Genomic DNA, 144,179 nt, shown 5'->3' with positions numbered 1-144,179 from the left:
TAGCACTGATAAGAGCTTTGAAATGAACTTCTAGAATTTTGCATCCCCACTCTGCAATGGATGCAGGAAAGTTAGTAGAGAAGAATGTAAACAACTGAAACTGACAATTAAATGTCAATAAAAAGTTAAAACTGAACTTCCTCCCCCTCTAGATCCAAGTCAAAGTTGAAACGTATGGAAGAATGTAACCTTTTATTAAAAACAATCTGTCTTTGATTTTAATAACAAAGATTGTACTCAGACTCAACCTTTGTCCCAGAAATGATTTTGCCTTTCTCAATCACTTCCTGGTAAAGCTGTTTAAGATAAGCCTACTTTTTCAAATTGGTAATTTCTTTTTAATATTCTAAATATTTTTTTTCTAAATTTAGTTCACTTCAAATGCTATAAATTGTTTTCCTTGGGCATCTGACATTTAATACCAAAGAATAATAAATAACACAAAATTGAGTGTCAAGAGAAGAGCATTTTTCTATATATTTTTCATGTATTTAACTTTCTGATCCTAATTACAATTTTAAGAGATACATGCTTTTACTATTTTCATTTTAAAGATTTGGAAATTGAGGAAATAAATAGTATTCATTGCTTGAGATACACACACACACACACACACACGCACATATATATGAAACAAATTTTCCTAAAGGGACAAGATATATTTGATGGCAGAAAACTTTCTATTTTACTTTTCTGTATAACAACATGGTGGAAATTCAGAATATATACTTGTTAACCAGTGGACAATATACCGTATACATTTAGTTCTTAAAATACTGTGTATAGTTTGTATATTATGAACTTAGATGTTGCTTTAATATTTACAGCAACTGAAGTAGTAATTTCTAGTAAAAGACCACAAAAGAATTAAGGGATGTTGGAAAGAAGAAGGACTTGAACTCCCTTTCTCCAACATCTTTTGCTGTGTATTCAATCTGAAAAACTCAAAATCTATATATTTTATGTGCTATTCTGCATTTTTATTGACAAGGAATTGACATATAACATTGTATAAGTTTGAAATGTGCAATGTGTTGATTTGATACACTTATTTATTAATAATGCAATAGAATACTACCATAACATTAGCTAACATTTTTATCACATCATATAATTATTTTTTGATGGTAAGAACTTTTAAGATCTAGTCTTTTATAAACTTTTATGTGTATAAGATAGTTTTGTTAACTATAATAAAAATGCTATACATTAGATTCCCAGAATATATTTGTCTTGTAACTGTAAGTTTATACACTTAGATCAGCATCTCCCCATTCCCTTACTCCATAGCCTCTGTTAACCACCATTCTACTTTCTGTTTCTGTAAACTCAGCACTTTTAGATTCCACATGTAAATGATATCAGATACTTACTTTGTCATTCTTTGTCTGGCATCTCACTTACCATAATTCTCTCAGAGTCCTCCATCCGTGTTGTTTCAAAAGGCAGGATTTCCTTCTTTCTCATATCTGATTATTGTTTCATTGTTTGTATATACCACATTTTCTTTATCATTCACCACTTTGACAGACACCTAGATTGCTACCATACCTTGGCTATTGTGAATAATGCTATAATAAACAAGCAAGTGCAGGTATCTTTCTGATATCCTGCTTTCATTTTCTTTGGATGTATACCCAGGAGTGGGCTTTGTAGATCATATGGTAGTTTTATTTTTAATTTTTTGAGAGATTTTCATACTATTTTCCTGGTTGCTGAAGCAATTTATATTTCCACTGACAGTGCACAGGCCTTTCTTTTTCTCCAAATCCTTACCAACACTTGCTTGCTCTTGTCTTTCTGATAACAGCCATTCTGACTAATGTGAAGTGCTCTCTGATCATGGTTTTGATTTGCATTTCCTTGAAAATTAACAGTGTTGAGCATCTTTTCATGTACTTGTTGGTCAGTTGTATATCATCTTTGGACAATGTTCAATTCCTCTGCCCATTTTTTAATTGGACTGTTTACTTTTTGTTATTGAGTTGTATGATTTCTTTATATATTTTGGATATTAACCACTTTTCTGGTACATTGTTGTATATATATCATACATAGGTTGTATTGTATTCTGTTGTTCCTTTTGCTGTGCAGAAGCCTTTTAGTTTGATGTAGTCCCACTTGTTCATTTTTGCTTTTATTCTTTGTGCTCTTGGTGTCATATGCAAACCTGATTGCCAGAACCAATGTCAAGAAAATTTTTCCTTATGTTTTCTTCTAGGATTTCATAATTTCAGGTATTATATTTAAGTCTTTAATTTATTTTGAGTTAATTTTGTGTGGTGTTGGATAAGGTTACAATTTCCTTTTATTGCATATAGCTTTCCAGTTTCCCGACAGAGTTTATTGAAGAGACTATACTTTCCTAATGGAGTATTTTTGGCTCCCTTGTCAAATATGTTTTGACTGTATACGTGGGGGTCATTTCTGGGCTCTTTCTTTTGTTCCATTGGTCTGTGTGTCTATTTTTGTACCAGTACCATGCTCTTGATTACTAGAGTTTTGTAATATAGTTTGCCCCCAGGAATGCCTTCAGTTTTGTTCTTTTGTGTCAGGATTCCTGTATTTGGGATTTTTTATGACCCCATACAAATTTCAAGATTTTTTCTAATTCTGTGAAAAATGTCATTAGAATTTTGATAGACATTGCATCGAATGTATAGCTGACTTGGGTAGTATGGATATTTTAACAATATTAATTCTTGTCATATAAAAATTGAACTATTTTTGGATTTGTGTCTTCTTCAGATCTTTGATTTCCTCAAAGTCTTATAGTTTCACTTTCATGGCTAAATTAATTCCTAAGTATTTTATTATCTTTGATGACATTGTAAATGGGATTGTTTCATTTATGCTTTTTCAGATATTTTATTGTTAGTGTATAGAAATGCACTGAATTGTGTTTTTTCAAAAAGCTTATGTTGAAAGTTTAGCCCCCATTTCCCTCCTCCCCCCAGTGCCTAGTACTTTAGAATGTGTCTGCATTTAGAGAAATGGCCTTTAAAAAGGTGGTTAAATTAAAATGAGGCCATTAGTGTAGGTCCTTATACAATCTGAGTTGTGTCATTATAAGAAAAGAACATTTGGATGCACACAGATACACCAGTGATGCTCACCCACAGAGGAAAAGACATAATGAGAAGGTGAATATCTGTAAGTTAAGGAAAGGCATTAGGAGAAATCAAACTCACCAACATTTTAGACTTCAAACTTCCAGAACTGTGAGCAAATAAATTTGTTTTTTTTTAAGACATCCAATCTGTAATGTTTTGTTATGGCAGCCTTATAAAACTAGTTTAACCTCTTTTTCAGCATTGTTAATAGAGGAAAATGATAGAATGAGAAAGACTAGAGGTCTTTTCAAAAAAATTGAAGATACCAAGGGAACATTTCATGGAAAGATGGGCACAATAAAGGACAGAAATGGCCATGACCTAACAGAAGCAGAAGAGATTAAGGAGATGTGGCAAGAATACACAGAATTGTACAAAAAAATCTTAATGACCTGGATAACCACAATGGTGTGGTCATTCACTTGGAGCCAGACATCCTGGAGTGTGAAGTCAAGTGGGCCTTAGGAAGCATTATGATGACCATAGCTAGTGGAAGTGATGGAATTACCACTGAGCTATTTCAAATCCTAAAAGATAATGCTGTTAAAGGGCTGCACTTATTATGCCAACAAATTTGGAAAACTCAGCAATGGCCACAGGATCGGAAAAGGTCAATTTTCATTCCAATCCCAAAGGGCAATGCCAAAGAATGTTCAAACTACTGTACAATTGCACTCATTTCACATGCTATCAAGGCTGAAAATTATTCAAGTTAGGTTTCAGGAGTACATTAAATGATAACTTCCAGATGTACAAGTTGACTTTAGAAAAGGCAGAGGAACAAGAGATCAAATTGCCAACATCCTTTGGATCACAAAGAAAGCAAGAGAGTTTCAGAAAATTTCTATTTCTGCTTCACTGACAATGATAAAGCCTTTGACTATGTGGATCACAATAACCTGTGGAAAATTCTTTAAGAGATGGGAATACCAAACCACCTTACCTGCCTCCCAAGAAACCTGTGTGCAGGTCAAGAAGCAACAGTTAGAATGGGACATGGAATAATAGACTGGCTCAAAATTGGGAAAGGAATATGTCAGGGCTGTATATTTTTATTCTGCTTATTTAACTTACATGCAGAATACATTGTGACAAATGCAGAGCTGGATGAATCACAAGCTGGAGTTAAGATTATTGGGATAAATGTCAACAACCTCAAATATGTAGAAGATGCCACTCTAATGGCAGAAAGTGAAAAGAAACTAAAGGGCCTCTTGATGAAGGTGAAGGAGGAGAGTGAAAAAGCTGGCTTAAAACTCAATATTCAAATAGCCAAGATCATGGCAACTGATCCTATCACTTCATGGCAAATAGATGGGAAAAAAGTGGAAACAATGATAGATTTTATTTTCTTGGGCTCTAAAATCACTGCAGACAGTGACTGTAGCCACAAAATTAAAAGATGGTTTCTCCTCAGAAGAAAAATTATGACAAACCTAGACAGCATATTAAAAAGCAGAGACATCACTTTGCTGACAAAGGTCTGTATAGTCAAAACTATGTTTTTTTCCATTTGCTATGTGTGAATATAAGAGCTGGAACATAAAGAAAGCTGAGTGTCACAGAATTGATGCTTTCATAATGTGGTGCTGGAAAAGACTCTTGAGAGTCCCTTGGCCTACAAAGAGATCTAACTAGTCAATCCTGAAAGATATCAACCTTGTGTTCACTGGAAGGACTGATGCTGAAGCTGAAGCAAAGAGCCATCTTATGTGAAGAAGTGATTTATTGGAAAAGACCCTGATGCTAGATTAAGGGTAAAGGGAGAAGGGAGTGACAGGAAGAGATGATTGGATGGCATCACTGACTCAATGGGCATAAGTTTGAGTAAACTCCAGGAGATAGTGAAGGATAGGGAAACCTGGAACACCACAGTCCATGGCATCTGGTCCCATTACTTCATAACAAATAGATGGGGGAAGAATGGAAGCAGTGGCAAACTTGGTTTTCTTGGGCTCCAAAATCACTGCAGATGGTGATTGCAGCCATGAAATTAAAAGGTGCTTACTCCTTGGAAGAAAAGCTATGACAAACTTAGCATATTAAGAAGCAGAGACATTACTTTACCAACAAAGTCCATGTAGTCAAAGCTATTGTTTTTCCAGTAGTCATGTATGGATGTGAGAGTTGGACCATAAAGAAGGCTGAGTGCCAAAGAATTAATGCTTTTGAATTATGATGTTGAAGAAGACTCTGAGAGTCCCTTGGACTGCAAGGAGATCAAACCAGTCAATCCTAAAGGAAATCAGTCCTGAATATTCATTGGAAGGACTGATGCTGAGCCTGAAACTCCAATACTTTGGCCACCTGATGTGAAGATCTGACTGATTTGAGAAGACCCTGATACTGGGAAAAATTAAAGGCAACAAGATAGGTTGGATGGCATCATTGACTCAAAGGACATGAGTTTGAGCAAGCTCTAGGAGATGGTGGAGGACAGGGAAGCCTGGTGTGCTGCAGTCCACAGTTTCGCAAAGAGTCAGACATGACTGAGTGACTGAACAACAAATAATCATAAGTATACATAAGTAATAGCTACCACAGTGATGAAATTAGGGCAGTTATTAATTCCAACTAGTCATATTCATTCATCTGCCTTCATTCAAAGATTAGGCTTTTACTGTCTTTGTAAGACCAGGGTATATGTGATCTGTGGATGAGGAGATAAAAATTATCCAATTTTCAAAAGCCCTATTTCTATATGGACTCTTCCTAATCAAAGTTTGTATAGCTTTTAAAGTTTTCAGTTATCTGTCCTTGGGTCTATTATCTCCAAGTGGGTACATTTATGCAACTGAATTCACCAAGATCTGTAAGCATATGATTATGCTTTACAAGCTGTGGGTTTGATCCCTGGGTATGGGAAGATCCTCTGGAGAAGAAAATGGCAACCCGTTTCAGTTTCTTGCCTGGAGAATCCCATGGACAAAGGAGCCTGGTGGGCTACAGTTCAGGAGGCTGCAAAGAGTCGGACATGACTTAAGCGACTAACACTTTCATTTTTTTTTCTTTAGTTCGTGAAGATGTCTTAAGGCTTCTGAAAATATTATCAGTATTAATAGCATGGTTTGGTCTGCCCGATTTGAATAAAATTTAGTAGTACACATTGTAGATAATCATTGCTTTCTCATTCTTTTATGAGAAAAAAATAATAAATGATTATTGATTATTTGGTTATTTTAATACATTTAACATTAAGATGGGATAGCTTTACTTTTTCTTTTTAAATACAATGGAATGGAGGGATTGGAAATCAATGTTAATGGTTTATCCTGTATAAGAAATAATCAATTCCTTTTAAAGTCAACACATACAATGCCTCTGTATTAAACAGATATTGGAACAGATTACAATAAATAAAAATATTTGTGAACAAAGTGAGAAGCAGTGTTTAGACATATTAGTAAAGAAGAAGACAGATTAGTAAAATCCAGGAGAGAAATCAGGACTAAAGCTATATATCTAAAAGTTCTTTGCACAGAGATGGAAATTGAGTCCTAAGTGTAGATGATATAAGTTTTAGGACAAATATGTATAAGATGATTGGTTGTGTTTTTCTATAATTGATCAGAGTTGTGGTGTAGGGAAAGAACAGTATACTTGGGATCTGGAGAAGAATTCAAATTTGGTTTTCATATAAATGCTGAGTGGTATTGCTGCTGCTGCTGCTGCTGCTAAGTCGCTTCAGTCGTGTCTGACTTTGTGCGACCCCATAGACGGCAGCCCACTAGGCTCCTCTGTCCCTGGGATTCTCCAGGCAAGAACACTGGAGTGGGTTGCCATTTCCTTTTCCAATGCATGAAAGTGAAAAGTGAAAGTGAAATCGCTCAGTTGTGCCCGACTCTCAGTGACCCCATGGACTGCAGCCTACCAGGCTCCTCCGTCCATGGGATTTTCCAGGCAAGAGTACTGGAGTGGGGTGCCGTTGCCTTCTCCGTGAGTGGTATTAGGTTATGTTTAAACATTAGAATCTAATTTTCTCTTCTATGAAATAGACATAGTTTATTTAATATACTTATAATAATGATTATTTTAAAGTTCTTTTTTGCACATCCAAAAGACCACCTGTCTGTCATCTAATATGTGAGATTTATTACTTTGATACAATCAGGGATTATTTGATACAGTAAGTTTCTGATCTTTATTCTGGCTAGATTCTAACTCAGTCAGTCTAAATCTACTCGTGATTTCAACTGTATTGGGCAACGCCTATTACTGTATTGTAAGGCTAGACCTATTTACTCTGGCTACTTAGGGACATAAACATAAAATACCCCAAGATCTCTCTTCCTCTCTTTTGCTGTCTGTCTTTTCTTTTTGTCTCACATTATCTACCTCTCTTTCTCAGCTTTACGCCATTGCCACCCACACTGGAATATACAAAAAATATTTCTTTTGCAGGGAACAGATAGGTGGGGAGGAGTTACATTTCTGTTTCTAACCAAGAAGGAGTAAGGGGACCATATTTGCCCTTACTAAAGCACTAAAGCACTAAAAATACCACCCCCCCCCGCCCCCGCTAAAACATGAAATACCATTTTTTCGGATGTTTGAACATCAAGCAAGTGATCTCTGGGAGATGAGAAATTAATGAAGTGAGCCCTATAATTTCCCCAGCTTACTTCCTTGAGTGAGTTTCCAGGTAATAAAATAAGGAGAGGGAACCCATCTGAAAAGGGTTTAGGGGTTGGAGTTGAGAGGCCAGGGAAAACAAGGCAGCTGGTTTTCAAGTCAAAATCCAGAGAAGAGGAAGCAGCAGAAGAAAGGAACTCTGGAGATCTAAAGCGACAGCCCTGCACTTTCAAATGAGTACTTATCACTGCAGGTATATTAAGAAACTACCTGGGTCCTGGGAAAGGATCATCCAAGAAGATTGGAGGGAATGATTTTAAGAGGTCACATAAGGTTGAAAATAAAACCAACACATTATACACCTAAAAAAAGCCACTTTGTACAACCTAAATAGTTGTACTTTTTAGTTGTTCAGTCGTGTCTGACTCTTTGCGACCCCATGGACTGTAGCATGCCAGGCCTCCCTGTCCATCACCACCTCCCAGAGTTTACCTAAATACTTAATAAAGCTGAAAAAAGAAAGTAGATGTTTAATAAAAACACAAACATAGCACTGATATAATTACTGGATACAACATTTAAAAGTTATTCTGACTATATCTCATAAGTTAAAAAGGTAGAGAAAAACTCGAGCATGTCATTTGAGATACAAAAGATGATATTTAAAGATATAGCACATGTCTTAAAAAGATAATTAATTATATCTAGGAATGAAGGCTATATCTAATACAAATATATCTACCATACTTTGGGCGGGATCAAAATAATTGGACACTGCTGAAGGAAAGAGAACTTGAAATCAGGGCAATAGTAACTCTTTATTTTTTAAAGTTCATTTATTTATTTTTAATTAATTTATTTATTTTAATTGGGAGCTAATTACTTTACAGTATTGTAGTGGTTTTTGCCATACACTGACATGAATCAGCCATGGGTGTACATGTGTTCCCCATCCTGAAACCCCCTCCCACCTCCCTCCCTGTCCTATCCCTCAGGGTCATCCCAGTGCATCAGCCCTGAGCACCGTCTTGTGCATCGAACCTGGACTGGCGATCTGTTTCATATATGGTAATATACATGTTTCAATGCCATTCTCTCAAATCATCCCACCCTCGCCTTCTCCCACAGAGTCCAAAAGTCTGTTCTCTACATCTGTGTCTCTTTTCCTGTCTCGCATATAGGGTTATCGTTACCAGCTTTCTAAATTCCATATATATGCATTAATATACTGTATTGGTGTTTTTCTTTCTGACTTACTTCACTCTGTATGCTGCTGCTGCTAAGTCACTTCAGTCATGTCCGACTCTGTGCGACCCCATAGACCGCAGCCCACCAGGCTTCCCCATCCCTGGGATTCTCCAGGCAAGGACACTGAAGTGGGTTGCCATTGCTTTCTCCAATGCATGAAAATGAAAAGTGAAAGTGAAGTCGCACACTCGTGTCCGACTCTCAGCGACCCCATAGACTGCAGCCTACCAGGCTCCTCCGTCCATGGTATTTTCCAGGCAAGAGTACTGGAGTGGGGTGCCATTGCCTTCTCCTCACTCTGTATAATAGGCTCCAATTTCATCCACCTCATTCAAATGCATCCACTGATTCAAATGCATTCTTTTTAATAGCTGAGTAATATTCCTTTGTGTATATGTACCACAGCTTTCTTATCTATTCATCTGCTGATGGACATTTAGGTTGCTTCCATGTCCTGGCTATTGTAAACAGTGCTGCGATGAACACTGGGGTACATGTGTCTTTTTCAATTCTGGTTTCCTCGGTGTGTATACCCAGCAGTGGGATTGTTGGGTCATATGGCAGTTCTATTTCCAGTTTTTTAAGGAATCTCCACACTATTCTCCATGGAGGCTGTACTAGTTTGCATTCCCACCAACAGTGTAAGAGGGTTCCCTTTTTGCCACATCCTCTCCAGCATTTACTGTTTGTAGACTTTTTGATAGCAGCCATTCTGACTGGCGTGAAATGGTACCTCACTGTGGTTTTAATTTGCATTTCTCTGATAATGAGTGATGTTGAGCATATTTTCATAAATGCAGGATAATTATTTTACAATATTGTGATGGTTTTTGCCGTACATCAACATGAATTGGCCACAGGTATACAATAGTAACTCTTTAAAATAAAGTGAATGAAACAAAGAGAAAATAAGACTGAAAAAGTGAACAGATTGGGTGAGAAGGCTTGAAGTAGTCTGATATACATGTAATTGGAGTACAAAAAAGAAAATGCATTGACAAAAATGTATTTAAAGAAATAGTGGATGGTAATTTTCTAAATTTGATGAAAAAATAAATACACAGTCACAAGAATATCAATAATCAGAAGAATGAGAAACAGGAAGAAAACCACACCAAGGTTAAGATTTTTGCCAGCACCATTCTTGACATTAGCCTTGGTTCCTCTTTAGTGGAAAAGTATTACACTTAGAAATCAAAATCTGGCAATAGATGTACCATTACTATTAACGTATCACTGATCCCAAGCCCTCTCAGTGGGCATATTTGGGGAATAAATGTGCTTTTTTAATGTACATGTGTACATGTAAATATGTGCACATTTGCAAACATTTACATCCATTGTTGATTTCTAAATATATACCTATATCAATCTATCTCTCTCTTTCTATATATATTTTACCCTCTATATGTATATATTGAAGGCAGTGAGCTCACATTGTCTCTAAATCTAATCCAATACCATAGAGCTTATTCTACTTTTTCCTCTTTTTGTATGTTTTATGCCTCCACTAGTAGAAACCTGGCTCTTGCTATACCTTATATGTTTACTTGTTATTTCATCCCCTGTATGTAATTTTGCTCCCATTTCTTTTGATTCACATTACCTTCTGTCACTTCACTGTCCCTATGCTAGTATCTTTCCATTTCTTCTTACAAAGTGGTAGTACTTTATTTGATCACAAGTAGAATTTTAATTTCAATATGTCCTTATAGTCGATAAATTTTAATATATGAAACTATAAAAAGCAAAATGTATATGGTGATATTTCTAAAAATGCATTTTGGAAAGAAGTTATAGCTCACAAGAAATTAATTGTGGAACCACATTTGTTAATTACTCCCACCTCTCAGAATAATAATGTACATGCAAATCTTCTAATATATGAAACTGTAAGTCACTCAGTCATGTCCCATTCTGTATGCCCATGGACTGTGGCCCACCAGGCTCCTCTGTCTGGAATTTTTCAGGCCAGAATACTGAAGTAGGTAGCCATTCCATTCTCTAGGGAATCTTCCCAACCCAGGGATCAAACCTAGGCCTCTTGCATTGCAGGCAGATTCTTTACCATCTGAGTCACCAGGGAAGCCCCAAATGTGTGTATGTGTGTGTGTGTGTGTGTACCACATCTTTATCCCTTCATCTGCTGGTGGACACAAAAGTTGCCTTCATATCTTGGCTATTGTAAATAGTGTTTTACTTTAGGTAAATTTTGGAAGGATTTTCAGAAGATATAACAAAGTGTCTTTAATTAGGTGACTACAATGTCACCTTAGGAGAGCTATCATAATGGGGGTAAAGTGGCATACAATGTTGTCCTTAGGGATGAAAGAACATGATATATTTGGTTAACTATACAGTGAATGCAGCATAGTGCATGCAGAGCAGATGGGAGAAAAACAGTGAGGGAAAGAAAAAGGAAAATATGTACCAGAAGAGCTTTGTTGGGACCAGATAAAGTCTCTGGGTAAAACAGAAACCAAAAATAAACAAAAAAAACCATGAAATCAAATAGTTTTCTCAAAAAGGGGAGTGAAAAATATACGTTTTATGTGTTAAGTAAACATGTGCTCTGGATTTTTTTTTTGAGAAGCTTTATTTCAATTTTGTTTCTAAAAGTTTACTCCCACTTCTAACACTAGTTGTCCCTACATTTTTATGTTATTTTCATAAATGATAAAGTTAGATTATTACTGTAAAATTTCTTTTTGACACTTAAATTCTGTAATTTTACATATGTCCTTTATTTCCATTCTTACATTTATATTGAAAAACTTATCTCCACTATATGAGCTTATTTGGTGAAAAAGCTCAAAGATATAATTTCCTCATTCTTTCTTCCAGAACTGTTTAGCTGTCAGTTTTTTCATAGCATCATGCACCTCTGTATTTCTCAGGCTATAGATGATAGGATTGAGCATCGGTGTGACTACTCCATAGCACAGAGCAATCAGTTTGTCAGAAGCAGTATCTTTGGATTTTGGCTTTATATACATAAAGAGGATTGACCCATAAAACATAGTCACCACTGTAATGTGGGCTGAGCAGGTGGAAAAAGCCTTTTTTCTTCCTCCAGCTGAATTGATTCTTAGTACAGTAGAAAGAATGAAAATGTAGGAGATAGAAATCAACAGTAATGGAACAAACAAAAATATTACATTGCCTAACATTAGAGTAATCTCATTCAAGGAAATATCTGTGCAAGCTAGCTTGAGAAAGGCCAATATTTCACAAACAAAATGATTGATGACATTTTTCCCACAGAAGGGCAACCGTACTGCAAGAAGTGTTTGTGTCAATGAGTTGAGAAAGCCCAATCCCCATGAGAGAACTGCCATCTGAATACAAAGTGCCTTGCTCATGATGATAGGGTATCTCAAAGGGATGCAGATGGCTACATAGCGGTCATATGCCATCACTGCTAAAAGTACACACTCTGTGGATGCCATGGTGAAGGAGACAGACATCTGAACAACACATCTAGTGAAGGAGATGTTTTTTTTCTCTGATAGAAAGTGTATCATTGTTGAGGGGATAAAGGAGGATGTGTACAAAATGTCAAGAAAGGAAAGGTTACTGAGAAAGAAGTACATAGGGGTGTGAAGGCGGGAATCCAGGAGAGTGAGGATGATCAAAGTGCTGTTCCCCAGGAGGATCACCATGTACATCACCAAGAACATCATGAATAGGAGTTTTTCGGCTCTTGGATGCTCAGAAAGTCCCTGTAAAGTGAACTCAATGTCTGTCCAATTGGTTCTTTCTATTTTATTTTGTGCCTGGAGTAATTCAGAAGAGACGTGGGTTTAAGGAGTCTATACAGTATTATCATGTGAAGTAAGAGATCATTGCAGGAAGGCCAATAAGCGTGTCAGTACTAGTTGCAGTGTGTTTATAGTTGTGAGTTTAGCTTTTAAAATTCCTCTTCAAAAGCTCATAAGTCGGGGGATAAAAGAGACACAATAATTACATTGGTAATTTATTAAAAATACAAACTCCTGAATCCTATTTCCTGAGATTATGATATACAAGTTCTGAGTCAGGGAAGAACTATTTGCATCTTAATAAACATTTGTTATTTCAAACTCAGTTGACTCACATATATACTCTGAATATTGTTATTTTGGAGATAGCATGTTTAATCTCTTAAAAATGCTGATTTATTTGATTTTATACCTGTCAGTCATTAAGAGTAACTTAGTCTAGTATTTTACAGTTTATTAATATGCTCACACATATTACTTATTTTATCATCACTGTAATTCCCTGAGGGAAATAAAGTTCATAGAGTATCTATGTTTTAAAAGTATTTTGAAACACAGTAAGTGAACAAACTACTATTCAAATCTTCACTTTTGACTTTACATTCCCCTTTTTTTAACTGCATGTTTGTTGCCCTCCCTAAATTATGCAAGTTGACTAAGAAGTGAGAATAAGGTATCTTTTGAAATAGAGCTCTCCAGATGATTCTATTGTGAAACTGAGGAAGACAATCAGCCATCTAGTGGAATGTAAAACCAACCATCTAGTGGAATATTTACAGATTTAATATATGGATAAGTCACATGGGAAATCTTTGTAAAAAATTCTCCATCAGTGGATCTGAAGTGAGATCTATGATCTGAATTTATTAACATGTTTCCAGGTGATGTAAATGCTGGTTGTATAGAAGCACATGAATAGCAAGGCCTTTTAGACCACCTCTCTCTGATATCATTGGAATATGCCACTGGTGTTTCAATTCTATGTAGGATTGTAATTGAATAGCAGACAATGCAAAACTAAACATTTTGGTGGGACTTTGAGGTGAGACTTCTGTGTAAATATATTGCAATTAGTTTTGGGTTCTTTAGATTTTAAAGAGATACAAACAACAAAATTATACTCAGGGGAGTTTGCCTTTTATTTCTGTCCATGTGAAAGTTATTCCTCTTATATTTGTTGAATTTTCAGTTAGGCTCAATATTTTCCAAAACAAGAATTAGAGATTGGCTCAAGATCTGAGTTGTGTACCATAGGGTATGGATATAATAACTTTAATTTGAAAAAATTTAACTAGTAGATATTGGTAGATGACCTTTTCTTTAAAATAAAGAAGTGAAAGACTATTATTTTCAAAACACCTCTCCAACCTCAAGACAATCTACCTAGCTTAAAAAATATCACTAGAGGAAAAAAATGATCAAATACAGAGGATGAGATTGTTAGATAGCATCATCAACTCAATGGATATGAACTTGAGCACACTCCAGGATATCTGTAAAGAGCAATATTGCATAGGAACCTGGAATATTAGGTCCCTGAATCAAGGCAAATTGGAAGTGGTCAAACAGGAGATGACAAGTGAATATCGACATTCTAGGAATCAGTGAACTAAGATGGACTGGAATGGGTGAATTTAACTCAGATGACCATTATATCTACTACTGTGGGTCAGAATCCCTTAGAAGAAATGGAGTAGCCAGCATAGTCAACAAAAGAGTCCAAAATGCAGTATTTGGATGCAATCTCAAAAACGACAGAATGATCTCTGTTCATTTCCAAGGCAAACCATTCAATATCACAGAAATCCAAGTCTATGCCCTGACAGGTAATGCTGAAGAAGCTGAAGTTGAACAGTTCTTTGAAGACCTACAAGACCTTCTAGAACTAACACCCAAAAAAGATGTCCTTTTCACTATAGGGGACTGGAATGGAAAAGTAGGAAGTCAAGAAACACCTGGAATAACAGGCAAATTTGGCCTTGGAATACAGAATGAAGCAGGGCAAAAGCTAATAGAGTTCTGCCAAGAGAACGCACTGGTCATAGCAAACACCCTCTTCCAACAACACAAGAGAAGAGTCTACACATGGACATCACTAGATGGTTGATACTGAAATTAGATTGATTATATTCTTTGCAGCCAAAGATGGAGAAGCTCTATACAGTCAGCAAAAACAAGACTGGGAGCTGACTGTGGCTCATCATGAACTCCTTATTGCCAAGTTCAGACTGAAATTGAAGAAAGTGGGGAAAATCACTAGACCATTCAGGTATGACCTAAATCAAATCCCTTATGATTATACAGTGGAAGTGAGAAATAGATTTAAGGGACTAGATCTGATAGACAGAGTTCCTGATGAACTATGGATGGAGGTTTGTGACACTGTAGAAGAGACAGGGATCAAGACCATCCTCAAGAAAAAGAAATGCAAAAAGGCAAAATGGTTGTTGAGGAGGCCATACAAATAGCTGTGAAAAGAAGAGAAGTGAAAAGTAAAGAAGAAAAGGAAAGACATAAGCATCTGAATGCAGAGTTCCAAAGAATAGCAGGGAGAGATAAGAAAGCCTTCCTCAGTGATTAATGCAAAGAAATAGAAGAAAACAATAGAATGGGAAAGACTAGAGATCTCTTCAAGAAAATCAGAGATAACAAGGGAACATTTCATGCAAAGATGGGCTCAATAAAGGACAGAAATGCTATGGACCTAACAGAAGCAGAAGACATTAAGAAGAAGTGGCAAGAATCCACAGAAGAACTGTACAAAAAAGATCATCACAACTCAGACAATCATGATGGTGTGGTCACTCACCTAGAGCCAGACATCCTGGAATGTGAAGTCAAGTGGGCCTTAGGAAGTATTACTATGAACAAAGCTAGTGGAGGTGACGGAATCCCAGTTGAGCTATTTCAAATTCTAAAGGATGATGCTGTGAAAGTGATGCAATCAATATTTCAGCAAATTTGGAAAACTCAGCAGTGGCCACAGGACTGGAAAAGGTCCATTTTCATTCCAATCCCAAAAAAAGGCAATGGCAAAGAAAGCTCAAACTACCACACAATTGCAGTCATCTCACACGCTAGTAAAGTAATGCTCAAAATTCTCCAAGCCAGGCTGCAGCAATACGTGAACTGTGAACTTCCAGATGTTCAAGCTGGTTTTAGAAAAGGCAGAGGAACCACAGATCAAATTGCCAACATCTGCTGGATCATCGAAAAAGCAAGAGAGTTCCAGAAAAATATCTATTTCTGCTTTATTGACTATGCCAAAGCCTTTGACTCATGGATCACACTAAACTGGAAATTCTGAAAAAGATGGGAATACCAGACCACCTGACCTGCCTCTTGAGAGACCTGTATGCAGGTCAGGAAGCAACAGTTAGAACTGGACATGGAACAATAGACTGGTTCCAAATAGGAAAAGGAGTATGTCAAGGCTATATATTGTCACCCTGCTTATTCAACTTATATGCAGAGTACATGAGAAACGCTGGGTTGGAGGAAGCACAAACTGGAGTCAAGATTGCTGGGAGAAATAATAACCTCAGATATGCAGATGATACCACCCTTATGGCAGAAAGTGAAGAAGAACTAAAGAGCCTCTTGATGAAAGTGAAAGAAGAGAGTGAAAAAGTTGGCTTAAAGCTCAACATTCAGAAAACGAAGATCATGGCATCCGGTCCCATCACTTCATGGCACATAGATGGAGAAACAGTGGCTGGATTTATTTTGGGCACTCCAAAATCACTGCAGATGGTGATTGCAGCCAAGAAATTAAAAGATGCTTACTCCTTGGAAGAAAGGTTATGACCAACCTAGACAGCGTATAAAAAACAGAGACATTATTTTGTCAACAAAGGTCCGTCTAGTTAAGGCTATGGGTTTTCCAGTGGTCATGTATGGATGTGAGAGTTGATCCATAAAGAAGGCTGAGTGCCAAAGAATTGATACTTTTGAATTGTGAAGTTGAAGAAGACTCTGAGAGTCCCTTGGACTGCAAGGAGATCCAACTAGTCCATCCTAAAGCAGATCAGTACTGGGTGTTCATTGGAGGGACTGATGTTGAAGCTGAAACTCCAATACTTTGGCCACCTGATGCAGAGAGCTGACTCATTTGAAAAGACCCTGATGCTGGGAAAGATTGAGGGCAGGAGGAGAAGGGGACTACAGAGGATGAGATGGTTGGATGGCATCACCGACACAATGGACATGGGTTTGGGTGGACTCTGGGAATTGGTGATGGCCAAGGAAGCCTGGTGTGCTGTGGTTCATGGGGTCTTAATGAGTCAGACACGACTGAGCGACTGAACTGAACTGATGATGGAAAGTAGAAGTGTGAACGTATTGAAGTTGCAGGTATACATTTGTAGGTATACATTTCAAAGAGGATAGGCAGTGTTGGGTATGGCAGGATATACTTTTACTTGGTACTAAGACTGGAGTTTGATTTGCTCTATGCACATGTATCAACTTACTCTTTCTCTGGGAATAAATATATGATATAGGCCTTGAAGGAACTCAGTTGTCTGGGGTCTGAATGTACTGCAGTTTCAGAAGGGAGATGTGAATCAAGTTAAATGCCCTCTATTCTTTTCTATGGAACATCTTCTAAATGGTGATTCCTATTTGAAAATTACTTATAGAAAATAAATGTGGTGTGCATTTGGTATCCTAACAACTCTTAGATAACTGCTGCAAAATATTTTAGTTGCATACTTTTTAAAGAGATGACACTGATCTGTTTTAAGGCTTTCACATGGAGTGGGGGAGGAGGGAAGGTTAAAAAATGGTACAGAGGAAATAATTTTCATTACTATTGCAACGCTAGAATACCTTTTCAGAAGCAGTCAACAAAAATACTCTGTCAAATTTCATTGTGCCTTAAATGTTTTCCCCATTTAACTTTACATCCCTAAAATGGAATCCCAGAATCTGGGAATAAGGGAATGAAGTTTTTTTTTTTTTTTTTAAGATTTTTGGTAGTTTCTAATAAAATTGGTTTACTTTGTGTGTGTATATTGGCTAATTCCACTTTTACTAGGTCTTTGGCATTATTGAAAATTATCTTTTAAAAGTTTTTCATTCTTGTCTAATTCTAGGAGAATTGTTATATAACTATATTATAGTCATTCCCTGGGCCACTATGTACCTGTTAATATAATATTTGTGAGAAATTTATACTAATACAAAATGGTATTTCAATTATTTAAAAATGATTAGGTAAAAACAGAAACAGAACAGTTAAAAACATTGTTTGTAAAACTTAAATCACCCAGACAGAATACAAAGAAAGACTGGAAAGAAATATCTGAAATATTCATTGTTGTCTTAAGAGACATTTTTCTACTTTTATGAATTATCCAAACTTTTAAAGTAAATGTGCATAAATGAAAAATATAATAAAAAAGAGAGAAACACTTAAGCAGGTGTCCAAATATGTTAGGAAGAATAAATCAGAGCAAAAAATGTTAAAACAGTATAATCAGTACAGTAATTGCTTTAGGTGTCTAGAGACTACATGTTAAGGCTGAGTTGTACACTGTGCCTTGACCAGTTATCCACGGGAAACCCTATTTCTGGTAGACCTAAAGCATTTATTATCCCTACTCTTCAATCTTCCAGGTTAATAGTGTCTATTGTCTTCAGGAAGTAAACCAAGATAAACAACTTGAGTTCTTGACTTAGTTGTATATTCTCAGAAGAAATTACAGATCATTGGGGCCTAGAACAGAACTGTCACTAGAAGATGAAACCCTTATTTGTTAACGTCCTGATGTGGCCTGGATCCTAGCTGTCCTCCAATCCCTTTCACCCAATTCTTTTTGAAGAAACCACTCTGTGGCCCAGTGCTATGGGACTTCATCCAGGCACCATTTTAGTGTTGTAACAGATCTATGGCTTTTCTATCCAAGGTGTAACTCAAGCTCTCTAATTTTCTTTAAAGACCTCTAACATTCTAGATTTCCCCCCCTCTCCGTTCTATGGAATTTAAACATCTAACATGTAAAGTGATAAGATTTCAGTGAAAACCAGATACCATCTATAATCTAAATTTTCACTAGAGTAAACAATTCTGTTATCCTCTCCAGTTTCTAGAAAAAGATCAGGTAAGACATTGATATTTTGCAAAGATAAATGGATTTCCCAACTCTCAATTTATAGTTTTTATGAACTCTAATCAATTAATATACAAGGAAAATAGTATTATTATAGAGATGAGTAATTGAAATGTAAAATGCTAGCTTCTTAGGCACTTCATATAATTTTTATCATTTACCTTTCAGAATAGTCCCCATATTGTTATGAATTTTTTAACAATTAAGAAATTATTTTGAGATTTCAAAAGTCAAGTACAATTTTCAGTATCTTATAGTTGGTACATACCAGAACTGATTTAAACCTTTATATTTATTATTCCAAGCTCCCCTTTTTTACCACTGTGTAACAGTGTTTACATATTTATTAATTATTATATAAAATCACTATTTAATATGATGCAATTAACTATCATAAGGACCCATATAGTAAACATATACATTAAATATATATTTGCTTCTTTTAAAAACATTGAAGACATTCATTGTCTTCCACTTATGATGACATTATCACAATAATGAATTCAAATAAAAAACATGCCCCAAACTTTTTTTTCCTGGTTTAGTATAGAGAATTAAACTCTAGGTAGTGGAATTGATTAATTATATTAATGAGAACTCAAAAAATTTTAGTATTTTCATTTGCTTTGGCCTTCCTGACTTACACTAACCCTCATATTTACTTCTGAATTCTAGTGCATATTTTTTGTTTCTAGTCCTATTTTTATCATAAGCATCTTTAATTAATGTATCCTCAAACTCTTATTGAGCATAGTTTATGTATGAATAATGTATAAATGACCAAGGGGTCTTTCTCTAGATACTTATTTCTTTAAGATTTTAGTGAACTCCATACTTGTCAGTACTCAAAGTATTCATTAACCTATTATTTGCAAAGGTCTTTTGCATTGCAGGCAACTTTCTTTTCCTCACTTTTCCTTGGAATATTTTGGGATTTAAATGAAAATTAAGTGGTATCCTGGTCTTGGAGATGGTGCCTATTTAAAAAAATTTTTTTTTTACTTTACACATGTATAAACATATATACATATTTTCAAATTCCAGGTGCAATGGTCCCTCACTCAAAAGTTTTTATATTTATTGATATTCTGTTTTTCTTTTGAAATAATTTAAATAAGAACGTCTCAATTTCTCTTACCTTGTGGCTGAGTTTTAAAGTCATTCACACCACTCTATTAAGTAATAGAAAACATTCTCAAGAATTTGAATTTTTTGTGCATAACTAAAATAAGGCCAGAAGATTCTAAATTTGAAAGACAATTTATTTCTTCTCAAAAAGAAACATGAGAAAGAACAGCCACAATCAGTCTGTATATGAATATTCTTAAGAGGCATGAGGGAAATAAAACATATAAAAAAGATCAGTGATGCAACTCTAGTTTCCTATGATTTGCCTTAAAGTTGACACTTACTCAAGAGACTCAGACTTTTTTGGAAGATAATTTAGCACTTATTTTTACAAACTTCGTTAGTCCCTAAGGTTGTGAGTCAGAAACTTAGGATTCTCTAGAGATAAAGTTCCCCACTTCTGCTCCATCTGAAACTCCAATTATCCTGACTTAACAAAAATCTTTCCCAGCCATACATTTCTTGGAATATTCCATGAATACATCTATTTAATGGCCTCAGCATATATTGGGACTTAAGTCAGAATATGTCCAAAAGTTCTCAGAAATGTTAAATTTTCACCTAAGAATTTATCTTTATATTCCACAAATAATCCTAGGTCAATGTCGATAAAATCCTAAATAAGTCTCATTCTACCTTTTTAAATGATTTTTATCATCCATATTTTCATTAATTCTCAACCACATAGAAATAATTTTTCTTTATACCAGTATGAATAAATTTTAATTAGCATTTTCCATTTTAAGTCAATAATTTTCTATGAATTTTCAGTCTTATAACTTTCCTTTTTAATATTTGAAGAATAATCTAGCCTTTACTTCTAATATAGTTGGATATTCTAATTTGTTTTTAATATTTTGAGATTTTGATATAATGACCATTGATATCTATATATCAGGGCAGTCTAACCTGCTTTTCCTGGTACTGGGAGTAACTTAAGGTTCAGCTCTGAATATGAGATTATAGAATGGAGACAGATGAATATAGAGAATCCTTAGTGCATATGCAAAATTATTTTTCCAAAACTTAACTGTTTATTACCCTGCTACAGCTATATTTGCAGAAACCATTTGTATATATTTTCCAGAACCAGAGAATGTATTTATTTTTTCTATTTGTATAAAATATTATTTTTTCTTTTTATTCTTATGATTGCTAGTTATATTTACCATTTCCCCTATATTTATTACTTATATTTACTCTTTTATTATGTATCAATACTCTTTGCTTAGCTATCTCTTAGTATTTTGATAGTTTTCCTCTTAATTTGCATGAACACTTAATAAATTACCACTTTTCTCTTAAAATTTCTACAAATACTTTTCCAGTTTGTGTTTTCCCTTCTTATTTTTGACATGGTATTTCATTTTTCCTTGAGATTTTCATATTATCCCTGAAAAATATAAGTGAAATTTTCTTCTATGATTTTATTTGGTTTTGTTTAATCCATATGATAATTATGTTTTATGACTAATGCATGGAATAGACTGATATTTTAAAAATATTAACTATTTTTCCAAAATACTTTATTAAAACATATCATGCTCTTTTCCTATTATTCATTTACCAAATATTTTTTGAGCACTTGTTATGGGTCAGGCAGTAGGGTCAACGTTGGGCTGGAATGGGACATAATTAATAGAAAAAGATAGTTCCAAAATTCTAAAGATAAATATGGGAAGCATTGGAAAAGACCCTGATACTGGAAAAGATTGAGAGCAGGAGGATAAGGGGATAACAGAGACTGAGATGGTTAGATGGCATCACCTACTCAATGAACATGAGTTTGACAAACTCTGGGGGTTAGTGAAAGACAAGGAAGCCTGTCATGTTGCAGTCCATGGGGTTGCAAAGAGTTGGACATAACTTAGCGACTGAACCACAAAAATGGGAAGCATTATATTGTAGATGAAATTTCTATGTTTATCTGTAATTTATATCTTGTGATGCTTAATAGTAAATCATAAGTATTTTCACATATTATCAGATACTCAAGAAATAATTAATAATGCCTATATATTACTCTATTATATACATGCTTCAAGATTTATTTAGTCTATTTTCAAATAATGGACATATACCATGCGTTGACAATTTTTTAAAAATTAGGATTGTGAGGTTTTTAGGATTGTGGGAGTATTTTAGGATTGTGAGGTTCTCTCTGAGAAAGAAAGACCTTTCAGTACACTAGAAAGAATCAATAGCAGAAGAACTAGGGAAGAAGAATGTATAAGTGAATTTACTGCTGCAAAACAGATTATAGAAAAAAGAACGAAGAAAATGAAGACAGTCTAAGATACCTCTGGAACAATATTAAACACCTGAACATTCACATTGTACTGGTCTCAGGAGGAGAAGAGAGAGAGAAAGGACCTGAGAAAATGATTGAAGAGATAGTAGCTGAAAACTTCCTTAACATGGGAGAGGAAATAACCAGGTCCAGGAAGTGTAGAATCTGGGCAGAATAAACCCAAGGAGGAACAAACCATGACACATAGTAATCAAACTAACAATAATTAAAGATGAAGATAAAATATTAAAAGTAACAAGAGAACAATGACAAATAACACACAAAGGAACTCCCATAAGGTTATCAACTGATTTCTCAAGAGAAACTCTGCAAACCAAAAGGGAATGGAAAGACCTATTTAAAGTGATGAAAGGGAAGAATCTACAGCCAAGAATACACTTGCTGAGAATACCCAGCAAGACTGTCATTCAGACTTGACAGAGGAAACAAAAGTTTCACAGACAAGCGAAAATTAAGAGAATTCAGCACCACCAAACGAACTTTACAACAAATGTTAAAAGAACTTCTCTAAGCAGGAAACACAAGAAAAGGAAAAGACCTACAAGAAATAAAACCAAAACAATTAGGAAAGTGGTAAAAGGATCATATATGTCAATAATTACCCCAAAGGTAAATGGATTAAGTGCACCAACCAAAAGACATAGACTGGCTAGGCAGTGAAAACATGTGCGTGTATGCACTTTCACTTACCACATCACTCTACTTAACACCCAAATTCTATGTAATTATTTTGTATTGTTAAGTTAATCATGTTTCCATTATGGGTTGCAGTTTTAGTTATCTTTTATTTTTTGCCTGGCTATTGATTATGGAAACTTATAAACATCTTTTACTATTGTGATTATGTAACTATTCCACTTGCTGGTGCTGTCTGAGGGTGACTGAGAGTTTTATTTTCTAAGAGGATATACAACTTGGAGAGTAATAAGGTCTCATAGCCACCAGAAACTACATCTGAACATGTCCATTTGTTTGCATACAGGGCAAGCCTGGCTCGCCTAGCACAGGAGGGGTCTCTTGACCTCCTCTCAGTTCCCGGGCTCCACACAGGGGTCAGGCTTTGCACCTGGAGGCATGAGGCACAAAAAGGTGGACATTGTGGGGCCGGGAACATTAGCAAGAGCTTCAGCTCCAGCTGCCTGGAACTCTAGCCTCAGTTTTTCCACAGTCCCATGGAGACATGGTCGAGAACCTACCTTGGTTTGTTCTGGTTCCCTGATAGCTCACTTGGTAAAGAATCCACCTGCAATGCAGGAGACCCTGGTTTGATTCCTGGGTTGGGAAGATCCCCTGGAGAAGGGATAGGCTACCCACACCACTATTCGTGGGCTTCCCTTGTGGCTCAGCTGGTAAAAAATCTGCCTGCAATGTGGAAGACCTGGGTCCAATCCCTGGGTTGGAAAGACCCCCTGGAGAAGGGAAAGGTAATCCACTCCAGTTCTGACCTGGAGAATTCCATGGACTGTATAGCCCACGGGGTCACAAATAGTCAGACACAACTGAGCAACTTTCACTATGTAACTATTGTTTGTTTTAATACCAGTGTATCATGATTGAATAACAGAAAATAATATTTCTTTATCACTACAACTACCATTTAATAGAAAATCCTGTAATCACTTTTTAAAATCCAACTGCACTTTAGAAATTTTTTGGAATTTGTTTAAAAATACAAATGCGCTGGTATTGGTTTTGTTCTCCAGAACTCCAGATGTGATTCTAACAAGCAGCTCTGTTTTATTTTTTTTATTTTTTTAAATTTTATTTTATTTTTAAACTTTACATAATTGTATTAGTTTTGCCAAATATCAAAATGAATCCACCACAGGCATACATATGTTCCCCATCCTGAACCCTCCTCCCTCCTCCCTCCCCACACCATCCCTCTGGGTCGTCCCAGTGCACCAGCCCCAAGCATCCAGTATCGGGCATCGAACCTGGACTGGCAACTCGTTTCTTACATGATATTCTACATGTTTCAATGTCACTCTCTGAACTATATGATGATCTTTAACTTCTATCTAGTTTCACTTTTCTATTTCATATTCAGTGCTCCTATTTCATTAAGTTTATGTTTTCCAGTTTCTCCATCTCTTTGTTGTTCTTTCTCAAGTGTTTATCAAATGTAGTAGAAAAGATTTTATATACATATATATATATAAATAGTATGTATAATATATACATATATATAAGAAAACTTATGAATTTTTGCTTAGCCAAAAAATTCATGCCAGTTTGGTCCCACTTGTTTGGCTAAGTATAAATAGAATGCTAGATTCCTAATTTATATTCACTCAAAAACTTTGATATATTTCCATTTATTCTTGCATCTGGTTTTACTGATGAACATCTAGAAAACTTATTATTTTGGTGATTTTTTTAAAAAAAATGAATGAGGCTTGAAACTTCCAATCTAATTCTGAGAATAAAAAGAAATACTATGTTGTAAAAAATAATACCAGGAAATTAACATGTGATAAAGTATCACGAACAAAGCTAGTGGAGGTGATGGAATCCCAGTTGAGCTATTTCAAATCCTGAAAGATGATGCTGTGAAAGTTCTGCACTCAATATGCCAGCAATTTGGAAAACTAAGCAGTGGCCACAGGACTGGAAAAGGTCAGTTTTCATTCCAATCCCAAAGAAAGGCAATGGCAAAGAAAGCTCAAACTACCGCACAATTGCACTCATCTCACACGCTAGTAAAGCAATGTTCAAAATTCTCCAAGCCAGGCTTCAGCAGTACGTGAACTGTCAACTTCCAGATGTTCAAGCTGGTTTTAGAAAAGGCAGAGGAACCACAGATCAAATTGCCAACATCTGCTGAATCATCAAAAAAGCAAGAGAGTTCCAGAAAAACATCTATTTCTGCTTTATTGACTGTGCCAAAGCCTTTGACTGTGTGGATCACAATAAACTGTGGAAAATTCTGAAAGAGATGGGAATACCAGACCACCTGACCTGCCTCTTGAGAAACCTATATGCAGGTCAGGAAGTAACAGTTAGAACTGGACATGGAACAACAGACTGGTTCCAAATAGCAAAAGGAGTACATCAAAGCTGTATATTGTCATCCTGCTTATTTAACGTATATGCAGAATACATCATGAGAAACGCTAGGCTGGAAGAAGCACAAGTTGGAGTCAAGATTGCCAGGAGAAATATCAGTAACCTCAGATATGCAGATGACACCACCTTTATAGGCAGAAAGTGAAGAGGAACTAAAAAGCCTGTTGATGAAAGTGAAAGAGGAGAGTGAAAAAGTTGGCTTAAAGCTCAACATTCAGAAAACTAACATCATGGCATCTGATCCCATCATTTCATGGGAAATAGATGGGGAAACAGTGGAAATAGTGGCAAACTTTATTTTTCTGGGCTCCAAAATCACTGCAGATGGTGACTGTAGCCATGAAATTAAAAGTCGCTTACTCCTTGGAAGGAAAGTTATGACCAGCCTAGATAGCATATTCAAAAGCAGAGACATTACTTTGCCAACAAAGGTCCGTCTAGTCAAGGCTATGGTTTTTCCAGTAGTCATGTATGGATGTGAGAGTTGGACTGTGAAGAAAGCTGAGCGCCGAAGAATTGATGCTTTTGAACTGTGGTGTTGGAGAAGACTCGTGAGAGTCCCTTGGACTGCAAGCAGATCCAACCAGTCCATCCTAAAGAAGATCAGTCCTGGGTGTTCATTGGAAGGACTGATGCTAAAGCTGAAACTCCAGTACTTTCGCCACCTCATGCAAAGAGTTGACTCATTGGAAAAGACCCTGATGCTGGGAGGGATTGGGGGCAGGAGGAGAAGGGGACGACAGAGGATGAGATGGCTGGATGGTATCACTGACTCGATGGACATGAGTTTGAGTGAACTCCAGGAGCTGGTGATGGACAGGGAGGCCTGGCGTGCTGTGATTCATGGGGTCGCAATGAGTCGGACATGACTGAGTGACTGAACTGAACTGAAAGTATTATTAACTAAAGATTTTGTTCAAATTTCACAAAATTTTGTGCAAGTATCCATTGTTTTCTTACCTTATTCTTACCTTATTCTGCATTGTACTTATTTACACTGAGCAGCTTCCAACAAAATATGATAAATTCTCTTTTCATTTTTTCTGTTACAAATATTTACTGATTTTCCTTGTTATGGCTTCTTAGATTTACCCATCATTTAAAAGTGGACAATTTAGTCTCCAAATATGGAGTTTTAAAAATATATTTGATATTAATTTCTCATTTAAATCCTTCATTATCTGCAATTACCTTTGTTTTCTTTGCATCTTTTAACTTTATTGACGCTTTCAATAGCCAAGTCAAAGATCTCTCTTGGTAAATGTCACATTGCACTCAAAAATATGTGGGTTATTTTCAAATACCTTTTGATATGGATTTCTAAAATTAATTCCATAGTGATAAGAGAACAGACTTCGTATGATTTCAATACCTTTAGACCATGACATTGTTGCATCTTGTTTTATGTCCCTGATAAGTTCCAGTGTCTCCTGGTTTATAGTCTATGGGAATCTGAATAGAATTTGTATCCTGCTTTTGTGGGAAAATTGTATCAATCTTAATTATGTTGAATTGGTTCATAGTGCTTTTCAGAGCACTATCCTACTTTTATGTCTATTCATTTTACTAATTTTTGAGAGTTTGTTACTAAAACTCCAATTAACATTCTTTTTTTTTCCAATTAACATTCTTAATTTATCTACTTAAAAAATAATTGTAATAAGTGGTGGAACTATATGTAACTATGTTTTGTATGTTCCAGTAAGTCAGTCAGTTCAGTCACTTAGTTGGGTCTGATTCTTTGCTACCCCATGGACTGCAGCACACAAGGCTTCCCTGTCCATCACCAACTCTTGGAACTTCCTTAAACTCATGCCCATGGAATTGATGATGCCATCCAACCATCTCATCCTCTGTTGTCCCCTTCTCCTCCCACCTTCAATCTTTCCCAGCATCAGGGTCTTTTCCAATGAATCAGTTCTTTGCATCAGTTGCCCAAATTATTGGAGTTTCAGCTTTATCATCAGTCCTTCAAATGAATATTCAGGACTGATTTCCTTTAGGATGGACTGGTTTGATCTCCTTGCTGTCCAAGGGACTCTCAAGTCTTCTCCAACCTCTGAGGTATCTGTATCTGAGGTTACTGATAATTCTCAAACAGCACAGTTCAAAAGCATCAATTCTTCAGCACTTAGCTTTCTTTATAGTCCAAATATCACATACATACATGACTCCTGGAAAAACCATAGCTTTGACTAGACAGACCTTTGTTGGCAAAGTAATGTCTCTGCTTTTTAATATGCTGTCTACGTTGGCCATAACTTTTCTTCCAAGGAGCAAGTGTCTTACTGTCATGACTGCAGTCACCATCTGCAGTGATATTGGGGCCCCAAAAGGTTTAAGTCTCTCACTGTTTCCATTGTTTCCCCATCTATTTGCCATGAAGTGATGGGATCAGATGCTATGATTGTAGTTTTCTGAATGATGAGTTTTAAGCCAACTTTTTCACTTTCCTCTTTTACTTTCATCAAGAGGCTCTTTAGTTCTTCTTTGCTTTCTGCCATAAGGGTGGTGTCATCTGCATAACTGAAGTTATTGTTATTTCTCTCAGCATTCTTGATTCCAACTTGTGATTCATCCAGCCCAGCATTTCTCATGATGTACTCTGCATATAAGTTAAATAAGCAGTGTGACAATATACAGCCTTGATGTACTCCTTTCCTGATTTGGAACCAGTGTTATTCCATGTCCAGTTCTAACTGTTGCTTCTTGACCTGCATACAGATTTCTCAGGAGGCAGGTCAGGTGGCCTGGTATTCCCATCTCTTTCAGAATTTTCCACAGTTTATTGTGATCCACACAGTCAAAGCTTTGGCATAGTCAATAAAGCAGAAGTAGATGTTTTTCTAGAACTCTCTCACTTTTTCGATGATCATAATTATTAGTTGTAATTAAAAGAATATTAGATCATAAATTACATTCTTAGGATACCAAATTCCAAATTCTAAATCTTCCACATGCTGTGAAGGAGAGGGCTGCACTACTTTTCAGAATCTAGGTTTACTCATCTGTTATCAGTAGCTTCTTCATAGATTCCATGAGTGAATCAAGAGATATGATATGATGAAAGCAATTTGCAAGCTAAATGTGATATCCAAATGTTTGTTCATTGATTTTCAACATATATATATATAACAGTGGCTTAGTTGTATGCCACACAATATAATTAGGGATGGTGGGAAAAAAATAAATCTTTTTTTTGTTGTTCAGTTACTAAGTCATATTGGACTGTCTGTGACATCATGGAAAATAGCACCCTATGTTTCTGTGCCCTCCAGTATCTCCTGGGGTTGCTCCAATTCATGTCTATTGAGTTGGTAATGCTATCTAACCATTTGATGCACTGTTGCCCCTTCTCCTTTTGCCTTCAGTCTTTCCCAGCATAGGGACTTTTCCAATGAGTTGACTCTTCAAATCAGGTGGGCAAAGTATTGGAGATTCAGTTTCAACATCAATCCTTCAAATGAACATTCAGGGTTGATTTCCTTTAGGATTGACTAATTTGATCTCTTTGCAGTCCAAGGGACTCTCAAGAGTCTTCCCCAGAACCACAGTTCAAAATTATTGGTTCTTTGATCAATCTTATTTATGATCCAACTCTCTCATCTGTACATGACTACTGGAAAAACCATAGCTGACCATATGGACTTTTGTTGCCAAAGTGATATCGCTGCATTTTAATATGCTATCCAGGTTTGTCATTCCCAAGGAGCAAGTTTCTTTTAATTTCATGGCTGCAGTCATTTTCTGGACTGATTTAGGAGCCCAGAAAAATAAAATCTGTCACTGTTTCCACTTTTCTCCCTTCTATTTGCTATGAACTGATGGGACCAGATGCCACAATCTTAGCTTTTTGAATGTTGAGTTTTAAGCCAGTTTTTTCCACTCTCCTCCTTCACCTTAATCAAGAGGCTCTTTAGTTCCTCTTCACTTTCTTCCATTAGGGTATTATCTTCTGCATATCTGAGATTATTGATATTGCTCACAGCAATCTTGATTCCAACTTGTGATTCATCCAACATGGCATTTCACACGATGTACCCTGCATATAAGTTAAATAAGCAGGGTGACAATATACAGTCTTGTTGTACTCCTTTCCCAATTTCGAACCATTCAGTTGTTCCATGTCTAGTTCTAACTGTTGCCATTTGATCTGCATACAGCTAAGGTGGTCTGGAATTCCCATTTCTTTAAGAATTTTCCACAGTTTGTTGTAACCCACACAGTCAAAGGCTTCACCATAGTCAGTGAAGCATAAGTAGATGTTTTTCTGGAACTCCTTTCCTTTCTCCGTAATGCAAAACAAACAAACAAACAAACAAAAAAAACAACAACAACAACAAAACTTGGCAATATGATTTCTGGTTCTGCTGCCTCTTTGAAATCCAGCTTGTATATCTGCAAGTTCTCTGTTCACACACTGCTGAAGCCTAGCATGAACAATTTTGAGCATAAACTTGCTAGCTTGTGAAATGAGCACAATTGTACTACAGTTTGAACATTGTTTGGTTTGAACATTGTTTGCCCTTCTTTGGTATTGGAATGAAAACTGACGTTTTCCAGTCCTGTGGCTACTGCTGAGTTTTCCAAATTTGCTGACACATTGAGTGTAGCACTTTAACAGCATCATCTTTTAGGATTTTAAATAACTCAGCTGGAATTCCATCACCTCCACTTGCTTTGTTCATCATAATGCTTCCTAAGGCCCAGTTGACTTTATACTCCATGATGTTCAGCTCTAGGTGAGTGACCACAGAATCATGGTTATCTGAGTCATTAAGAACTTTTTGTGTTATTCTTCTGTGTATTCCTGCCACATCTTTATAATTTCTTCTGCTTCTGTCAGGTCCTTAATATTTCTGTCCTTTATCATGCCTGTCCTTGCATGAAATATTCCTTTGCCATCTCCGATTCTTTTGAAGAGGTCTCTTTTCTTACCCATTCTATTGTTTTCTCTATTTCTTTGCATTGATCATTTAAGATGGCCTTCTTATCTTTCCTTGTTCTTCTCTGGAACTTTGCATCAGCTGGGTACATCTTTCCCTTCCTCCCTGGCCTTTTACTTCTCTTTTGTCTGCTATTTGTAAAGCCTCCTAGACAACTACTTTGCCTTCTTGCATTTGTTTGTGTTTTTCCCTTTGTAATGGTTTTGGTTACTGTCCCCTTTACAATGTTATGAACTTCTGTCCATAGTTCTTCAGTCACTTTGTCTACCAGATCTAATCCCTTAAATCTATTTATCACCTCCACTGTATAACTATAATGGATTTGATATAGATCATACCTGAATGGCCTAGTGGTTTTCTCTACTTTCTTTAATTTAAATTTGAATTTGCAATAAGGAGCTCATGATCTGAGCCACAGTCAGCCCCAGGTCTTGTTTTTGCTGACTTTACAGAACTTCTGCAGAACTTCTCTTTGATTGCAAAGATTATAATCAGTCTGTTTTTGATACTGACCACCTGGTGATGTCCGTGTGTAGAGTGGTCTTTTGTGTTGTTGGAAAAGGGTGTTTGCTATGACTAGCTTATTTTCTTGACAAAACTTGTTAGCCTTTGCTTTGCTTAATTTTGTACTCCAAGGCCAAACTTGCCTTTTATTCCTGGTATCTCTTGACTTCCTACTTTTGCATTCCAATCCTCCATGATGAAAAGGACATCTTTTTTTGGTGTTAGTTCTAGAAGGTCTTATAGGTCTTCATGCTGCTGCGGCTACTGCTAAGTCACTTCAGTTGTGTCCGACTCTGTGCGACCCCATAGACGGCAGCCCACCAGGCTCCCCCATCCCTGGGATTCTCCAGGCAAGAACACTGGAGTGGGTTGCCATTTCCTTTTCCAATGCATGAAAGTGAAAAGTGAAAGTGAAGTTGCTCAGTCGTGTCCGACTCTTAGCGACCTCATGGACTGCAGCCTACCAGGCTCCTCCGTCCATGGGATTTTCCAGGCAAGAATACTGGAGTGAGGTGCCATTGCCTTCTCCAATAGGTCTTCATAGAACCAGTCAACTTCAGCTTCATTGGCATCAGTAATTGGGGCATAGACTTCAATTACTGTGATGTTGAATGGTTTGCCTTGGAAATGAACTGAGGTCATTCTGTCGTTTTTGAGATTGTTCCCACGTACTACATTTCAGACTCTTGTTGACTATGAGGGCTACTCCATTTCTTCTAAGGGATTCTTGCCCACAGTAGTAGATACAATGGTCATCTGAATTAAATTTGCTCGTTCTCATCCATTTTAGTCATTGATTCCTAAGATGTTGATGTTTACTCTTGCCATCGGCTACTTGACTGCATCCAATTTGCCTTGATTCATGGACCTAACATTCCAGTTTCCTGTGTAATATTTTTCTTTACAACATTTGACTTTACTTTCACCACCAGACACATCCACAACTGAGGATTGTTTCTGCTTTGACCCAACCACTTCATTCTTTCCATAGTTATTAGTAATTGCACTCCAGTCTTCCCCAGTAGCCTATCTGACACCTTCCAACTTGGAGGGCTAATCTTCTGATGTCATATCTTTTTGCCTTTTCTTGTTTATGGAGTTCTCCCAACAAAACTACTAGAGTGCTTTGCCATCTCCTCTTCCAGTAGACCACGTTTTGTCAGAATTCTTCATTATGAGCCATCTGTCTTGGGTGGCCTTGCATGGCATGGCTCATAGCTTCATTGAGTTACACAAGCCCCCGTGCCACAACAAGGCTGTAATCCATGAAGGGGGAGTACCATTGACTTATTTCTGTTTCTTGATGAGAAACTTTCCACATTTAACTGTGAAATATAATGTCAGCTTTGATTCTGTTATATATAGCCTTTATTAAGTTGAGATGCATTCCTTATGTACCCAACTTACTGATTTTTTTAATCATGAAAAAATATTGTAATTTTATCAAATTCTCTTTTCTGCCTATATTGGAGATTATCATGTAATTTTAATCTTTTATTCTATTATTGTGATGTATTGCATATATTGACTTGTGTATGTTGAACCATCTTTGCATTCCAGTAATAAATCTCACTTGATCATCGTGTATGATTCTTGTAATGTGCTTTTAAATTCAGTTTGCCAATATTTAGCTGAGAATTTTTGCATCTATATTCTTTGCATCTATATTCTTCAGGGATATTGGTCTATAGTTGTTTTTTTTTTCCTTGTAGTGTTCTTATCTGACTTTGGTGTGAGGGTAATGTTGACCTTTGAAAATAAGTTTGGGAGTTCTCCTTCTCCTTTCTTTATTATTATTATTCTTTTTTGATGAATTTGAGAAGGATTGATATTAATTCTTTAAATGTTTGGTGAAATTTACCAGTAAAGCATCTGGTCCTGAGTCTGTTTTTATTGCTATGCTATGCTATGCTATGCTATGCTAAGTCACTTCAGTTGTGTCTGACTCTGTGCGACCCCATAGACGGCAGCCCACCAGGCTCCCCTGTCCCTGGGATTCTCCAGGCAAGAACATTGGAGTGGGCTGCCATTTCCTTCTCCAATGCATGAAAGTGAAAAGTGAAAGTGAAGTCTCTCAGTTGTGTCTGACTCTTAGCGACCCCATGGATTGCAGCCTAACAGGCTCCTCCGTCCATGGGATTTTCCAAGCAAGAGTACTGGAGTGGGGTGTCATTGCCTTCTCCGTGTTTTTATTGGGGGGTTTATAATTATTAGTCTCATCAGATTGTCTGTACCTTCGTGATTCATTCTGGGTAAATTGCTTCTTTCCAGGAATTTATAAATTTCTTTCAGGTTATCTAATTTATTGGCATATAATTGTTCATAGCAGTCTCTTATGGTCCTATGTATTTCCTTACTATCATTTATAACGTGTTATTTTTTATTTCTGATTTTATGTATTTAAGTCTTCTCTCTCTTTTTTTTAGCCTAGCTGAAGGCTTTATCAATTTTATCTTTTTTAAAAAGCTACCTCTTATGTTTATCAATCTTTCATCTTGTTTTTCTGGTCTAACTTCATTTATTTACACTCTGAGCTACGTATTTCCTCCTTATTACTAACTTTGGGCTTGATTTTTCTTCTATTTCTAGTTCCTTGAAGTTAAAGTTAGGTTATTTGAAATCTTTCTTTTCCTTTTATACATGTATTTATCATTATAAACTTCTCTTTCTGAATTGCTTTTGCAGTACTTTATCTGTTTTAGTGTGTATTTCCATTTTCATTTATTTCAACATATTTTTTAACTTCCCTTTGGATTTTTTTTTTTTCTTTTACACTTTGGTTACTCATAGGTGTGTTGTTTTGTTTTCACATATTTGTAAATTATCCAGCTTTCCTTTGGTTGGTTTCTAATTTCATACCATTGGGTATGAAAAAAAAGATACTTGATATGACTTCAGTCCTCTTACATATGCCAAGGCTTGTTTTGTAGCCTATGATAGACATTTTTGTGATCTATCCTGGAGAATGTTCCATGTGCACTTGAGAGGAATGGATATTTTGCTGCTCTTGGATAGACTGTTCTGTATATGTCTTTAGGTCCATTTAGCTGAAAGTATGACCTAAATCCAATATTTTCATGTTAATTTTATGCCTGTATGATCTATCCCTTGCTGAAAGTGGGGTATTGAATCCCCCTACTATTTTTGTGTTACTATTTCTACCTTCATATCAGTTAGTGTTTACTCAATATATTTAGGTGCTTTTTTTGTAGGGTGCTTATATAATTGCTATGTTTCCTTGATGAATCCACTCCTTTATCATTATATAATGAACTTCTTTGTCTCCCATTAAAATTTCTGTGTTAAAGTCTATTTTATCTGATCTAAGTATAGATACCCCCATTGTCTTTTGCACTGTATTTGCATGGAATATATTTTGCCACCCATCCCCTCACTTTCAGTTCATGTGTGTCCTTAAAACTGAAGTTTTAATGCAAAATATTGTTGGGTATTATATTTTTGTTTGTTTTTATTTTTAATTGGAGGATAATTGCTTTACACTGTTGTACTGATTTCTGCTATACAACGTGAATCAGCTCTAAGTATGCATATATCCACTTCCTCTTGAGCTGAAATGAAGTGGATGACCCTAGATCCTGTTATACGTAGTGAAATTAGCCAAAAAGAGAAAAAAAATTATATATTAATGTATATATGGAATATAGAAAAATGTTACTAATGAACCTATTTGCAAGGCAGAAATAGAGTTGTAGATGTAGATAATGGACTTGTGTACATAGTGGAGGAAGGAGAATGTGGGAAGAATTGAGAGAGCAGCATTGATATGTACACTACCATGTTTAAAATAGATAGCTAACAGGAAGAAGCTATATAGAATAAGGTACTCTGCTCAGTGCTCTGTGATGACCTAGAGGGGTGGGATGAAGGCAGAGACTCGAGGGTCTTTTTTTCCCCTAAATTCATCCAGCCACTTGGATCTTTTGATTGGAGATTTCAATCCATTTACATTTAGAATAATTTTTGATATGTAGTGACTTACTAATACCATCTTATTAATTACATTATGACTTTTACATATTTCCATTTTTCCTTTTTTACTCTTGCTGCCTACTTTTATGGATGTTGATTTTCCCTGTGATATGCTGATTCTCTTCTCTTTATCCTTTGTGAATTTATCATGGTTTAAATTTATAGTTACCATATAGCTTACATAAAACATATAATAGTCTATTTTATGCTGATAGAAACTTAACTTCAGTTGCATACAAAAACTCTGCCCTTTAAGTCCTCATTTTAATGTTTTTAGCAGGACATTTTGCCTATTTTTATAGTCTATATTTATCAGAGTAATTTTTAATGCCCTTTTCCTTTAGTCTTTATACTATATTTATTTATTTTAATTTATTTATTTTAATTTTATTTTATTTTTAAACTTTACAATATTGTATTGGTTTTGCCAAATATCGAAATGAATCTGCCACAGGTATACATGTGTTCCCCATCCTGAACCCTCCTCCCTCCTCCCTCCCCATACCATCCCTCTGGGTCGTCCCATTGCACCAGCCCCAAGCATCCAGTATCGTGCATCGAACCTGGACTGGCGACTCATTTCCTACATGATATTATACATGTTTCGATGCCATTCTCCCAAATCTTCCCACCCTCTCCCTCTCCCACAGAGTCCATAAGACTGTTCTATACATCAGTGTCTCTTTTGCTGTCTCGTATACTATATTTAAATGGCTGATATAACATCCTATTATAGAATTAGAATTGTATCAAACTGTTTCAAAGTGCTGAATATTTTTACATGTTTTCATGTTATTAATTCAGTTCAGTTCAGTTGAGTTGCTCAGTTATGTCTGATTCTGCAACCCCACGGACTGAAGCACACCATGCTTCCCTGTCCATCACCAACTCTGGGAGCTTGCTCAAACTCATGTCCATCAGGTTGGTGATGCCATCCAACCATCTCCTCCTCTGTCATCCCTCTCCTCCTGCCTTCAGTCTTTCTCAGCATTGGGGTCTTTTCCAATAAGTTGGTTCTTTGCATAAATTGGCCAAAGTATTGGAGCTTCAGCTTCAGCATCAGTCATTCCAATGAATATTCAGGACTGATTTTCTTTAGGATGGACTGGTTGGATCTCCTTGCTGTCCAAGGGATTCTTAAGAGTCCTCCAACACCACAGTTCAAAAGCATCAATTCTTTGGCACTCAGCTTTCTTGATGGTACACCTCTCATATCCATACATGATTACTGGAAATACCATAGCTTAGATTATATGGACCTTTGTCAGCAAAGTAATGTCTCTGCTTTTTAATATGCTGTCTAGGTTTGTCATAGCTTTACTTCCAAGGAGCAAGTGTCTTTTAATTTCATGGATTCAGTCACCATCTGCAGTGATTTTGGAGTTCAAGAAAATAAAGTCTCTCGCTATTTCCATTGTTTACCCATCTGATTGCCTGAAATGATAGGACCAGATGCCATGATCTGGATGGCATTCTTGGATGTTGAGTTTTAAGCTAACTTTTTCACTCTCCTCTTTCACTTTCATCAAGAGGCTTTTGAGTTCCTCTTCACTTTCTGACATAAGGGTGGTATCATCTGCATATCTGAGCTTATTGATATTTTTCCTGGCAATCTTGAAACCAACTTGTGATTCATCCAGTCCAGCATTTCTCATGATGTACTCTGCATATAAGTTAAATAATCAGGGTGACAATATACAATCTTGACATACTCCTTTCCCAATTTGGAAGAAGTCTGTTGTTCCGTGTCTGGTTCTAACTGTTGCTTCTTGACCTGCATTCAGTAACTCAGGAGGCAGGTCAGGTGGTCTGGTATTCCCATCTCTTTCAGAATTTTCCATTTTGTTGTGATCCACATAGTCAAAGACTTTATGCGTAGTCAGTGAAGTAGAAATATATGATTTTTCTGGAATTCTCTTGCTTCTTCTATGATCCAATGGGTGTTGGCAATTTGATCTCTGGTTCCCCTGTCTTTTCTATATCCAATTTGAACATCTGGAAGTTCTCGGTTCACATACTGTTGAAGCCTCGCTTGGAGAATTTTGAGCATTACTTTCCTAGTGTGTGAGATGCGTGCAATTGTGTGGTAGTTTGAATGTTCTTTGGCGTTTCTTTGGGCTTGGAATGAATACTGACCTTTTCCAGTCCTGTGGCCAGTGCTGAGTTTTCCAAATTTTCTAGCATATTGAGTGCAACACTTTCACAGCATCATCTTTAAGGATTTTAAATACCTTAGCTGAAAATCCATCACATCCACTAGTATTGTTCATAGTGCTGCTTCCTAATTAGCGTTCTGTCATGTCATCTTGAAGAACTCCTTTTAGCATTTCTGGTAAAGTGAGCCATGGTGCTAAATTCCTTCAGCTTTGTTTTTGTGTGAAAGTCATTATTTCTTCTTTATTTCTGAAGAGTAACTTTGCCAAAGGTTGGTATTATCTACAGTATAACTCAATAAAATTTCCTAATATATTTAATTCAGTAATGAATTATTTATCTACCTGAATTCATACCTTAAACTGCCCATTCTGTACTTCTTGCCCTCTTACTCCTCTCTCTCCTGCTTACCCTCTTCCTCCTACTCTTTTTCTTCTTTACTTTGTGTCCTTAAACATATGGATTCCCTTTTGCGCTGTGAGTTTATTTTATTGCTTTTCAGTCTTTTTCCATTACAAAAATGGTGATGCCATCCTGCACAAAATCGACCTATCTAAAATAATGAATATAAAAAAGCAAAAACATTAAATTTGTCATTGAACTCACAATGAATTGAATTGATTACTTTTCAATTCAAGCATTTCATTTTGATAATTTTCATTTGAATTAATAAATTCTTACTTTGAATTAACATTATTTTGGTAATAAAAATTTGAACTAAAAAGCTCTCACATTTCATGAAATTACTTTGGTGAACATTTGCTCCTGTTTTCAAATGTTACATGGGTAGAAGAATGTCATTTCAATTTGGAGTTTTAGTTCAGCCACAGTTTGTTCCCAAAACCACTCTTAATTGTGTCTGTGGGACAATGTCCCTAATGCACCAGAAGGTTCCCATTCCATTGATCTCTCATTCCAACTTTAAATTGCTTTGGGAACAGGGGAACAATTACAACTGTTGCATAACAAATATTTATTCTTCCATGTCTGAGGAATCAAGCATTGTTTGTTGATCCTGATCTTAATTCAGAATGCTGACAGTAAGTACTGACAAGAAACATAGCAAGTTCTTTTAGGAGGTAGAAATAATTTATCAATAATAATAGTAAATCTTGATTTTCATGACATTGTATCTTTTCAGTCTGTAGTTAAAGCTATCATTTAGTAGTAATTTGTAATGTGAATAGCCTGATGAAATACAGGTATAAGTTTATCACTAAAATACAGCTGTGAATCATTATGACTATTACTATTTCATTATTATTTGTACACTCTGTTAATCCTTAATTTCCATATGCTATCTCATTATTTCCTAAAAATATTCCTCTAAGGAAAGTAAGGCAAATATTTTTATCATTTTACAAATGAGAAGACAGCTATAAATTAGAGGCAGAGAACCTCAAACCAAAGACTTTGGTTCTAATCTGAGATGCTTTTCCACTATACAAAACCCATGTCACATATATTTTTAATAAATATTAAATTATCCTCTATACTTACAATGCATAAATGGTAATAATTTATATAAGATGGCTGTTTGTTAGTATTGACTGAAAGATAGTTTAAAAAGCTAAAACTTGATGTTGATGAACAAATGTGATATGTTAAAGTTTTCCTGATCATTAATTCACAAATACTGCATGGGAAAATTGCTTGAGTTTAGAAAATAAGCCTTCACCAAGTCAGTCAGAACCCATCTATTATGTGCTGACACTGTATTAGATTTAGGTGTAGAAGGATGAACAAGACAAATAAGCTCCTTCCCTCATGTCTCTCATTACCTCACAATATAACAACATAAACAGTTTAAAGTGCTGGGAGCAGAAGTAAACCAAATGTAGCAAAACAAGCCTAGTTCAAGGTGTGTTTGACTTAGTGAGAGATTTCTGCCTAGGATGGAAAGGCTTGGAACAGATGACTGAAAGAAGCAGTTTAGATAACCTCAGATGCATTGTCATTGCAATTGTCTGGAAGAGGAAGACAACAGTCACTGCAGTCCTGGATTCAAAGAGCCTGGTTAAAACATCTTCTTGTATCCTGGTAAATCTTGCTATATTCTTCCATTTCCGTTAGTGATTGATCTGATCAGGGTGCTCATGTTCCTTATCCAGTGCATCCTCTCACCAATTTCTGAGCCTCATTGGGGAGAATTTTGACTTGTCATGTGAAGTAGTATAGGATAAGTGTAGGATTTTTGCCTCCTTGTTCCTGGCACTGTTGAATGAAGGTCAATTTGACTTTGTGACCCTGACTATTCTAAGGTTCTCACTAACAATAGCCTGCTGTTGATACATGATTTTTATACAAATTTTAATGCTACCAGTTAGGCAAAGTTGTAATATAAAGATAATGGACTATGAATATTGCTTGTTCCTGATTTTAGTCATGTGACATCAGCCTAGTGAACTAATTTCAAGCCTAAAATATGACACACAAGATCCTGAAGTAAGAAATTGTTGCATAAATGAAATGAAGGTTTTTCTTCTCTTTCTCTTCGTTAAGGAAAATTCTTTCCTTAAGCTGAACAAATAAAAATTTACAATATCATTTGGGCTAAAGTTTTCATCTCCAAAATTGAGGTTTTATATTCCCTTGTTGTCTTTCTCTTCAAAGTTGTGGTATTTCTGTGGTATATTCTAAATTGTTCCTTAGTATGAATCCCTCTGTTGAATTGGATTTCTGATTCTAAGTAATATCTGCTATATAGTGATTTCCTCAACTACTATCACATGGCAAACTAAGTGACAGAGTGGGTGAAAAATGGCTATGCTGAAATCCTCAAATTATTAGCCATGTGAGGACTAAGCTTGTGATTTTGACCAATGTCAAATATGGTGGTGATTACTAAAAGATCAGTTTTTACATCCAGTCAGTAATGTGACAACCACATTAATCTAAATATCTTAATTCCTTTTATTATGTTTCTGCTAAAAGTCTTATAAAATCCTACTGTGTGATGACTCATGTGTATACTAAAAATAGTGGTGCTGTGAACTACACTTGATCTGAGCTTTGAGCCCCACTTTATTATTTACCATGTGGTTAACCTTGGAAAAATTCCATTTTTTAATATTTGAAAAATGGGGATAGTACAAACAATGATTATATTCTGTTAAACATAAAATAGTACATATATCCATGTATACCTATTTATAAAAAAATATTTAAACACTTTTGCTGTTCTCTTAGGTTGACTTAAGTGGATAAATTATGAAGATACACTCTGAAGCCACAGAGTAAAAATAAGCGAAGAGACTATGTAATGTTCTCCAAAGGTTGTCTGTAACATTCGTGTGGAGCTGGTCTATGCAGTGGTCTTGTCATAGGTACAGTCACACAAGAAACTAAGAGGAGCTGGAATATGAAATCAACAGATATCTGTGTTAAACAGATGTTAAATTTCAGTTTGTGCTATTCAATTTATTATTACTAAGTGTCTATAAAACAATTAAGGTGACTAATATATACTATGCAGTGTCAGGCATAGAAAGATGTATGCCCCCCGAAAATCAGAGTTTCCATGAATTTTGATCATCGTGAATTGCAATTTAAAATTTCCAGTCCTATTGAGTGGTATTTTGCCATCTCAACTCTTTACTTTCTAGGGCAGATAAAGTCAGGCTTATAATTACTAATTAGTCAGGAGTTTTAGAAACATCAACCCAGGAACATGTCCTCAACAGCAGGAAAAGTTACTTCTATATGTTTCTTTAATCATAGGTAGATCTTCACATAGTGGCAATGGAATAGATACTTTAATCATTACCAATTTTATTGTATTTTGTTGATACACATTGTTGAAGATAACTGGACTTTAGGGCTTCAAGCAAATACTCCTTATAATACATTCTTTAAAAACCAATTGTTCAGGTAATGTGTAACATGGAACACTTGTTTCCTGACAGTGAATATATCTTACAGAAGATCTTCCTTTGACATCCTGAAAGCAGAGGACATGGATAAAATTAACCAGACATTTTTGCTAGAATTTCTTCTTCTGGGTCTTTCTGAATACCCAAAGATTGAGATTGTTTACTTTGTTGTAATTCTAAGTATGTATCTAGTTGTTCTAATTGGCAATGGTGTTCTGATCACAGCAAGCATCTTTGATTCCCATCTTCACTCCCCCATGTACTTCTTCCTGGGAAACCTCTCTTTTCTGGATATCTGCTATACATCTTCCTCTGTTCCTTCAACTTTGGTGAGCTTAATCTCAAAGAAAAGGAACATTTCCTTCTCTGGATGTGCAGTGCAGATGTTTTTTGGATTTGCGATGGGTTCAACAGAGTGTTTGCTCCTTGGCATGATGGCTTTTGACCGCTATGTGGCCATCTGTAACCCTCTGAGATACCCTGTCATCATGAGCAAGGTGGTGTATATCCTGATGGCTTCTGTTTCATGGCTCTTTGGCGGAATCAACTCAATTGTACAAACATCTCTTGCCATGCAATTGCCTTTCTGTGAGAATAATGTAATCAATCATTTCACATGTGAAATATTAGCTGTTCTCAAGCTGGCTTGTACTGATATATCTCTCAATATTATCACCATGATTGTATCAAATATGGCATTTCTAGTTCTTCCACTGCTGGTCATATTTTTCTCCTACATGTTCATCCTTTATACCATCTTGAGAATGAACTCAGCTACAGGGAGACATAAGGCCTTTTCTACCTGCTCAGCACATCTGACTGTGGTAATTATATTTTATGGTACCATCTTATTTATGTATGCCAAACCTAAGTCTCAAGAACTGCATGGAGAAAACAAGTTGCAAGCTTCTGACAAGCTCATTTCCCTGTTTTATGGTGTAGTGACTCCCATGCTAAATCCTATAATCTACAGCTTGAGGAATAAGGATGTAAAAGCTGCTGTAAAATATTTGCTAAACCAAAAACCTATCCAATAAGTGAGAAGGTAATAGGCAGGAAGGCCAGGGGTCTCCAAATGGAGGAAATAGCCTGCAACTGTCAGACATTTTTCTCTCTCTTAAGCGGCAGGAGGAAACAAACTAGGGATATTTTTTTCCTTCTCTATACAAATTTAACAGGAGGTTTCTCTTAAAATGGACTTCCCTGGTGGCTCAGATGGTTAAACGTCTGTGTACAATGTGGGAGACCTGGGTTCCATCCCTGGGTCGGGAAGATCCTCTGGAGAAGGAAATGGCAATCCACTCCAGTACTATTGCCTGGAAAATCCCATGGACAGAGAAACCTGTTAGGCTACAGTCCATGGGGTCGCAAAGAGTTGGACATGACTGAGTGACTTCACTTTCACTTTCTCTTAAAATACTGTGTTGCCGTAATGACACCTGGTTTCACCTGAAGTTAACTATTCTCAAACCTTGAGATAACCAATGCATTTTTCTTATGGAAATGTTTGTCTTAAGCTATGCTAATGTACTATTCATTTATCCCAAACTCTGTCTTCAAGTCGGTTTGCCTCATGGCTTAGAACCTACTTGACAAACCAGTATGTAATACTCAGATATTGTTCCCCTAATCTATGTAAATGAAACTATTTGTATGGTAATCTGTCCTTCTACAAGATTCAAGTTAATCATTTTATGGCCCAGGATGAACCATTTGGTGCCAAGATTATCCCAAAATACATCTTATGGGTGAGGGGCCTGGTGCCATTCTGAGTTTTAAGACATTCCTTTCTTTCATTAACAGACTGCTAGTGACTATATAACATCCAGCTGAAGACTAGCAAGGGGGTACTCTTTTTGACCCCTTCTGATGCCTACGTCAGAAGCTTTCTCTATCTCCTTTATACTTTAATAAAACATTATTACACAAAACTCTGAGCGATCAAGCCTCGTCTCTGGTCCGGGATTGAATTCTTTTCCTCTGGAGGCCAAGAATCCCGGCTGTCTTTTCATTCAGCAACAACCTTTCATAAATATTTCAAGAAATGTAGATCTTTGTGCAATAGACACAAAGATGGACTTCTAGGTAAATAAGTATGACCTTTTGGGGGGAAATCATGGTTTAGGAGAGATTTTTTTCTTCCCTTCACTGACTTACTCTGCTAGAATTACTCAGAACTATAGACTGCAACCACCCTGGCTTCCAGTGTTATCAGGTTTCACAAGTACCATCAGTTCAGTTCAGTCCCCACAAGTACCATCAGTTCAGGACAGTCCCTCATGTCCGACTCTTTGCGACCACATGAACCCAGCATGCCAGGCCTCCCTGCCCATCACCAACTCCCAGAGATCACTCAAAACCATGTCCATTGAGTCGGTGATGCCATCCAACCATCTCATCCTCTGTTGTCCCCTTCTCCCCCTGCCCTCAATCTTTCCCAGCATCAGGGTCTTATCAAATGAAACAGCTCTTTGCATCAGGTGGCCAAAGTATTGGAGTTTCAGCTTCAACATCAGTCCTTCCAATGAACACCCAGGACTGATCTCCTTTAGGATGGACTGGTTGGATCTCCTTGTAGTTCAAGGGACTCTCAAGAGTCTTCTCCAAAACCACAGTTCTGAAGCATCAGTTCTTCAGGACTCAGCTTTCTTTATGGATCAAGTCTCACACTTATACATGACCACTGGAAAAACCATAGCCTTGACTAGACAGACCTTTGTTGACAAAATAATGTCTCTGTTTTTAATATGCTATCTAGGTTGGTCATAACTTTCCTTCCAAGGAGTAAGCGTATTTTAATTTCCTGGCTGCAGTCACCATCTGCAGTGATTCTGGAGTGCCCCAAAATAAATCCAGCCACCATTTCACCATCTATTTGCCATGAAGTGATGGGACAAGATGCCATAATCTTCGTTTTCTGAATGTTGAGCTTTAAGCCAACTTTTTCACTCTCCTCTTTCACTTTCATCAAGAGACTCTTTAGTTCTTCTTCACTTTCTGCCATAAGGGTGGTGTCATCTGCATATCTGAGGTCATTATTTCTCCCAGCAATCTTGACTCCAGCTTGTATTTCCTCCAACCCAGCATTTCTCATGATGTATTCTACATATAAGTTGAATAAGCAGGGTGACAATACACAGCCTTGACGTACTCCTTTTCCTATTTGGAACCAGTCTGTTGTTCCATGTCCAGTCCTAATGGTTGCTTCCTGACCTGCATACAGGTCTCTCAAGAGGCAGGTCAGGTGGTCTGGTATTCCCGTCTCTTTCAGAATTTCCAATTTATTGTGATCCATGCAGTCAAAGGATTTGACATAGTCAATAAAGCAGAAATAGATGTTTTTCTGGAACTCTCTTGCTTTTTCGATAATCCAGCAGATGTTGGCAATTTGATCTCTGGTTCCTCTGCCTTTTCTAAAACCAGCTTGAACATCTGGAAGTTCACGGTTCATGTATTGCTGCAGCCTGGCTTGGAGAATTTTGAGCATTACTTTCCTAGCGTGTGAGATGAGTGCAATTGTGCGATAGTTTGAGCATTCTTTGTCATTGCCTTTCTTTGGGATTGGAATGATGGACCTTTTCCATCCTGTGGCCACTGCTGAATTTTCCAAATTTGCTGATTTATGGAGTGCATCACTTTCACAGCATCATCCTTTAGAATTTGAAATAGCTCAACTGGGATTCTGTCACCTCCACTAGCTTTGTTCATAGTGATGCTCCCTAAGACCCGCTTGACTTCACATTCCAGGATGTCTGGCTCTAGGTGAGTGATCACACCATCATGATTATCTGGGTTGTGATGATCTTTTTTGTACAGTTCTTCTGTGGATTCTTGCCACCTCTTAATGTCTTCTGCTTCTGTTAGGTCCATCACATTTCTGTCCTTTATTGAGCCAATCTTTGCATGAAATGTTCCCTTGGTATCTCTACTTTTCTTGAAGAGATCTCTAGTCTTTCCCATTCTATTGTTTTCTTCTATTTCTTTGCATTGATCACTGAGGAAGGCTTTCTTATTTCTCCTTGCTATTCTTTGGAACTCTGCATTCAGATGCTTATATCTTTCCTTTTCTCCTTTGCTTTTCACTTCTCTTCTTTTCACAGCTATTTGTAAGTCCTCCTCAGACAACCATTTTGCCTTTTTGCATTTCTTTTTTTTGGGGATGGTCTTGATCCCTGTCTCCTGGACAATCATGAACCTCTGTCCATAGTTCATCAGGTGCTCTATCAGATCTAGTTCCTTAAGTTTATTTCTCACTTCCACTGTATAATCATAAGGGATTTGATTTAGGTCATACCTGAATGGTCTAGTGATTTTCCCCACTTTCTTCAATTTCAGTCTGAACTTGGCAATAAGGAGTTCATGATCTGAGCCACAGTCAGCTCCTGGTCTTGTTTTTGCTGACTGTATAGAGCTTCTCCATCTTTGGTTGCAAAGAATATAATCAATCTGATTTCAGTGTTGGCCATCTGGTGATGTCCATGTGTAGAGTCTTCTCTTGTGTTGTTGGAAGAGGGTGTTTGCTATGACCAGTGCATTCTCTTTGCAAAACTCTATTAGCCTTTGCCCTGATTCATTCTGTACTCCGTGGCCAAATTTGCCTGTTATTCCAGGTGTTTCTTGACTTCCTACTTTTGCATTCCAGTACCCTGTAATGAAAAAGACATCTTTTTTTTGGGTTTTAGTTTAGAAGGTCTTGTAGGTCTTCATAGAACTGTTCAACTTCAGCTTCTTCAGTGTTATTTGTTGGGGCATAGACTTGGATTACTGTGATATTGAATGGTTTGCCTTGGAAACGAACAGAGATCCTCCTGTCATTTCTGAGATTGCATCCAAACACTGCATTTCAGACTCTTTTGTTGACTATGATGGCTACTCCATTTCTTCTAAGGGATTCCTGCCCACAGTAGTAGACAATGGTCATCTGAGTTAAAATTACCCATTCTAGCCCATTATAGTTTGTTGATTCCTAGAATGTCGATGTTAACTCTTGCCATCTCCTGTTTGACCACTTCCAATTTGCCTTGATTTATGGACCTAACATTCCAGGTTCCTATGCAATATTGCTCTATACAACATCGGACCTTGTGTCTATCACCAGTCACATCCACAACTGGGTGTTGGTTTTACTTTGGCTCCATGCCTTCATTCTTTCTGGAGTTATTTCTGCACTGATCTCCAGTAGCTTATTGGGCACCTACCCACCTCGGGAGTTTACCTTTCAGTGTCCTATCTTTTTACCTTTTCATACTGTTCATGGGGTTCTCAAGGCAAGACTACTGAAGTGGTTTGCCATTCCCTTCTCCAGTGGCCCACATTCTGTCAGACCTCTCCACCATGATCCATCTGTCTTGGGTGGCCCCACACAGCATGGCTTAGTTTCACTGAGTTGTACAAGGCTGTGGTCCATGTGATCAGACTGGCTAGTTGTCTGTGATTGTGGTTTCAGTGTGTCTACCCTCTGATGCCCTCTCTTAGCACCTACAGTCTTACTTGGGTTTCTCTTACCTTGGACATGGGGTATCTCCTCTGGGCTACTGCTCTTGACCTTGGACAGGGGTAGCTCCTGGGCCGCACAGCCACCCCTCCTACAAGATCCAAGTACCATGGATGTCAAAATCTCATCCCTGGTAAAATCCAAAGTGAGTGTTTCTGGTGTTCTACTTTTATCATTTGGAAGAGTTTAAGATGAGTTGATATTCATTCTTCTCTAAATATTTAGTAGAATTCACCCATCAAGATATCTGGTCTTGGACTTTCCTTTTGGGGACTTTCTCCTGATTGCTTCTTTCCATCTCTTTTTTGTTATTTGTTTATTTAGGTTTTATACTTCTTATTGATTCAGTCTTGGTAAGATATATGTTTCTAGGGTTTTCACTTTTTTCCAAAGCCGCCAGATTGTTGGCATATAATTGTTCATAACAATTACAGTCTGTAGTATCAATTGTAAAGTCTTCTCTTTCATTTCTGAATTTATTTGAATCTTCTTTTTCTCTTAATCCAGCTAAAGGTTTTCAATTTTGTTTATCTTTTCAGAAAAATGGCTTTTATTTTCATCAATTTAAAAAATTATTTTTCTGTTCTCTGATTCATTTCTGCTCTATCTTTGTTATTTTCTTCCTTCTGCTAAGTTGTGTTTGGCTTGTTCTTTTTCTGGTTCCTTGTGGTGTAAATTTAGGTTGTTTATTTGGGAAGTTTTTATTTTTCAATATGGTGTTGATCACTATAAACTTCCCTTTTAATATTACTTTAATGCATCCCATATTTTTCGTATTGTGTTTTTGTCTTGATATCTTCTTTTATTAATAATTTTCTTTTTTTTTCTTGAGAAAATAGTTGTTTAAGAATGCATTGTTTCTATATGTTTGTGAGCTTTCCATTTTCTTTCTATTATTTAGTTCTACTTTCAGTCCACTGTGATGAGGAAAGGATACTTAAAATGATTTTAGTCACCTTTTTAGTCACCTTAAGTTTGTTAAGACTTGTTTTCTGACCTGTACTGGAGGATGTTCCATACGGATTTGATAAGAATGAATAGTCTGTTGAGTGGAATGTTCTATACATGTCTGTTAGGTTCATTTGGTGATAGTGATTTTAAGCCTGCTACTTCCTTTTTGATTTTCTAGATAACTATTCATTTAGAGAGTGGGGTATGGAAGTTTCCTACTATTATTGTATTGCTATCAATTTCTTCCATTAGATCTGTCACCATTTGCTTTGTATACTTAGGTACTTTGACATTGCTGCTGCTGCTGCTGCTGCTGCTAAGTCGCTTCAGTCGTGTCCAACTCTATTGGGTATATATATAATTGCTATATTTTCCTGACAAATTGACACTTTTATCATTATACAATGACTTTCTTTGTCTCTTATGATAATTTTTGACTTGAAGTGTATTTTTCTAATATAAATATAGCTACCTCTCTCTTTGGTTATCATTTGCTTGGAATGCCTTTCCTCACCCCTTCACTTTCAGCCTTTGTGTGTCCTTAAATCTAAAGTAAATCTCTTGTAGGTGACATATACTTGAGTCTTATTTTTTTAATTCATTCAGCTACTCTTTTTTGATTATGAAGTTTAGTCCATTTACATTCAAAGTAATTATTGATAGCATGGTAAGGAGTTACCCTTGTCATTTAAAAAAATACTTTCTGTCTGTTTTGTAGCTCTCTTATTTATGTCTTGTCTTTCTTTGTGGTTTTATGAAATTTTTACAGTTGTATTCTTTGATTGTTTTCTGGTCTCTTTTGTGTACCTACTATATGTTTTATCTTTACCATAGGATTTGTATCAACATTTAAAAATTATAGCAGTCCCTTTTAAGTTCATAACTTAAGACAATTGTGTGCAGAAATTTTACATGTTACTTCCCTTTTATATAATTGATGTCAGATTTTACTTATTTTTGTATTGTGTTTTTATTTAAAAATATCAGTGGTTACAGTTATTCTGCTACTTTTGTCTTTTAATGTATATGCTAGTATTAAAAGTGACTTACATGCCACAATTACAGTATATAATAATCTATGATATATATACTGTATATATGATAAATATACTGCATATATTTATTCTTAGCAGTAAGATTCTGGTAACCATTCTTCTTGAATGGTTTTTCTTTCTGTACTGAATTTCTCACTTTGTTCATGTGTCATTTTCCTGCTTTCACTTGTTTGTCTGCAGCTCATTGAGCTCTTTTAAGATATTTTTTTGGAATTCTTTGTCAAATAGTTTTTTGTTTCTCTGTGTTTTTTTTTTTTTTTTAGGGTTGGTTTCTGAAGCTTTTTTGCTTTCCTTGGATGTATCATTTTTGCCTGATTCTTCCTTATTCTTATAGACTTGCATTTGTTTTTGTGCATTTGAAGGAGCATGTCCCCTCTTCCAGTCTTTACAGATGATTTTGGCAGGTATTGACCCTCTCCTGTTGGATTCTTAGACAACCAGTACTACCTCCAGGATTGCAGTCAAGTGAGCCTGGAGCTGGGTCACAGGGCTGCATCTCTGTCTGTAGTAGGGTCTATGGTTGATATCAGGTCTGATACCCTTGTTAATAGGGATATCAGTGGGCATAGTTCATCCTGGATAGATGTTACTGTTTCCAAGACCATGATAAAGTTGAGCTGGTGCTTGATCATGGGACTGCTTCAAAGTTTTCAGTCAGGACTATGGCTTGGGAACCTATTACTGGGGTTAGTTTAAGTGTGGCTACCGCTAAATCCATTTAAGGTCAGAGCTGGTGAGAAAACCAAGGATAAGCAGGACTACAGCCAGGTCTGCAGGAGGATAGGGCAGCGTTTGTGTCTGCAGTTAGGTCCACAGTTGGTGGGCCTGCTACTGAGGTGTTGGCCTGCTTTCTCAAACTTCGTTCCTCAGTCTGTCTCCACTGGTGTGTAGTACCCTTACAAATTAGATCCTGCAGCTCCCACAAAGGTCCTTTTATCTATAGATGATTGTCAAATCTGTAATTCTCCTGCAGAACTAGGGCTGGGGGCTTCTTATTATGCCATCTTACTGGCATAATGTCATGCTCTCATTTTAAGAATTTTGGAAATTATTTTAGTATCTAGGAAAAACTCTTGAAGAGGGAACATGGAAAAACAGGAAGAAGACAATATGATATAAATTAACATGATGAGTAAAAGACATGTGTTTTACTTATTCTATTTCAATAAGATACTGCTGTAAAACACATGGAAGAGAAATCTGGGATGTGACTATAGATTTGGATTCATCAGTTATGGGTGATTCATTGAAACAATGAGAATGGATAAATTTGCCGTATGAGATAATACTACAATCAGGTGGTGACCATTTTGTGGAGGGATATTCATGTCAGGTCAATATGTTTTCATTTTAGGTGGAAGACCAAAGTAATTTTTGAATTGTTGTTCAGTCGTTCAACTGTGTCTAACTCTTTTTGACCCCATGGACTGCAGCATGCCGGCCTTTCCTGTCCTTCACCATCTCCCAGAGTTTGTTCAAACTCATGTCCACTGAGTCAGTGATGGCATCCAACCATCTCATCATATTACCCGCTTCTCCTCCAGCCTTCAACCTTTTCCAGCATCAGGTTCTTTCCCAATCATTTGGCTCTTTACACAAGGTGGCCAAAGCATTGGAGCTTTAGCATCAGTCCTTCCAATGAATATTCAAGACTGATTTACTTTAGGATTGACTGGTTTCATCTCCTTGCAGTACAAAGGACTCTCAAGTGTCTTCTCCAACACTACAGTTCAAAAACATCAATTATTCGGGCCTCAACTTTCTTTCTTCCAACTCTCAAATCCGTACATGACTACTGGAAAACTATAGCTTTGACTATATGGACCTTTGTCAGCAAAGTGATGTCTCTGCTTTTTAATATGCTGTGTAGGTTTGTCACAGCTTTTCTTCCAAGGAGCAAGAGTCTTTTAATTTCATGGCTGCAGTCACCATCTGCAGTGATTTTGGAGCATCCCCCCGCCCCAACCAAAAATAAATAAATAAATAAAGTATTTCACCGTTTCCATATTTTCCCCATCTATTTGCTATGAAGCAGTGGGACTGGATGCCATAATCTTCATTTTTGGAATGTTGAGTTTTAAGCCAGCTTTTCTACTCCTCTTTCACCTTCATCAAGAGGCTCTTTAGAACCTTTTTATTTTCTGCCATTAGAGTGGTATCTTCTGCATATCTCAGTTTATTGATATTTCTCCCAGCCTGGCATTTCACATGATTTACTCTGCGTGTAAGTTAAATAAGCAGGGTGACAATATACAGTCTTGTTGTACTTCTTTCCCAGTTTTGAACCAGTCAGTTGTTTCATGTCTAAATTCTAACTGTTGCTTCTTGACCCACATACAGGTTTCTCAGGAGACAGGTAAGGTGGTCTTTTACTCCCATATCTTTAAGAATTTTCCATAGTTTGGTGTGAACTATGCAGTCAAAGGCTTCAGCATAGTCAATGAAGTGGAGGTAGATGTTTTTCTGGAACTCCCTTTCTTAGTCTATGATGCAAAAAAAATGTTGGCAATTTGATCTCTGGTTCCTCTGCTTTTTCTCAATTCAGCTTGTACATCTAGAAGTTCTCAGGCCATGTCCTGCTATGAAGCCTAGCTTGAAGGATTTTGAGCATTACCTTGTTAGCCTGTGAAATGAGGGTGAATGTGAGGCATTTTGAACATTCTTTGGCATTGCCCTTATTTGGGATTGGAATGAAAACTAACCTTTTCCTGTCTTGTGACCACTGGTGAGTTTTCCAAATTTGCTGGCATATTTGAAGACCCATTAATTAGAAAGTAGATACACTGTATAGAATTAGGAAATATGCAGAGACTGTGTAACCACTTAGAATGTTATTGTACCAGCCAAGCTAAAAGGTTGTAAGAGCTAAGATCATGACAGTAGCAGAAAACAAATGATATTATATGGCCTTTAGGATAAAACAGATCTGTGTTCAAACCCCATCTCAGACACTAACATCCATGATTACCATTATTTGGAAGAGCACAGGCACTCATATATCTGTTGAAATAACTGAACTATTTCTATAAATTCTAAGAACTAATAACCTACTCTAAAATATAAACTCCAATTCTAATTCTAGTCCTAAAAATAAACTCAAGTTACACTGTCCCAAAGAATACAATAAGAATGAAAAGTAGAAAATACAGAAGAACGTATTTTGGCTTCATATAAAAAAGTGTTTCTAACAGCTAACAACTAGATTCCCTGAGGAGCTGATGAGCTCCCCATAACTAGAGGTGTGTAAGAAAGGATGGATAAAAGCCCATTATGTATCTCTTAGAGGATATTCAAGCATAAAGTGTAGAGATAGGTGCTTTTAATTCTGTGAGATCTAATTGTTGCACTGACTGCCTTTAAACATTATTTGGTAGGTTAAAAACACCTTTCCTTTGAGGAAGATAGGATAAGTTGCATGTGATATTGGTAACCAGGAACTACATGTGAAAGGATACAAATAATTTGAGTCAAGGTCTTTTGGTGATAATGGGAATATGACATGATTTGGTTGACAATATGTCTTAGAGGTTTGCCTGAAGAGAATTTTTACCTTGAAATTCTTCATTTCTTTGGATAGGTGAAGATGATGTAGATATATTTTTATTATTTCATGCTTGTTATTCTTGAAGTTAATCATGTATGTGTGTGATAAGGTTCTGCTCTCCAGTATTTCTAAATCTCTGGTGTGATACTGAGGTCTCATAATATTGAAAAATTGCCTGAATTTCTTTTCTGTAGTGATAAGAGTAGAAACTGCCATCTATTTTGAGGCTCATTCTTTCTTTGGGGAAGGACCACAATAAGAAGTGGATCTTATTGTGCTGAATGAAGCACAAGCTGAAATCAAGATTTCCAGGAGAAATATCAATAACCTCAGATACACAGATGATACCACCCTTATGGCAGAAAGTGAAGAGAAACTAAAGAGCCTCTTGATCAAAGTGAAAGAAGAGAGTGAAGAATCTGGCTTAAAACTCAGCGTTCAAAAAATGAAGGTCATGGCATCCGGTCCCATCACTTCATGGCAAATAGATGGGGAAACAATGGAAACAGCGTCAGGCTTTATTTTGGGGGGCTCCAAAAAAACTGTAGGTGGTGACATGAAATTAAAAGATGCTTGCTCCTTGGAAGAAAACCTAGACAGCATAAACGACCTAGATAGCATACTAAAAAGCAGAGACATTACTTTGCTGACAGAGGTCCGTCTAGTCAAAGCTATGGTTTTTCCAGTAGCCATGTATAGATGTGAGAGTTAGATTATAAAGAAAACTGAGTGCCTCAGAATTGATGCTTTTGAACTGTGGTGTTGGAGAAGACTCTTTGAGTCCCTTGAAGTGCAAGGAGATGAAACTAGTCAATCCTAAAGGAAATCAGTCCTGAATATTCATTGAAAGAATGATGCTGAAGCGGAAACTCCAATACTTTGGCCACCTGATGGGAAGAACTGACTCATTGGAAAAGACCCTGATGCTGAGAAAGATTGAAAGCAGGAGGAGAAGGGGATGACAGAGGATGAGACAGTTCGATGGCATCACCGACTTGATGGACATGAGTTTGAGCAAGCTCTGTAGTTGGTGATGGACTGGGAAGCCTGGTGTGCTGCAGTGCATGGGACTGCAAAGAGTTGGACACGACTGAGCAACTGAATTAAACTGAACAATAAGAAGTGCTTTTAGTCATATACCCCAATTTTTTTGAGTTAAGCCTAGTTCTTGTAGAAAAAGGAAGTGAATAGACCTCAGAATAAGGAATTAAAGAGAAAAACGTTTAAAGATTCCACTGTGAGGAAGAATGGCTAGTAGCATGCCTGTTACTTCCACTATAAGCACTTTTGCCATAGATATCTTTGCAGCAAGAATTTCTACCCAAATATATTTTGCTGCCTAATTAATTGGCCATAAGGCAGTGTTACTATGAAAGACAAAGCGACTTGTTCACATTTTTTTATCTGAAAGTTTGATTTCAATTTGTTGAAATGCATTAACATTTCTTCTAGTTAGCAATATTATTGAGGGCTTTATTTAGCTGGCAAATGATGATAATTTGCTTTTGCTTCAAGAATTGGTTTCTTAGTTTGAAAAATGTTACACTAGGTAGAAAGAGGCTGATGGTCTCAATGGCACAGGTTTGAACCGATATTTCCTATAGAACTTTGGAACATCTGTCAACAGCTGTGAAAATGTTAAGAAAAAAAAAAAAAAAACCAGCAGTCTAGAGGTTTTCACAAAACAATACAAAGTACAGTTACAAATATGCATACTAGTATTTGGAAACTGATACCTCCATCAATGAAGTAAAAAAAATGGGGAAAAAGAAAAAATGCAATGTTGAACAAGGAAATATATCAAGCAAAAAAGTGTATAAAATACTATGAATGAATGAATGATTCAGAAGACAAATGTTCAGGTACAAGTCACAAAGTAAAATATTTTATTTCCATAGTATCACCATGACTATGCACACATTTTAAATGCATTAAAATATTTTGTATTTTGCAATCAGTCAGTTCAGTCGCTCAGTCGTGTCCGACTCTTTGCGATCCCATGAATCACAGAACCCCAGGCCTCCCTGTCCATCACCAACTCCCGGAGTTCACCCAGACTCACGTCCATCAAGTCAGTGATGCCATCCAGCCATCTCATCCTCTGTCGTCCCCTTCTCCTCCTGCCCCCAATCCCTCCCAGCATCAAGGTCTTTTCCAATAAAATCCTTTAAATTTTGTCATTCATCTTTGTGTGGTATGTTTATGTACTTTTTGATGTTCCTTTTTTTTGTTGTTGTTGTTATTTTACCTTTTATGGCAAAATTGCCTTATGGCCAATTGGCTATGCAGCAAAAATGTCTATGACAAAGACGGTTATAACAAAAGTATCTAGAACCATCTAGAAGATATGAGAAGCAGCGATATTCTATATTAAATTCTTTTTTAAAAAACCTGCATCACTTAAATTTGTTCTCATGTTCAGTTGTTTATTAAACATGACAACTTCTTGAACATGTTTGTGTTTTTTTCACTCTTTGGGGGGCAAAATGGACTGTGAACAGCTTAAATACAATGGAGAAATAGTTATAAGATTATAATAGAAAATTTTAGAGAAGTACAATAGAGCATTCCGGGGAAAAATAATCAAGAAGTAGCAAAATGTGTGCATTTATGCAATATAAAGATTATATTATTGAAATTCGGTAACTAAAAAAAGAGGTGACTCCTGAATGCTAGAGAAATTGGGACTCCCAGTTCAGTTCAGTTCAGTTGCTCAGTCGTGTCCAGCTCTTTGCGACCCCATGAATCGCAGCATGCCAGGCCTCCCTGTCCATCACCATCTCCCGGACTTCACTCAAACTCACGTCCACTGAATCGGTGATGTCATCCAGCCATCTCATCCTCTGTTGTCCCCTTCTCCTCCTGCCCCCAATCCCTCCAAGCATCAGAGTCTTTTCCAATGAGTCAACTCTTCGCATGAGTTGGCCAAAGTACTGGAGTTTCAGCTTTAGCATCATTCCTTCCAAAGAACACCCAGGACTGATCTCCTTTAGAATGGACTGGTTGGATCTCCTTGCAGTCCAAGGGACTCGCAAGAGTCTTCTCCAACACCACAGTTCAAAAGCATTAATTCTTTGGTGCTCAGCTTTCTTCACAGTCCAACTCTCACACCCATAAATGACCACTGGAAAAACCATAGCCTTGACTAGATGGACCTTTGTTGGGAAAGTAATGTCTCTGCTTTTCAATATGCTATCTAGGTTGGTCATAACTTTCCTTCCAAGGAGCAAACGTCTTTGAATTTCATGGCTGCAGTCACCATCTGCAGTGATTTTGGAGTCCCCCAAAATAAAGTCTGACACTGTTTCCACTGTTTCCCCATCTATTTCCCATGAAGTGATGGGACCAGATGCCATGATCTTTGTTTTCTGAATGTTAAGTTTTAAGCCAACTTTTTCACTCTCCTCTTTCACTTTCATCAAGAGGCTTTCTAGTTCCTCTTCATTTTCTGCCATAAGGGTGGTGTCATCTGCATATCTGAGGTTATTGATATTTCTCCCGGCAATCTTTATTCCAGCTTGTGCTTCTTCCAGTCCAGCATTTCTTGTGATGTACTCTGCATATAAGTTAAATAAGCAGGATGACAATATACAGCTTTGACGTACTCCTTTTCCTATTTGGAACCAGTCTGTGGTTCCATGTCCAGTTCTAACTGTTGCTTCCTGACCTGCAATAGGTTTCTCAAGAGGCAGGTCAGGTGGTCTGGTATTCCCATCTCTTTCAGAATCTTCCACAGTTTATTGTGATCCACACAGTCAAAGGCTTTGGCATAGTCAATAAAGCAGAAATAGATGTTTTTCTGGAACTCTCTTGCTTTTTTCATGATCCAGTGGATGTTGGCAATTTGATCTCTGGTTCCTCTGCCTTTTCTAAAACCAGCTTGAACATCTGGAAGTTCATGGTTCATGTATTGCTGAAGCCTGGCTTGGAGAATTTTGAGCATTACTTTCCTAGCGTGTGAGATGAGTGCAATTGTGCGATAGTTTGAGCATTCTTTGGCATTGCCTTTCTTTGGGATTGGAATGAAAACTGACCTTTTCCAGTCCTGTGGCCACTGCTGAGTTCCAGTGATTCCTAAAAATGAAAAATTTCTTTGGGAAAGAAAGGATGAAAGTGCAAGACTGAGAAAGAGACTGAAACAGAGAATAAAAAGTAACAGGAGGTGGGAGGAGCACATGTAGATCATATTAGAAAAAAATTAAGGAAAATTAGAGCTGGGACTAGTGAGGGAGAAAGAGTGGATGAGGTAAGGTAAAATAATGTATTAATCAGAATACACGTGGTTTTAAGCAATTAAAAAATCTATTCAAACTATTTATTAAAGGAAGTATATTAATTCAAGCAACGAGTAGTCTACTGAGTAGTCTGTACTTTTTAGACCCAACTTTCCAGGAGTTAATGATGCCATCAAGCATAGTCTATTTCCTTCCCTCAGCTTACTTTCCTCTTGGGTGATTTGATTATTAGTCTGACTCTTACATACTGACAAAGACGCAAATGAGAAAATCCAGGGTTACCTTAGAAAACGAGTGACTCTTTTATGATACTCAGACAACATTCCAGCAATGAAGACTGATTAACATGGCTTAGGTCACATGCTACCCTGAATAAATCACTGTGGCTAGGGAGGATGTTCATTTTTCATTGATCCAAACTGTGTTTCATGATTATCATTCAATCCAGATAGTGTGGTCTGGACTACCCAGCAAAATATGCATTGAGATTGGGAGGCAGTTGATTCTTTAACATGAAAAGAGGCATTCTTTGACAAGATGAGGGGATGCTGGATAGACAAAAAGAGCAAATACTTCAAGGAGACTAAGAAAGATGATGAAAAAGAGAAGAAAGAGAAGGGTATGAAAAGGAAGAAGAAATTGGGAAGAACACAGAGAGAGAGTGTTACAGAGAGTGAAAAATAGAGTGAGATACACAGAGAGACAGGTTCCCCAGGTGTCAAAGTGGTAAAGAATCCAGCTGCCAATACAGGAGGCACAAGAGATGTGGGTTTGATCTCTGAGCCGGGAAGATCCCCTGAAGTAGGAAATGGCAACCCAATCCAGTATTCTTGCCTGGAAAATTCCATTGGCAGTGGAACCTGGTGGGTTACAGTTCATAGAGTTGGACACAACTGAGTCCCTCCCCCAACACACACACACAAAGGGAGAGAGAGACAAACAGAGAGAATGCTATTCATCATTCTTTTATGGCCTGTGTGCAACCAAGAGCTATTGATGCCTATAACTAGAAAGACTGTTGAAAAGATATTATATGGAAAGGTTTACAAGGATATATCAGTCAGTTCAGTTGCTCAGTTGTGTCCAGCTCTTTGTGACCCCATGGAATGCAGCACGCCAGACTTCCCTGTCCATCACCAACTCCCAGAATTTGGTCAAACTTATGTCCATCAATTCGGTGATGCCATCCAACCATCTCATTCTCTGTCATCCCCTTCTCTTCCTGCCTTCAATCTTTCCCAGCATCAGGGTATTTTCCAAGGAGTCAGTTCTTCCCATCAGGTGGCCAAAGTATTGGAGCTTCACCTTCAGCATCAGTCCTTCCAATGAACATTCAGGACTGATTTCCTTTAGGAACGACTGGTTTGAACTCCTTGCAATCCAGGGGACTCTCAAGATTCTTCTCCAACACCACAGTTCAAAAGCATCAATTCTTCAGCACTCAGCTTTCTTTATGGATCAACTCTCACATCCATACATGACTACTGGAAAAACCATAGCTTTGACTAGATGGACCTTTGTTGGCAAAGTAATGTCTCTACATTTTAATATGCTGTCTAGGTTGGTCATAGCTTTTCTTCCAAGGAACAAGCATCTTTTAATTTCATGGATTCAGTCACCATCTGCAGTGATTTTGGAGCCCAAGAAAATAAAATCTCTCACTGTTTCCATTGTTACCCCCATCTATTTGCCATGAAGTGATGGGATTGGATGCCTGAAATGCAGTAGTTGGGTGCAGTATCAAAAATGACAGAATGATTTCTGTTCATTTCTAAGGTAAACCATTCAGTATCACGGTAATCCAAGTCTATGCCCCAACCAGTAATACCAAAGAAGCTGGAGTTGAATGGGCCTCTGAAGACAAGGATGTATACTGTTATGAAAATGAGAACTCTACATTAAAGAGCACATTAAGAGTGCTCTTATTTTACTAAGTTCTGCAGGTTCATCTCGGAATACCAAAGTATATCTTTTCCCCAAAGAATTCTTAAGCTCTTTCATATTTTCCATGAGTACAAGTGTCTACTCAAAATTTTATGCACAGCTTCTTTCACATCCTTATTTCTCAGGATGTGGATGATGGGGTTCAACATTGGGGTTACTGCTCCGTAAGACAGCCTAATGATCTCATCAGATGTCTTTGTGTCCTTTGACTTGGGTTTCATGTACATAAAGAGAGCTGAACAATAGAATAAAATGACTACAATCAGGTGGGCTGAACAGGTAGAAAAGCCCTTTTATCTCCCTTCTGCAGATTTAATTATCAGGATGGAAGAGAGGATGAAAACATAGGAGATAAAAATTAACACCTGGAACAAGATGGCAGAGGAATAGGTGGACATGGAATACATCTCTCTCCACGGATACATCAGGAATACACCTTTAGACACAGAAGTGAATGCAGAACACCAGCTAAGATTGGACAGGAGTACCTGACCAGTAGAAAATAATATATAGGCCCACACAAGATTCAATAGGATGAAGGAACTAGGGGTAAAAATGGGAATGTTAGTAGGACTTGACCTGCCTTCAGTGGATGGGGAAACTGAAGCAGGGTCCGATCCCCACACAGGGGCAATTGTCTGAGTCAGAGGAGAAACATTTAAGGATAAGAGAGAAACAGCTGATCTGTGGCAGCCTAAATGGAATGAAAATCAGACAGTCCTTGCTGCAGCCATACATACCCTGGATGGTGCAGTGGCTGGGAGCTGGAGTCTAGAGATTGTGGAGCAATCCCAGGGTGAGGGCTGCTGTTGACTAGAGAGAGACAGATAGAGGGGATGTGAGGGAGAAGATTGTGGTGGGGAATACCTGTGGAGGAAAGCCAGGCAGCCATGGAAACAAGGCGATTATGCTAAGTCGTGAGTGGGGGTGGAGCCATCACCATAGCCTCTCTCTCCTGACACACCAGCATTGGAGCTAAAAAATAGAGAGGCTGGCCCATAAAATAGAGAGGCTGCGCTGAACTACTGAGTAGGACCCCATCCAGGGTGCTATTTTAAGTGACTGATGCATTGATCTACAGAGAAGGACCCCAGGCAGGGGGTCCCTCTATGTGCCTGACACTTCAAGCAACAAAGGACCCCAGGCAAGGAAGTCCTCTAAGTGCTTGAACAGGTGGAGCTACAAAGAAAGACTGGCCAAAGAGGCCTTCTGATCACCAGCTACAGGAGGCTTGAAAAAAGACCCTGATACAATCTCAAAAACGACAGAAGGATCTCTGATTATTTCCAAGGAAAACCATTCAATATCACAGTAATCCAAGTCTATGCCCCGACCAGTAATGCTAAAGAAACCGAAGTTGAACCATTCTAAAAAGACCTACAAGACATTCTCGAACTAACACCCCAAAAGATGTGCTTTTCATTATAGGGAACTGGAATGCAAAAGTACGAAGTCAAGAAATACCTGGAGTAACAGGCAAATTTGGCCTTGGAGTACAGAATGAAGCAGGGCAAAGGCTAATAGAGTTTTACCAAGAGAATGCAGTAGTCATAGCAAACACCCTCTTCCAACAACACAAGAGAAGACTCTACACATGGACATCACCAGATGGTCAATACCAAAATCAGATTGATTATATTCTTTACAGCAAAGATGGAGAAGCTCTATACAGTCAGCAAAAACAAGACCAGGAGCTGACTGTGGCTGAGATCATGAACTCCTTATTGCCAAATTCAGACTGAAGTTGAAGAAAGTAGGGAAAACCACTAGACCATTCAGGTATGACCTAAATCAAATCCCTTATGTTTAGACAGTAGAAGTGAGAAATAGATTCGGGGAATTAGATCTGATAGAATGCTTGAAAAACTGTGGATGGAGGTTCCTGATATTATACAGGAGGCAGGGATCAAGAGCATCACCAAGAAAAAGAAATGCAAAAAGGCAAAGTGGTTGACTGAAGAGGCCTTACAAATAGCTGTAAAAGAAGAGAAGCAAAAAGCAAAGGAGAAAAGGAAAGAAATACCCATTTGAATGCAGAGTTCCAAAGAATAGCAAGGAGAGATAAGAAAGCCTTCCTCAGTGATCAGTGCAAAGAAATATAGGAAAAAAATAGAATGGGAAAGACTAGAGATCTCTTCAAGAAAAGTAGAGATACCAAGGGAACATTTTACGCAAAGGTGGGCTCAATAAAGGACAGAAATGTTGTGGACCTAACAGAAGCAGAAGATATTAAGAAGAGGTGGCAAGAATACACAGAAGAACTATACAAAAAAGATCATCACAACCCAGATAAACCCGATGGTGTGATCACTCACCTAGAGCCAGACATCCAGGAATGTGATGTCAAGTGGGCCTAAGGAAGCATCACTACGAACAAAGCTTTTGGAAGTGATGGAACCTAGTTGAGCTATTTCAAATGCTAAAAGATGATGCTGTGAAAGTGCTGCACTCAATATGCCAGCAAATTTGGAAAACTCAGCAGTGGCCACAGGACTGGAAAAGGTCAGTTTCCAATGCTCAAACTACCGCTCAACTGCACTCACCTCAGGCGCTAGCAAAGTAATGCTCAAAGTTCTCCAAGCCAGCCTTCAAGAGTATGTGAACCGTGAATTTCCAGATGTTCAAGCTGGTTTTAGAAAAGGCAGAGGAACCAGAGATCAAATTGCCAACATCCGCAGGATCATGGAAAAAGCAAGAGAGTTCCAGAAAAACATCTATTTCTGCTTTATTGACTATGCCAAAGCCTTTGGCTGTGTGGGTCACAACAAACTATGGAAAATTCTGAAAGAAATGGGAATACCAGACCACCTCACCTGCCTCTTGAGAAACCTGTATTCAGGTCAGGAATAAACAGTCAGAACTGGATATGGAAAAACAGACTGGTTCCAAATAGGGAAAGGAGTACGTCAAGGCTATATATTGTCACGCTTCTTATTTAACTTATACGCAGAATCAGATCAGATCAGATCAGTCGCTCAGTCGTGTCAGACTCTTTGCGACCCCATGAATCGCAGCACGCCGGGCCTCCCTGTCCATCACCAACTCCCGGAGTTCACTCAGACTCACGTCCATCGAGTCAATGATGCCATCCAGCCATCTCATCCTCTGTCGTCCCCTTCTCCTCCTGCCCCCAATCCCTCCCAGCATCAGAGTCTTTTCCAATGAGTCAACTCTTCACATGAGGTGGCCAAAGTACTGGAGTTTCAGCTTCAGCATCATTCCCTCCAAAGAAATCCCAGGGCTGATCTCCTTCAGAATGGACTTGTTGGATCTCCTTGCAGTCCAAGGGACTCTCAAGAGTCTTCTCCAACACCACAGTTCAAAAGCATCAATTCTTCAGCGTTCAGCCTTCTTCACAGTCCAACTCTCACATCCACACATGACCACAGGAAAAACCATAGCCTTGACTAGACGAACCTTTGTTGGCAAAGTAATGTCTCTGCTTTTGAATATGCTATCTAGGTTGGTCATAACCTTCCTTCCAAGGAGTAAGCGTCTTTTAATTTCATGGCTGCAGTCACCGTCTGTAGTGATTTTGGAGCCCAGAAAATCTATTTCCCATGACGTGGTGGGACCGGATGTGATGATCTTCATTTTCTGAATGTTGAGCTTTAAGCCAACTTTTTCACTCTCCACTTTCACTTTCATCAAGAGGCTTTAGCGTTCCTCTTCACTTTCTGCCATAAGGGTGGTGTCATCTGCATATCTGAGGTTATTGATATTTCTCCTGGCAATCTTGATTCCAGCTTGTGTTTCTTCCAGTCCAGCGTTTCTCATGATGTACTTTGCCTATAAGTTAAATAAACAGGGTGACAATATACAGCCTTGACGAACTCCCTTTCCTATTTGGAACTAGTCTGTTGTTCCATGTCCAGTTCTAACTGTTGCTTCCTGACCTGCATACAAATTTCTCAAGAGGCAGATCAGGTGGTCTGGTATTCCCATCTCTTTCAGAATTTTCCACATCATGAGAAATGCTGGGCTGGAGGAAGCACAAGGTGGAATCAAGATTGCCAGGAGAAATATCAGTAACCTCAGATATGCAGATGACACCATTCTTATGGAAGAAAGTGAAGAAGAACTAAAGAGCTTCTTGAATAAAGTGAAAGAGGACAGTGAAAAAGTTGGCTTAAAACTCAACATTCAGAAAACTAAGATAATCACATCCAGTCCCATCACTTCATGGCAAATAGATGGGGAAACATTGGAAACAGTGACAGACTTTACCCTTTAGGGCCCCAAAATCACTGCAGATGATGGTTGCAGCCATGAAATTAAAAGACACTTGCCCCTTGGAAGAAAAGTTATGGCCAACCTTGACAGCATATTCAAAAGCAGAGACATTACTTTGCCAACAAAGGTCCGTCTAGTCAAGGCTATGGTTTCTCCAGTAGTCATATATGGATGTGAGATTTGGACTATAAAGAAAGCTGAGTGCCGAAGAGTTGATGCTTTTGAACATTGTTGTTGAAGAAGACTCTTTATAGTCCTTTGGACCACAAGGAGATCCAATCAGTCCATCCTAAAGGAAATCAGTCCTGAATACTCATTGGAAGGACTGATGCTGAAGCATAAACTCTAATGCTTTGGCCACATGATGGGAAGAACCAACTCATTTGAAAAGACCCTTTTTGGGGGCCGGCGTGAGGACCACCACCCGTGGCAAAGGTCATGAGGAAGGAGGCTTGACATACGCAAAGGCAGGATTGAGCCTCAGGAGTCCCCCTGGAAATTCTCGAGCATCTACCCCCAAAACCAGAGCCTGCCTACTGTACTACTTTGTGCTCTCACCTACACCTCTGACTTTATGGGGGGCTGTCCCCCACCACCTCTTTCATAGAAGGAGTTAACTTAGAGCTCCAGTTAATAATAATTCCTGGGCCTGACAGGAGTGTTCCAAACTTACAAACTCCTCTGAAGGTTCTCTAGCCTGCCTGACAGGCTTGTCTGGCCACAAGCCTCCCAACCGTGAGAGGCACGAGATGCTTTAAACCTTCTAAAAACAGGTTCTTTAGAGAAGTTAGAAAACTATTAGCATAAGTATAGTGGGCTGATTAGAAATTGTGTTCGTGAAGGGTTTTTCATTTGTTGAGCCAATGTTTACTGCTAAGTCTCCACATCCCCTGCCCTTACACACATTAATGAATACATAGAAGAAATAAGTATTAACCTTTGATATAAATCACGTTAGACCTTAGGCTAAGCAAATTCTTTCCTTAATTAAAACCCACTACACCCTCACCCTATAGAAATGTAACCTTATCTGGTACCTTCGGAAGGTGGCGTCTGTTTCAAAAATAATCACCCCTGGAGAAATAAGTGTTCTGGTTGACTAACCACTGTCACAAGGAGAGGGTCATAAATTGTCAGCAGGCCCCTCTGGCCAGAAGATGATGTAACACCCCTAAGACCTCTGTATACATTTGTATGAAGCACCTGACTTAATAAAAGTCAGGACTGCTGACCCTGCGTGACTTTTGTATAACATCTCAGTGTATAAAAACAGACCCTGGAAAAATAAAAAATGGGATCAGTTCCTCGAAAGACTGGTCTCCCCATGTCGCTCTCTCTCTCAAACTCTGGCTGAGTTTCCATCTGAAGAGCGGAGCCAGCCAAGCTTACTAATTATGCCTGGCCTTCTAAGATCCAACCGGGAAGGCCTCTGTGTCTCCTCTCCTTCGGGAGAATGGAAGGACGCCTGCGGCTTACGTAAGTGGTGCAAGCTTCTTGTCTTGAAGTTTTATTGGTTTCCCATGTAAACCAAGCTACTCAGCCTCTTTTTTCCACTGAATTTTCCTGCTGAGCTATCCTCATTCTATTACTCTTTATATCTCTAATTAATATCTAATTAAAGCCAGTGTATTTGCCGAAGCTGTCTCTCCTTCTAATTTCCCTGGATCCACCAAGGCTGGACCCTGGCAGACCCTGATTCTGGGAAAGATTGAAGGTGGCAGGAGAAGGGGAAGAGAGAGGATGAGATGGTTGGATGGCATCATCAACTCTATGGATATGAGTTTGAGCAAGCTCCAAAGTTGGTGATGGACTAGGAAGCCTGGCATGCTGCAGTCCAAAGGGTCGTAAAGAGTTGGACATGACTGTGTGACTGAATTGAACTGAACCAAGTGCCATAACTCCTGTGGCAGTGGCAGTCTGTCTCCCTGCCCACTTAGCACTGCCAGGGCCCCTGCAAGACAAGCAGTTGTGCTACCTTCACATTCAACTCTCACTGGAGCAGAGCTGCCACAGGCAAAAAAGTCTTGCTTCTGTGTGCATAGGGTTGCTTCCTTAGTGTCCGACTCACTGTGACTCTGTGGATGGTGGCCTGCCAGGCCTCTCTGCAGGGAAGAGAGTTCTCCAGGCAAGAATACTGAAGCGTATTGGCCAATACTGGTTGCCATACCCTTCTAGGGTGCTATATTTCCTGCTGCCCTAGCTGCCAACTCCCCTGAGTACCTGGTGCTTCCAGAACCCCTGCGACTCAAGCAGCTGCACCACCTCCACACCTGGCCTCACATGGGCAAACCCAAGTCCTCTAGCACAGCCTCAGGAGCAAACCCCAGTGAACAACCCATATCCAGAGGTGGAAATAAAATCACAATTTAAACCCAGGGGCAGTGTGACTAAGGAAGAAGACCCAAAACCCTCCTACCAGCTGTACAGCTACAGATCAAATCTATATGATCAACTAGGCATACTCTGTGTCTATGGAACATATAAAAGGTCATTGAAAGCTCTCACAAAAGAAAACACACTAGTTCTGATAGCTGTGGACCTTGGAGGCAAGAACATAGAGGAGTAGGAACAGATTAGCATCTGAGCTGCCCTCACAGCAGGTCCAGAGATCAGCACAGTGTTGGAGGGCATCCTTTCTTCACATCCTAGGGAAGTGAAGTGGACTGTGACTTCCAGAGAGGGAAAGGGCTCTGACAACAGTGACTCAAGAAAAACATTTTTTATTCTTATGTTTTGACTTGTTCTGTAGATTCTATGGATTTTTTTTTCCCCCTTTTTCTTCCTTTTCCCCCCTCTGTTGTAATTGTTGATTTTTTTTGGCACTATGAAATATAACTAAGCTTTTGAGCTTTTTTTTTCTTCTCTTTTTTCTCTCAGTCATATTTTCTATTGTTATTATAAACCTCTGCCTCTATACTGGGCTTTTGCGATTCTGAGGAGGTTTTTTTTTTCCCTCTCTCACTTTTTTTAATTTTAATTTTTTAAATCTATTATTATTTTTTACATTTATTCCTTTGTTTGCTTTTCCTATTGTTCTTTTTCCCTTGAAGTTAATCTTTAATGTATATAAATCTTTATTTACTTCTATTTAACTTTGGATATCTATTCTTACTTTCTTTTTTTTTTTTTCCTCTTTAGTCTCAACATATTTGTTAGTTTTATTTTCATTGCTTTATTCCCCACTGGGCACCTTGCTTTGGTTTTGTTTTCCAGCTTGTGCTTTAGTTAGTTCTGTTCTGGTAGACATAATCTTTGGTTCCCTTTGTTCACCAGGTCAATCTATTGTACTTTATTTTTGTTGGACTGTTTTTATTTTGCTTATGGGTGTATATGTACATGTATATGAATGAGAAATAAAAAGATTTACAGACAGACAAAAGCTGAGAGAATTCAGCACCACCAAACCAGCTCTTCACAAATGCTAAAGGATCTTCTCTAGACAGGAAACACAGAAAAGGTTTATAAACTCAAACCCAAAACAACAAAGTAAATGGTAACAGGAGATACTTATCAATAATTACCTTAAATGCAAATAGGTTGAATGCCTAAACCAAAAGATAAAGACTGGCTGAATGGATACAAACACAAGACCCCTATACATGCTGTTTAAAAGAGACCCATCTCAAACCAAGGGCCACATACAGACTGAAAGTGAAGGGCTGGAAAAAGATATTTCATGCAAATGGAGACAAAAAGAAAGCAGGAGTAGCAATACGTATATCAGATAAAATAGACTTTGCAATAAAGGCCTTGAAAAGAGACAAAGAAGGACACTACATAATGATCAAAGGATCAATCCAAGAAGATGTAACAATTATAAATATATATGCACCCAACATAGGAGCACTGCAATATGGAAGGCAAATACTAACAAGTATGAAAGCGGAAATTAACAGTAACACAATAATAGTGGGAGACTTTAGTACACCACTTACCCCTATGGATTGATCAACCAAACAGAAAAGTACCAAGGAAACACAAACTTTAAATGATACAATGGACCAGTTGTCGGGAGCCACGTTAGGCATTGCTGACAAAATGGAGGCACGATCCCCAACCCCCTCTCCTCATTCTGCAGGCACGGATCCCGGGATGAAGGATTTAAGCCTTGTAATTCTGACTTGTCTTTTCCTCTCCTTGGCTGAGTTGACTGAAAAGGAATATTAAGGTGCTTATTGTTCTTGAGAGGAGCATGAGAAGGCACAAAGCCTTCTGCAGCATTGCTCAGAAAATAATTCATAAAGTTAATCATTGACATTTGTTCAAGGACTTTTACAAAAGAGTGTTCCAGGATTAGCACATAGGCTGTAGCTTGAGGCCATGGGAGGGATTGATATCTGAAGCCTATTTGTGAGGAGAATGTTTATGGCAAAGAAGTTTACTGAATTTAGGGCTTAGAAATAATTAAAATAGTTAGAAGTTAAAGATTTAAGGAATGTTGTAAAGTTAGCATATTTTACTATCGCTTCTAGAAGTTAGGAATTTTTTAGAGACACTATAGCTAGAAGCCTTTTTAAGAGATAGTGAGCTCAGGATGTTAGGGGCAAACAGGACTTAGGAAGATAAGTAGTAAACTGAGGAATGTAGCATGAGTTACAATGTAATCACAAGTTAACTTAGATTACACATTAGACACATTAGAGGAGGTAGATAATAGATGATAAGGCTGGGCCGGAGAGAATCCCTGAAGCAGGAACTCTGAAGAGCAACTATGATTTATGGAGATAATAAATCTGGGAAAGCGGGAATTGAAAATGTCAAACCTCTGGCCTAATGTTTTTGTAAAAGTATAAAAGAGAATCTTAAACTTGGAATAAATAGGCAGTCCATAGAAAACTGAGAGGCTGTCTCATTTCTCTCGCCGACACCGTCCATCTCTTCAGGTTGAATCCCTGGTTGCTGGAGTTGGACTCCGGCAACCAGTTAGACCTAGTTGATATCTATAGGACATTTCATCCCAAAACAATGAATTTTACCTTTTAGTGCACATAGAACATTCTCCATATAGATCACATCCTGGGCCATATATCTAGTCTTGGTAAATCCAAAAAAATTGAAATCATTTCAAGCATCGTTTCTGATCACAATGAGGTAAGATTAGATGTCAACTACAGGGGAAAAGAATCTATTAAAAATGCAAACATATGGAGGCTAAACAACATGCTTCTGAATAATCAACAAATCATGGAAGGAATCAAAAAGGAAATCAAAATATGTATAGATACAAATGAAAAGGAAAACACGACAATGCAAAACCTATGGGATTCAGGAAAAGCAGTGCTAAGGGGAAGGTTCATAGAAATACAAGCTTACCTAAGAAATTAGAGAAAAATCAAATAAATAACCTAACCAGACACCTAGGCAACCAGAAAAAAAGAAGAAATGAAGAACCTCAGGATTAGTAGAAGGAAAGAAATCACAAAAATTCGGGCAGAAGTAAATGAGAACAAAACAAAGGAGACTATAGCAAAAATCAACAAAACTAAAAGCTGGTTCTTTGAGAAGATAAATAAAATAGATAAGCCATTAGCCAGATTCATCAAGAAAAAAGACAGAAGAATCAAATAAAAAATTAGAAATTAAAATGGAGAGATCACAACAGATAACACAAAAATACATAGAATCATGAGACTACTAACAGCAATTATATGACAACGAAATGGACAACTTAGAAGAAATGGACGAATTCTTAGAAAAGTATAACCTTCTAAAACTGAGCCAGAAAGAAATAGAAAATCTTAACAGACCCATCACAAGCATGGAAATCAAAAGAGTAAACAAAAATCTTCCAATAAACAAAAACCCAGGACCAGATGTCTTCTTAGGTGAATACTACCAAAAATTTAGAGACGAGCTAATACCTATCCTACTCAAACTCTTCCAGAAAATTGCAGAGGAAGGTAAACTCCCAAACTCATTCTATGAGGCCACCAACACCCTAATACCAAAACCAGACAAAGATGCCACACACAAAAAGGAAAGCTACAGAGGTGGCAAGAATACACAGAAGAACTGTACAAAAAAGATCTTCACAAACCAGATAATCAAGATGATATGATCACTAACACCTAGAACAGACATCCTGGAATGTGAAATCAAGTGGGCCTTACGAAGCATCACTGTGAACAAAGCTAGTGGAGGTGATGGATTTCCAGTTGAGCTATTTCAAATCCTAAAAGAGGATGCCATGAAAATGCTGCACTCAATATGTCAGCAAATTTGGAAAATTCAACAGTGGCCACAGGACTGGAAAAGGTCAGTTTTCATTCCAATCCCAAAGAAAGGCAATGCCAAAGAATACTCAAACTACCACACAATTGCACTCATCTCACACACTAGCAAAGTAATGCTCAAAATTCTCCAAGCCAGGCTTCAGCAATACATGAACCATGAACTTCCAGATGTTTAAGCTGGATTTAAGAAAAGGCAGAGGAATCAGAGATCAAATTGCCAACATCTGCTGGATCATGGAAAAAGCAAGAGAGTTCTAGAAAAACATATATTTCTGCTTTATTGACTAGGCCAAAGCCTTTGACTGTGTCGATCACAATAAACTGTGGAAAATTCTGAAAGAGACGGACATACCAGACCACTTGACCTGCCTCTTGAGAAACCTGTATGCAGGTCAGGAAGCAACAGTTAGAACCGGACTTGGGACACAGAATGGTTCCAAATAGGGAAAGGAGTACATCAAAGCTGTATATTGTCACCCTGCTTATTTAACTTCTATGCAGAGTATATCATGAGAAACACTGGGGTGGAGGAAGCACAAGGTGGAATCAAGATTGCCAGGAGAAATACCAATAACCTTAGATATGCATATGACACCACCCTTATGTCAAAAAGTAAAGAATAACTAAAGAGCCTCTTGATGAAAATGAAGGGGAGAGTGAAAATTTTGGCTTAAAGCTCAACATTCAGAAAACTAAGATCATGGCATCCAGTCCCATCACTTCATGGCAAATAGGTGGGGAAACAGTGGAGATAGTGGCTGACTTTATATTTTTGGGCTCCAAAATTACTGCAGATGGTCATTGTAGCCATGAAATTAAAAGACACTTACTCCTTGGAAGGAAAGTTATGACCAATCTATACAGCACATTAAAAAGCAGAGATATTACTTTGCCAACAAAGGTCTGTCTAGTAAAGGCTATGGTTTTTCCAGTAGTCATGTATGTATGTGACAGTTGGACTGTGAAGAAAGCTGAGCACCAAAGAATTGATGCTTTTGAACTGTGGTATTGGAGAAGACTCTTGAGAGTCCCTTGGACTGCAAGGAGATCCAACGAGTCCATCCTAAAGGAGATCAGTCCTGGGTGTTCATTGGAAGGACTGATGTTGAAGCTGAAACTCCAATACTTTGGCCACCTGATGTGAAGAGCTGACTCATTTGAAAAGACCCTGATGTTTGGAAAGATTGAGGGTAGGAGGAGAAGGGAACGACAGACGATGAGATGGTTGGATGGCATCACCAAGTCAATGGACATGGGTTTGGGTGATCTCCAGCAGTTGGTGATGTACAGGGAAGCCTGGTGTGCTGCAATCATGGGGTTGCAAAGAGTCGGACACAACTGAGCTACTGAACTGAAATGAAGAGGCCAATATCACTGATGAACATAGATGGAAAAATCCTCAACAAAATTCTGTCAAACATAATCCAGCAACATATTAAAAAAATCATACATCCTGACCAAGTGAACTTTATCCCAGAGATGCAAGGATTCTTCAATATTCACCAATCAATCAATGTGACACACCACATTAACAAATTGAAAGATAAAAACTGTGTGGTTATCTCAATAGATGCAGAAAAGCCTGTGACAAAATTCAACAAGCATTTATGATAAAAACTTTCCATAAAGCATGCATAGAAAGAACACACCTCAACATAATAAAAGCCATATACAATAAACCCACAGCAAACATTATCCTCAATGGCGAGAAATTGAAAGCATTTTTGCTAAAGTTAGGAACAAGACAAGGGTGCCCACTCTCACCATTACTTTTCAACATAGTTTTGGAAATTTTAGCTACAGCAAATAGAAAAGAAAAAGAAAAAAAGGAACCCAGATTGGAAAGAAGTAAAACTCTCACTCTTTGCAAATGACATAATCCTCTACATAGAAAACCCTAAAGACACCACCAGAAAATTACTAGAGCTAATCAAAGAATATAGCTAAGTTGTAGGATATAAAATTAATACACAGAAATCCCTTGCATTCCTATACACTAACAATGAGAAAACATAAAGAGAAATTAACATAAAAACATAAGAGAAATTCATCACTGAGATGAAAAGAATAAAATATTTAGGAATAAATCTACCTAAAGAAACAAAAGACCTATATATAGAAAACTATAAAACACTGATGAAAGAAATCAAAGATGACACAAATGGATGGAGAAATATACCATGTTCATGGTTTGGAAGAATCAATACAATGAAAATGAGTATTCTACTCAAAGCAATCTATAGATTCAACACAAGCCCTATCAAGCTACCAACAGTATTCTTAACAGAACTAGAACAAATAATTTCACAATTTGTATGGAAATACAAAAAAACTTTAATAGCCAAAGCAATCTTGAGAAAGAAGAATGAAACTGGAGGAATCAACTTGCTTGACTTCAGACTATACTACAAAGCTACAGTCATCAAGACAGTATGGTACCAGCACAAAGACAGAAATATAAATCAATGGAACAAAATAGGAAGCCCAGAGATAAATCCACACACCTCTGGACACCTTATCTTTGACAAAGGAGGCAAGGATATACAAAGGAGAAAATACAATCTCTTTAACAAATGGTGCTGGAAAAACTGGTCAACCACCTATAAAAGAATGAAACTAGAACACTTTCTAACATCATACACAAAAAGAAACTCAAAATGGATTAAAGATCTAAATGTAAGACCAGAAACTATAAACTCCCAGAGGAAAACATAGGCAAACCACTCTCTGACATAAATCACACCAAGATTCTCTATGACCCACCTCCCAGAGTAATGGTTATAAAAGCACAAATAAACATATGAGACCTAATTAAACTTAAAAGCTTTTGCACAACGAAGGAAACTACAAGCAAGATGAAAAGACAACCTTCAGAATGGGAGAAAATAATACCAAATGAAGCAGGTGACAAAGAATTAATCTCCAAAATATACAAGCAGCTCATGCAGCTCAATACCAGAAATAAATGACCCAATCAAAAACTGGACCAAAGAACTAAACAGACATTTCTGCAAAGAAGACATACAGATGGCTAACAAACACAGGAAAAGATGCTCAACATCATTCATTATCAGAGAAATGCAAATCAAAACCACAGTGAGGTACTATCTCAAGCGGGTCAGAATGGCTGCTATAAAAAAGTCTACAGACAATAAATGCTCGAGAGGGTACAGACAAAAGGGAACCCTCTTACACTGTTGGTGGGAATACAAACTACTACGACCACTATGGAGAGCAATGTGGAGATTCCTTAAAAAATGGAAAATAGAACTGCCATATGACCCAGCAATCCTACTGCTGGGCATACACAATGAGGAAACTAGAATTGAAAGAGACACTTGTACCCCAATGTTAAGCACAGCACTGTTTCCAATAGCTAGGACATGGAAGCAACTTAGATGTCCATCAGCAGACGAATGGATAAGAAAGTTCTAATACATATAAACAATGGAATATTAGTCAGCTATTAAAAAACACATTTGAATCAGTTCTAATGGGGTGGATGAAACTGGAGCCTATTATACAGAGTGAAGTAAGTCAGAAAGAAAAACACCAGTAAAGTACAATAATGCATATATATGACATTTAGAAAGATTTTAACAACAATCCTAAACGCAAGACAGCAAAAGAGACACAGATATAAAAAGAGATTTTTGGACTCTGGGAGAAGCCGAAGGTGGGATAATTTGAGAGAATAGCATTGAAATATGTATATTACCGTATGTGAAATAGATCACCAGTCCAAATTTGATGCATAAAACAGGCCACTTAAAGCTGGTGCACTGGAACAACCCAGAGGGATAGGATGGGGAAGGAGATAGGAGGGGTGATCGGGATGGGATACACAGGTACATCCATGGCTGATTCGTGTCAGTGTATGGCAAAACCCACTACAATATTGTAAAGTAATTAACCTATAATTAAAATAAATAAAGTATTATTTTTTTAAAATGAAACAATAGTTAGAACTGGACGTGGAATAACAGACTGGTTCCAAATTGGGAAAGGAGTATATCAAGGCTGTATATTGTTACTCTGCCTATTTAACTTATATCCAGAGTACATCATGAGAAATGCTGGACTGGATGAAGCACAAGGTGGAATTAATACTGCCAGGAGAAATATCAATAAGCTCAGATATGCAGATGACACCACCCTTACGGCAGAAAGTGAAGAAGAACTAAAGAGCCTCTTGATGAAAGTGAGAGAGTAGAGTGAAAAAGTTGGTTTAAAACTCAACATTCAGAAAACGAAGATCATGGCATCTGGTCCCATCACTTCATGGCAAATAGATGGGGAAAGAATGGAAACAGTGAGAGACTTTATATTTTTGGGCTCCAAAATCACTGCAGATGGTGACTGCAGCCATGGAATTAAAAGACACTTGCTCCTTGGAAGAAAAGGTGTAACCAACTTAGACAGCATATTAAAAAGTAGAGACATTACTTTGCCTGCAAAGGTCCATCTAGTCAAAGATATGGTTTTTCAAGCAGCCATGTATAGATATGAGAGTTGGACTATGAAGAAAGCTGAGTGCCGAAGAATTGATGCTTTTGAACAGTGGCATTGGAAAAGACTATGAGTCCCTTGGACTGCAAGAAGATGAAACCAGTCCATTCTAAAGGAAATCAGTCCTGAATAGTCATTGGAAGGACTGATGCTGAAGCTGAAACTTTAATACTTTGGCCACCTGATGTGAAGAACTGACTCATTAGAAAAGAGCCTGATGCTGGGAAACATTGAAGGCAGAAGAAGGGGAAGACAGAGGATGAGATGGTTGGATGCCTTCACCGACTGGATGGACATGAATTTGAGCAAGCTCCGGGAGTTGGTGAAGGACAGGGAAGCCTAGTGTGCTGCAGTCCATGATGCCACAAAGAATCTGACATGACTGAGCGACTGAACTGAACTGATATAATTATTGCCATTTTAAACCTTGTTTATAGTTGAGTTCTTAGTTCTTCCTTGTGTATTTCTTCTTTTTTCTGATTTTCTTTTTGTAATTTTAAAGGTTTTCTTTCATATTATGCATTAGTTACTTTTATGGTTTGTTTGTTTTTGTGAATTATTATTATTTATTATTATATATATTATATATATTATTATATATATTTTGTGAATTATTAATATTTATTATTATAATAAAACATATATTATTATATGTTTTGTTTGTGGTTACCATAGTTTTAAGTATGTTAACCCATAACTCTATCTGCTTGCATTAGCCTAATAGTCATATAAGTTGAAACATATTCTGAAAGATCTACATTTTTAATTCTCTCCCCCAAATTTTGTGATGTTCTATTGTACATGTGCATGTGTACTCCTGTTGCTGTGTGTTTTAGTTATTATAAATGTTTTTTTAAATCTATATGTTAGCCTGTTAAAATGATCTTCAGTCTTTTCATACATTTACCTTTCCTATTGTGATTTCCCCTTATTTCCTTCTTTAGATTCAGGAAATTTTCAGCCATCATTTCTATAAATACATTTTTAATCCCTTTTTTCTCTCTTCTCTTTCTGGAGCCTATTATGCACAGGTTGGTACACTTCATATTATATTATCTTGTATGTTGTACAGTGAATTATGTGTTCCAGATAATTTATTCACTTTGCATTATTTAGTCTTTTTTCATTGCTTCTAGATTGATTTTTATCTCAACAGTTAAATTGTTTAATTTTGATTGATTCCTCTGTATAGTTTCTGCTACCTTGCTAGAGTGATCTGTGTTTCTGTTGATAAACTTTCTTGATTCTGTTAGCACTTTTTTTAATTTCCTTTTTAAACTCAGGGTCTACTGGATTGGTGATGTGTGTTTCATTATGTGTTCTTTCAAGGCATTTCTCTTGTTCTTTTAATTGACAGTAGTTTCTCTTCTCTTTCGTTTTTCTTAATTATCTCTGTTTCTATGAAATGAGTGGAAACAGTAATCTGCTGTGGTCTTGAAAGGTGTTTTTATGTAGGAGCATCCTTAAGTAGATTATGTGAGTCCAATATTTTTGATGCAATTGCCACTTTGGGTATGGATGTAAGCCATGTTTTTTTCTGAGTGTGCTGAATGTTATCCACTTGATAGAAGGGGTATAATTGATATTGTGGTGTCCAGAGCCTGCACTGGGTTTTGGATGTGTCCTCCTCTTTGCTTTAAAGCTATCACAGCCCGATTGGAGGCAGGGCCCCTCTTAGCTTAATAGTTGTTACAGGCTTATTGGAGGCAGGGTTTGCTCCCCAGTTGTTGAAGTAATAGTAATGAGTATCTGGTTCTATTTGGCTCTGTTGCACTTAAGTGTGTACTCCATCCAAAAGGAGATGAGCACTGAATCAGATGAGGCCCATGTGGGCACAGTGAACCTATTCACTGCTGGTGCAGGTGTCTGGAACCATCCTAAGGTCATATCCCTTGCTCTTTTGTGTTTGTCCCTGATCTAGTGCTAGGTGGTTTGGGGAAATGAAGTGCTGTGGCTGTAGGAATCAAGATGGTTGTGCAACCCTACAGTTTATTCACTGACAGTGCACTCTGAGGTTCAGTCTGGACCATATCTGAAGCTCTCCAGATGTCCCCTTTCAGCTAGATAAGTCTTCTCCCAGGGTTGGCCTGACCAAAATTCAGTGCCTAGCCACCATGCATACCAGCAGTTGCATGTATTTTGAGTTGGGAAGTGCAAGGAGGTGGCAGCCACCAGTAACAATCTCTCTCTGTCCTGATTTCTAGCCAGCCAGCACATCCTGCCTGGTTATGTGGGGATATTTCCTGTAACTTTGGTTGTATAAGAGATCTTCTGCCAGTTTCCAGTTGGTTTTCTGTGAGAATTGTTCCACATGTAGACGTATTTTTGATGTGTCTGTATGAGTAGGTGAGCTTCACATTCTCCTACTATACCACCTTGATCCTCCCACTATACCACCTTGATCCTCCCTGAGTAGTAATAGATCCTTTGTATATTCTCTGTCCCACTATAACCTACCAGTATACCATAATTTCTATAAATGTTTTTAGGTCTATTAAGAGTCCACTGAATAGGATACTTGTTGTTTAGTTGATGGATTTATTGAATTTTGCTAATTGAACTGAATGTAGAATGTACCATTGGAGAGATATGTTTGTTATGCTAAGGTGAATGAAAAGATAAAACAACTGAAAATAAAGTCATAGGCAAAAAAAAAAAAGAGAGAGAGAGGAGAGATTGTTGAGAAAATGAGAGGTTCAGTCCTACTAAATAGAAGAAGTGGATTTTTGCTGGCTGCCAGATGTAATTTGACTTTATGTGTTAATTGGAAGGCTTTATGATACTTCTGAGAAGAAAACCATTCAGAAGTGATGTTCAAGATATATTTGTTTTACTCAAAGATCACAAACCCCAGGGTACAGAAAATCAATATGCTGTAGTAAGGAATGGAAAAGCAAAGACAAATAAGCTTTGTATCTTACTCTTGAGTAATGTTGAATCACATGGAAGAGAATGAGGTAATGAAGCTATTATATGTTATGATAAAACCTATTTTAAAGCTAAAAACAGTAAAATCACAGACAAATGTAGGTTATGGTATAGTAGGAGGATGTGGAGCTCACTTCAAACAAAACCTTGTGTGCACCAGGACGCAGAGACCCCACAGAGACTTAGCCAGACCTGCCTTTGAGTGTTTGAGTATCTCCTGCAGATACATGGGTCAGCAGTGGCCCCACCTCAAGATAGTGTAGTAGGAGGATGTGGAGCCCACCTCAAACAAAAGCTTGTGTGCACCAGGACCCAGAGGCCCTACAGAGACTGAGCCAGACCTGCCTTTGAGAGTGTGAGTATCTCCTGTGGAGACACAGGTCAGCAGTGGCCTGTAGCAGGGGCAGGGGCTCTGGGTGCAGCTACCTGGGTCACACAGCCTGTGGCATAAGCCCTCTTGGAGGAGATCACCATTAACCCTACCATAGAGCCACCAAGCAGATGACCCACAAACTGCAGAACAATTATACCAAATATTTCTCACACTGTTAAGAAAGTTCTAGGACCCACAACAGATTTCCCAACCTGAGGATCTAGCAAAGGGACTAAGAACCCCCAGGGAATTTGACTTTGGAGGCCAGTGGAATTTGATCACAGAACTTACACAGGACTGGGGAAATAGACTCTTGGAGGGCACAGAGAAAGTCTTGTATGCACTAGGACCCAGGAGAAAGTAACAGTGACCCCACAAAAGACTGACCCAGATTTGTCTGTGAGTGTCCAGGAGTCTCTGGTGGAGGCGTGGGTCGACAGTGGCCTGCTGTAGGGTCAGGGGCACTGAATGCAGCACTGCTTGCATACGACCTTTTAAAGGAGGTCACCATTATCTTCATTACCCACACCATAGTTTGGTCTCAGGTCAAACAACAGGGAGGGAACAGAGCCCCGCCCATCAACAGAAAATTGGATTAAAGATTTACTGAGCATGGCCCTCCCATCAGAAGGAGACCCAGTTTCCCCTACAGTCAGTCTCTCCCTTCAGGAAGTTTCATAAAGCTCTTATACTTATCTATCAGAGGGCAGACAGACTGAAAACCACAATGACAGAAAACTAACCAAACTGATCACATGAACCACAGCCTTGTCTAACTCAATGAAAGTATGAGTCATGCCATGTAGGGCCACCCAACATGGACAGGTCATGGTGGAGAGTTCAGACAAAACATGGTCCATTGGAGAAGGGAATGGCAAACCACTTCAGTATTCTTGCCTTGAGAACCCCATGAACAGTATGAAAAGGCAAAGGATATAACACTGAAAAATGAACTCCCCAGGTCGTAGGTACCCAATATGCTACTGGAGAAGATTGGAGAAATAACTCCAGAAAGAATGAAGAGACAGAGCCAAAGCAAAAACAACACCCAGTTGTGGATGTGACTGGTGATGGAAGCAAAGTCCAATGCTGTAGCAGAACAATATTGCATAGGAACCTGGAATGTTAGGTCCATGAATTAAGGTAAATTCAGTTCAGTTCAGTTCAGTTGCTCAGTTGTGTCCAACTCTTTGAGACCCCATGGACTGCAGCACACTAGGTTTCCCTGTCCATCACCAACTCCTGGAGCTTGCTCAAATTCATGTCCATTGAGTCGGTGATTCCATCCAACCTTCTCATCTGTCATCCCCTTCTCCTCCTGCCTTCAATGTTTCCCAGCATCAGAGTCTTTTCAAATGAGTCAGTTCTTCACAACAGGTGGCCAAAGCATTAGAGTTTCAGCTCAGCATCAATCCTTCCAATTAATATTCAGGACTGACTTCCTTTAGGATTGACTGGTTTGATCTCCTTGAAGACCATGATTTTGCTGACAAAGGTCCATCTAGTCAAAGCTGTGATTTTTTCCAGTAGTCATGTATGGATGTGAGAGCTGGACCATAAAGAAAGCTGAGCACCGAAGAATTGATGTTTTTGAACTATGGTGTTGGAGAAGTATCTTGAGAGTCCCTTGGACTGCAAAAAGATCAAACCAGTCAATCCTAAAGGAAATCAGTCCTGAATATTCATTTGAGCAAGCTCCGGGAATTGGTGATGGACAGGGAAGCCTGGCATGCTGCTGTCCATGGCGTCACAAAGAGTTGGACATGACTGAGCGACTGAACTATCTGAACAGAAAAATATCTTGCATGAGTAAATCATGAGCATTTTACCTGGATTTGAAGGATAAGTAATGTTTTTCCAAGTGCAAATTTGAGGACAGACATCCCAGGTGAAGAATACAGTAGAACAGCCTTTTCAAAGGAAGATGGGGATTTGATTCTTGGGGCATGTTAAAAAGATGACAGGAGTCAGAACAAAGCTTAGGTACTTTATTTAATAAGGATACAGGGGATTTATTTTAACAATGAATAAATGATTAGAAGTGCTAATAAGATGTACCCAATATATAGATTTTGTGAATTCAGAATTAAGACTTCCTTATACTCTCATGTATTTGGATCTCTTAAAGTCCTGCTTGGCTCCTGTCTGACACTTAGAAGAGAGACACACTGCTATGGTTTTCCTGTAACATTCTTTGGAAAAAAGCTCCTCATGCAGGTGTTAAGTGTAAGGGAGGATTCTTCTGCCCAATTTTACTTACAGCCTACTCCACCTGGTCTTAAGAAACTTAAGTCAGGATAATGATATAGATCATTAGAGAATGTTTTGCTTTTTTCATCATAGAACATATCTATTGTGTTAACAAATGGAATAGATTATTTTTATGGATCCATATATATTGTTGCCCTTATTAGAAAAAAAAATGTAGTAATTTCAAATGAAGACAAATATTTTTAGATTGTCAGATTTCTTCTAAATTGATCTACAGTGTCTTGCCTAAGAGGATTCCATCTGTGTGTAATGAAAATATACCATTTATCCACAGACATGCGTTTGTAAAGAAAACTGGATATTAGCTCTGAAAATGTTTCAGACTTATTTACCATGTGGGACACACATGGTAAATAAAAGTTAAAGTATGTAAAGGTCTTCTGAAACAGACCCCAATAATATCAAGGGCAGGGGCCTGAGCTAAAAGGATGATTACAACCTTTGGTCAATGAAATATGCCACTAACATCAGGAAAAGAATGTTCTTTTAAATTATGTTTATGGCATAATCTCTGTGACCATATAGTATGATTTTCATTAGGTGATCCAAATTTATACTGAATGTCCAAGTACAATTGTTAAAAACATTCCGTTTCAGTGTCAAAAGTGTCCAAGTTTGGATTATAAGTGATGTCTGGCCCTTGCCACAGAGTAGAGTTGCTCAGAAATACTATTTCTCATACTCTATAAATCTGAGAAATTGGGGTATTCTAAGGGCTTCTTTCAGAGAAGGCAATGGCAACCCACTCCAGTACTGTTGCCTGGAAAATCCCATGGACGGAGAAGCCTGGTAGGCTAGAGTCCATGGGGCCGCTAAGAGTTGGGCACAACAGAGCGACTTCACTTTCACTTTTAACTTTCATGCATTGGAGAAAGAAATGGCTACCCACTCCAGTGTTCTTGCCTGGAGAATCCCAGGGATGGGGGAGCCTGGTGGGCTGCCATCTATGGGGTCGCAGAGAGTCAGACATGACTGAAGTGACTTAGCAGCAGCAAGGGCTTCTTTCCTTTCTTTCTTTTTTAGAATATTTAAACAAAAAGTTGGGTGGTAGCAGTTTTGGGTGGTGAAAAGTATATTCTTAGTACTTAGCTCTTTTAGGTGTACCTATATTAAAAACCAGAGGCATTACCAGAGGCAAACAAAGATGCATATATTCAAAGTTATGGTTTTGTTAGTGGTCATGTATGGATGTAAAAGTTGGCCCATAAAGAAGACTCAGCACTGAAGAATTGATGTTTTCAAATTGTGATACTGGAAAAGACTCTTTAGGGTCCCTTGGATAGCAAGGAGATAAAACCAGTCAATCCTGAAGGATATCAACCATGAATATTCATTAGAAGAACTGACGCTGAAGCTGAAGCTCCAATACTTTGGCCACCTTATTTGAAGAGCTGACTCATTGGAAAAAAACTCTGATGCTGGGAAAGATTGAAGGCAGGAGGAGAAGGGTGGGACAGAAGATGAGATGGTTGAATGGCATCACCAACTCAATGTACATGAGTTTGACCAAACTCTGAGGTATAGTGAAGGACATGGAAGCCTAGTGTGTTGCAGTCCATGGGGTCACAAATAGTCAAACATGGTTTAGCGACTGAACAACAGTAGTCCATAAGGGGGATTTATGAAGGGGGAATTCCGAGGTTCCTGGTGGATCTCTTGCCAAAATTCCTGGACAGATATCCCTTCAGCTGTATTTGTCTGCCTTTCTTCTTTCTTCCTTCCTTCCCACCTCTCACTATGGTTTCCCCTCAGAGAGCAATCAGTCCTTTCACCTGCAAAATGCATGGTAGGGGTGGTATCCTACTCACCATCTTCACCAACCACCTCCCCTGTCAGAAAGATTATGCTGACTCTGTGCCATTCCAGCCACTGCTGCCTCTGCTGTTGCTTCCTCTGGCACCACTCCTCTGGCTCTAAAGCCTCCCTGAAGTTTAATCCATCCACCCAGGCGGCTCAGTGGTAAAGAACTCGCCTGCTGATGATTGAGCCACAGGAGACTCTGGTTTGATCCCTGGGTCAGGAAGATCCTCTGGAGGAAGAAATGATAACCCACTCCCACATTCTTGCCTGGAAAATCCCATGGACAGAGGAGCCTGCCAGGCTATAGTCCATAGGGTTGCAAAGAGGCAGACACAACTGAGTAACTGAGCACCCATGCACTTTCACATGTACAGATAGATGGATATCTTGGGTGTCTTGGTGTGCTGTGTAGAGCTTTTTTCATTTGTTTATGGGTGTCTAATTACTTGTAAATTAAAGGGGAGAGGAAAAATAATGATTCATGGTATTATAATACTGATATTGCAAATCTCGGATTCTTTATCACCTGTATTCTGTTGTTTAACCCATTCTAAGAATTTTAAACTTCTGAAAGCTTAAATTTTGGTTCTAGATCTCTATTTCTTTCTTTTTGTAGTTAATTCTTTACTGAGATTTGGTTTCTTTTCATCTCTTGTGAATATTTTTTTTCCTTTACTTTATCTAAATAGTTATGTGTTGTTGTTGTTCAGTTGATCAGTCATGTACAACTCTGCAACCCCATGGACTGCAGCATGCCAGGCTTCCCCACCCATCACCAACTCCTGGAGCTTGCTCAGACTCATGGCCCTTGAATCAGTGATGGCATTGAATCAGGGCAATCCAACCATCTTGTCCGGATGTTGTCTGCTTCTCTTCCTGCCTTCAATCTTTCCCAGCATCAGGGTCTTTTCTAATGAGTTGGCTCTTTGCATCAGGTGGCCGAATTATTAGAGTTTTAGCTTCACCCTCAGTCCTTATAATGAATATTCAGGATTGATTTACTTTAGGGTTGATTGGTTTGATCTCCTTGTAGCCCAAGGGACTCCTCTCAAGATTCTTCAACAACACAGTTCAAAAGCATCATTTGTTCAATGTTCAGCCTTCTTTATGGTCCAACTCACATCCACACATACATACTGGAAAAACCATAGCTTTGACTAGATAGACCTTTGTTGTCTCTGCTTTTTAATACACTGTCTAGGTTTGTCATAGCTTTTCTTCCAAGGAGTAAGCATCTTTTAATTTCATGGCTGCAGTCACCATCCACAGTGATTTTGGAGCCCAAGATAATAAAGTCTGTTACAGTTTCCATTTTTTCTCCATCTATTTGCCATGAAGTGATGGGACCAGAAGCCATGATTTTAGTTTTTTGAATTTTTTTTTTTAATGTTAAGTTTTAAGCCAGCCTTTTCACTCTCCTCTTCTACCCTCATCGAAAGCCTCTTTAGTTCCTCTTCACTTTATGCCATAAGGGTGGTGTCATCTGTGTATCTGAGGTTATTGATATTTCTCCCGGCAATCTTGACTCCAGCTTGTGCTGCATCCTGTCTGGCATTTTGCATGAGGTATGCTGCATATAAGTTAAATATGCAAGGTGACAGTATACACCCTTGACATATTCCTTTCCCAATTTGGAACCAGTCCATTATTCCATGTCAAATTCTAACTGTTGCTTCTTGACCTGCATTCAGGTTTCTTAGGAGGCAGGTAAGATGGTCTGTTATTTCCATGTCTGTAAGAATTTTCCATAGTTTGTTGTGATCCACACAGTCAAAGGCTTTAGCATAGTCAGTGAAGCAGAAGTAGATGTTTTTCTGGAATTCTCTTGATTTTTCTATGATCTAACAGATGTTGGCAATTTGATCTCTGGTTCCTCTGCCTTTTCTAAATCCAGCTTGAATATCTGGAAGTTTTCCGTTCACATATTGTTGAAGCCTGGCTTGGAGAATTTTGAGCATGACTTTGCTAATGTGTGAAATGAATACAATTGGGTAGTAGTTGGAACATTCTTTGGTATTGACCTTTTTGGGGATTGCAATGAAACTGATCTTTTCCAGTCCTGTGGCCACTTCTGAGTTTTCCATATTTGCTGGCATATTGAGTGCAGCACTTTCACAGCATCATCTTTTAGGATTTGAAATAGGTCAGCTGGAGTTCCATCACCTCTACTAGCTTTGTTATTCATGATGCTTCCCAAGGCCCACTTGACTTCACACTCCAAGATGTCTGGTTCTGAGTAAGTGATCACACCATTGTGGTTATCTGGGTCATTAAGATCTTTTTTGTATAATCCTTCTGTGTATTCTTGCCACTTCTTCTTATACTAGTTGCTTTATCATGCTTTCTGAAAATTTCAGCATTTGGGCTATCACAGAGTTGTTTTCTGTTGATTGACTTTATTTTGGGAATGTGTCACATATTACTCATTCTTTATATGATGAGTAATTTTGGATTGTATTTTGGATAATGTGGTATTGTGGAGACTCTAAATTCCATTAACTTCCTCTGACTACTAGTGTGTTGGTTTTGTGATGAATGTGGTTTGCCTGAAATTGCAAAGTGGGTCTTTTTGTTAAGAGTTCGTATTTGAGTTCAACATGTACTTTATTTTCATCTTTAGCTGAATTGTATGTACATGGCACAGGGGTCAATTATAGAACTTGATCAAGATTTTAATGTAGAATTTGATGCTTCCTCTTTTATATCTCCCCTTTGTGGGATTTCTCACTTACATTACAATGGCTGTTTTCCCAGAAGATTGCTAGCTTTTCCAGAAAGAGTGCCAGTTTAATATCAGAGTTTTCTTTTTTCTTTTCCCACTCCATACAATGCTTAGCTCAGCCTAGAGCCATACAGATGTGAAACTCACACAAAAACATTACTTCTTTCAGTAATTTTTTTGATACTTTATGTAAAGCTTATAGTTTCATCTCTGACATGCTTGAGTCTTATAGGCGCTTATTCAGCCACAGTGAGCACAACAGAAATCAGAAGTCCCCTGCTTCCTATTGTATGACTAGAAGGTTTACATCTCTTTCTTTCTCTGAGATGATCCCCTCTCTAATTCATTAACTGCTCGTACTTAATGTTATTTCCTAGTATACATCAAAACAAAGTAATGCTTATATTTGAGATGGAGAATATGCTACAGTGAATTAGGAATTTGAAATACTCCTGAGGCTAGAGGCTAGAGTTGAGCATATCATAAGGGTTAAACAGTAAAATATAACTTAATAGTCAAATTTAATTTTGTCCTGCTAAGTGTTAAATGTGGCATTATTTGAAAACATCTGGCTCATACTGCTAAGTCGCTTCAGTCGTGTCCGACTCTGTGCGACCCCATGACGGCAGCCCATCAGGCTCCACGGTGCCTGGGATTCTCCAGGCAAGAACACTGGAGCGGGTTGCCATTTCCTTCTCCAATGCATGAAAGTGAAAAATGTAAGTGAAGTTGCTCAGTTGTGTCCGACTCTTAGTGACCCCATGGACTGCAGCCTACCAGGCTCCTCCGTCCATGGGATTTTCCAGGCAAGAGTACTGGAGTGGGGTGCCATTGCCTTCTCTGATCTGGCTCATAGGAAGGCCTCATTATATATATTTTTTAAATTTTATTTTATTTTTAAACTTTACATAATTGTATTAGTTTTGCCAAATATCAAAATGAATCCATCACAGGTATACATGTGCTCCCCATCCTGAACCCTCCTCCCTCCTCCCTCCCCATACCATCCCTCTGGGTCGTCCCAGTGCACTAGCCCCAAGCATCCAGTATCGTGGCCTCATTACATTTTGTAGCTTTCTTTTTTCCATCTTCCCTTTTAGTCTCTTTTCATGCCTAGTCTCCCCATCATCCATTCCTGCCTTGATCAAGTAAAATGAAGGCTGAACTCCAGAGTTTACTTCCTTTGGCCAACCTCTCCTTTTTGCTCACTTACTGCTAGTATTTCCTTCAGTTTGCATCTTTCTTAAATGTGCTGCTGCTGCTGCTGCTAAGTCACTTCAGTCGTGTCTGACTCTGTGCAACCCCATAGACGGCAGCCCACCAGGCTCCCCCGTCCCTGGGATTCTCCAGGCAAGAACACTGGAGTGGGTTGCCATTTCCTTCTCCAATGCCTGAAAGTGAAAAGTGAAAGTGAAGTCACTTCAGTTGTGTCCAACCCTTAGTGACCCCATGGACTGCAGCCCACCAGGCTCCTCTGTCCATGGGATTTTTCAGGCAAGAGTACTGGAGTGGGGTGCCATTGCCTTCTCCCTTCTTAAATGTAGCCCCCCAGCAAATCATGATTAGCTACTTTATTGTCCAAATCTCAGAGAACAAATGAGGAAGATAAGTAATTTATACATGAAATGTACTAGGTCAAAAACATAACTAGGAAATTCATATATGCTCCTTTTTAAATTATTTTTTATTTTATTTTTTAACTTTACAATATTGTATTGGTTTTGCCATATATCAAAATGAATCCACCACAGGTATACATGTGTTCCCCATCCTGAACCCTCCTCCCTCCTCCCTCCTCCCTCCCCATACCATCCCTCTGGGTCGTCCCAGTGCATCAGCCCCAAGCATCCAGTATCGTGCATCGAACTTGGACTGGCGACTCATTTCATATATGATATTATACATGTTTCAATGCCATTCTCCCAAATCATCCCACCCTGTCCCTCTCCCACAGAGTCCAAAAGACTGTTCTATACATCAGTGTCTCTTTTGCTGTCTCGTATACAGGGTTATTGTTACCATCTTTCTAAATTCCATATATATGCATTAGTATACTGTATTGGTATTTTTCTTTCTGGCTTACTTCACTCTGTATAATAGGCTCCAGATTCATCCACCTCATTAGAACTGATTCAAATGTATTTTTTTAATGGCTGAGTAATACTCCATTGTGTATATGTACCACGCTTTCTTATCCATTCATCTGCTGATGGACATCTAGGTTGCTTCCATGTCCTGGCTATTGTAAACAGTGCTGCGATGAACATTGGGGTACATGTGTCTCTTTCAATTCTGGTTTCCTCAGTGTGTATGCACAGCAGTGGGATTGCTGGATCATTAGACAGTTCTAGTCCCAGTTTTTAAAGATTCCACAGTGGCTGTACTAGTTTGCATTCCCACCAACAGTGTAAGAGGGTTCCCTTTTCTCCACACCCTCTCCAGCATTTATTATTTGTAGACTTTTGGATCACAGCCATTCTGACTGGCGTGAAATGGTACCTCATAGTGGTTTTGATTTGCATTTCTCTGATAATGAGTGATGGTGAGCATCTTTTCATGTGTTTGTTAGCCATCTGTATGTCTTCTTTGGAGAATTGTCTATTTAGTTCTTTGGCCCATTTTTTGATTGGGTCATTTATTTTTCTGGAATTGAGCTGTAGGAAGACAGAAATATAGATCAATGGAACAAAATAGAAAGCCCAGAGATAAGTCCACGCACATATGGACACCTTATCTTTGACAAAGGAGGCAAGAATATACAATGGATTAAAGACAATCTCTTTAACAAGTGGTGCTGGGAAATCTGGTCAACCACTTGTAAAAGAATGAAACTAGAACACTTTCTAACACCATACACAAAAATAAACTCAAAATGGATTAAAGATCTAAACGTAAGACCAGAAACTATAAAACTCCTAGAGAAGAACATAGGCAAAACATTCTCCGACATACATCACAGCAGGATCCTCTATGACCCACCTCCCAGAATATTGGAAATAAAAGCAAAAATAAACAAATGGGACCTAATTAAACTTAAAAGCTTCTGTACAACAAAAGAAACTATAAGCAAGGTGAAAAGGCAGCCTTCAGAATGGGAGAAAATAATAGCAAATGAAGCAACTGACAAACAACTAATCTCAAAAATATACATATAGCTATTTTAAAGTTCCTTATAATTAAGTAACAATGGTGAAAAGTGCAACATAAGATTGTCTCTCACTGTCCCATTCAGATACAGATAACCAGGAATCCTTGCTTGTCTTCCTTATTTTCAAAAACCAGAGAGCAAATCAGGAATGCAATAAGTGGAAGAGGCAGTATAATTTAATTAATGTATAAGATATACTATGTGGTGTGCTAGGTGTCATATATATATATACACCATCTTTTAAAATTTTTTCACTAATTAATAGTGATAGATTGTGTTAGTGTATGTAGTGATTTTGGGTTTATTTCTTCTTTCATTTATTCAACACTGCATAAGTGCCTCGTATGTGCTGGGGATTCATTATGGATATGACATTTTCCCTACTCTTAAGGATTATCACCAGATAATGTTGTAAGGTAGATAAGAAAATTTAGGCTTGAATAAAAATCACACAGGTCATACATGGTGGCCAAGACTTGAGTGCATTGTATGCCTGTATTTCCTATATTACATTTAGAATACATTTGAGGAATAGGTAAAATATGAAGAGATATTTTAGAAGGATAGGAACTGTGAGAAATTGTTAGAAAGTGAAAAAAAAGATTGTCTATTAGGCATGCTGTCATTTCTCTGGAAGATGATTGTAGTTTTGATTCTGAAGTTTTATTTTGAATTAGGAAAATCTCCCCATCTGTGGAAAACAAAACAGCAAAGAAAACCTTTATCTTCCAAGGAATTTTGACAACATTCTTATCATCAGCATATATGTAGAATTAATTTAAAATTTGTTCTTAAAAATAAAACCTGAGTTTATAGTGCAGAATTGGAGAAGAAATATAAAATCAGAGGGTCAATGAGATCTTAAGAAACACTACCATAACTTTACATTAGTCATTCAAAGGGGACATTTTTGACCTCTTCAGTACATTCTACTCAGTCCTTTATCTTCCCTTGTTCTATCCTACATTTAAAGATTATGTTCTGTTTTACAAAAGCATGTGAAATTGTGGTTTGGGGGATGGAATAGTATATAAAGTTTATTTCTCTTATTTTCTTATGTAGTATTTTAGATACTTTAACTTCTATTTTAACCATTTTTTTCCATTTAAAATAATTCAACAATGAATAAATGTCCCCTATTTTTAATTAAATTGGCATTGTACTTTGAACAGAGAACAGTGAATGATAGTGTATCACTGGGAAGATTTCAGAAACTAAGTGATTACAGCATAAAAGAAAAATTTCTGGAGTAGGTAAGGGTAAGAATAGCATAGAGGAGGGAGTGATTAACACAAGCAAGTATTAGAAAGATTCACAGAGGATGTATCACTTGATTTACTTCTATGATTCCACTAGAATTCCACTATGATTCCACTAGAGAAAGAGAAATTTAGTAATGCAGAGGAAATAGTGTGCATTATTGTCCTTAGGTGAGAAAGAACATGAAATAATTGGGTAACTACACTGAATGTCACACAGTATGTGTGAAGGAATGGGGGCAATGTGGGCAGGAAACCAGAAGGTGAAATATGTGGTTCAAAATGTAGGCTGAGGCAGATGAGTTCTCTGGGTTAAAAAAAAAAAAAAAAAAAGTCAAAAGTATTTCAGATACAGGGTACTGAAAATAGATGTGTTTGGTTTTCTGGAAAAGACCTAATTTTAAATATATTTTTTGTCTTGTCCTCATAAGTTTAGTTGAATTTCTTAGACTACTTAATGTTTACTTTTATGAGATCACAGTTGTTTTCAGAACATGGTATAATTAGACTTGTGATATTGACATTTCTAACTCTGAATTTCTATGATTCTATGTATGACTTTCATTTGTTCTGTTTATATTTAAAACCCTTGCCTCAAAATATGTCAGCTTGTTTTGTTCATAAACTCAAAGGTGTCAGTTTCTTATCATTTTCTCCAGAAACAGTTCTTACTTGCTATTTTTCTCATAGGACTTCCTCGTTCCTCAGGCTACAGATAATAGGAGTGATCATAGGGGTGACTACACCATAGAACAGGGTAATCAGTTTGTTCAAGTCATTTTTTGGACTTTAGCTGCATGCACATGAATAAAATCGTCTCATAAAACACAAATAACCACTGTTATGTGGGCTGAGCAGGTAGAAGAGGCCTTTTTCTTTCTTCAGCTGAACTGATTCTCAGTAACAGCATAGATGATGAAAATATAGGAAACAAATTAACAGTAATGGAGCAAATGAAAATATTACATTGTCTAACATTATACTTTCATTCAAGAAAATACTTAATGAAGACAGATTTAATAAAGGCAGTATTTCACACACAAAAAATATTACTTCTATTCTTTCACAAAAGAATACTCATAATGTGAGTATATTTCATGCCAATCCATTAAGAAAGTTTAGTCCCCAGGAGATAGCTGTCATCTAAACACAAGATGTCCTGTTTATGATCATGAGTTATCACAGAAATTTGTTGATTGCCATGTAGGAATGTATGTCATCACTGCAAGGAACACACACTCTGTGGACCCCATTATATAGAGATAGACATTTATATAATTGTTTGTTGTTGTTATGGTTTAGTTGCTAAGTCGTGTATGACTCTTTTGCAACCCCATGGACTGTCACCTGTGAAGCTCCTCTGTCCATGGGATTTCCCAGGCAAGAATACTGGAGTTGGTTGGGATTTCCATCTCCAGGGTATCTTCCTGACCCAGGGATCGAACCCATGTCTCCTGCATTGCAGGTGGATTCTTTATCACTGAGTCACCAGGGAAACCCATTTAAGTGAGAAATAGATTTAAGGGCCTAGATAGAGTGCCTGATGAACTATGGAATGAGGTTCGTGACATTGTACAGGAGACAGGGATCAAGACCATCCCCATGGAAAAGAAATGCAAAAAAGCAAAATGGCTGTCTGGGGAGGCCTTACAAATAGCTGTGAAAAGAAGAGAAGAGAAAAGCAAAGGAGAAAAGGAAATATATAAACATCTGAATGCAGAGTTCCAAGGAATAGCAAGAAGAGATAAGAAAGCCTTCTTCAGCGATCAATGCAAAGAAATAGAGGAAAACAACAGAATGGGAAAGACTAGGGATCTCTTCAAGAAAATCAGAGATACCAAAGGAACATTTCATGCAAAGATGAGCTCGATAAAGGACAGAAATGGTATGGACCTAACAGAAGCAGAAGATATTAAGAAGAGGTGGCAAGAATACACAGAAGAACTGTACAAAAAAGATCTTCATGACCCAGATAATCACGATGGTGTGATCACTAACCTAGAGCCAGACATCCTGGAATGTGAAGTCAAGTGGGCCTTAGAAAGCATCACTACGAACAAAGCTAGTGGAGGTGATGGAATTCCAGTGGAGCTATTCCAAATCCTGAAAGAAGATGCTGTGAAAGTGCTGCACTCAATATGCCAGCAAATTTGGAAAACTCAGCAGTGGCTTCAGGACTGGAAAAGGTCAGTTTTCATTCCAATCCCAAAGAAAGGCAATGCCAAAGAATGCTCAAACTACCGCACAATTGCACCCATCTCACATGCTAGTAAAGTAATGCTCAAAATTCTCCAAGCCAGGCTTCAGCAATATGTGAACTGTGAACTTCCTGATGTTCAAGCTGGGTTTAGAAATGGCTGAGGAACAAGAGATCAAATTGCCAACATTCAATGGGTCATAGAGAAAGCAAGGGAATTTCAGAAAAACATCTTGTGCTTCATTGACTACATGAAAGCCTTTGACTGTGTGAATCACAACAAACTGGGAAATTCTGGAAGAGGTGGGAATACCAACCCACATTACCTGCCTCTTCGAGAAACCTGTATGTAGGTCAAGAAGCAACAGTTAGAACCAGACATGGAACAAAGGACTTGTTCAAAGTTGGGAAAGGAGAACAACAAGGCTGTATATTGTAACTGTGCATATTTAAATTTTATGCAGAATACATCATGTGAAATGCTGGGCTGGGTGAATCACAAGCTGGAATTAAAATTGCCAGGAGGAATCTTATCAACCTCAGATATGCAGATAATACCAACCTAATGGCAGAAAATGAAGAAATAAAGAGCCTCTTTTGGAGAAGGCAATGGCACCCCACTCCAGTACTATTGCCTGGAAAATCCCATGGATGGAGGAGCCTGGTGGGCTGCATTCCATAGGGTCACTAAGAGTCGGACACGACTGAGTGACTTCACTTTCAATTTTCAGTGTCATGCATTTGAAAAGGAAATGGAAACCCACCACTGTTCTTGCCTGGAGAATCCCAGGGACGGGGAGCCCGGTGGGCTGCCATCTGTGGGGTTGCACAGAGTCGGACTGAAGTGACTTAGCATCAGCAGCAGCAAAGAGCCTCTTTATGAGGATCAAAGTGGAGAGTGAAAAAACTGGCTTAAAACTCAACATTCAAAAAATGAAGCTCATGGCATCTGGTTTCATCACTTCATGGCAAATAGAAGGGTAAAAAGTGGAAGCTGTGATAGATTTTCTATTCTTGGGCTCCAAAACTATAGTTTTTCATAACTATAGTCATGAAATTTAAAAAATGCTTGCTCCTGGAAAGGAAAGCCATGACAAACTAGACCGTGTATTAAAATCACTTGGTCAACAAAAATCATATAGTCAAAGCTGTGATTTTTCCAGTAGTCATGTATAGATGTCAGAGTGGGACCATAAAGGTTGAGTGTTGAAGAACTGATGCCTTCAAATTGTGGTGCTTTAGAAGACTCTTGCTAGTCAAGGCTATGGTTTTTTAAGTGGTCAGGTATGGATGTGAGAGTTGGACTGTGAAGAAAGCTGAGCACCGAAGAATTGATGCCTTTGAACTGTGGTGTTGGAGAAGACTCTTGAGAGTCCCTTGGACTGCAAGGAGATCCAAGCAGTCCATTCTGAAGGAGATCAGCCCTGGGATTTCTTTGGAAGGAATGATGCTGACGCTGAAACTCCAGTACTTTGACCACCTCATACGAAGAGTTGACTCATTGGAAAAGACTCTGATGCTGGGAGGGATTGGGGGCAGGAGGAGAAGGGGACGACAGAGGATGAGATGGCTGGATGGCATCACTGACCTGATGGACGTGAGTCTGAGTGAACTCCGGGAGTTGGTAATGGACAGGGAGGCCTGGCGTGGTGCGATTCATAGGGTCGAAAAGAGTCGAACGTGACTGAGCGACTGAACTGAACTGAGAAGACTCTTGAGAGCTCCTTAGACTGCAAGGAGATCAAACCCTAAAAGAAGTGTCAACCCTGAATATTCATTGGAAGGACTGATATTGATGCTGAAGCTCCAGTACTTTGGCCACCTAATGCAAAAAGCCAACTCATTGGAAAAAACTCTGATGCTTAGAAATATCGAGGGCAGGAGAAGAAAAGGGGTCAGAGGATGGATGATTGGATGGCATCATCAACTAATTGGGAATGAATCTGAGCAAACTTTTGAGATAGTAAAGGACAGGTGGGCCTGGTGTGCTGCAGTTCATGGGGTCGCCAAGAGTCAGGCACTGCTTAGCAACTGAACAACAGCAAGCACATAAAAGTGATTAGTAGCTGTTTGCATAGTTCCAAAAGTGTTAATTAAAGGCTAAATGCACCAATTACCTGAGTAAGGAGAAATGGTCTATATGTTAAGTGCCTGTGTGTTTGGTAAATGAATTAGAGCAGTTTCAATGGATTCTGTGACCATGAACAATATTACTGGAATGTATATGTGTGTGTCTGTGTGTGTTGAGGGAGAGAGGTGCTATTTCTGAGGAAACTTTAAAAGGAATGGCCTGAGGCTTTAATGAAGCAAGGTATTTGGATACAGGGCACATTGTTTGTGCTCTCTGGGTGGTGGCAGTGGATGTCTCCCTGACAAATCACTTCAAGTGAGATCTGTCAAAGAATAGACCTGTTGGAAGATGTGTCGTTTTGGTCACAGTCTTTCTGTGTGTCCCCTTCCACTGGACTTAAGTGCAAGTGAAGTCACTCAGTTGTGCCTGACTCTTTGTGACCCCATGGACAGTAGCCTGCACCACTCTCCTCCATGAAAATCCATGGGATTTTCAAGGCAAGAGTACCGGAGTGGGTTGCCATTTCCTTTTCCAGGAATCTTCCCAACCCAGGGATCGAACCCAGGTCTCTCACATTGTAGACAGACACTTTACCATCTGAGCCACCAGGGTAGTTCCACTGGACTTAAGCAGAAGCCAATTAAAATGGCACTTAAAGGTGTTTGCAATACAAGTCACAGACTTACAGACAGTATAAGTAAGAAAGAAAGTGAAGTCGCTCAGTTGTGTCTGACTCTTTGTGACCCCATGGACTGTAACCTGCCAGGCTCCTCCATCCATGGGATTCTCCAGGCAAGAGTACTGGAGTGGGTTGCCATTTCCTTCTCCAGGGGATCTTCCCAACCCAGGGATCTAACCCGGGTCTCCGGCATTGTAGGCAGACTCTTTACCATCTGAGCCACCAGGGAAAATATACAGACAGTATATTCAAGTCATATATCTGATAACATTTCATACTCAGACTAGATAAAGAATTCTCAAGCTGCAATGATAGTAAATAACCCAATTAAAAATGAGCATAACACATGAATGATGCTTTACTAAAGAGAACACAAGGGTGGCAAAACCCCAAAACAATAGTCATTAAGGAAATGTCTATGATATTATATCCCCACATACCTAACAGAATGGGTAAAACATATATAGTGACAATACCAATTGTTGATCAGGGTGGGAAGCAACTAGAACTTAAATTTGTCAAAACTGAAAAATGATAGCAACCACTCTAGAAAGCTGTTTGACAGTGTCTTATAAAATTAAATATTCATGTCATATATCATCTAGTATGCTATCCCTTGATTTTTGCCCTAAAAAATGGCAACTTGTGTTGACGCAAAAATCTGAGCATAAAAGTCTATAACAGCCTATTCATAACTACCCCAAACTGGAAAGAACTCAAATGTCTTTCAACAGGTAAATAGATAAACTGTATCAATACAATATCAGTCAATATCAATACAATGGAGTACTACTCACTTATAACAACTTTGAAGAATCTCAAAGGATTTATAATAAGTGAAAGAAGCCAGACAACAATGACTCATATGATTCCTTATATATGGCATTCTGCAAAAGGTTAAACTATAGGGATCAAAAACATATACATCTCCACCAGGATTTATGAATAGATGAAATGAGTGGTTATTAACCCCCTAAAACAAGGGGGTTTTAGGGTGAGAGAAGAGTTCTATGTCTTGATCACCATGATAGTTACATGAATCTGTATATGTGTTAGAACTCATAGAACTATAAGCTGAGACAAAATTTTTCTGCATATTTTACTGCCTGATAATTTAAAATAAAATTTTAAAAGTCACTCTATATCTCACCAAGAAAGGTATTTGCATTGTAAGAAGACTTTAGATTACTGGGCTTCATATGAATCACAACTGTTTTTCTTTTTTTTTGGCAATTAGGCAGTCAGTAGCCACTAGTTGGGTTTACTGCTAACCATTCTGTCATCAGATTGACACACATCTTTCAGTGTTTCAGTATTCAGTGGGTTACTGTTGATCCTCCTGACCCGGGAGCTAAGCTGCTTAACTCTTAGACAATTATGGGCTACAAGCAGGCTTGAATTTGAGCCCAGGTTTTGCTACACATCAGTGATATGACTTTAGACTTAAACTGTCTTAGTTTTACTTAGATAAGATCCTTATCTTTAAAGTGATATGTATTGTGAAGTTTAAATGAGGTAATGCATGGAAGAAAACCTCATACACAGTTGCCGGTTCACAAAAAGTGATTTGTACAACAGCTTCTCCCTCATATTTCTCTTCTTGTATTATTCTTGCAGTATTTACTTCTTTATTCCCTTACACCTCTCTTCTTCCCCTTCCTTATTTTCTTTCTTCCCTCTTTTCATTGGGTTCAGGAAAATTTCTGTATTTGTTCATTGATGAACTTACTATAGTAAATAAACTATTACTAAAAAAAAATTATTTGAATACTTCCAGGTAAAAGAGAGATGTAAAATGGTGTGGGAAAACAAAACCATTCTGGTAGAATTTTTCCTAAAGGGGCTTTCTGGTTATCCAAGGTTTGAGCTACTCTTTTTGTGCTAATCTTAATAATGCATGTGGTTATCCTTCTGGGAAATGGCACCTTATTCTCATCAGCATCTTAGATTCCCATCTTCACACCCCTATGTACTTCTTCCTGGGGAACCTCTCTTTTTTGGACATCTGCTACTCCACCACTTCCATTCCCCTCATTGAGGTGGTGAACTTCCTCTCAGAAAGAAAAGACCATCTCCTTCTCTGGCTGCAGCTGTGCAGATGTTCCTTGGCTTGGCTATGGGGACAACAGAGTGTGTGCTCCTGGGCATGATGCCCTTTGACTGATATATGGCTATCTGTAACCCTCTGAGATAATTCTGTTATCATGAGCAAGGGTTCCTATGTGCCCATGGCAGCTGGCTCCTGGTTTGCAGGGGTTATCAACTCTGCCGCATGAATTGCATTTGTAGTACAGTTGCCCTTTTCCAGGAATAATGTCATCAATCATTTCTCCTGTGAAATTTTGGCTGTCATGAAACTGGCTTGTGCTGACATCTCAGGCAATGCACTCATCATGTTTGTGGCTCTGGAATTGTTCACATTGATACCCCTTCTCTTGATTGTCATCTTACTCATTAATCATTTCCAGCATTTTGAAGATCCACTCTTCTGAGGGGAGAAGCAAAGCCTTCTCTACCTGCTCTGCTCATCTGACTGTGGTTATAGTATTCTTCAGAACCATTCTCTTCACGTACATGAAGCCCAAGTCTAAAGAGACACTCAATTCAGATGAAATGGATGCTACTGACAACTTATAACTGTGTTCTATGGAGTGATGACTCTTATGATGAGTCCTTTAATCTACAGTTTCAGAAACAAGGATGTGAAGGAAGCAGTAACACATCTATTTAATAGAAGTTTCTTCAACAAGTGAATGGAAGAAGCATAGGATTGGAAACATGTTGGACAGTGTTGAAACTTGAGAAATATGTAGTGTTTTGGTTATCTTGACTTCTTTTTGTGTTTTTTTTGTATTTTATTTTATGTTTTAACTTTTTTATATTAAAAAAATCAATAATGGCATATAGCATTTCAAAGTTATTTCATGCTCTTTATAAAGAATTTGCAAGATGCAGGACAGTAGAATGAGAAGAAAAGAGTCATGTATTGCTCTAAAACTTTATGAAAAATATGCTATATTCATTGCATTGTGTGTTATATGCCCTTTTATGTTCACATTTTATGCAATATTATTTTATAGGCATTACTTCATTAAATCTTTCAAAATAAATAATTGTCTTTGTTGGGAAAAAAAATCTAAACAGAAATCTCCCAAAACACTGTACCCACATTTCAGTTGTAGTTTCCCACTGATCTACAAAGAGTCCGAAACCAGTAAATGCTATTTTCTTGTTCAGTATTTACAATATTTTTTTCCTATGGAATTTAATGATATTGAACATTTGCAACTATAGAGGGAGTGGGTAAATGGGGCTTTTGGGTGAGCCCTATGCAATCAATCAGGATGCCTTTTGTTTTTCCTTAAAATTGTTTTCAGCTTACATGATAGTATTATCATAAAGAACATTTTGCAAAATTAAAACAGTTTGAAATTCAATCTGCTGATCCAAGTTAAAACGTGGACAAATGTTGGGTTAGATGGGAGGTCATATCAGTGTGATTTAGAAGACCAGATTCTTTGTTATCCTGAGGATCTTAATTACTTTTCTAAATCTTAGAATATCCAAGCTCTTGGTTTTAGTATATATCTGCCTTTATGTCTTATCTCTGTTACTAACTAGCATAGTGATCTTTGGAAGCAGAGGGTTGGGAAATGTCAGAAGAAGATAACATTATCTTGATTTTCCTTGGCTTTCTCTTCAAATTTTCACTCTATCAAAAGAGAACACTTCTAATTTAAAGTCTAAGATGAATGATAGGTTTGTTCAAGAATGAGGAACATCCTAGGAAATTCATTTGGTTGGACACATTTTATATTGATAAATCTGTAAATTCATAGGATGTTGAGCATAACATTTTTTACATAGACAAATAAGAAAAAATGTTTGTGGAATTTGAGGTATATTTATTTTATTATTCCAAGTTTATTTTTTAATTTTAGTAGAAGGAGTATTAAACAGTCATGAACTATATTCAATTACCTCTAGCTTCGTCAACAACATTTTTGAGTGCATCGCTGGAGAGGCATTGCGCCTGGCACATTACAACAAGTGTTCAACTATCACATCCAGGGAGATCCAGACTGCCGTGCGCTTGCTGCTACCTGGGGAGCTGGCCAAACACGCCATGTCCGAGGGCACTAAGGGTGTCACCAAGTATACCAGCTCCAAGTAAATATAATATGCCTTGCCGCTGTTAAGGGAGAAGGCAATGGCACCCCACTCCAGTATTCTTGCCTGGGAAATCCCATGGACGGAAGGCCTTTTGGGCTGTAGTCCATGGGGCCACTAAGAGTCGGACATGACTGAGTGACTTCACTTTCACTTCCATCATCATCATTCACAGATTAAATCTGATGGCAAAAGTTGAGACCATTGATGTATCAGATTCATACAGTGACAAAATAAGTTATGAGAACCTATTACTTCCCATACACCGGCTCATAGAACTCCACCTACCCCAACTAAGAGTTCCAAGTAGGTGGAAAACGTCTAAACTTAGGCATGTTATGTTTGACCCATAGGATATCCCTTATAGTAATTTTGTCTTTTCTAAGAACTTGAGTCCAGCTGCTTCCAAAAACCCTCTGAGATGACTGATCTAGGTCCCAATCTTTTAACAATTTACGAATTTCCTCTAGAAAATTTATTAAAGCAAATAGAAATTTTAATGTGCATATTTCTCCTCAGAGTAGGACACCAGAAGTGTTTCCCCTTCAAAGGGTTGTGGAATCAAGATGTGGAGGAAAGAAAGGCAAGTCACCTGTTTTGATGTAGCCATGTATCAAGTTTTCTTGGCAAATACACTATCATTATGTTAAATACACTATCATAATACTGATATACTTGTTTAATACTTGAGCCTGTAAAGGGTTCTTCATTCAGAAAATTTATTATGAAAGTCTTCTATATGTTACTAATTTTTCTTAGGATTTGTGATTTGGAAAAAAAGTTTTTTAGAAGGAATGATAACACCCCCACACTATCATATAATAATAAAATTAAATGAAATAATTTCATTCTGGTTAAGTCATCCAGAGTGTATACTGTCATTTGTAACTAAGCCATGATTGACACATGGCAAATGAGGCCCTCTTTGCTTTGGTTTGTTTGGTTTCATCCATCTTCCCCTAACCCCCATCTGCCTCTTTATTTAGGTTTCTTTGATGCAGAGTTTTTCTTTCCCTGGATTCATCATGCCATGTCTTGTCTTTCAGTCTTGTTGTTATTAGTTCTGTTTCTTGAAATTTTCTTCCCATATTCCTTCTTTCTCAAGTTTTTACTCACAAATTAAGGATCAGTTCATCTATCACCTCTCTTGGAAATTACTTCTTGATTCTGAATTGCCTTCATTTATCGGAGAAGGCAGTGGCACCCCACTCTAGTACTCTTGTTTGGAAAATCCAATGGATGGAGGAACCTGGTGGGCTGCAGTCCTTGGGGTCGCTAAGAGTCAGACATGACTGAGTGACTTCACTTTCACTTTTCACTTCCATGAATTGGAGAAGGAAATGGCAACCCACTCCACTGTTCTTGCCTGGAGAATCTCAGGGACGGGGGAGTCTGGTGGGCTGCTGTCTATGGGGTCGCACAGAGTCGAACACGACTGAAGCGACTTAGCAGAAGCAACAGCAGCAACAGCATATCTCAATAGCACACCAAGTCATCATTTTTTGTTGCAGCTTTAGGTAAGTGTAAGTTTCCTAATGGGAGGGACTGGCAATGGGAAAAACTGGGTCTTGACCTGATGAGCAGGGCCTTACTCAATAAAACTTTAATCCAATTATTTGCTGATAAGTGGCATTGCATTCCCTCCCTGGTAGTTATTAGGCCTAAGGCCAACTTCAAGGCCAGATTCCCTGGAGATTCCTGAAATGGGAACTTGAGTTCTAATTTCTGGAGCTGAACTTCATGAACAGAATATGCAAACACTCACAGTTGCATGCAAGTGAATAGGATTTATTTTAAAAGAGAAAAAAGTACAAAGCTCTCAGCACAAACACTCAGTCAGTTCAGTTCAGTTGCTCAGTCATGTCCAACTCTTTGCAACCCCATAGAATGCAGCATGTTGGGCTTCCCTGTCCATCACCAAGTTTTGGAGCTTGTTCAAACTCATGTCCTTTGAGTCAGTGATGCCATCCAACCATCTCATTCTCTGTCGTCCCCTTCTCCTCCTGCCCTCAGTCTTTCCCAGCACCAGGGTCTTTTCCAAGGAATCAGTTCTTTATATCAGGTGGTCAAAGTATTGGAGTTTCACTTTCAGCATCAGTCCTTCCAATGAATATTCATGACTGATTTGCTTTAGGATTGACTGTGGCTTGATCTCCTTGCATAGACAGCATAAACACTGAGAGGGGTAAATAGTCCCCCAGAAAGACAGGACTTACTGGCACTGATCTGTGCATTTTTGGTTGGCTCCTGTCCTTAAAATCTGTCATTTCTAACCAATCAGTTTAAAGATCACATTTTAACTTAACATCTTTATGGCCCTTGGATAGCAGGAACATCAAACCAATCTATCTTAAAGGAAATCAGTCCTGAATATTCATTGAAAGGATGGATGCTGAAGCTGAAGCTCCAATACTTTGGCTACCTGATGCGAAGAACTGACTCATTAGAAAATACCCTGATGCTAGGAAAGATTGAAAGCAGTAGGAGAAGGGGATGACAGAGAATGAGATGGTTGGATGGCATCACCAACTCAATGGAGTTTGAGCAAGCTCCAGGAGTTGATGATGGACAGGGAAGCCTGGCATACTGCAGTCCACGCAAAGGGTCCCTACTGAGCAACTGAACTGAATGGTTTATATTGATCCTTAGATTAAGTTGCCACCCTTTATTATGCCCCCTGGCCATTTAAAAGTAGACCAGATGTAAGGGCTAAAGATGAATGGATCACCAGTTGTTTTTCCCTCAAGCTTATGGAACAGGTGTTAATTACTGACCTTTCCTGGATCTGAGTGCTGATAATTTATAAGAAAAAGGACACGTTTCATGAATTCGGGACAAAAGGTATAGTTTTAGGTTAATGGGGCGAGATGTTTATTGAAAACAGGACCGAAGTCTCAGAGTCCTACCCTGACTACCTACCAATTTCTACCTCATTCCCAGTCCCTTTGTTGGATCCTCAGGAGGGGAAGCCTGACGTGGGTTTCAGAACTTTCACAACAGTAGGAGAACTTATTGGGTATTATTGTTCTCCAGTTTGTGGGTCAGCCACTTGGCAGTGTGGGATTTGATTTTATCATGGTGCTACCATCTCGCTGCAGCTTTGTCTTTGTGCAGCTTCTTCTTGTCTTTGGATGTGGTGTATCTTTTTTGGTGGGAGCCAGAGGCCTCTTCTGATGGTTGTTGAACAACTAGTCTAATGTTGGGGTTCTCTCAGGAGGAAATAAGTGCATGTCCTTCTATTCTGCCATCTTGAGCCAGAAGTCTCAATTTATTTTCATCTTTGTTCTTTACATCTCTGTGTGTGTATTGCCTAAGGATATACTTTCTTTCCTCGCCTTACTTTCTCTTCCTTCCTCTTTTCTTTCTTTATTTTTTTTAAAAATTTTCTTTTACAGTATGTCTCAGTTTTAGAAATTTATAATATATTTATTCAAAAAGTCAGAATTTATATAAGCTAAATATATAAACTGAATGTCTATAAAATCTATAGTTTCTAAAAAAATCTATAAAGAAATTATGTACTGTAAATAACCATTTATACTTCAAAAATTGTGTAGGTGTGTTTGTGTGTTAATATGAGTATGTGTGTAAGAGAGACAGGGGAGGGATAGACAGAGATAGAGAGAGAGAGACAGAGAGAGAATTCAACTGGGGAAACTTTGATAACATTGCACAAGACTCCTCCTGATTCTGTGTGAAGCAGAGTAATAGGCTTCCTGTAATTAGGTCTTCAGGGCTTTATTTCTGGAGTCTCATAAGTTTTTACATATTTCATCTATGAAGCAATTGAAAATTTTGCACAGAGGTTTAGAAACATCCTTTAGAACATTTAAATTGTGTCCCAAAGCCTGAAGCATGTTCTTTAGGTATTTGTGGGTCTCCACAATGGGGTCGTATTTCAGCCTGGGCTTCAGGGGCAAGTTGTCCTATTCCTAAAATTTATTACTAAATATTAATTTTCTTTCTATTTTGAACTAGAGGAATCTAACAATTCTTTATTTGAACTAGAGGAATTTATCCTAATTATCATACTTGCAACCTGCATACTTCTATAGATGTCAACAAATCAGTGAATTTCTATGGCAAATGATTACTCATCAGTAGCTGCCTCTTTAGAGGTTCATGAAATGAGGAGTCATGAAAATTGGCTACATGTAAAAAAAGAAAGATAAAAATATTTATTGTTGCTCCAACCTAGAAAGAGAGTCAGAACCTGGTTTGAAGGTAAGTTATTGTAAAGACAAGAACCAAATCTTATCAACTACAAGCAAGAGTTAGACTGATGGGTTAAATGTGTCAAGTTTGAAATTAAGATGTTTTTCTCACTGAAGAGAGACTAAATATTGGAAATGGAATTTAAGGGTCTAGTCACTGAGAGCTAATAGGGAGAAATAAAGACTTTTGAGATCACAAGAGCAGTTTAACATGCAAAGGCATTGAGCAAGGAACAGAATGGAATTTCAGTAGTTATGAATTCCTTTGTGTCAGTGTGTAGCTTTTTAGAGTAGCACACAGTATTTGAACACTCTGTTATCATTTTAGCTAATTAAGCTTCACTACACAGTAGAGAGGGAACTCTGTGTTCTGTAGCATGAAATTCATAACAAACAAGTCTTTCCTGGTCCCCTAGCAGCAACTCTGCTTCATTTGGCTCAATCAACTGAGAGCAGGATGAACTATATGGCACATACTGTGCTAGGGACGCTTTGTGCAGAGAAAACATGTGAGGAGGAAAACTATGACCAATTTGCCTTAAAGAAACCTCATATCTGAAACAGATGATTTACCAAAGCAGTGAATAGCCAGAAAGAGACCTGGTTGAGCATTATCCTAATGTGTTTGCATACACTATTGGTGACTATTTTTAATATTTGTTTTTCTATTATTAGGTTATAACTGTAAAAATGAGTGACTTTTCTATTTATTTTTTTATGTTATAGGCTTGCTAAAAATGTTAACACAGTCTCAGTAAAAAAAAAAAAAAAATCAGCTATCTTTTTAAGACAAGGAACATACTAATGCCTCCCTAAAATCCTTTTTTTTAATGGAGTGAATTGAAACTTATGAGTGATTTTTCCTACTTGCCACTCAATTTGTTGACATCCAAAGGATCAGAGTGTGATAAAGGACTGGAGTGTTATATACTGTGATAAAGTGTATTAGGATTTGATGGTAAGATGAACATAATACCATTTGCCAGAACACTGTGTGTGACGTGATTAAACTTTTTTCGGCTGTATATACCTGGCCATGGAAAAGACAATGACTGGTTCAAAGATGTAAAAAGACTCTAACAAAAGGAAGAACCATGATAGAGTGGCATAAAGGAAACTACTAATAGTGGAAACCATTCCTGTGGTAATTGTATAATATATACTATCTCATTTAATCTTATCAACAAATATATGGTACAGGTGCTGTCTTTATCTTCATGCTATAGCTGGGGAAGGTGATGATCAGAAATATGCCCAGGCCACCCTGCTTAGTAAAGGGCAGAGATACCATTTAAACTAAGCCTACCTCCAAGGCCTGTGTTCCTAACAATATTATGGAATAAGTTTGGTAGAATATCATGTAGCATGTAGGCAGCTCATGGAACAAGGGTTTTTGTAGAGATGATTTTTATAGGTGTAGGTGTAACCTGCATTACTCAATGAACTTCACGTGTATCTACTGCCCTTTGGGGTTTCAAGTAGTTTACACAGTAACCCAGAAAACCTGAAAAATTCTAACAAAATGCAAATTTTATGAAAAGCTACAAAATATTAAGAGCTGGGAACAGGAGATTAGTTTAGAATGGAGAAATGAAGTTGAGTTTGCAGTGATGCTGAAGTGACTAATTATGTCTGGAAATTGGGAAGATAGACCTGAGATTCAGAGCAAAGTACCTTTTAAAGATAGGTGGACAAAGAATTCTGAAGAGGGACGGCTCTTTGGTCTTGTGGATGAAACAAGAATAATAGCTAACATTTATTGAGCTGTAATTTTGTTCCAGGAGTCTTACTAGCTCCTAAAGATAGTAGCACATTTAATGGAAAGGAAATGACTGGGGTAGAAGTATAGATTCTAAACCAGATCAGAGGATAGCTTGCAGTTTGATGGAGGGACAGGAGATCCATATGGGCCTGAAAATCCTAATGATACTACTGAAAGTATCTTGAATATTAAATTATGACTATATTTAAAGGACTTGTTAGTCTTTAGCAATTCCCATTTAAGGTGTGATACTGAATAAGAACAGTTTTTAACTGTATGTAGTTGTGTCCCATGGCAATGGATGGTTTGATGTAGTGTGTCATCAGAAAAGTGAAAGGAGAAAGGTTATACATCTCAAAGACAAGAACTCTTTAGCTTAAATGTAATTTATTTTATGGTAGGTATTATAGTCACAAGATTCAAAATGTTTAAAAGGTACTGAACAACATACAGTAAACAGCCTCCCTTCCATTTCTGTTAATGAACTATTCATTTCCTTTCTTAGAGATACCAAGGTATTCCTGTTTATTTTTCTATAGGTATTCTACATAGGAGCAAAAAAATGTTGGTATGTGTGTGTGTGCACGTGTGTGTGTGTGTGTACAGACACATATAGTGACTCAGACGGTAAAGAGTCTGCCTGCAGTGCAGGAGACCCGGGTTCAATCCCTGGGTTAAGAAAGTCCCCTGGAGAAGGGAATGACAACCCACTCCAGTATTCTTGTCTGGAAAATCCCATGGACAGAGGAGTCTGCAGGCCCCAATCCATGGGGTCACAAAGAGTCAGACACAACCACGCTACTAAAACACACACATGTGTGCATGTGCATGCGTGTGTATGTACACACACATTTATGATTCTGTTTAACACTGCCAACTTGTCCTCCACAGAGGATGCACCAATTTATGTGTTCACTGAGAATGTATAAGAATGCCTGTCTCCCTACCTTTAGAAGGCAAGGTCATTAGAAATGAAACCATGGCTCATCCCTGTAAGACATCAGTGCAGTGCTACCTAGAGGATAAGTGAGTGATATTAGGAAAATTCTCTGAGCAGAAGTTCCTTACTAATTTGGTCACTAAGTTTCTTAAACATTCCTTTCAATATATATATATGTGTGTGTATATTTTATATATATATAAACATATAAAGTACCAAATAGAGTGACAACATGTCAATTAGCAATAAGAGCCTCAATTCATGTATCCATTTGTGTGTTTCTAGCTAATATATATTTTGATCTTCAAATTAATCTAAATTTGATTCTCCTAATTTATCTTGGTAGCATCTTGGAATTGTGGGGTATGCTTGTAGTTCTATCCTCATTTGGTGTTTGAGGGATAATTTAGGAGATTAGGAGCATTCTAGTTGAAAAAGTTCATTTGGATTTATCTGTAAGCTGGTGCAGAAAATCCTGAATGAACTTTTTGGCCAACGCAATAGTTATTTTTTACAAACAAATGTTTGCTCTGTATGTCAGATTGTGAAAGTAAAGAAAGAAGGTAACTCACCACTTATGGAACGGAAAAAAGGAATAAAGTGTTCAAGTTAAGGCAAACAATTGGTGAATGACAATTTAATCAGTCAGCAGAAATAAGAAAGTGGGAAATATAAGTAATGCAAAACAAGTATGTAATAAAAATAAAGTATATGGAAGGAAAGAAATGAAGTACATTTATAATTGTATTCTAAAGTGAATGGAGTCAATATGCTCATAAAAAACAATGACTGTTAAAAGAATTAACAACTTACATCCGCATATATGTTACATACACTTAGTGATCAGATATTTTTATACAATTATTATTATATTAGTTTATTTTATTATAATAAAAAATGTGACCTGTAAGTCTAAAGTTATATATTTTTGGCAGCAAGTTACTTGATCCAAGTTGAAAATGTCAACAAAAAATATGAATTCTCTTTGGGGGAGATATTATGATTTATATATATACACATAATACATGTATACACATAATCAGGGCATTTATTGAATGCGCTATTCAAATCTTTGAGATAATTTTTCTGCTAGCTATATTTAATCAATTCTATATAAATATTTATAATCAAGTTTTATTTGTGTATCTAGGATTATTTTTATATGCTTAGTTTCTGTGTTGTTTAATGTACACCTGTTTATGGCTGATAACCTTCTTCATAAATTGTGAATGTTATAATTAATTGACCTATTTTTATCACATTTTGTACTTCCCTGGATCAGGAAGATCCCCTGGAGTAGGAAATGGCAACCCACTCCCATATTCTTGCCTAGAAAATCCCATGGACAGAGGAGCCTGGTGTTCTTCAGTGCATAGGGTCGCAAAGGACTGGACACGAGTATACACAACAAAGTAACACAACAAAGAGAGCTAAAGTTGGGCTTCCCAGGTGGCACTGGTGTAAAGATCCTGCCTGCCAAGCACAGGAGATGTAAGAGATGCAGGTTCAATCCCTGGGCCAGAAAGATCCCCTGGAGTAGGAAATAGCAACCCACTCCAGTATTCTTGCCTGGATATCAATATCATAAACATAGAATTTAAATTTAAAATACAAAATGTGATAAAAATTAATTGTAACATTCACAATGTATGAAGTTTATCAGCCATAAATAGGTATACACTAAACAACACAGAACTAAGCTTATAAAAATAATTCTAGATATACAAGTAAAACTTGATTCAGTTCAGTTCAGTTCAGTAACTCAGTTATGTCAGACTCTTTGCTACCCAATGGACTGCAGCATGCCAGGATTTCCTATCCATCACCAACTCCCGGAGCTTGCTCAAACTCATGTCCATCAAATCAGTGAAATCATCCAACCATCATTATATAGAGTTAATTAAATATAGATAACAGAAAATAATCTCAAGGATTTGAATAGGGCATTTAATATACCTGATTATGTGTATACATGTATTGTTGTGTGTGTATATACATACATATAAATAATATATCTCCCCAAAGAGAATTCATATTTTTTGTTGACATTTACAACATGGATCAAGTAAGTGGAACCCAAAAATATATACCTTTAGAATTACAGGTCACATTTTTCATCATAATAAAATGAATTAGATATAATAAAATGGAATAAAAGTATCTGATCACTAGGTATGCATATCTAGATAACACTTGGATTAAAGACAGAAGGAGAAAAAAAATATCTGGAAACCAGTAACAAGAACATTTCATATAGAAATCTACAAAGCGTTTTAAATGACTCAGAGCTAGGAAGAGGATAAAGATAAAATATTAAGAAATAGTTTTTCTTATTTCATGAAATTATAAAATACCAAATAAGCCTAAAGAAATTTACAAACACAAAAACCTACATTAATGAAACAAAGTGGAAAGGACAAATCTCTTCAAAAGTATTAAAACTTTTTTTTGGGGAAAACTTGTAATAGGGGAAAACCTCTTGTGAAACACATGAAAAGAGAAATCAATTAAGAATAGTAGTGAAAAAGTAGATAGAACTACTCATAAGGGGAGACTACAGAATTATGAAGAATTATACACTAATAGGTATAGTTTTGTCACAGAAATGAATAATTTCATTCAAAATATAAAGAATTAAAGTGTTCTCAAATCACCATTTTGAACTCTTCTTTCTGACTAATCCCCTATTTTGGTCTGATATTTCTTTTGAAATATTAGTATTGTCTATTAGATTATAAGATATTCTAGACCGTGAGTCAAGTTTCTGCAAAATGGGCAATTAAGTTTGAACTCCACAGCCATACGGCTTGAATTCAAGTTCTGGCTCAACCACTTATTTAGCTATGACCTTGACCTTGACCTTAAGCAAATTACTCATTTTCTCCCTTTTTATAATGAAAATGACAATGCTAATAATAGCAATAATTGCCTAATAGGGTTGCTTCTCAGACTAAATTAGGTAATGTATAAATAAAATAATTAGTAGTCATTTGGTCCTTTACTGTATTCATTTATTCAACAAATATTTCTGAACCTCTTATCTCTGTGTCTGTTATATTGTAGATACTGGTATTGTAGAAGTAAATAAGAAAAAGTCCCTGACTTAATGAATTTTTCATGCTAATGGACAAGTCAGATAATAATCATAGCAGTATAGCATGGAAAAGTGACAAGATCATTAATCTATTGTGTGTGGGGTTGTTGTTGTTTAGTCACTAAGTTATGTCCAACTCTTTGTGACCCCATGGACTGTAGCCCACCAGGCTCTTCTGTCCATGCGATTTTCAGGCGAGAACATTGGAGTGAGTGGCCCTTTCCTTCTCCAGTGGTGCTTTGTAGCCAATAAAAACAGTTTACTTTTCAGTTACACATAATGCAATACTCGTATTTGTTTTAAACCTTGGTTAACTTGTGGTGACAAATATGACCAAAAGCTCAGGCTTCAGCAAGGAAGACTTGGATTTGAATCTTACCTCTGCTCTAAATTTACCTTTAATTGAGTTTACTCAATGTTTTTGCTTTGATTTATTTATTGTAAAATGTGGATGATGATACCTCTCTCCCAGAACCTTGATGAGATTCAATAAATTGCATGGCATATTGCTTGTAGCTTGAAAATATGTTCATTTCTCTTCTCTTCCCCTCTCTATTCTATTTGGTCCACTTTATTTCTTTTCTTCCTTCTTTGGTCTATTCCTTTTTATATTTTCTTTTCTTCCTATGAGTATATGGTACTTCTACACTGGTACATAGTTGAATATAATCATAGTAGAATACATATTTCATCTTAACATATTCTAATATATTACAGGTGAAAAAGAAACCATACGATGGAATGGGAAAACCAAACCATTCTGGTGGAATTTTTTCTGAAGGGGCTTTCTGGTTATCCAAGGCTTGAATTACTCTTTTTTGTGCTAGTCTTAATAATGTATGTGGTCATCCTTCTGGGGAATGGTACCCTTATTCTCATCAGCATCTTAGACTCCCACCTTCACACCCCTATGTACTTCTTCCTGGGGAACCTCTCCTTCCTGGACATCTGCTACACCACTGTCTTCATTCCCTCCGTGCTGGTGAGCTTCCTCTCAGTAAAAAAGACCATCTCCTTCTCTGGCTGTGCTATGCAGATGTTCCTTGGCTTGGCCATGGGGACAACAGAGTGTGTGCTCCTGGGCATGATGGCCTTTGACCGGTATGTGGCTATTTGCAACCCTCTGAGATATTCTGTCATCATGAGCAAGGGTTCCTATGTGCCCATGGCAGCTGGCTCCTGGATCGTAGGAATTGTCAACTCTACAGTACAAACTGGGTGTGTAGTACAATTGCCCTTCTGCAGGAATAATGTCATCAATCATTTCGCCTGTGAAATTCTGGCTGTCATGAAATTGGCCTGTGCTGATATCTCAGGTAACGAGTTCATCATGCTTGTGGCCACAACCTTATTCACAATGACACCATTATTGTTAATCATTATCTCTTACACGTTAATTATTATCAGCATCCTCAGAATTCGCTCTTCTGAGGGGAGAAGCAAAGTCTTCTCTACCTGCTCAGCCCACTTGACTGTGGTGATAATATTCTACGGAACCATTCTCTTCATGTACATGAAGCCCAAGTCTAAAGAGACACTTAATTCAGATGACATGGATACTACTGACAAACTTGTATCTTTTTTCTATGGAGTGATGACTCCTATGATGAATCCTTTAATCTATAGTCTCAGGAACAAGGATGTGAAGGAAGCAGTAAAACCTTTACTGAGAAGAAAAAATTTTAATAAGTAAATGGAAAAGGGACAGGTAACTTTTATAATCACAATGTAGAAATCAATTTTGTTGGTTAGTCGCTGAGTCTTCTCCAACTTTTTTGCAACCCAGTGGACTGTAGCCCACCAGGCTCCTCTGTCTATGGGATTTCCTAGGCAAGAATATGAATGGGTTGCCATTTTCTTCTCCAGGGGATCTCCCTGATCCAGGGATCAAACCCTCATCTCCTGCATTGCAGACGGATTCTTTACCACTGAGCAACCTAGGAAGCCCCTCATATCCAACTGCTGCTGCTGCTACTGCTGCTAAGTCGCTTCAGTCGTGTCCGACTCCGTGTGACCCCATAATCGGTAGCCCACTAGGCTCCCCCATCCCTGGGATTCTCCAGGCAAGAACACTGGAGTGGGTTGCCATTTCCTTCTCCAGGAGGCATTAATTATTCTTTTCTACTTTCAACATATCTGCTTTGGCAGTTTTCTTTTAAAATATATATACCTTCTGATACATGGGATCTAACTGCTTTGGTCTTACAACCAAATACCTGATATTTAAAGCTGTAAATATAAATAACTTCTGAGTCAAATTACCCACTGATAAAAATAGAGCTATATCTTTTTCTCTGTTCCATTGGCTCTCTATCCATGAAGTATTCAATGTATTGCCAATCCAAGAAGAATCTGTTATTAAGAAATGTCAATCTATCTTTTAGGTGGTTTTTACATTTGATTTTTATCTGGGGTTTATATTTCTTTCCTCTGTTTGTAACCTTCAATCTTTAAAAAAATAACCTCTGTCATTTTATTTCTTTTTATTTAAAATATTTATTTATTTGGCTCTGTTGGATCTTAGTTGCAGCATGTGGGATATTGCAGCACATGAACTTTCTAGTTATGGCGTGTGGACTCCAGAGCTCACGGTCTCAATAGTTGTAGCACTTAGGCTTACTGGGCTTGGTTGTCCCAGGTATGTGGGATTTTAGTTCTCCAATCAGAGATCGAACCCATGTCCCTTTCACTGCAAGTCAGGTTCCCAACTATTGTACCATAAAGGAAGTCCTTATTTCTTCTTGATCTGAGTTGCACACTTCAGATTTTCATCTTAGACTTTAATGTTTATTTTAATATTACATCTCTTTTCTCTGTAACTGTTATCATATTAGCCTCTGAATTTTAAATTTTATTTAGATTTGATTATGTTTATTTTAGAATTAAAATAAAAAAAACTTTGAGGTACTAAGTTACTTGGTTTTATTTCTCTTTGATTGCTTTAGCTTTCTAATGCTAACAAAAATCCCGTAATACTTAATTGTTCATTTTTGTTTAGATTTTAAAATCTTCTTATTTTTCTATCTTATCCTTTAATTCTTTTTAATCTTGTATTTATTTTCACCATAAGGATGGCATACATTTTTCCCCTTATATTTCACAAATGAAGCAGTGAGGTAAAAATGCTACAAATTAGATTTTGAGTTGTCACTGAAAATTATGTAATGCCTATCCATAATAGTAACTTTGTATGGATCTATGAACATTCAGGCAGTAATTCACTAGAATAGTCATTATTTCTGGCAGCTCCTCATTAGGATACTAATACTGTATCATCTGTTTATTTAAAAACTGTTATTTTCTTCATTATAGAGGGACTGATAATCAACTTACCTAAAATGATAAGTAAGCATTAAATAACAAGTAAAAAATATGAGCCCCAAACAAAGAAACTTTGTTTTCCCACTGAAAATGTTAGTGTTTCATCAGAAAATCACTTTAAAAAATAATTAAAATATTTAAAAGTACAATTTAAAAAGTTATATAATATTTAGTTATCACTAAATATGGCTATATTTTCCATGTTGTAAGTACATATTTCTAGAGAAGCCTGGTTGCAGTCCATGGGGTCGAAAAGAGTTGGACACGACTGAGCGACTTCACTTTCACTTTTCACTTTCACACATTGGAGAAGGAAATGGCAACCCACTCCAGGGTTCTTGCCTGGAGAATCCCAGGGATGGGGGAGCCTGGTGGGCTGCCCTCTATGGGGTCGCACAGAGTCGGACACGACTGAAGCGACTTAGCAGCAGCAGCAGCACCCTGTGTTATACTCAGTAGTTTCTATCTCGCACTTGCCTGCCCATATATCCTGCCCCACTCAATACCACTGGTAAGCCCTCATTTGTTCTGTTTGTTGTTGTTCAGTTGAGAAGTCACATCCAACTCTTTGTGATCCCATGAACTGCAGCACGTCAGGCTTCCTTGTCCTTCACTATCTCCTGGAGTTTGATCAAACTCATGTCCGCTGAGCTGGTGATTCCATCCAACCATCTCATCATCTGTCGCCCCATTTTCCTTCCATCCTCAATCTTTCCCAACATCAGGGCAGAGGGGAGATCTAGGTCTGTGAGTCTGCTTCTTTTCTGTTACATTCAGTAGTCTGTTGTATTTTTTAGGTTCCATGTATAAGTGATATCATATCACTTTTCTTTCTTTGTCTGACTTGTTTCACTTGCATAATGCCCTCTGAGACCATCCATATTGCTGCAAACCGCAAATCTTTTTATCTAAGTGTAAGGTCAGATACTACACATATCCTAGAGGAAAACATAGGCAGAACATTCTTTGACATAAATTGCAGCAATAATTTTTTTGGGGTATGTATCTTAAAGTAAAGGAAATAAAAGTAGAAATAAAAAAATGGGGCCTACTTAAATGTAAAGGCTTTTGCACAGTAAAGGAAACCATCAGCAAAATGAAAAGACCTCTTAGTGAATAGGGGAAGATATTTGTAAATCATATGACCAATAAAGGATTAATATCCAGTATATATAAGTTAATCATACAGCTCAACCTCAAAAAAGAAAACAACCTGATTTAAAAATAAGCAGAAGAACTGAATAGATATTTTTCAAGAGAGGAAATGCAGATGACCTACAGAAATATGAAGATATGTTCAACATAGCTAATTATCAGGGAAATTCAAATCAAAATCATGAGATATCACCTCCCACATATCAGAATGGCTGCCATCAAAAAGAACATAAATAACAAATGTTGATGAGAATGTAGAGAAAAGGGAACCCTTGTACACTGTTGGAGGGAATATAAATTTGTGCAGCCACTGTGGAAGACAATATGGAAATTTCTCAAAAAACTAAAAATAGAACTACCATATGACCTAGCAATTCTACTCCTGGATATACATCCAGAAAACACAAAAACTCTAATTGAAAAAGATATGTGCACCCCAATGTACATAGTGGCACTATTTGCAATAGCCAAGACTGTATATTGTCATCCTGCTTATTTAACTTATATGCAGAGTACATCATGTTAGATGCTGGGCTGGATGAATCAAAAGCTGGAAGCAAGATTGCTGGTAGAAATATCAACAACCTTAGATATGCAGATGTTACCACTTTAATGGCAGAAAGCAAAGAGAAACTAAAGAGCTTCCTGATAAAGGTGAAAGACGAGAGTGAAAATGCTGGCTTAAAACTCCGTATTCAAAAATGAAGATCATGGCATCTGGTCCCATCACTTCATGGCAAAGAGATGGGAAAAAAGTGGAAACAGTGATAGATTTCATTTTCTTGGGCTCCAAAATCATTGCAGATAGTGACTGCAGCCATGAAATTAAAAGGTGCTTGCTTCTTGGAAGAAAAGTTATGACAAGCCTAGACAAGTATATATATATATTTTTTTAACAAATTAGATTGCTTCTGAATGAGTCAGGATATGAGGAACTAAGGTTCTAGAGAGCGAGTTAAACCTACCAAGACATTCTATTCTGAACTGAAGGGAGGCCAAGTTTCTGAATTAAGGAAGTTAAATGATCTCAACAGATATAATTCATTTACCACATGAAGCACTTGCTAATTTTTAGGCTGCCCAGAGTAAGAGTGCTATAAATTGAGCAAAAGGAGGTTAAATATGTTAAGTTAGGTTTTATCAGTCCCACAGTGGGTATGAGATAAAAATTGAAGTCCATTGACTCTTGAAAGGGAAATCTCCCTTGTACAAACTCCAGGTTCTCAGTTTGGAACTTAAAGGGATAAATCTAAAATAGGAGATGAAACAGATTTTTGGCCAAGTTCTACAAAATCTGAAATCCATCTCTACCTTGTCTCAGTGACTCTTTGGATTAAAGCAGTCTTTCTCAATCTAGGCTTGTATCAAAGGATAAGGGAAATTCTCTTTGTATAAATAAAACATCATCCAGAGATTATATGTATTTTATGTATGAAAACTGGTAAGATATAAGATCAAAAGATGAAAACAGATGATTGAAAGTCTCTCAGGATGATCCAAATATAGAAGTTACCAGACCTATTTGAAAATAACCAGTGTTAACATGTACCTTTACATACATTACAAGATGACGAGTTCACTAGAGGATTTGATATTATATTAAATCGTCAAGTAGATATTATAGAGCTGAAAAATACAGCCAGAATGAGGAACTAGAGATGGATTTACCACAACTTAGACCAAGTTGAAGAAAGGCTTAACAAATTGAAAGGTTAATCAGTAGAAATATCCAGACTGATGTATGGAGAAAAAAAGAATGGAAAATACAGAAAGGAGTGTAAGAGCTTATATGGGTCGTGCTGGAAAAGACTAGTATGTATAGCTGAACACTCAGGGGGGGGAGGAAAAAGGGGAAATGGTGTAGAAAAGAAATTGGCTAATACTGAATGATTTTCTCAAACTTATGAAAGACATCAAGCCTTAAACTCAAGAAGATCTATAATGCTAAGAAGGGTAAATAAAAAGAAAGCCACATTTAAGAATCTCTTTGTAAAATTTTAGAAAACCAATAATAAAAATGAATATAAAATTCAGTCAAAGTAAATAACAGACATTTTTCCTCAAAGAAATAGAGCCCAAGAAAACAATCTAGAGCCTAAATCTCACCTTGTGGCCATTTTAAAGTGGAATAAGAATGTTTTATCTTCTATTACTCTGATAACTGAGATAATTGTAGAGATTGCTGAAAATGAATGGGTCACATTACAAGCTCAGAGGCTAATTTGGGATGGCATCTCTACAGTTCTATTAATTGGAATGTTTGCTATATAGTTCAAGGGCCATCTGCAGAGGAATGGAATAGGCAAATAGGCCCCTCTAGTTCTGCTTGCACAGATATTTCTCAAGAATCAGGCCTTTTACTTAGCCAAGTGCCTGAAATAATTACAAAAATTTTACTATTGTTTTTTTTTTTGCCCTGAATTTCTTAATTGAACTTGGAGAATTACACCCAGGAGAAATGGAAACTTTGGTAACTTCTTTAGGTTTCAGAATAACAAATTTAAATTGTTAAGGGAGTTGGAAGATCCCTAAAGCAGTAGGAGACTTTAGTAGTGAAGTTCTAGGGATTGCCCTTTGGAAGATTTTGGAGAAAGTCATAGGGGGTGATTTGGGCAGAACAAATCTTCATATCATTATTTCTCTTAAGAAATTATTAAACAGTTCTTAATTAACATGTGCTATGTATGTTGACACAGTGAGTCAGGCAAGATTTGGGTTGATTTTTTGCCAACTAGGAATATCCATGTCCTTTTCTAGTGTAATCTTCTGAGTAAAAATACCTCTGCACAACCCACTTTAATACAGTTTTCATAGAATACTATCAAAATTGCAAGTTTTAGAATATTTTACTCTTTTGAGCACTACACTGGACTGTCAAGAAAGACTTTGCTGAAGATCACCTTTAAATATTGAAGCACACTTTAACCAAAAGTGAAGATGTGCATTCCATGTGCTGAGGTAAATGGGAACAGACATTAGCCATCTCCTTCTGAAATCTCAGATTTACAAAATATATTAATAGATCTTAGCTATGCCAGGAAACCAGAATAAAGATATTTACTTTAAAAAGAAACACTAGGTTGCTTCCAGGTCCTGGCTATTATAAACAGTGCTGTGAGGAACACTGGGGTACACGTATCTCTTTCAATTCTTGTTTCCTCAGTGTGTATGCCCAGCAGTGGGATTGCTGGATCATAAGGCAGTCCTATTTCCAGTTTCTTAAGGAATCTCCACACTGTTCTCCATAGTGGCTGTACTAGTTTGCATTCCCACCAACAGTGTAAGAGAGTTTCCTTTTCTCTACACCCTCTCCAGCATTTATTGCTTGTAGACTTTTGGATCGCAGCCATTCTGACTGGGGTGAAATGGTACCTCATAGTGGTTTTGATTTTCATTTCTCTGATAATGAGTGATGTTGAGCATCTTTTCATGTGTTTGTTAGCCATCTGTATATCTTCTTTGAAGAAATGTCTATTTAGTTCTTTGGCCCATTTTTTGATTGGGTCATTTATTTTTCTGGAATTGAGCTGTAGGAATTGCTTGTATATTTTTGAGATTAGTTGTTTGTCAGTTGCTTCATTTGCTATTATTTTCTCCCATTCTGAAGGCTGTCTTTTCACCTTGCTTATAGTTTCCTTTGTTGTGCAGACGCTTTTAAGTTTAATTAGGTCCCATTTGTTTATTTTTGCTTTTATTTCCAATATTCTAGATGTCCATCAGCAGATGAATGGATAAGAAAGCTATGGTACATATACACAATGGAGTATTACTAAGCCATTAAAAAGAATACATTTGAATCAGTTCTAATGAGGTGGATGAAACTGGGGCCTATTATACAGAGTAAAGTAAGCCAAAAAGAAAAACACCAATACAGTATACTAATGCATATATATGGAATTTAGAAAGATGGTAACAATAACCCTGTATACGAGATAGCAAAAGAGACACTGATGTATAGAACAGTCTTTTGGACTCTGTGGAAGAGGGAGAGGGTGGGATGATTTGGGAGAATGGCATTGAAATATGAACAATATCATATATGAAACGAGTCGCCAGTCCAGGTTCGATGCACGATACGGGATGCTTGGGGCTGGTGCACTGGGATGACCCAGAGGGATGGTATGGGGAGGGAGGAGGGAGGAGGGTTCAGGATGGGGAACACATGTATACCTGTGGTGGATTCATTTTGATATTTGGCAAAACCAATACAATATTGTAAAGTTTAAAAATAAAATAAAATAAAATAAATAAATAAATAAAAAGAAACACTAGTTGGTAGGAAAAATATTGAGATGAAGAAATGAGTTTTGAAGGTGGGATAAAACTTTTGACTATGTGTGTTCCAGAGTTTCTCATTTGCCTAGACAAGTCATTGAACTCCCTCAAGTATATGTCAACTATTTTTTTGCATTAAAAATTTTTTAATGAAAAATAGTTGATTTACAATTTGTGTCAGTGTCTAGTGTATGGCAAAGTGATTCAGTCAAATATATCCACATATTCTCTTTCATTAGGGTCTATTATAGGATTTACATATATTATAGTTCCCTGAATTATCTGTCAATTTTAAAATGAGAAGGTTGGGTTAGGAGTTTAGAGTCTATTCTGGCTCTGACATTTAGAAAGAAAGAGAAGGATTTGCTGAAAAAAGTTTAATTATCTTAGCATTGTAATCAGAAATCATTTAGAGAAAGAGAAAATATAAAGTGACTTGGAGTAGGTGAGACCCTGACAAAGATGTAAGATAAGTATACCTGTGGCGGATTCATTTCGATATTTGGCAAAACTAATACAATATTGTAAAGTTTAAAAAAAAAAAAAAAAGAATGAGAGAATGAGTGGGACTCCATCTGGATGAGAAAAGGAGAAGACTTCGTTATTTTGTTTCTAAAAGTAGACAGAAGAGCAGGTGAAGGGAGAAGGAACACGAGGGCCCAGAGCCAGAAAAAGAAAACTGAGTGCTGGGTGGGGAAAATCCAATAGTGAAACCCTCAGTGGAGTGGAGGTATATTCTGACCAAAGTGGATGTTAGAGACTAGACATGTCTAACTTTTGCCTTTCTGGAAATAATTGGTAAAGTGTTTCATTTTCATACATGGATTGGAGGTTGAAATTTTAATAAATTTTGAAAAATTTGCTATGTTTTAAAAATCTGAGTCAATGTGGGCCAGCACTGTAGCAGCACAGAGGCAATTATGCTTCAGGAAAGCAGGGAGAACGTGAAATCATAAACCACTATTGTGGTTCTGTGAAACATTAAAGCGATCATGGAATTGGGGTTATGGAGGGAGAATTTAAAGCAAGTTAATCTAGATCTTGCAAATCTGCACACAGTAGAAGCTGTTACCCTTCAGTTGTGTCCAACTCTTTGTGACCCCATGGATCGTAGCCCGTGAGGCTCCTCTGTCCATGGCGTTTTCTTAACAAGCATACTGGTGGGAGTTGCCATACACTCCTCCAGGCTTTCTTCTTCTCCCATGAATCAAACTTGTGTCTCTTGCATCGCTTGCAGATTCTTTACTGCTGAGCCACCAGAGAGCGGGTAAAATCACGTTTCAAAGAGGTCAAGTGATTTGCTAAATTTTGCATGCCAGTAAATATCATGGTTGGTTTCAGAGCCTAAAATCTCACACTCTGAGGATAGTGCTCTAAATCCTTACAGAAGATGACCTTTTGGAAACTATTTCTTCCTCTTCTAAGAGCACAAGTGATCATTGTCTTTTTCACATCTCACCGTATATCAAATACTTAAAACTAAGAGCTAATCATTTTGTTTCTTAATTCAACTGGTTTCTTTAAGATCAGAGAAATGATCAGAGAACTTTGCAGATGTATATAACAAGTTCAGAGGTCTTCAGGCTTTTGTGTTGACACAGAGAACCAAAGGGAAAATGCATTTATCTTAACACATATCAAAAACTTGCCATGTTCAAAGCAGCCATGTGTAATTAAAAATCTAAAACATGACATTACTTTGCTAGTATTGTGAGGAACAATCTCTTCACAAGCTCAGCGTCCACTGCAGCGGCAATAGGGATGTGCATATCTGGGTATAGTCAGTGTGATATACTTGAACAACATAACTGTGTACAAAAAATGAAGCTGTACTTATGATGTATGGCATACAGTTTTGATACCTAATTGAAATATTCAAGAAAGTTAAGATTAGAGCCGGGAAGGAAAGGTACTTCAGGTAGATAATTGCATATTAAAATATATAAAAAATAAGTTTGCATGCTAAGAATGTGGACCCACAGAGTGGTTGTTTTAGACCAGAGGGTAGAAGTAGTGTTGGAAGATGAGATCAGAGAATTAGGCAATGATGAGAATGTGAGGCTTGTGTAATTTGTGACTGAATTTGTTTGAACTCTATTTTGAAAGACAGTGGTTTTCAAACGTACTTCCATATGTGATCAGTTGTGAGATATATTGTAAATAATTTGCTTTACATTATGAAGTAGTTACCTTTGTAATAAAGGATGGGTTCAAGATTATTCCATAGTCAAAAATATCTTCTTGAAGACAGATAGCACATAGTATTAGAGTGAGTGGACTCTTGCTGATCTCCTGTTTATATTCCTTAGTGTGTGGCATTTCCATCTGTTTTTTTTTTTTTTTTCCCCATATAATGTGAAACTTTTTGGATTGCAACCAAAACCTTTCCTGTTTCAACTTTTACAACCACAAAAAAATGTTTCTTTGCCCAGAAACTTCTTCTGATCTTTAACTTGACTGAGGCCAGTTCATATTTTGATTAAAACAAATCTCAAAATATCTTACGAAGCAATACCCCTGACATAGGTTAGCATTTGTCTCTGTGTTTGCCTAGTATCTTGGGGAATATGTATATCATGTTATTGTAACTTTTAATTTACAAGAGTGTGTTTTCATTTGATTTTGTTTTGCCTGAGAGAAGAACTTGTATAATCTCACTCTAGATTCTCAGTGCCTTAGAGTGTATTCAGTACATGTTGGATTAATGAGTGAATATTGCTAGTAATATTGGAAGGCAATGCTCCCTTTAAAGTTCCTCCAACAAAAACTCCTTAAAAAGTTGGTAGAGTGTAAATTTTAAACATAGACCATGTGTACTTTTATTCACTATTCCAGATGAACAAAGAAGAACAAAATGGACAAGACAAATGCAACAGTCATTTCTAATTTTATTTTTCTGGGATTTACTCACTATCCCAAAGTTGAAATCACCATATTTGTGCTGTGCTTACTGATGTACTTGATCACTTTACTGGGTAATATTATTCTGATCTTGGTTAGTGTCCTGGATTCTCACCTACACACACCCATGTACTTCTTCCTCAGCAACCTGTCATGTCTGGACATCTGGTATACTTCTTCTGCCCTGACTCCAATTCTGGGCAAATTTTATTTCAGGGAAAAACACCATCTCATTCTTAGAGTGTGCTGCTCAGATGTACTTCTCTCTGGCCATGGGCTCCACTGAGTGTGTGCTCCTGTCTGTGATGGCATATGACCGTATGTAGCCATCTGCAACCCCCTGAGATACCCCATCATCATGAACAAGAAGATTTGTGTTCAGATTGCAGCTGGCTCGTGGGTGACAGGCTCCTTCACTGCCCTGGTGGAAACTGTGTCTGTGTTGCAGCTGTCACTGTGTGGAAGTGGTGTCATCAATCATTTCACTTGTGAGATTCTGGGCGTCCTGAAACTGGCTTGTGTAGACACTTCCAAGGTGCAGTTAATCATGCTGGTGATCAGTGTACTTCTTCTTCCTATGCCAATGCTCCTCATTTGTATTTCTTATGCATTCATCCTCTCTAGCATCCTAAGAATCAGCTCATTGGATGGTCGAAGCAAAGCTTTTCCAACATGTGCAGCCCACCTGAGTGTAGTGGTTTTATTCTATGGGACAGCTCTCTCCATGTACCTGAAGCCGTCAACTATGGATTCACAGGAAATAGATAAATTTGTAGCCTTGGTATATGCTGGCTTAACCCTCATGTTGAATCCTATCATTTATAGTTTATGGAACAGAGAAGTGAAAGTGGCTGTGAAAAAATTGCTGGTTAGGAATTCTCTTTGTGCTCTTTCAGTCTCTACTAGCACATAATATCTGTAAATATTAAGGATATTTAGTGCTTTCTATATATATCAGGAGATAATTGGGGTAGACACTCATTTTTATTTATTTATTTATTTTTTGACACTCATTTTTAAATGTGATGTGTAATTTTCTAAGTCTCTTCTTTGACTAATCACTGAAAGTCTAAGTAATATCAATGTATCATACATAAGTTTATCTGATCTTAAACAAATAGTCTCATGATGACAAATTTTAATTTTTATTGGGGGTAAATTAAAAGACGCTTACTCCTTGGAAGGAAGGTTATGACCAACCTAGATAGCATATTCAAAAGCAGAGACATTACTTTGCCAACAAAGGACCGTCTAGTCAAGGCTATGGTTTTTCCTGTGGTCATGTATGGATGTGAGAGTTGGACTGTGAAGAAGGGTGAGCGCCGAAGAATTGATGCTTTTGAACTGTGGTGTTGGAGAAGACTCTTGAGAGTCCCTTGGACTGCAAGGAGATCCAACCAGTCCATTCTGAAGGAGATCAGCCCTGGGATTTTTTGGAAGGAATGATGCTGACGCTGAAACTCCAGTACTTTGGCCACCTCATGCGAAGAGTTGACTCATTGGAAAAAACTCTGATGCTGGGAGGGACTGGGGGCAGGAGGAGAAGGGGACGACAGAGGATGAGATGGCTGGATGGCATCACCGACTCGATGGACATGAGTCTGAGTGAACCCTGGTTGTTGGTGATGGACAGGGAGGCCTGGCGTGCTGTGATTCATGGGGTCACAAAGAGTCTGACATAACTGAGTGACTGATCTGATCTGATAGGGCTAAATATAATTATTTTTGTTGTCTTAGTGATATTTTTATTTCTTTCTAAAATTTTTAAAAATTGAAATATATTGATTAATATTGTTTCCAGTGTATAACAAAATAATTCAATTATGTGTGTGTGTGTATTCTTTTTCAGATTCTTTTCCAAAGTAGGTTATGATAAGATATTGAATATATTTCCCCATGTTTATAGTAAGTCCTTGTTATTTATCTGTTTTGTATGTAGTATCAGCTAACTGGGTATCTATTAACCTCAGGCTTCTCTGGTGGCTCAGTGGTGAAGAATTTGCCTGACAATACAGGAGGCTCAGGTTCTATCACTGGGTCGAGAAGATCCCCTAGAAAAGGAAATGGCAATACACTCCAGTATTATTGCCAGGGAAATCCTACAGACAGAGGAGCCTGGGGGGCTATATAGTCTATTGGGTTGCAAAAGAGTCAGACATAACTTAGTAACTAAACAACAGCAGCAATCAATTAGTGTTAAATTCTCAAATTATCCGTCATCTCCTTTCTTTTTTGTTAATGATAAACTTGTTTTCTGTATCTGTGAGTCTATTTTGTAAATAAATTCATTTTTATCATCTTTTGTAGACTCCACAAATTGATGGTGTCATCTATTTGTCTTTCTCTAATTTACTTCACTTAGTATAATTATTTCTAGGCCCAACCTAGCACTAATTGCCTAGAAATAAATAAGCTGCAAATGACATTGTTTCATCCTTTTTATAGTTGAATAACGTTACACTGTATATGTATTCCACATCTTCTTTATTCATTCATCTGTCAGTGGACACTTAGGTTGCTTCCATGTTTTGCCTATTGTAAATATTGCTGTTATGAACATTGGGGTGCATGTATCTTTTTGAATTAGCATTTTTCTCTGTATATATGCCCAGGAGTAGATTTCAGTATTCTATGGCAACTCTATTATTAGTTTTTTAAAGAACTTCCATACTGGTTTCCATTGTGGTTGTACCAATCTGCATCTTCACAAACAATGTAGGAGAGTTCACTTTTCTCCACACATTCTCAAGCATTTATTATTTGTAGACATATTGATGATAGCCATTCTGATCAGTGTTAGGTGCTACTTCAGTGTAAATATAACTTAAACATTAAATTAGCATATTGGTGAGTATTCAAAATTATGTACATGTAATATACAAATGGATGTGAAGAGTCGGATATAAAGAAGGCTGAGCACTGAAGACTTTATGCTTTTGAACTGTGGTGTTAGATAAGACTCTTGAGAGTCTTTGGACTGCAAGGAGATCAAACCAGTCAATCCTAAAGGAAATTAATCCTGAATATTCATTGGAAGGACTGATACTGAGGCTGAAGCTCCAATACTTTGGCCACCCGATGCAAAGAGCCAACTCATTAGGAAAGACCCTGATGTGGGGAAAGATTGAAGGCAGAAGGAGAAGGGGATGACAATGGATGAAATGGTTGGATGGCAACACTGACTCAATGGATGGCATTACTCAATTGTGTGCTGCAGTCCATGGGGTCACAAACATTTGAACACGACTGAGCAACTGAACAACAACAACTGATATAAAAACAACAATAGGCGAATGTAATTACTTTACTAGATTTTTAGCTAATTTATTATTAGCCTCTGTGTAATGCTGAATTGTGTCCCTTCAAAACTCTCATGTTGAAGGCCTAGCCCCACATCCGCTACTCCCACACATACCTAGTACCTCAGAATGCATCTATATTTGAAGATATGACCTTTAAAAGGTGGTTCAATTGAAACAAGACTGTTATTTTAGGCCCTTATACAAGTTAATTTGTGTCATTATAAGAGAAGAAAATTTGAATGCACATAGTGAGAAGGTGACGCTCTAGAAGCCAAGCAGAGCCTCAGAAGACTTTAAACCTGCTAACATCCTAATCTTGGACTTCTAGCTTCCAAAACTATGACCTGATAAATTTCTGTTGTTTAAGCCACCCAGTCCCTGATGTTTTGTTATGGCAGCGTTAGCAAACTAGTATGAACTCTTTTTTAACATAACTAAATGGAATAGAAATAATTACATATTCTCTAAATATGTGGCTGTGTTTTAAATGTGTGGATATGTTTCCGTATGCAGATATGTGTGTGTGTGTAATGTGAACATCTATATACAGATATAAAATATCTGCAGAAATATATCCTGAATAGAAGTAGAGTGGATGAGTTCCAGTCAAGAAAAAAATATCAGAGACTTTAGTGGCATGTTGTTAGTCTTCAGATGCTTACATCTTTTTTTTTTTTTTGTAAATTCACAAGAAGATAAAAGGTGTTTCAGTGAAACTACTAGTTGTTGCTGTTGTTGTTCAGTTGCCCACTAGTGTCTGACTCTTGTGACCCCATGGACTGCTGCACACCAGGCTCCCCAGTCCTTCACTATCCCCTGAGCTTACTCAAACTCATGTCCATTGAGTCAGTGATGCCATCCAACCACCTCATCCTCTGTCGTTCCCTTCTCCTCCTGCCTTCAATCTTTCCCAGCATCAGGGTCGTTTCTAATGAGTCTGCTCTTCGCATCAGGTGGCCAAAGTATTGGAGCTTCAGCTTCAGCTTCAGCCCTTCCAATGAATATTCAAAAACTATTAGTACTCTGTTTATTCCTATTATTCCAGACACCTGGTATAAATCCGATGGTATAAATGAACTCATTAGCACCTAGGAAAAAAAAAAGACATGAAATCTGTGCTATAGATGTTACAATAATGAAAGCCTATTAAATGGGTGTAAAATATTGAAATATGTGAAATATCTTATTATATAAACCACAATATACAAAGAATTAAAATGTATACTTAGAAATTTTCATAGCATTTGTAATCCCTCTCTGGACCAGATAGCTAAATGTACAAAACATATTTGTTTTTTGTCATGGAATCATTAATGATATCTGTAGATTTTTTTTAATGGCTTGGACTCAAGTTGAGGACTGGCCATTGGTAAAGAAGAAAGAGATAGAAGATGTACTGGGATTAATTTTAGGACATGTTAGCAAATTATAACAAAGATTTATCTAGTTTGTCCAAAGAGCAACAACCTCAGGTAGTTAGACTGGAGTCAATGGACTGATCAATAAGTATCTGATAATAATCCTTGAAAGCAATGATTTCTGACTATTGGAGCAATAATAGAAAGGTGAAAGAATGTGTTGGGGGTAGGCGTGAGGCACTCCGCCCATGGCAAAGGTCATGAGGAAGGAGGCTCGACGTATGCAAAGGCGGGATCGAGCCTCAGGAGTCCCCCTGGAAATTCTCGAGCATCTACCCCCATAACCAGAGCCTGCCTACTTTAGTACTTTGTGCTCTCACCTACACCTCTGACTTTACGGGGGGCTGTCCCCCACCACCTCTTTCAGAGAAGGAGTTTACTCAGAACTCCAGTTAATAATAATTCCTGGGCCTGACAGGAGTGTTTCAACTTACAAACTCCTCTGAAGGTTCTCTAGCCTGCCTGACAGGCTTGTCCGGCCACATGGGATTGCTCACAGCCTCCCAACCGTGTGAGGCACGAGATGCTTTAAACCTTCTAAAAACAGGTTCTTTAGAGAAGTTAGAAAACTATTAGCATAAGTATAGTAGGCTGATTAGAAATTGTATTGGTGAAGGGTTTTTCATTTGTTGAGCCAATGTTTGTTGCTAAGACTCCACATCCCCTGCCCTTATACACATTAATGAATATATAGAAGAAATAAGTATTAACCTTTGATATAAATCACATTAGACCTTAGGCTAAGTAAATTCTTTCCTTAACTAAAACCCACTACACCCTCACCCTATAGGAATGTAACTTTATTTGAGTGATGTCTGTTTTAAGAATAATCACCCTTGGAGAAAAAAGTGTTCTGGTTGACTGACCACTGTCACAAGGAGAGGGTCATAAATTGTCAGCAGGCCTCCCTGGCCAGAAGATGATGTAACACCACTAAGACCTCTGTATACATTTGTATGAAGCACCTGACTTTGATAAAAGTCAGGACTGCTGACCCCACGTGACTTTTGCATAACGTCTCAGTGTATAAAAGTAGACCATGGAAAATAAAGAATTGGGATCAGTTCCTCGAAAGACTGGTCTCCCCATGTCGCTCTCTCTCTCACTCTGGCTGAGTCTCCATCTGGAGCATGGAACCCGCCATGCTTGCTAATTATGCCTGGGCTTCTAAGATCCGACCGGGGAGGCCTCAGTGTCTCCTCTCCTTCAGGAGAACGGAAGGACGCCTGTGGCCTACGTAAGTGGTGCAAACTTCTTGTCTTGAAGTTTTATTGGTCTCCCGCATAAACCAAGCTACTCAGCCTCTTTTCTCCACTGAATTTTCCTACTGAGCTATCCTCATTCTATTACTCTTTATATCTTTGATGAATATTTAAATAGTTGCCAAAGCCGTCTCCCCTTCGAATACCCTGGATCAGCCGGGGCTGGACCCCGGCAAGAATGGAGGTATCAGAAGTATATATAAATAAAAGCTAACACAGTGATGAGGCTTAAGATAGTTATTAATTCCAACTTGTCATATTCACTCATCTGCCTTCCTTTAAAGATTAGACTTTAACTGTCTTCACAAGGTCAGAGAGAATCTGATCTATGGATGAGGAAGTAGAACTTAACCAAGCCCCTAAAACTCTATTTCTATATGGAGCCTTCCTAAAGTAAAGTTTGCATTCCTTTTAAAATTTTCTGTTATCTGGCCTTGGGTTTATTATCTCCAGTAAGTACTTTTCTGAAACTGACTTCACCAGACATCTTCAAGCCTATGATATAACTTCACTTTGTGAAGACCTCTTAAGTCTTCTGATACCATTATAGGTATCCCTATAATGTATAGGTATCACTATAGGTATCACTATAAAATCACCTGATTTTAATAAACTTCCATAGTACACATACTAGATAATGGTGGATGCTTGTTATTTTATTGCCTATGACTTGTCGTTCAGTTGCTAAGTCATATCCGACTCTTTGAGACCCCATGGGCTGCAGTACACCATGCTTCTCTGTCCTCCACTATATCCTGAAATTTGCACAAACTCATCCATTGAGTTGGTGATGCCATCCAACCATCTCATCCTCTGACGTCCCCTTCTCCTCCTGCCCCCAGTCTTTCCCAGCATTAGGGTTTTTCCAATGAGCTGGCTCTTCACATCTAGTGGTGAAAGTATTAGAGCTTCAGCTTTAGTGTCAGTTCTTCCAATGAATATTCAGTAGTAATTTCCTTTAGGATTGATTGGTTTGATCTCCTTGCTGTCCAAGGGACTCTCAAGAATCTTCTCCAGCATCACAATTTGAAAGCATCAACTTTTTGATGCTTACCCTTCTTTATTGTCCAACTCTTACATCTGTACATGACTACTTGGAAAAAAAAAAACCCATAACTTTGACCATATAGACCATGGTCAGCAAAATAATTTCTCTTTTTTTTATATACTGTCTAGATTTGTCATAACTTTTCTTCCAAGAAGCAAGAATCTTTTAATTTCATGGCTCCAGTCACTATCCATTGTGATTTTGGAGCAGAAGAAAATAAAATCTGTCAGTTTCCAGTTTTTCCTCATCTACTTGCCATGAATTGATGGGACCAAATGCCTGATCTTAGTTTTTTGGATATTGAATTTTAAGCCAAATTTTTCCTATGACTAGTATTTCATAGTTGGTTATTTTAATACATTATTTTAATACATTTAATACATATTTAATACATTTAATATTAGGATGGTGTTACCATTATTTATTTCTTTTTAAATACAATAAAAAGAGGAAATTGGAAGTCAAGGCTAATGGTTTCTTCCATATAAGAACGTGACCTCTCTGTGCTTTGGAAGATGAACACTGCAATGTCTACATTATGAACCTGTGACAATCAAATGAGAAAATAAAAACAAGCAACCAATTGCTAGTAATTTTTGTTATCAAAGGCAAGGGAAGAAAGAGATCCTCTCAGGACTTTAATGAGCATTTGTTTAAGAGATGAAGGTAAAATGGTTTGATGAAGCTTGTTTGTCAAAAATCTTATCATACTGGGCTTTTTTCTGTAAAAAAAAGCAGGTCAGTGAATGTTTTCTCATACTTTTGTGATGTGATCAGGCTAAGATATTAGGTTTAGAAAGACTGGTCTTTTGACAGTATAGAGGATCAACTGAGAATAGGACAAATGAGTTAGAGGACCATAGAAACAGTGTACATAGAGGCAGTGAAAAGATAGGATGAATATGGGAATTTCATGGTTACAGTATTGGATTTGAGGATCTTTCATGTATGGATAGTCATCAACAATGATTCTAGTAGTATAAGTAAAGAACTCTGATGCAAGCATTGATTGAATAAGAGGAGAAGCTTAAGGATGATGACTTCATAAAGGTAATGATGTAAGTTGGATGACTGGCTGACTGTGTTGATGATTAGACTTCCAGGGGAAGACAGATTAGTGAAGTCCAGGAGAGAAATCAGGAGTCAAGCTGTATATTAAAAAGTCCTTCGCTCACAGATGGCAATTGAGCCCTAGGTGTGGATGATATGGTCTATGCAGAAGTTTGGGACAGATATCTATAAAATGATTGGCTTCATTTTTCTACACTTGGTCAGAGTTGAAGTAAAGGGAAAAGAACAGAACACTTGTGATTTGGAGTATAGAATTCCAATTTGATTTTTGTCTGCACAAACTGAGTGAACTTAGGCTATTTTTTAAACATGCTAGTTTGATTTTCTCTTCTATGAAATACAGATAACTTATTTACTATACTTATAATAAAATTCTTTCTTGCTACTTCTGAAAGACCACCTGTCAGTCAACTTATTTTATTTTAGAGTGTACTTGATAAAAAATTGTGTTAGTTTTAAGTTTACAGCAAAGTGATTCAGTAATATGTTTATGTATCTATTAATCTTCAAATTCTTCTCCCATATAAGTTGTTAGTAATACTGAGCAGAGTTCCCTTGCGATACAGTATATCTTTGCTAGTGATTCATTTCATATACAGCAGTGTGTACATGTCCACCACAAACCCCCTATCTATTCCTCCCCCTCCCTCCTTCTCCCTTGGTAATAGTAAGTCATTCTCTAAGCCGGTAAGTCTGTTTCTGTTTTATAAGTTCATGTCTACTTTTCAGTTCAGTTCAGTCGCTCAGTCGTGTCCGACTCTTTGCAACCCCATGAACCGCAGCACGCCAGGCCTTCCTGTCCATCACTAACTCCCAGAGTCAACCCAAACCCATGTCCATTGTGTCTGTGATGCCATCCAACCATTTCATCCTCCGTCGTACCCTTCTTCCCCCACCTTCAATCTTTCCCAGCATGAGAGTCTTTTCAAATGAGTCAACTCTCTGCATCAGGTGGCCAAGGTACTGGAGTTTCAGCTTCAACATCAGTCCCTCCAATGATTACCCAGGACTGACCTCCTTTAGGATGGACTGGTTGGATCTCCTTGCAGTCCAGGGGACTCTCAAGAGTCTTCTCCACACCACAGTTCAAAAGCATCAATTCTTCTAGATTCTGAATAAAAGTGATATCATACAGTATTTGTCCTTCTCTGACTTACTTTACTCTGTATGACAATCTATATGTCATCCATGTTGCTGCACATGTCATTATTCCATTCTTTTTAATAGCTGAGTAATATTCCTTTCAGTATGTATATCACCTCTTTATCCACTCACCTGTCAATGAACACTTAGGTTGCTTCCATGTCTTGGCTACATAGTCAGTTTTTGATCTCTATTCTGGCTAGATTCTAAATTCAGCTCGTTTGAATTTACTTGTGATTTCAATTAGATTGAGCAGCATCTGTTACTCTATTTCATGTCTAGTCCTTTCACTCTGGCAGCTCTAGGAATATTAGCATAAAATACCCCCAAATCTTTCCTCCTCTCTTTGCTGTCTGTCTCTCTCCACTCTATCTCTGTCCTCTTTGTCTCTCTCTATTTACCTCTCTTTCTCAGCTTTACTCCATTGCCACCCATTCTAGAATATACTGAAATATTTGTTTAATATTTCATTAACTAAGTCAGCATCACCAACTTGATGGACATGAGTTTGAGCAAGCTCTGGGAGTTGGTACTGGACAGGGAAGCCTGGTGTGCTGCAGTCCATGGGGTTGCAGAGTCTGACACAACTGAGTGACTGAACTGAACAGATTTGTTTTCTGATGGGGAAAACAGAAAGGTAAGGAGGATTAGATTTCTGCTTCTGACCAAGAAGAAACAGGGACTGTGTTTTGCCCTTCTACCTGAAACAATAAAAATAAAACAGAAATAAGTGTGAAAAATAAATTTTAAGATATTGAACATGAAACAACATAGGACAGTGATCCCTGAGAGATGAGGAACAAATGAAGTGAACCCTTTAATTTTCCCAACTTACCTTCCTGAATGATGAATTTCCAGGTAATAAGATAGGGAGAGGGAACCCATCGGGAAAGGATTTAAGGATGGAATTGAGAGGCCAGGGAGAACAAGGCAGCTAGTTTTCAAGTCCAAATCCAGAGAGGAGGAAGCTACAGAAAAAAGAGCTAGAGCTCTAAAGGGATACCACTCTGCTTTCAGCTGAGTACTGATCAGTGAAGGTGTATGAAGAAACTAAGCAGGACCTGGGAAAGGATCATCTAGGAGAACTGGAGGGAATGATTTTCAGAGCTCACACAAGGCTGAGAATAAAATCAACACATTGCACACCTATAAAATTCACCTTGTATAATCTAAATGGACACACCTTTTAGTTGTTAATAGTATTTTAATAAAACAACATAAAAGAAAGAAAGTAGATTTTTAAAGTGGCAAACAGGACACTGATTGAATTACTAGACATGACATTAAGAAGTTATTCTGACTGTATTTAATATTGTCAAGAAGGTAGAGAAAAAATCATGTCATTTGAGATACATAAAATTATATTTAGAGATATATATTTATGAATAAATGTATTTATTTATATTTATAAATATAAAATTATATTTAGAGATATTTTAAAAATACAAATTCTAAGACCTAGTAATGAAGTGTATCTAATATGAATCTATCCAGTATACTTTGGATGGAATTAAAGTAATTGGACCCTGCAGAAGGAAAGATTAGTGAACAAGAAATCAGAGAAATAGTAACACTTTTTAAAATAAAACAAAGAGAAAAGACAATGAAAAAAAGTGAACAGATCACTAACTGTGTGAGACAGCTTTAAGTGATATCGTATACATATAACTGTAGTCCAAAAAATAAAAAGCAGTAGTAAATAGAAAATGCATTGAAATAAAATGTATTTTAAGAAAACACAAAATGCAAAACAAAAATAATATTTAAATAATGGATAGAAATTTTCTAAACTTGATGAAAACAATAAATACACAGACAAAAGAATCTCAGTAGACAAAATAATGAGAAACAGAAAGAAAACCACACCAAGGTTCAGCAACAAACTGCTTAAAAATCAGAAAAGAGGTACCTTATGTTCATAAGAGAGAGGTTTGTTCTCACTGCAAGCCTGAGATAATGAAGAAACCACAACATTGAAATACTGAAAGAAAGAGTCTCTATAATATTCTGTAATCCCGTAGAAAGAGAAGCAATGCCAAAGAATGTTCAAATACCACAGAATTGCACTCATTTCACAAGCTAGCAAAGTAATACTCAAAATTCACCAAGCTAGGCTTCAACAGTCCATGAACTGAGAACTTCCAGATGATCAAGTTGGATTTAGAAAAGGTAGAGGAACCAGAGATCAAATTGCCAACAATCCGTTGGATCACAGAAAAAGCAAGAGAATTCAAGAAAAAAAAAAAAAAAAAAAAATCTACTTCTGCTTTATTGACTATGCCAAAGCCTTTGAGTGTGTGGATCACAACAAACTATGGAAAATTCTTAACAAGTTGGGAATACCAGACCACCTTACCTGCCTCCTGAGAAATCTGTATGCAGGTCAAGAAGGAACAATTAGATGTTCAAGAAGGAGCAATTAGATGGCATCACCGACTCAATGGACATGGGTTTGGGTGGACTCCAGGAGTTGGTAATGGACAGGGAAACCTGGTGTGCTGCCGTCCAAGGCTTGCACAGATTGGACATGCACTGACTGAACTGAACTGATAGTATTCTATACCCAATGTACATATATTTCAAAGTTAACATTTTTTCATTTATCATTCTTAGAATCAGCACTGGTTCCATTTTAGTGGAAAATTGAATTTAGTAATCAAGGTCTGGCAATAGGTATACAGTTACTATTAACATATCACTGCTCCCAGGTGTTCTCAGTGGTCACAAGTGGGGAATAAATGTGCTTTTATATGCACCTATGTACATGTAAATATACACACTTTTACAAATATTTGCATCCATATTTTGCTGTTGTTCAGTCACTCAGTCACGTCTGACTCTTTGCAACCCAATGGACTGTGGCCCACCAGGCTTTCCTGTGTTTCACTAACTCCCGGAGTTTGCTCAAACTCATGTCCATTGAGTTGAGGATGCCATCCAATCATCTCATCCTCTGCCACCCTCTTCTCTTCCTGCTCTGAATATTTCCCAGCACCAGGGTCTTTTCCAGTGAGTCGGTTCTTTGCATCAGGTGACCATAGTATTGGAGCTTCAGCTTCAGCATCAGTCCTTCCAATGAATAGGCAGGGTTGCTTTCCTTTAGGATTGACTGATTTGATCTCCTTGCTGTCAAGGAACTCTTAAGAGTCTTCTTCAGCACCACAATTTGAAAGCATCAGTTCTTTGGTGCTCAGCATTTTTTATGGTCCAACTTTAACATCTGTATGTGACTACTGGAAAAACCAAACCTTTGACTATCTGGCCTTTCTTGGCAAAGTGATGTCTCTGCTTTTTAATATGCTGTCTAGGAGCTGACTGTGGCTTGGGTCATGAACTCCTTATTGACAAATTCAGACTGAAATTGAAGAAAATGGAGAAAGCCACTAGACCATTCAGGTATGACCTAAATCAAATCCCTTATAACTATACAGTGGAAGTGAGAAATAAATTTAAGGGACTAGATCTGATAGACAGAGTACCTGATGAACTATGGATGGAGGTTTGTGACATTGTACAGGAGACAGGAATCAAGACCATCCCCAAGAAAAAGAAATGCAAAAAAGCAAAATGGCTGTCTGAGGAGGCCTTACAAATAGCTGTGAAAGAAGGTACAGAAAAAGCAAGGGAGAAAGGGAAAGATATACCCATTTGAATGCAGAGTTCCAAAGACTAGCAAGGAGAGATAAGAAAGCCTTCCCCAGTGATCAATGCAAAGAAATAGAGGAAAACAACAGAATGGGAAAGACTAGAGATCACTTCAAGAAAATTAGAGATACCAAGGGAACATTTCATGCAAAGATGGGCTCCATAAAGGACAGAAATGGTAGGGACTTAAGAGAGCAGAAGATATTAAGAAGAAGTGGCAAGAATACACAGAAGAATTGTACAAAAAAAAAATCTTCATGACAAAGATAATCACAATGGTAAGATCACTCACCTAGAGCCAGACATCTTGGAACGTGAAGTGAAGTAGGCCTTCGGAAGCATCACTACGAACAAAGCTAGTGGAGGTGATGGAATTCAGGTTGAGCTATTTCAAATCCTGAAAGATGATGTTGTGAAAGTGCTGCACTCAATATGCCAGCAAATTTGGAAAACTCAGCAGTGGCCACAGGACTGGAAAAGGTCAGTTTTCATTCTAATCCCAAAGAAAGGCAACGCCAAAGAATGCTTAAACTACCGCACAATTGCACTCATCTCACATGATAGTGAAGTAATGATTAAAATTCTCCAAGCCAGGCTTCAGCAATACATGAACCGTTAACTTTTAGATGTTCAAACTGGTTTTAGAAAAGGCAGAGGAACCAGAGATCAAATTGCGAACATATGTTGGATCATGGAAAAAGCAAGAGAGTTCCAGAAAAACATCTATTTCTGCTTTATTGAATATGCCAAAGCATTTTGACTGTGTGGATCACAATAAACTGTGGAAAATTCTCAAAGAGATGGGAATACCAGACCACCTGACCTGCCTCTTGAGAATCTTATATGCAGGTCAGGAAGCAACAGTTAGAACTGGACATGGAACAACAGACTGGTTCCAAATAGGAAAAGGAGTATGTCAAGGCTGTATATTGTCACCCTGCTTATTTACCTTATATGCAGAGTACATCATGAGAAACGCTGGGCTGGAGGAAGCACAAGCTAGAATCAAGATTGCTGGGAGAAATATCAATAACCTCAGATATGCAGATGACACAACCCTTATGTCAGAAAGTGAAGAACTAAAGAGCCTCTTGATGAAAGTGAAAAAGGAGAGTGAAAATGTTGGCTTAAAGCTCAGCATTCAGAAAACTAAGATCATGGCATCCAGTCCCATCACTTCATGCAGACAGATGGGGAAACATTGGCTGACTTTATTTTTCTGGGCTCCAAAGTCACTGCAGATGGTGATTGCAGCCATGAAATTAAAAGACGCTTACTCCTTGGAAGGAAAGTTATGACCAACCTAGACAGCATATTAAAAAGCAGAGACATTACTTTGCCAACAAACGTCTGTCTAGTCAAGGCTATGCTTTTTCCAGGGGTCATATATGGATGAGGGGGTTGGACTATAAAGAAAGTGGAGCACAAAAGAATTGATGCTTTTGCACTGTGGTGTTGGAGAAGACTCTTGAGAGTCCCTTGGACTGTAAGGAGATCCAACCAGTCCATCCTAAATGAGATCAGTCCTGGGTGTTCATTGGAAGGACTGATGTTGAAGCTGAAACTCCAGTACTTTGGCCACCTGATGCAAAGAGCTGACTCATTTGAAAAGAGCCTAATGCTGAGAGGGATTGGGGGCAAGAGGAGAAGGGGACGACAGAGGATGATGGCTGGATGGCATCACTGACTGGATGGACGTGGGTTTTGGTGGACTCCGGGAGTTGCTGATGAACAGGGAGGCCCGATATGCTGTGATTCATGGGGTTGCAAAGAGTCGGATGACTGAGCAACTGAACTGAACTGAACTAAAGTACGTTTGTCATAGCTTTTCTTCCAAGGAACAATTGTCATTCAATTTCATGGCTCCAGTCATCATCGACAGTGATTTTGGAGCCCAAGAAAATAAAGTGTCTCATTGTTTCCATTTTCCCCCCTGTCTATTTGCCATGAAGTGATGGGGCTGAATGCCATGATCTTATTTTTTTGAATGTTGTGTTTTAAGCTATTTTTGCACTCTCCTGTTTCATCCTCATCAAGAGGATCTCTAGTTCCTCTTTGCTTTCTGTCATTAGGCTGGTGTCATTTGCTTATCTGAGGTTATTGATATCTTTCCCAGCAATCTGGATTCCAGCCTGTGCTTCATCCAGCTCAGCATTTCTCATGATGTACTCTGCTTAGTAATTCAATAAGCAAGGTGAAAGTGTCCAACCTGATGTACATCTTTCCCAATTTGGAACCAGTTCGTTGTTCCATGTCCGGTTCTAACTGTTCCTTCTTGACCTGCATACAAGTTCTCAAGAGGCAGGTGAGGCAATCTGGTATTCCCACCTCTTTTAAGAATTTTCTACAATTTGGTGTTATCCACAAGGTCAAAGACTTTAGCATAGTCAATAAAGCAGAAGTAGATGTTTTTCTGGAATTCCCTTGCTTTTTCTATTATCCAATAGATGTTGGCAAATTGATCTCTGGTTCCTCTGATGTTTCTAAATCAAGCTTTTACATCTAGAACATCTTGGTTCAGGTACTGTTGAAGCCTAGCTTGAAGAATTTTGAGCATTTTCTTGCTATTTGATATTATCTTGTTAACATGTGAAATGAGTGCAATTGTGTGGTAGTTTGAATATTTTGTGGTAGTCTGAACATTTGTATAATCCATATTAATTTCTATATATATGTATCAGTTCAGTTCAGTTCAGTTGCTTGGTCTTGTCTGGCTCTTTGCGACCCCATGAATTTCAGCACACCAGGCCTCCCTGTCCATGACCAACTCCCGGAGTTCTCTCAGACTCACATCCATCGAGTCAGTGATGCCATCCAGCCATCTCATCCTCTGTCGTCCCCTTCTCCTCCTGCCCCCAATCCCTCCCAGCATCAGAGTCTTTTCCAATGAGTCAACTCTTCACACGAGGTGGCCAAAGTACTGGAGTTTCAGTGTCAGCATCATTCCCTCCAAAGAAATTCCAGGGCTGATCTCCTTCAGAATGGACTGCTTGGATCTCCTTGCAGTCCAAGGGACCCTCAAGAGTCTTCTCCGACACCACAGTTCAAAAGCATCAATTCTTCGGTGCTCAGCTTTCTTCACAGTCCAACTCTCACATCCATACATGACCACAGGAAAAACCATAGCCTTGACTAGATGGTCCTTTGTTGGCAAAGTAATGTCTCTGTGTTTGAATATGCTATCTAGGTTGGTCATAACTTTCCTTCCAAGGAGTAAGCGTCTTTTAATTTCATGGCTGCAATCACCATCTGCAGTGATTTTGGAGCCCAGAAAAATAAAGTCTGACACTGTTCCCATATCTATATCTCTATTTTTCTGTATGCATATTGCTCTATGTATATACTGAAAGCAGTGAGTTCACACTATCTTCTTACCCAGTATCTCATGGTTTATTCTAGTTTTTCTCTTTCTGTGTGTGTAACTCTTCTGTCAGTGGTAAGCAGGCTCTTACTATACCTCATATGTTTACTTATCTCTTGTGTCATGTCCTGTATATAATTGAGCTCCCATTTCTTTTGATTCACTTTACCTCTATCTCTCCACAGTTCCCACACTTACATCCTTTTCTTCTTATAATATGATAATGATCACAAGTGGAATTTTAATTTTAATACTTGTCCTCACAGCTGATAAATTTTAATATACAGAACTACAAACAAAATGTATGTGGTAAGTTTTCTGAAAATACATTTTTTAAAAAAGATATAGGTTATAAAAAAGAGATTAATGGTAGAAACATTGTCCTTAATTACTCCCACCTTTCAGAATACATGCACCTGAAAATTCTTATGTTACATGGATGAAGGATGCATCCTTATTTCCGTATTTTTAATTTTTACTTCTTTTCTATTGAAATAGAGTTGATTTACAATATTGTATTTGTTTCAGTTATACAGCATGGTGATTTACTACTTTTATGGATTGTACTCCATTTAAAGTATTAATAGACAATAATGGATATATTTCCTCTTCTGGAAAGGAAATCTTGTTGCTTATTTATACATAATAGTTTGTGTCTCTTGATTCCATACCTGGGCTCATCCTCCCCATTTCCCTCTCCTCACTGATGACTACTAGCTTGTTCTCTATATCTGTGACTCTGTTACTGTTTGTTAACATAAATTCACTAGTTCTGTTTTTTAGATTTCATGTAAAAGTAATAACATAGAGTATTTTTCATTCTCTGACTCATTTCACTAAGTGTAATATATTCTAGGTATATCTATGTTGCTTTAGGTGGCAGAATTTCATTCTTCCTTTGTGGCTGAGTAATATTCTATTGGGGCTTTTCTGATGGTTCAATGGTAAAGATCCCTCTGCCAATTCAGGACATACAGATTCGATCTCTGGGTCAAGAAGATCCCCAGGAGAAGGAAATGGCAACCCACTCCAGTATTCTTGCCTGAGAAATCTCTTAGACAGATCTTAGAAGACAGCAGGGGACAGTCTATGGGTTCCCAAAAGTTTTGGACACAGCAAGTAAGCAACAATGATATTCACACACATATATATACACACACACATTATATCTTCTTTATCCATTCATCAGCTGATGGACACTTAGGTTGCTTCCATATCTTGGCAATTGTAAACAATGCTATCACTGTGGGTAAATTTGGAAGGATTTTTCAGAAGATAAAACATTTGAATTTTCTTTAATTAGATGCCGGAGTTGTCACCATAGGAGAAATATGATAATGGGGATGAAGTGACATATACTATTGTCCTTAAGTGTGAAAGAACAGGATATATTTGGTTAACTACATAGTGCATGCAGCATAGTGTAGCAGACTGGGTAGAAGAAACACAGCAAGGGAAAGAAGAAGGAATATTTTATACATATATATATATATATATATATATATACACTAGAAAAAGGAGGTTGGGGCCGATCAAGTCCCTGAGTAAAGCAATAATGAGTAATAAAGAGAAAAAACATGAACTCAAATAGTTCTCTCAAAAAGGGGAATGAAAAATACATATTTTTAATTGTGAAAAATTAAACCTGGATATTTCTGGAAAAGTTTAATTTCAATTTTTTTCTTGTTTCTGAAAGTTTGTTCTCACTTCATGGACTACATGTCCCTACATTTTTATGCTATTTTCATAAATAATGGAATTAGATTATTACCTGAAATTTCTTCCCAACTCTTAAATTCTGTGATTTTACGTATAGCCTTTATTTCCTTTGTTCTGCTTGTACTGAAAACCTTGCATCCAATATATGAGCTTATTTTGTGCATAAATTCAAAGATGCAAATTTCTCATTCTTTCCTCCAGAACCAGTCTAGCTGTCAATTTTCTCATAGCGCCATGCACTTCTGTATTCCTCAGGCTATAGATGATAGGATTGAGCATCGGTGTGACGACTCCATAGAACAGGGCAATCAATTTATCAAAAGTAGCGTCTTTGGACTTTGGCTTCATATACATGAAGAGGATTGTCCCATAAAACACAGTCACCACCATTATGTGGGCTGAACAGGTGGAAAAAGCCTTTTGTCTTCCTTCGGCTGAATTGATTCTTAGGACAGTGGAAAGGATGAAAATGTAAGAGATACAAATCAACAGTAATGGAACAAATAAAAATATTACATTGCCCAACATGATAGTAATCTCATTCAAGGATATATCTGTGCAAGCTAGCTTGGCAAAAGCCAATATTTCACAAACAAAATGATTGATGAGATTTTTTCCACAGAAGGGCAACTGTACTGCAAGAATTGTTTCTGTCAATGAGTTGAGAAAGCCCAGTCCCCAGGAGACAGCTGCCATCTGAATACAAAGCGCCTTGTTCATGATGATAGGGTATCTCAGAGGGTTGCAGATGGCTATGGAACGGTCATATGCCATCACTGCTAGAAGTACACACTCTGTCGACCCCATAGTGTAAGAGACAGACATCTGAACAACACACCTAGTGAAGGAGATAGTTTTTTTCTCTGATAGAAAGTGTATCAGCATTGAGGGGATAAAGGAGGATGTGTACCAAATATCAAGGAAGGAAAGATTACAGAGGAAGAAGTACATAGGGGTGTGAAGGTGGGAATCCAGGAGAGTGAGGATGATCAAAGTGCTGTTCCCCAGGAGAATCACCAGGTACATCAACAAACACATCGCAAAAAGGAGTTTTTCTGCTCTTGGATACTCAGAAAGCCCCTGTAGAATGAACTCAATGTCTGTCCAATTGATCCTTTCCATTTCACATTTTCATACCTGGAGTAATCCAGAAGAGATGCGGGTTTAAGGACTCTATACAGTATTATAATAAGAAGTAAGAGGATATTGGAGGAAGGGCAACAGGTCAGTATTAGCTGGTGGGTTTACAGTTGTGAGTTTAGATTTTCAAATTTTTCTTTTAGCTCATGTGTAAGGGAATAGAAGAAAGACAATAATTATGTTGGTAGTTTAATATTCCATTTCTGACTTTATGTGCACAAATTCTGAGTCAGGGAAGAACTATTTAATAAATACTTGTTATTCCTGATTCAGACTTACTTTGAATATCATCATTTTGGAAATAACATGCTTAACTTCTTAAAAATATTAATTTATGATTTTATATCATGCCAGTCATTAACAATAACATTGGTTTAGGGTTTTACAATTTATGAAAATTTTCATCATACTTATTTTATCATCACTATAATACTCTGAGGGAGATAAAGTTCATAACGGTAAGAAGTATTTTTAAACACAGTAGGTAAACAAACTACTATTCAGTTCTACATTTTCTGACTTTATATCCCCTTTTGAAATTACTTGGTTATTGCTCTCAAAATTATAGAAGTTGTCTGAGTGGGAGTGTCTAAGGCATCTTTTAGAATAACACTCTCCAGATGATTCTATTGTGCAGCTGAGGAAGAAAACACACATCCAGATCTTAGTATACAGATGAATCACATGGGAAATTTTTGTAAAAGACTCTCAATCAGTGGATCTGAAGTGGGTTTTAAGATCTGTATTCATTAACATGCTTTCAGATGTTGTTGATGTTGCCTGTGTATAAGCACATGAGTAGCAAGGCCTTTTAAATCATCTCTCCCTGATATCTTTGGAACTTGCCATTGGGGTTTCAGTTCTATGTAGGATTGAAATTGAACAGCAGACAATACAAAACTAAACATTTTGGTGAAACTTCTGTGTAAGTGTATTGCAATTTGTTTTGGATTCCTTAGTTTTTAGAAATACAAACTACAAAATCACACATAGAAGAGTTTGCCCTTTATTTCTGTCCATATGAAAGGCGTTCCTTTTCCATTTGCTGAATTTGCAATTAAGCTCAATATTTTCCAAGAAAGGAAGTTGAGTTTCTACCAGACCACCTTACCTGCCTCCTGAGAAATCTGTATGCAGGTTAAGAAGCAACAATTAGAAGCAGACATGGAACAACAGACTGGTTTCAAATTGGGAAAGGAGTACGTCAAGGCTGTATATTGTCACCCTACTTATTTAACTTATATGCAGAGTACATGATGCAAAATGCCAGACTGAATGAAGCACAAGCTGTAATCAAGATTGCCAGGAGAAATATCAATAGCCTCAGATATGCAGATGACACCACCCTTATGGCAGAAAGCAAAGAAGAACTAAAGAGCCTCTTGATAAAAATGAAAGAGGAGAGTGAAAAAGTTGACTTAAAGCTCAACATTCAGAAAACTAAGCTCATGGCATCCGAACCCATCACCCCATGGCAGACAATGGAAACAATGGCAACAGTGACAGACTTTATTTTCTTGATCTCTAAAATCACTGCACATGGTGACTGCAGCCATGAAATTAAAAGATGCTTGCTCCTTGGAAGAAAAGCTATTACCAACCTAGACAGCATATTAAAGATCAGTGATAGTACTTTGCCAACAAAGTTCTGTCTAGACAAAGCTATGGTTTTTCCAGAAGTCATGTATGGATATGAGAGTTGGACTATAAAGAAAGCTGAGTGCTGAAGAATTGATGCTTTTGAACTGTGGTGTTGGAAAAGATTCTTGAGAGGTCCTTGGACAGGAAGGAGACCAAACCAGTCCATCCTAAAGGAAATCAGTTCTGAATATTCATTGGAAGGACTGATGCTGAAGCTGAAACTCCAATAGTTTGGCCACCTGATGCAAAGAACTGACTCATCTGAAAAGACCCTGATTCTGGGAAAGATTGAAGGCAGGAGCAAATGGGATGAGATAGTTGGATGGCATCATGAACTCAATAGGCATGAGTTTGAGCAAGCTCTGGGAGACGGTGAAGGACAGGGAAGCCTGGCATGTTACCGTCCGTGGTGCTCCAAAGAGTCGGACATGAGTGAGAGACTGAACTGAACAAGATCAGAATTGTGTGCTATAGAATGTAGAGAAAATGACTTTAATTTGAAAAAATCTAAAGAGCAGATATTTGTATATGATATTCTTCCCTATAACAACTAAGTAGAACTGAGTATAATTTTGAAAACACTTCTTCATTCTCAAGATATTCTACCTAGATTAAAAAATATTCCTTGAGAAAAAAAGTTGATTGAATAGATGGGTTTTTACTTAGGGTTTTCAAAAAGTAGTTATGTTTCCAGTATAGGACTAGCTATTTCTGTGATAGTCATTTGTCAACGAGTTACACTGCTTTCTATGAAAACTCTATTTCACAATGGTGAGACAATGCATTCAAAATAATAGAATATTTATATATCTATTGATTATAGAAAGGAGATTTTTCTTGTTTAGTCTCCAAGTCTTATCTGACTCTTTTGTGGCCTCAAGGACTATGGCCCAGCCAGCTCCTCTGTCCATAGAAAGGAGGACACTCTCTTAATTCAGGCTGCACCCTACTTTGTAGGCATACATTTCAAAAAGGGTAGCAAGTGTTGGGTAGGACAGGATATACCTTTACTTGGTATTAAGATTGGAGCTTGATTGACTGTAGGTACACATACCAAAAGACTTTGAGAATAAAATTCTGATAGCAGAACTTCAGTCATCTGAGATCTGAATGTACTGCAGTTTCGGGAGGACAGATGTGAATCAGGTCAAAAACCTTCTCTTTTTAGGAACATCTTATAAACCTGATTCCTATTTGGAAATTACTTATAGTAAATAAATGTAGTGTACATGAGGTATCCTAACAGCCCTTTGATAATTTCTGCAAAAAAATTTTACTTGCAGATTTTTTAAAGAGAGACTACCAATCTGCTTTAAGGTTTTCAAATGGAGGTGGAGAGGAAGGATAACAGATAATATAGAGGAGACGATTTTCTACTCTTGTAATGCTAGAGTACCTTTTAAGAAACAGTTAACAAATACTCTATTGAATTGCATTGTGCCTGAAATGCTTTCCGCATTTAACTTGACTTCTCTACAATGAATTTATAGAATCTGGGAACAAGGAAATGAAGATTTTAAAAGATTCTTGGTAATTTATAATACAATCACTTTCCATGGTATCTGTATATTGGAAGTGATCTTTTAAAACAGTTTTTCATTCTTGTCTAATGCGAGGAGAATTGTTAAATAATCATAGTACACTTATATTGGGTCATTATTCACCTTTTAATATGACATTTGTGATAAATTTCCACTAATCCCAAAATTACATTTAAATTATTTTAGAATGACTAAGTGATAACAAAACAATTATAACATTATTTGAAAGATCAAAATTTAAACCAAGATAACCTAGACAGAATTGAAAGACTGAAAAGAAATATCAAAACATTAATGGATATCTTAGATACTTTTTCCCTACTTTTCAGAATTACCCAAATTCTAAAATAAAAATGCAAAAGGAAAAGTATAATGAAAAAGAGAAAGACACTGAAGTAGGTGTCAAATTATATTAGGAAGATTAACTCAGAGTAAAATATGCTAAAACAATTTAAACATTACAGTGGTTGTCTCATGTGTCTAGATACTAAACATTAAGACTGAGGTGTACTGGTGCATCTTGTCTAGTTAACCATAGGAAGCTACTATTTCTGGTAGGCCTGGAGCATTTATGATCCCTACTCTCTAAATCTTGTAGGTTAACAGTGTTAATTATTTTTGGAGTGAACCAAGATAAAGAATTTGAGTTCTTAGTCATATTAATATAATCTCAAAAGAGATTTCCGATCCATGGTCCCTAGAATACAATTGTCACTAGACTATGGTATTCTTATTTGTTGAGGCTTTGAACTGACCTAAATCCTGGCTGTCCTCTAATCCTTCTCAACCAACTCCTGGTCTTTTAATCACTCTGTGGTTCCATGCTGTGAGGTTTCATTCAGGCACTCTTTTACTGTTGTAGCAGACCTAAAGAAAAGTCTGTGACTTTTTTATTCAAGACAGAAGTTAAGCTCTCTAATTTTCTAGAAAGATCCCTAACTGTCTAGAATTCTTTTTCACTTTTATTGACTTGCTTACTTGAAGGTCTAATATTTAAAGTTCTAAGATTTTTCATTGAAAAGCAGATGCCATCTATACTCTAAATTCTCACTAGAGGATATAATTCTGTTATCCTCTCCAGTTCTTCTAAATAGATCAATTAAGACAATTGATATTGTGAAAAAATAAGTAGAGTTATCAACTTTTATGCTGTAGATTTTATAAACTTATATTCAATTAACATACCACATGGAAAGGTGTATTATTTTAGCTCACAAAGAGAAGAGTAATTGACAACATGTGAGGTCCTAGTCTGTATTTGGCACTTCAAATAATTTTTACCATTTATCTTTCAGAATAATTCAAAATTATTATTGATATTTTAACAGTGAAGAAATTAATTTGATATTTCAAAATTCAAGTACAATTTCAATGTCCTATAGTTGGTAAATACCAGAATTATTATTTGAACCCTTATCTTTATTTTTTAAATAGGTATTTAATTTACTTTATATGAAAAAAATTTTCAGACTACTATTTTTGTGCTGTTTTTCAAGGTAGAAAGTGTTCCAGTTATGCAATTTTTTCCATACAAAATGAACCAGGAACCCTACATCAAAATGCAGTTTTAATTAATTTTAAATCCGTATCTTTATGGTCTCCAAACCCTTATTTTTATTGCTATGTCAAAATGCTTACATAAGTATGAATTTTTAAATAAAAGCACAATTTAAAATGATGCACTGAATATTTTTCAAGGACCCATATGATAAAGATACACATAAAATGTATATTTGCCTCTGAAAACATTGAAGACATTCATCATCTTCCACTTATGAAGACATTATTCTAATAATGAATTCATATGAAAAAATATTGAAAATTTCTCTCAGGTTTAGCGTAGAGAATAAGGTTTCAGTAGTGGAATTTGATTAATTATATAAATGAAAACTCAAAAACTTTTAATACTTTTTTTTTGTTTGTTTTGCTTTGGCCTTCTGTGGATCAGACTAACCCTCATGATTATTTCTTCCATTTGTTACTTTTTTTTGGTTTCTAATCCTGTTTTTACTACAAACATCTTTAATTACATGTATCCTCAAGCTCTTATTGAACATACTTTATGTGTGAATAATATATTAATCATGAAGCGTTCTTTCTCCAGATACTTTTTACTTAAAATTTTAGTGAACTCAATACTTCTCAATACTCAAATGCATAGCCACTGAAAGCAAAAGTGTTAGTTGCTCAGTCTTATTTGATTTTGCAGCCCCACAAACTGTAGCCCACCAAGCGCCTCTGTCCATGGGATTCTCCAAGCAAGAATACTGCAGGGACCATTTCCTTCTCTAAGAGATCTTCCCAACCTAAGGATTGAACCTGGGTCTCCTGCATTGCAGGCAGATTCTTTACCACCTGAGCCATCAGAAAAGCCTAAGTCTATTATTTATGAGGCTCTTTTGCATTGCAAACTACTTTCTTTTCCTCATAGTCTCTCCCATGGAAAAATTTGAGATAAAAAAATTTAGTTGTATCCCGGTCTTGGAGATGATGCCTGGTGGGTTTTTATATTTTTTTCCTTTCACATAAATAAATATATACATATTTTTAAAACCTCTGAGCAATGGTCACCTCAGCTCAATATTTGTATATTTATTGATGGGATGTTTTTCTTTTGAAAAATTTAAATAAAACTTCTTTCTTTATCTTACCTTCTGACTGGGTTTTAGTCATTCATACCATTCCATTGTATCAACTGAAAGAATTCTCATTTTTGAATTTCATTTGCATTTTATTAATAAGGCCAGAAGATGCTAAACTTCAGTTGCTCCTTCCTAAAAAGAAATGGGAGAAAGAGCAGCCATGATTAGGCAATCTGTCTGTGCATGAATATCCTTAAGAGGCATGAAGGAAATGAAACATGTTAAAAAGAAGATGTGATGCAACTCTAGCTTCACATGATTTGTCTTAAAGTTGACACTTACTCAAGAGACTCAGGTTCTTTTGGAAGCTAATTTAGTGCTCATTTTTATAAACTTCTTTAGTCCTTAAGGTTGTGAGTCAGAAAGTTAGAATTCTCTAGAGAAGTCCCCACTTCTGTTCATTCCCAAAACCCAATTAACCTGACTTAACAAAAACCTTCCCTAGCCATGTATTTCTTGGAATTTTCTTTGAACACATCTATTTGATGACTTCAGCAAAGTTCTCAAAACACTTAAACTTTCCCAAAGAATTTGTTTTTCTTTTGCTTCCACAGATAATGCTAGATCAATGTTAATAAAATCCTAGTAAAAGAGGAAGTCATTCTACTTCTTTAAATTATTTTTATAATCCATATCCTTGTTAACTCAAAACTACATAGAAACAATTTTTCTTTATACCAGTATGGATAAAATTTAATTAGCATATTGAATTTTAAATCAATAATTTTCTGTGACTTTTCAGTCTTTATAACCTTTCTCTCTAATATTTGAAGAATAATCTAGCCTTAATTTTAATACTGTTGGATATTTTAATTTTAATATTTTGAGATTTTGATATAATGATCATTGATATCTTTGTCATCTGCTTTCCTTCTACTAGAAATAACATAAGGTTAACCTCTAGTGATGTGATTATAGAATGGAAAGATATCAATTGAGAGAATTCTTGATACGTTTGCAAAATTATTTTTCCAAGCTTAACATTTT

General features: G+C 37.5%; 4 protein-coding genes and 2 pseudogenes across 4 annotated transcripts; 4 read left to right on the top strand and 2 right to left on the bottom strand.

Annotated features, from left to right (window-relative positions):
• Nucleotides 1-11,712: 11,712 nt before the first annotated feature.
• LOC133253456 (olfactory receptor 13C3-like) lies at nucleotides 11,713-13,846 on the bottom strand. Its single transcript, XM_061427067.1, has 2 exons — nucleotides 13,799-13,846; nucleotides 11,713-12,655 (listed from the first exon to the last, which is right to left on the bottom strand). The coding sequence occupies exons 1-2, from the start codon at nucleotides 13,844-13,846 to the stop codon at nucleotides 11,762-11,764; spliced, it is 942 nt and encodes a 313-aa protein (XP_061283051.1). The 3' UTR covers nucleotides 11,713-11,761.
• A 26,850-nt stretch (nucleotides 13,847-40,696) lies between these two features.
• On the top strand, nucleotides 40,697-41,950 carry LOC133253108 (olfactory receptor 13C3). The gene has a single exon (XM_061426384.1). It carries the CDS (start codon nucleotides 40,865-40,867, stop codon nucleotides 41,816-41,818), a length of 954 nt encoding a protein of 317 aa, XP_061282368.1. The 5' UTR covers nucleotides 40,697-40,864; the 3' UTR covers nucleotides 41,819-41,950.
• A 16,081-nt stretch (nucleotides 41,951-58,031) lies between these two features.
• LOC133253107 (olfactory receptor 13D1-like) lies at nucleotides 58,032-137,350 on the bottom strand. The gene is made up of 2 exons (XM_061426383.1): nucleotides 136,646-137,350; nucleotides 58,032-58,294 (listed from the first exon to the last, which is right to left on the bottom strand). The coding sequence occupies exons 1-2, from the start codon at nucleotides 137,348-137,350 to the stop codon at nucleotides 58,058-58,060; spliced, it is 942 nt and encodes a 313-aa protein (XP_061282367.1). The 3' UTR covers nucleotides 58,032-58,057.
• LOC133253455 (olfactory receptor 13C9-like) lies at nucleotides 94,223-95,400 on the top strand (annotated as a pseudogene).
• On the top strand, nucleotides 107,344-108,783 carry LOC133253454 (olfactory receptor 13C2-like). The gene has a single exon (XM_061427066.1). It carries the CDS (start codon nucleotides 107,344-107,346, stop codon nucleotides 108,298-108,300), a length of 957 nt encoding a protein of 318 aa, XP_061283050.1. The 3' UTR covers nucleotides 108,301-108,783.
• On the top strand, nucleotides 117,941-119,351 carry LOC133253453 (olfactory receptor 13F1-like; annotated as a pseudogene).
• Nucleotides 137,351-144,179: the final 6,829 nt, after the last annotated feature.

The sequence above is a fragment of the Bos javanicus genome, chromosome 8 (genome assembly GCF_032452875.1).
Source record: "Bos javanicus breed banteng chromosome 8, ARS-OSU_banteng_1.0, whole genome shotgun sequence".
Taxonomy (NCBI): domain Eukaryota; kingdom Metazoa; phylum Chordata; class Mammalia; order Artiodactyla; family Bovidae; genus Bos; species Bos javanicus.
This window is presented reverse-complemented; position numbering and strand designations above follow the sequence as displayed.

Excerpts from the sequence above, each read along its gene's own strand:
- LOC133253454 (XM_061427066.1), top strand. The coding sequence starts at position 107,344 with ATGGAATGGGAAAACCAAACCATTCTGGTGGAATTTTTTCTGAAGGGG.
- LOC133253456 (XM_061427067.1), bottom strand. The coding sequence starts at position 13,846 with ATGGACAGAAATAAAAGGCAAACTCCCCTGAGTATAATTTTGTTGTTT. Across the intron at positions 12,656-13,798 it reads TGAGTATAATTTTGTTGTTT|GGACTTTCTGAGCATCCAAG; the intron begins GTATCTCTTTAA and ends TTCACTTTACAG.
- LOC133253108 (XM_061426384.1), top strand. The coding sequence starts at position 40,865 with ATGGATAAAATTAACCAGACATTTTTGCTAGAATTTCTTCTTCTGGGT.
- LOC133253107 (XM_061426383.1), bottom strand. The coding sequence starts at position 137,350 with ATGGAAAGGATCAATTGGACAGACATTGAGTTCATTCTACAGGGGCTT. Across the intron at positions 58,295-136,645 it reads CAGCCGAAGGAAGACAAAAG|GGCTTTTCTACCTGTTCAGC; the intron begins GCTTTTTCCACC and ends GGGAGATAAAAG.